The sequence below is a fragment of the Ranitomeya imitator genome, chromosome 2, assembly GCF_032444005.1.
Source record: "Ranitomeya imitator isolate aRanImi1 chromosome 2, aRanImi1.pri, whole genome shotgun sequence".
NCBI classification, from domain to species: domain Eukaryota; kingdom Metazoa; phylum Chordata; class Amphibia; order Anura; family Dendrobatidae; genus Ranitomeya; species Ranitomeya imitator.
In genome coordinates, this window is record NC_091283.1 from 36,541,491 (window position 1) to 36,685,669 (window position 144,179).

The window sequence follows — 144,179 nt, forward strand, 5'->3', positions numbered from 1 at the left end:
GAACCCAGGACCCCAGTGCTGCAAGTCTGCAGTGCTAACCACTGAGCTGCTTGTTGCGAATTAATCTTTGCACATGATGTCCTCAATTACATTTTGATTAGCATGATGAATGTGACACTTTCAGCTAGTTTAGGTTAGGTCACATGCAATCCACTTTCCATAAACGTCAATGGATGGCCCATCTCAATCCTCACTGTGGAAGTTTGTAGTGCTTGGTTATCCCTTTCAGACTTGGCTAAACAGTTGTTCCGCTGACAGCTATTCCTTTTTATTCCCCCCAGGCACATGCATGGTCATGGGGAATAACCCAGTGCCAGGCACCTATGGGCTGTCCCATCTTCCTGAGAACAAAGAATCAGCTATGTCGGAATCCAGCATATCCTATCCTCCCTACTCCAAAACATAAGTTGCCCATGAGTCTTGGCACTCCCCTGATACACATGACATGGTTAGCCACTTCTGACAAAATTAGCAGGTCCAAATGAATTTCTGGGAGCCATACACAGCCTCCGCTGTTATTGTTTTCATCCCCCAACCATCCAGTCTCATGTTTGTGGTTGCTGCCAACAGATATTTTCCAAGCCACAGACAAGTGTCACGTTGGGTGGGAGAAGGGATGGGCAAATACTCAGTGTGCACTGTGTTTCAATCTCTGGCCATAGCCTATATAGCCTCAATAGGGGTCTTCTTTGGTGGTACTCCAGACATTAGACAAGATGGCCATCTTCTTTGCAGATTACACAATGAAACTTTCAGCAAATCCCTGACTGTACTATGGAGAGTGCCCCATGCATGATATCTTCTCTGCAGAAGTACGCACATGAAGAAGGTGCCGCCCCCCCCCCCCCAATAGATTGACCCTGATGTGAAACTGGTACCTAAACACCATACTTTCATCATGCTATACATTCGTTACATACTAATACTCCCTTTTAAGATCAATTTTGCAATGTGAACCATGAGCCAGAAAAAGATGTTCACCCCTGGGTACTTTTCTGTTTAGTCTGGGGTTTTTTCAGTCTAATCTTAACTTATCCTTGTGATAAGATATCACTGCAATAGATAAAGCCCTTAATACTGGAAAAGCCTTTTACGATTTACTCATTGAGTAAGGGTACCGTCACACTATACGATTTACCTACGATCACGACCAGCGATACGACCTGGCCGTGAGCGTAGGTAAATCGTAGTGTGGTCGCTGGGGAGCTGTCACACAGACAGCTCTCCAGCGACCAACGATGCCGAGGTCCCCGGGTAAACATCGGGTTACTAAGCGCAGGACCGCGCTTAGTAACCCGATGTTTACCCTGGTTACCAGCGTAAAAAACAAACAAACCGTACATACTTACATTCCGGTGTCTGTCCCTTGCCGTCTGCTTCCCGCACTCAGTGACTGCCGGCCATAAAGTGAAAGCACAGCACAGCGGTGACATCACCGCTCTGCTTTCACTTCACGGCCGGCAGTCACTGAGTGCGGGAAGCAGATGGCAAGGGACCTGACGGACACCAGAATGTAAGTATGTGCTGTTTTTTTTTTTTTTTTTTACATTTACGCTGGTAACCAGGGTAAACATTGGGTTTCTAAGCACGGCCCTGCGCTTAGGAACCCGATGTTTACCCTGGTTACAAGTGAACGCATCGCTAGATCGGTGTCACACACACCGATCTAGCGATGACAGCGGGAGATCCAGCGACGAAAGAAAGTTCCATACGATCTGCTACGACGTACGATTCTCAGCAGGATCCCTGATCGCTGCTGCGTGTCAGACACAGCGATATCGTAACGATATCGCTGGAACGTCACGAATCGTACCGTCGTAGCGATCGAAATGGCACTGTGTGACGGTACCCTAACGGTATTCCTGCGCAAATAAAACGCTCATCAAGCATAAGAAATACATTTACTGAAAGCAGAGTTTACAATTTAGTTATAACTATTTACAATGCATAGTATCCTCCATACTAACCAGCAGTATTGCAATGTATGAATTTTTTAAATTGGTACATCAAAAATAAAATTTTTAATTACATTAAAAGATCAGTCAAGCAACCACTCAGCAGCAAGTCTGTGTGCATTTGCGCTTTATATTTGAACCTTCACATAACAGTTCTTAATCCACCTCAATAGTGGGCCCAGAGCGGCTACCCTGCCTGGCCTGTGCACCACAGCTGGAGCTAGGCATTCCCCCTGGCATACTTCCCTGGTACATCTTGGTGACGATGAAATGGCACACGTTCTCAAGCTCCTTTTGTTTATAGGTATAGTCTCTCAGCAAGTTGGTTTCCAGCCAGGGGATGGTCTCCTTACACTTGTCTGAGATTATCCTCTTCTCGTCATCACTGATCTTCCCCTTCATATTCTCATCTTCCACCATACTCTATGTTGAAGGCATATGACTTCAGGGGAGATTTTGGTAGTAATTTTCTCGGTGCATCATCAGCTTTGCATTTCTCGGCCTCTTGCACCATCTTTTTGATTTCCTCTTTGCTCAGTCGGCCTTTGTCATTGGTAATTGTTATCTTGTTCTGTTTGCCTGTGCTCTCGTCCACAACAGAAAAATGAGAATACAATTTGTGTTATATCGATTTAGGATACACTTTGTGGAGCTGGAGGGATCCCACTAAGGCCACCCTCGTACACCTGAATGAGGACACTGGGCTGGTTGTCAGTGTAGGTTCTGAACACTTGGATCTGCTTGGTTAGCGTCTATGTCAAAGGTCACCTCAATTTGGGGTACACCTCGTGGAACTGGAGGGATTCCGCAAAGGTCAAATTTACCCAACAGGTTATTATCCTTGGTCATGGCTCTCTCACCTTCGTACACCTGAATGAGGACACCAGGCTGGTTGTCAGTGTAGGTGCTGAACACTTGGGTCTGCTTGGTAGGAATGGTAGTATTGCGTTTGATGAGGACAGTCATAACCCCTCCAGCCGTCTCCAGACCCAAAGACAGAGGAGCCACATCTAGAAGGAGATCCTGCACAAAATCAGACTTGTCTCCCATGAGGATGGCGGCCTGAACAGCAGCCCCACAAGCCACAGCTTCACCTGGATTGATGCTCTTGTTCAGATCTCACCCGTTGAAGAAATCCTATAGCAGCTTCTGCACCTTGGGGATACCGGTGGCGCCCCCCCACTAGGACAATCTCATGGACCTGTGATTTGTCAAGCTTGGCATCTCGCAAGGCTTTCTCGACAGGCTCCAGAGTACCACGGAAGAGGTCAGAACACAGCTCCTCAAAGCGGGCTCTAGTGATTGAGGTGTAGAAGTCAATGCCCTCATAAAGGGAGTCAATTTCAATGCTTGCCTGGGTGCTGGAGGACAGAGTGCGCTTGGCCCTCTCGCATGTGTTTCTCAGTCTCCTCAGAGCCTTATTTTGGGTAATGTCCTTTTTATGTTTGTGTTTGAATTCTTCAACAAAGCGGTTAACTACTCATCAAATTCCTCTCCTCCCAGCTGAGTGTCACTCAATGTGTCTTTCACCTCAAAAATGCCCTCATCGATGACAACGTCAAAGGTGCCACCACCCAGGTCAAAGATGAGAATGTTGCGCTGCACGCTGGTTCCCTTATCCAGGCCGTAGGCAATGGCGGCTGCTGTTGGCTCACTGATGATCCTCAGCACATTGAGTCCTTCGATGACATCGGTATTGTCACGATTCCCCTGACCGCTGTCACCACTGGGTCAGGATTCACACCGTGACCGTCACCCCTACGTCACGGATCAGGGTGACTTTAGGCCAACAGACGGCTATCACATGTGCAGGGGGGCTTATCTTAGTTATCCCTCCACTGCTAACAATGTGATGAAAAACCACACACAAGGCTATTGACCTCTTAGTTTACAGCAGGGGCTTATTCTAGGTATCCCACTGCTTTTCTATATACCACGAACTGCAGGGATTTATGTATATCCCGCTTACAGTTCCACTTAACACTTGCAGCTCTCTGGCGCCCCCTTACTCTCAGGTCAGATTAGGTACTGCACCCTGGGTAATTAGTCGCCAGAAAGGCTGCCTGCTATGTACTGGCTATTGGGCACGCTGCAGCGACGCGATAACTACTCCCACACAGGCAGGAACAATAATTATCAAACCCGCAGTTGCTTCAGCAGAATCCAACCGTCAGCACACTTTCGCTGCCACCAGCTTCGATTAAACGGGTCCGAAGCTAACCCAACACAACAGTAACAGTAGCGTATTTTCCCTTCAAGAGACTTAGGGTACGGTTTAGAGCAGGAGAACGAACTAATATATAATAGTATATCCCATTAAAATAATTAGGCAATGCTTTATCAAAAATAGTTTATAAAGAGGTTATAAATGAGACAATTGCAAATATGTACATGGGTAATTATAACATAAAGGGAATAAATGAGAAAAGCAACACTTACATGTTTAAAGCATGACAAGCAACCAGGCTAGTGCAGTTTCCATACATCCCAGTCCATGGGATGTACCAGCTCTTCCAGGACAATAGGACAAAGCAGTCCAGAAGGAGAAATCAGCAAAAAGTGACTCCTCAGAGCCTGCCAGACACTTAAGACATTAAGGCTGTGACATCACAGAAAGGCTGGCTTATCCAGACCCTCCTCTCTCTACATTCTTCCTAAACTTTAAACTATTCTCTCTAATTTCTATAACTTCACTACAAAACATGACAGAGTCATAAAAAGCTCATCATTCATCTCAGATTAACGTGAGCATTCTAATGAGATCAAATATGTCCTATCTGGGATACATATTTACAGAGAAAACCCTACTTCTTTACCAGATGGAGTTAGAAACCCGAGTGTCATGAGATGTGTAGCTACACCGAGTGGGACTACGAATATATATTTTCGTATTTCTAGCTTAAATCGTTTGCCTAATATCTAACAAAAACTAAACAAAGAATCTTTCATGGATTTTTGGAGCCATTTTCCTGTTCTAGCTGGAGCGAGATTCTACCCTGGCCGTAAATTCCTCTCGGCCATAAAACTTCCCCCAGTGCAGGGGCACAGCAGCTCTTGGCTGAATGAAAGGGAAGGGGGGCTTGTTAGCCCACAGCCTTGAGCAAGAGAACTACTTATGATATTTCATACCATATCGTGACACCTCCCCCTTTTGGTGTGCGCTAGGGAGGCAGGACCTGATGGTTCTCCTCCATGCGCACCTCAGCAGGTTCACCCTGGTGGGCCAACCCATCACCATTGCCATGCTCTGGCTCCATGGTGCCTTCGCCTACCCGGTGCCCCAGGTAGGGAACCTCCCTCATGCCCATCTGACACTTTCCCGGCTTGATAGTCAGTCCTGCTTGGTGAATTCGCCTGAGCACCTCCTCAAGATGCTGCAGGTGTTCCTTCCAGGAGGGACTGAAGATGGCAATGTCATCCAAGTACGCCACGGCGTACGTCTCCAGTCCCTGAAGCAGGCGGTTGACCATCCGCTGGAAAGTGGCAGGGGCATTCTTCATGCCGAAGGGCATGACCGTGGACTCGTACAGTCCAAAGGGTGTGATAAAGGCGGACTTCTCCTGCGCCTCGGGGCTCAGGGGAATCTGCCAGTATCCTCTACTCAAATCCATTATTGTCAGGTATTTTGCGCCAGCTAACTTCTCAAGCAGCTCCTCGATGCACGGCATTGGGTGCGCGTCCGAGGCTGTGATGGCGTTGAGCCCCCTGTAGTCCACGCAGAACCGTGTGGTCCGGTCCTTCTTTGGCACGAGAACTACAGGCGATGCCCACGCGCTCTTTGACCGTCGAATCACCCCCAGCTGTAACATCTCATCGATCTCTTGGCGCATAGTCTGCTGCACCTGGTCAGAGATTCGATAGGGTGTTCGCCGTAGTGGGGCGTGATTCCCGGTGTCCACCTCGTGGACGGCTAACTCAGTCCTCCCAGGTCGGTTGGAGAATACGACCCGGAAGGGTTCCAGTGTGGTTTGCAACTGCACCCGCTGGGGTTCAGTTAACGAGGCGCTTACCTCCACATCCTCGATGGACCCATTGGCCTTGGCTTGGGCCAGCAAGTCCAGGAGGGTGTCTTCCTCACCGTCTTCGGGCAAGCTGCAGACCGGGAGGACGAAAGGTTCACGTTCGTGATGAGCCTTCATCATGTTGACGTGAAAGGCCTTTCGCCTACCCCGAGCGTGGTCAAGCGTGACCACGTACGTGACCGGGTTGAGCTGTTGGTGGACGACGTACGGGCCCTCCCAGGCTGCCTGAAGCTTATCCGTTGGTACGGGGACCAGCACCCACACCTTTTGACCCACGTGGTAGGTCCGCTCCCGGGCGTTCTGGTCGTACCAGTGCTTCTGATCAGCCTGAGCCTGCGTCATGTTGTCATGCACCAACTGCGTCAAGGTCTGCATCTTGTCACGGAAGCGCATGACATACTCCACTATGGACACTTCAGAAGGGTTCGGCTCCTCTTCCCAGGATTCTCTTACCAACCCAAGGGGTCCCCGAACTCGCCTGCCGTACAGGAGCTCGAAGGGGGAGAACCCCGTCGAGGCCTGCGGAACCTCTCGGTAAGCGAACAGCAGGTGTGGGAGGTACCGCTCCCAGTCGCGCCCTTGAGTCTCAACCAGCATGCGTAGCATCTGTTTGAGGGTACCATTGAAGCGTTCACACAAGCCATTGGTCTGTGGGTGGTACGCACTCGATACCAGGTGCTTCACCTGCATTTTCTTACAGAGAGCCTCCATTAGGCGAGACATAAATTGGGTCCCTTGATCAGTAAGCATTTCCCTGGGAAATCCTACACGTGAAAAGATGGCCAACAGGGCATCTGCCACCTTATCTGCCCTAGTTGAGGACAGAGCTACTGCCTCTGGGTACCGGGTAGCGTAGTCTACCACAGTAAGGATGTATTGCTTTCCAGAGCTGCTGGGGACGGCCAGCGGGCCCACAATGTCCACCGCGATCCTCTGGAAAGGCTCCTCTATCACTGGCAAAGGGATCAGGGGAGCCTTAAGAGCAGGCCCCGCCTTCCCCACTCTTTGACAGGTGACACAGGAGCGGCAGTAGTTTGACACATCTGTCCCCATCTTAGGCCAATAGAAGTGTTGAGACAGCCGGGCCTTAGTTTTGCTGATCCCCAAGTGTCCAGCTAGCGGGATCTCATGGGCAATCCGCAACAACTCACCCCGGAATTGCTGCGGGACGACCAGCTGTCTTTCCCTCAACCACTCCTTTTGTGATTCTCCGGGTACTGTCTCCCGGTATAACCTTCCTTGTTCCCAGAACACCCTCTCCTTATCAGTCACGGAGGTGGGCGTCTCGGCGAGTTGTCTCAAACTCTCTAGGCTCGCATCTGTGTGCAGAGCGGCCTGAAACTCCTGGCTAGGGGAAGCCAAAAGCGACGTCAGGGTCCCTTCCCCACGGGAACCCTCTTGGACCTGCTCTGGGTCCACCTCTGGTTCAGTCACAGTGATGACTGAGGAGGGTCCGGAAGGCAGACAGTTATCTGCGTTCCGGGCACTCTGACTGCGGGTGACAGCAGCTACATAGGCTGTATCCCCGGGGGTTTCTACAGGCCCATCAGCCGGCGCTGCTATGGGCTCTACCTCCCCATCCACCCCCAACACTCCAGGGGCTGTGCTACTTATGGGCCAGTTACCTTCCTCGGTGGCACTGGTCACTTTCATGGCGTCACCTTCCTCACGGTTCCCATGCATCTCCCCATTTCCTGTAGCACCGACACTTGCCCCTGTTAGGGGTTCCTCAGCCGTCTCACTCCGCAGAGCGACGTGGCTGGGCACACCTGTACCTATGGACACATTAACCTTCACAGAAAAATCATTATCAGGTTCAGCTGGCACAGGTACAACATTTTCACCATCAATCCTAGGGAAAAAATCATTAGTAGATGCATCAACACAAGATAAAGCATGGTCAGGTAACACATGCGATTTCCCATCATCATCATCATCAGGGTTAACTTTACCCTCATTAGTAGATTGGGGAGGGGTGTCAGGGACGTAGTATGCATACATCCTCCCCAAATCAGTCCCCAACAAAACATCAGTGGGCAAATTATCAGACAGCCCCACTTCCTTCACCCCGCTCCCAGCACCCCAATCAATAAAAACCCGGGCCATTGGTAAGGGACAGCTGATGCCCCCAATCCCAGTGACAGTTAGGGTTTTCCCCGGAATGATTTCTTCAGGGGCCGCCAGTTCGGGTCGGATGAGGGTTCGTTCAGCCCCGGTGTCCTTGAGGCCTGTAGCAACATGGCCTCCCACAGTGACGGGCTGTACGTTGTCACACACCCTCCCAACCACACCACCCACAAAAAGAACTGCTGCATTAGGCCCTGGGGCCTTGGCTGGGGGGTTCTTCGGCCTGTCTGGACAGAAGGTACTGATATGCCCAGGCCGCTTGCAGGTGTGACACGTGCGAGGTTCGGTGGTAGGTCTGGTGCTGTTGGCCACAGGGCCAGGACCTCGGGTGTGCTGGCTGGCAGGGGCACTGGCGTTGGTTGCAGGCTTACCCCCTCTCCAGCTGGTGGTGACTGGCTTCCGCGCTTCCGATCTACGGTTGGCCTCATAGGCATCGGCAATCTGCGCTGCTTTCGTCACGTCTTTGGGTTCTCTGTCCATCACGAACTGTCGCACCTCAGCTGGGCAAAGATGAAAAAACTGGTCTTTGATCATCAGGTCTCGCAGCTGTGCAAAGGTGGTCACTGACAGTCCTTGGGTCCACTGGTCAAAGTGGGTCCCCAGTCCATGCACCACATCACTGTAACTGTCGTGTGGGCCACGTTGGAGGGTCCGGAACTTTCTACGGTACACCTCGGGTGTAAGCTGGTACTTGGCTATCAGGGCCTGCTTGATGGCCTCATAGTCACCATCTTGTTCTTGAGGGAGGGCAGCAAACGCCTCCAGAGCTTTACCTTTCAGCCCTGGTGTCAGGTATCGGGCCCATTCATCTGTAGGCAGCTGGTACTGCCTGCAGGCTTTCTCAAAGGCCCGCAGAAAAGTGTCCAAATCTCCGTCCTTCTCCATAACAGGAAAGTGATCAGGCCGGGGCTTCGGTGTCTGAGCGCTGCTAGGCTCACGGTTGGTCTGAGACAACCCCTGCATTTGCAGTCGGGCTAACTGCAGCTGGTACTCCCGCTCAGCTTGCCGCTCGGCTCGCTGGGCCTCTCTCTCAGCTCGGGCCTCTCTCTCGGCTCGCTCCTGGTATTGCTGGATCAGCTGCAGACGTCTCTCATGGTCGTCAATGGGGAATTCTTTCAAGGCCGCCTGCAGGTGGGGGTCCAATTCGCCCGGATTGCTAACAGGGCCAGCATTCAGTGGTTGGACCTCTGCTGCAGCACCATGTTCGCTGGTGCTGGCTTCTGCGGCCTCTGAGCTCTGAGATTGGTCTCGAGCGGCTTCCCATTGCACCAGATCTGCGACCAGTTGGGCTTTGTTTTTGCTTGCAAAGTCAATGTGCTGTGTCTTGCATAAGGCAACAAGGGTGTCTCTGGTCTGCTGCTCATAAAAGGTTTCTCCCAGCCCAACCATGGTTGCCAAATAAAAGATAGGATAGAAAAACGAAGAGAAAGGGAGGGGATAATTACCAGTACACAATTGTCTCACAACTAAAAAGCACTGAGTTCGTTCTCCAAACTTATTTGCGCAGAGTCCTCGCAAGAACTTTCTGCAAGTTTTTAGTGAGAGGAATGATTACTCAAACCAAATCACTAATGCTCTAAGATATCCCACCGCCTTGCCACCAATTGTCACGATTCCCCTGACCGCTGTCACCACTGGGTCAGGATTCACACCGTGACCGTCACCCCTACGTCACGGATCAGGGTGACTTTAGGCCAACAGACGGCTATCACATGTGCAGGGGGGCTTATCTTAGTTATCCCTCCACTGCTAACAATGTGATGAAAAACCACACACAAGGCTATTGACCTCTTAGTTTACAGCAGGGGCTTATTCTAGGTATCCCACTGCTTTTCTATATACCACGAACTGCAGGGATTTATGTATATCCCGCTTACAGTTCCACTTAACACTTGCAGCTCTCTGGCGCCCCCTTACTCTCAGGTCAGATTAGGTACTGCACCCTGGGTAATTAGTCGCCAGAAAGGCTGCCTGCTATGTACTGGCTATTGGGCACGCTGCAGCGACGCGATAACTACTCCCACACAGGCAGGAACAATAATTATCAAACCCGCAGTTGCTTCAGCAGAATCCAACCGTCAGCACACTTTCGCTGCCACCAGCTTCGATTAAACGGGTCCGAAGCTAACCCAACACAACAGTAACAGTAGCGTATTTTCCCTTCAAGAGACTTAGGGTACGGTTTAGAGCAGGAGAACGAACTAATATATAATAGTATATCCCATTAAAATAATTAGGCAATGCTTTATCAAAAATAGTTTATAAAGAGGTTATAAATGAGACAATTGCAAATATGTACATGGGTAATTATAACATAAAGGGAATAAATGAGAAAAGCAACACTTACATGTTTAAAGCATGACAAGCAACCAGGCTAGTGCAGTTTCCATACATCCCAGTCCATGGGATGTACCAGCTCTTCCAGGACAATAGGACAAAGCAGTCCAGAAGGAGAAATCAGCAAAAAGTGACTCCTCAGAGCCTGCCAGACACTTAAGACATTAAGGCTGTGACATCACAGAAAGGCTGGCTTATCCAGACCCTCCTCTCTCTACATTCTTCCTAAACTTTAAACTATTCTCTCTAATTTCTATAACTTCACTACAAAACATGACAGAGTCATAAAAAGCTCATCATTCATCTCAGATTAACGTGAGCATTCTAATGAGATCAAATATGTCCTATCTGGGATACATATTTACAGAGAAAACCCTACTTCTTTACCAGATGGAGTTAGAAACCCGAGTGTCATGAGATGTGTAGCTACACCGAGTGGGACTACGAATATATATTTTCGTATTTCTAGCTTAAATCGTTTGCCTAATATCTAACAAAAACTAAACAAAGAATCTTTCATGGATTTTTGGAGCCATTTTCCTGTTCTAGCTGGAGCGAGATTCTACCCTGGCCGTAAATTCCTCTCGGCCATAAAACTTCCCCCAGTGCAGGGGCACAGCAGCTCTTGGCTGAATGAAAGGGAAGGGGGGCTTGTTAGCCCACAGCCTTGAGCAAGAGAACTACTTATGATATTTCATACCATATCGTGACAGGTATCTTTGGTGGCCTGGCGCTGGGAGTCGTTAAAGTAGGCTGGCACGGTGATGACAGCACTGGAGACGTGATGACCCAGATAAGCCTCTGCTGTCTCCATCTTCTGCAGCACCATAGAGGAGATCTCCGGGGCGAACGTCTTCTACTCTCCTTTATACTCCACTCTCAACTTGGACTTTCCCCCATCACTCACCACCTGGAAGGGCCAGTGCTTCATGTCACCCTGCACCACAGGGTCATCAAACCTTCTGCCAATCAGCCTCTTGGCATCAAACACGGTGTTCTGGGGGTTGAGCGCCACCTGGTTCTTGGCGGCGTCCCGATCAGTCTCTCGGTGTCAGTGAAGGCCACGTAGCTGGGGGTGGTGCGGTTTCCCTGGTCATTGGCGATGATCTCCACCTTGCCATGCTGGAAGACCCCCACACAAGAATAGGTGGTGCCCAGGTCAATGCCAATCGCCACTCCTTTAGATGCCATCTTCTGTCAGGATGTGTGCAGTCAGAGAACTCAGCACAGGTGGCTCAGCCTGGAAGAGCTGCAGAGCTTGTATCAGAATGCGACCATCTTCAGTAACTGATCCTCTGTACTGCTCGGGCTCTGTATATATGCGCAGAGTGCAGACACGTCACAAGGTTTCTCACCAATCAGAATGCGGTCTTCACACGCTCCCGACGTCGCTAGGCAACTCTCCGGAAGTTTCCCTAGTGTTCCCATCAGAGCCAGCCAATCACGGCGCTGCTTTCCTTGGACGACGGGAGACTATTCGCTAGCGTTCAAGCGGGTTAAAACACTCGTCCAGTCAGAGTCTGCAGCTATTGGTGACGTCACATATCTGGGGGGGAAATTGTCCCCGATAGCGTATCCAATCAGAGAGAGCTGTGCTTCTCAGCCAACTGGGCGGCTGTCGCGAGACATCGCGGGACGACAGTCACGACACTGGAAAATGCGCGCGGCGAGGAGATTGCCCCTGACGCAAGTGACTAGTCAGGACTAGTAACCGTCGCGTCCTCCGCTCCAGTGTGAGGTGAGGGCGCTGAGGTATGAGGCGTGAAGGGGACTTGTCTCCAGCGTCAAAAATGAGGAGAAATGTGTAGCGAGGAATAATAACATGGAGAAGGCGGCGGGGGTTTTTTTTTTATCCCTTTTTCCAGTTCAGTCGGTTAGTGTGGTTTAGGGAGGAGTAAAGGCTGACGAGAGAACGAGCTGTGGTGATGAGAGGGTTAATAAGGGTCTGAGCTCTGTGCCCCCTCTGGAGCACAATGATGGGACGTGTCTATGGCCGCCCCTTGTAGTTACAGTCCAACTTTCTAATAATTTGCCTTATAATTTCATGTAGATGGGTGGGGGGTGCGATGTGAGACCCTCACAATCAAACGATGCCCCATCCCCAAGAGGAGTGCACAGCTACAAAATCTCTGCCACCAAATCCGTACCCCGCTTTGTGTGTGCACCTCCCTGGCGGAGGGGATCGTGGGGAGTCTCGGGACCCTGTACCTTCACTGTGCACCTCCCCAGCAGAGGGGATTGTGGGGACCTTCACTGTGCACCTCCCCGGTGGAGGGGATCGTGGGGGTCTCGGGACCTCAGACCTTCACTGTGCACCTCCCCAGCAGAGGGGATCGTGGGGGGTCTCGGGACCCTGTACCTTCACTGTGCACTTCCCCAGCAGAGGGGATTGTGGGGACCTTCACTGTGCACCTCCCCGGTGGAGGGGATCGTGGGGGTCTCGGGACCTCGGACCTTCACTGTGTACCTCCCCAGCAGAGGGGATCGTGGGGGGTCTCGGGACCCTGTACCTTCACTGTGCACCTCCCCAGCAGAGGGGATTGTGGGGACCTTAACTGTGCACCTCCCCGGAGGAGGGGATCGTGGGGGTCTCGGGACCTCGGACCTTCACTGTGCACCTCCCCGGTGGAGGGGATCGTGGGGGTCTCGGGACCTCGGACCTTCACTGTGCACCTCCCCAGCAGAGGGGATCGTCAGGGTCTCGGGACCTCGGACCTTCACAGTGCACCTCCCCGGCGGAGGGGATCGTGGGGGTCTCGGGACCTCGGACCTTCACTGTGCACCTCCCCAGCAGAGGGGATTGTGGGGGTCTCGGGACCTCGGACCTTCACTGTGCACCTCCCCAGCAGAGGGGATCGTGGGGACCTTCACTGTGCACCTCCCCGGCGGAGGGGATCGTGGGGGTCTCTGGGCCTCGGACCTTCACTGTGCACCTTCACAGCAGAGGGGATCGTGAGGACCTTCGCTGTGCACCTCCCCGATAGAGGGGATTGTGGGGGTATCGGGACCCCGGACCTTCGCTGTTCACCTCCCTGGCGGAGGGGATTGTGGGGGTATCGGGACTCCGGACCTTCGCTGTGCACCTTCCCAGCAGAGGGGATCGTGGGGACCTTCGCTGTTCACCTCCCCGGCGGAGGGGATTGTGGGGGTATCGGGACTCCAGACCTTTGCTGTGCACCTCCCTGGCGGAGGGGATCGTGGAGGTCTCAGGACCCTGGACCTTCGCCTATCTGCTGAAAATTACAACTGCAATGAAATATGAAAGAAAAAAACATTTCAAAGGCTTAGTTACTCTATAAGAAAAATGTTGGCAGCCTCAGTCTAGTTAATTGATCAAATAACAAAAATGGTCAGAAGGGTCCTTAATGCCCCCCTACAGGACCTGACCTATCAAAAGATGGGTTCCAACCACTGAGTTGGAGCGTCTCACAACCCTTGTAAGCCCCCTTTGGTGCGAAAGCTCGAAGTAGACTAATACCATACTAAAATAGAGAATTCCAAAACTAATGTAGAGACCCCCCACCCATCCAAAAATATAAGTTTTGTAAAAATACGTCCATGTTTCACTGATGTTTTGTGACTTCTTGCAGCGTTGTGATTAACCGCTATCTTTAAAGGGGAAATACATCATCTTTGCTATCGGTAACTATGGGTAATGTTTGTATATATCTGCTTAGTCAGTCATGTCTATTACTGGAGTCTTTGACTTCTTGTGATTGTTTTACTATCGGCTATAACGTTTGTTTTGGTATCCCAAATACTGCCATTATGGCTATCGGTTTATTTTCAACATATCATTGGGATAGTAATGCCCTTACTTTATCTTTTTACTGCATTGTGTTCCAAATTATTATGCACAAAGAGTTTAGGAGTGATGAGGTTAGAATTTTTTTGTTTGTTATTTAAACTCCTTGATGGTGATGTGTGTCAGGGCTCTTTATATCACTGAAAGCAATTGCAGATACCTGTGCAAATTAGTTTGGCAGGTGTGTCCAAATAAAGGCAAGAAGGCTGTTCCACATTATTAAGCAGCCTACATTTTTGGCCAAAATGGGAAAGAAAAAGGATGTGTCGTCTGCTGAGAAGCAACAAATTGTAGAGTATTTAGGTCAAGGCATGACTACAATCAACATTGCCAAGACACTTCATCGTGATCATCGCACAATCAAGAAGTATGTAGCTAATTCCCAGCACACACGTGTGCGTGCTGATAAGGAAAATTTGAGGACTCTTTCCAACAGGCAATTGTGTAAGGTTAAATGAGCTGCTGCAAAAATGCCTTGTCATAGCAGTAGACAAGTTTTTGAAGCTACTGGTGCCTCCAACGTCCCCAGAACAACAAGATGCAGGGTCCTTCAGAGGTTTGCAGCTGTGCGTAAGCCATCCTGTCGACCACCTCTATCCACTGCACACAAGCAGAAACGGCTCCAGTGGGCCAAACGATACATGAAGACTGACTTCCAAACTGTTTTGTTCACCGATGAGTGCTGTGCAACGCTTGGTGGTCCAGATGAATGGAGTGGAGGATGGCTGGTTGATGGACACCCCATGAAAACACGGCTAAGGCGCCAACAAGGAGGAGGTGGAGTAATGTTTTGGGCCGAAATCATGGGGAGAGAGATTGTCGGCCCCTTCATGATCCCTGAAGGGGTAAAGATGAACTCCATAATCTATGTGGAGTTTCTAAAACAACACTTCCTGCCATGGTTCAAGAGGAAGAACCGTGCTTTCCGCAGCAAGATCATTTTCATGCATGATAACGCACCGTCTCATGCTGCAAAAACACATCTGCATCTCTGGCTGCTATGGGCATAAAAGAGAACAAACTTATGGTGTGGCCACCATCTTCCCCTGACCTCAACCCCATTGAGAACCTCTGGAGCATCATCAAAAGGAGTGTCTATGATGGCGGGAGGCAGTTCACATCTAAGCAACAGCTCTGGGAGGGTATTCTGTCCACATGCAAAACAATTGAAGCTGAAACCATCCAAAAACTGACAAATGCAATGGACGAGAGAGCTCAGAAGCTTCTTTCAAACAAGGGGTCCTATGTGTAAATGTAACATCACCTAAAATAAAGTTTTCACTTGAAAACTGTTTGATTTCATTATGTAATAAGCTGATAATGCTTAGGCTAGGGTAACATTGCGTTAGCGCAATCCGCTAGCGCTAAACGGATTGCACTAACGCAATGTTTTCTATGGGGCTGCGGTCGGGGTCGCGGTAACGTCCCCGCTCTCGCAGATCCCTGATCTGCGAGAGCGGGGAACGGACCGCGGGCGCGCCTCGGACGCTGCAAGCAGCGTCCGCGGCGCGCCAGGAATCCCCGGCGCGTCGCTAGCGCGTGCCGAACATGGCACGCGCTAGTGAAGCGCGTTCCCATTAGCGTGAATGGGCGCGTTAACGGCCGCGTTGCACGGCGTTAATTTCGCCGTGCAACGCTGTCCGTTTAACGCGGTCCCATAACGCAATGGGAACCCAGCCTTATAACTTCACAATTGACCATTTTTTTGTTCAAAATAAAAAAAAAAAAGGTTGAAAACTCTGCTGTGCATAATAATTTGGAACATGCACTTTGAGTGTTTATTTTTTTTTTTTTTAAAAAGATACTGTTTTCATAGACAGTTTGTTCCAAAACATTGCAATTATACTAGAATAGTAGATGACTGGAAAATAACAATGACTGCAATTAAGATAGTATTTCCTCATATTTTCTCTAAATTACCTATTTGCATAATAATATGGAACACAGTGTATATGCAGTGGCTTCTCTTTGCGGAGGTTGGCATTAATTTATGTTTAACCCCTTAACGACCGCCGATACACCTTTTAACGGCGGCAGTTAAGGGTACTTAAACCACAGCACTGTTAATTAACGACGCTGTGGAAAAAGTAAATAGTGCCCCCCAGAGTCGGATTTTCTCTGGGGTCTCGGTTGCCAGGGGTAGCCGAGACCCCAGAGAACATGATTTGGGGTTTTTTTACCGACCCCCGGGTTGCGATCGCTGGTAATTAACCGCTTACCCGCGGTCACAAAAAAAAACGCGATTTCCCATTTAATTTATCTGTCCTCCGATGTGATCGCACATCAGAGGGCAGATAAATGGGGTCCCCGATCGCCTCCCGATACTCAACTGTCTCCCCCGATGCTCCTCGTGGCTCCCGATGGACGCCGCCATCCTGTTCCGGACAAAAAAATAGTAGGCGCAGTGCACCCGCCGGCCGACACCCGGAAGATCTTTGGGGTCTCGGCTGCCGGGAGTAGCCGAGATCCAAAAGAACATGATCGAGGTTCGGTTTTACCTACCACTGTTTTGCGATCACCGGTAATTAACTGCACATCAAAGGACAGAGATATAGGGGGATTCGGGGACCCTGTTATACTTACCGGTGTCCCTGGGTCCTCCTGTGTCCGCTCCTGGCCGCCGGCTTCTTCATCCGGTGAGAAAATGGCATGCGCAGTGCGCCCGCCATGATCGGCCGGCAGCTAGAGGAGTTGGGGCTAAAGCTAGGGTTATGATTGGGGCTAAATTTATGGCTAGGGTTAGGCTTCTTTCACACTTGCGTCGGTACGGGGCCGTCGCAATGCGTCGGCCTGACGTACCGACACACGCTGTGAAAATAGTGCACAACATGGGCAGCGGATGCAGTTTTTCAACGCATCCGCTGCCCAGTCTATGTCCCGGGGAGGAGGGGGCGGAGTTACGGCCGCGCATGCGCGGTTGGAAATGGCGGACGCGACATACAAAAAAACGTTACATTGAACTTTTTTTGTGATGACGGTCTGCCAAAACACAAAGGATCCAGTGCACGACGGACGCGACGTGTGGCCATCTGTCGGCAATACAAGTCTATGGGCAAAAAAAGCATCCTGCGGGCACATTTGCAGGATCCGTTTTTTGTCCAAAACGACGGATTGCGACGGATGCCACGCGACGCAAGTGTGAAAGTAGCGTTAGGGTTGGGGTTAAAGTTAGGGTTGGGGCTAAAGTTAGGGTTAGAGTTGGGATTAGGGTTTGGATTAGGGTTGGTATTAGGGTTACATTTTGGTTTAGGGTTACGGTTGAGATTAGGGTTAGGTTTGAGGTTAGGGTTGAAATTAGGATTAGGGTTTGTTGGATTAAAGGTACTGTCACACTAGACGATATCGCTAGCGATCCGTGACGTTGCAGCGTCCTCGCTAGCGATATCGTCCAGTGTGACAGGCAGCAGCGATCAGGCCCCTGCTGGGAGATCGCTGGTCGGGGAAGAAAGTCCAGAACTTTATTTCGTCGCTGGACTCCCCGTAGACATCGCTGAATCGGCGTGTGTGACACCGATTCAGCGATGTCTTCACTGGTAACCAGGGTAAACATCGGGTAACTAAGCGCAGGGCCGCGCTTAGTAACCCGATGTTTACCCTGGTTACCAGCGTAAAAAAACAAACAGTACATACTTACATTCAGCTGTCTGTCCCTTGCCGTTTGGTTCCTGCACTGACTGCTGGCCGTAAAGTGAAAGCAGAGCACAGCCACAGCGGTGAGTCACCGCTGTGTGACTCACCGCTGTGCTGTGCTTTCACTTTCACATTTTACGGCCAGCAGTCAGTGCAGGAACCAGACGGCAAGGGACAGACAGCTGAATGTAAGTATGTAGTGTTTGTTTTTTTACGCTGGTAACCAGGGTAAACATCGGGTTACTAAGCGCGGCCCTGCGCTTAGTTACCCGATGTTTACCCTGGTTACCGGGGACCTCGGGATCGTTGGTCGCTGGAGAGCTGTCTGTGTGACAGCTCTCCAGCGACCAAACAGCGACGCTGCAGCGATCCGGATCGTTGTCGGTATCGCTGCAGCGTCGCTAAGTGTGACGGTACCTTTAGGGTTTTGGTTATGGTTAGGGTTGAGATTAGGGTTGTTTTGGGGTTAGGGTTGTGATTATCGTTAGGGTTGTGATTAGGATTATGGATCAGGTTGGGATTAGGGTTAGGGGTGTATTGGGGTTAGGGTTGGAGTTAGAATTGGGGGTTTCCACTGTTTAGGTACATCAGGGGGTCTCCAAACGCGACAGCCAATTTTGTGCTCAAAAAGTCAAATGGTGCTCCCTCCCTTCTGAGCTCTGTTGTGCGCCCAAACAGTGGATTACCCCCACATATGGGGTACCAGCATACTCAGGACAAATTGGACAACAACTTTTGGGGTCCAATTTCTCTTGTTACCCTTGTGAAAATAAAAACTTGTGGGGCTAAAAAAAATATTTTTTATTTTCACGACTCTGCATTAAAAACTTCTGTGAAGCACTTGGGCATTCAAAGTTCTCACCACACATCTAGATAAGTTCCTTGGGCGGTCTAGTTTCCAAAATGGGGTCACTTATGGGGGGTTTCTACTGTTTAGGTACATCAAGGGCTCTGCAAACGCAACATAACGCCATCAGACCAGTCTATCAAAGTCTGCATTCCAAAACGGCACTCCTTCCCTTCCGAGCTCTGCCATGCGCCCAAACAGTGGTCCCCCCACATATGGGGTATCAGCGTAGTTCCTTAAGGGGTCTAGTTTCCAAAATGGTGTCACTTGTGGGGGGTTTCCACTGTTTAGGCACATCAGGGGCTATCTAAACGTGACATGGCATCAGATCTCAATTCCAGCCAATTCTGGATTGAAAAAGTCAAACGGCGCTCCTTCTCTTCCAAGCTCTGCAGTGCACACAAACAGTGGTTTACCCCCACATATGGGTATTGGCGTATTCAGAAGAAATTGCACAACAAAATTTATGGTTAAACTTCTGTTTTTACACTTGTGAAAATAAAAAAAAATAGTTCTGAAGTAAAATGTTTGCAAAAAAAAGTTAAATGTTCTTTTTTTCCTTCCACGTTGTTTCAGTTCCTGTGAAGCACGTAAAGGGTTAATAAACTTCTTAAATGTGGTTTTGAGCACCTTGAGGGGTGCAGATTTTAGAATGGTGTCACATTTGGTTATTTTCTATCATATAGACCCCTCAAAATGACTTCAAATGTGATGTGGTCCCTAAAAAAAATGGTGTTGTAAAAATGAGAAATTGCTGGTCAACTTTTAACCCTTATAACTCCCTAACAAAAAAAAATTTTGTTTTCAAAATTGTGCTGATGTAAAGTAGACATGTGGGAAATGTTATTTATTAACTATTTTTTGCAACCTATCTCTCTGATTTAAGGGCATAAAAATACAAAGTTTAAAAATAGCAAAATTTTAAAAATTTTCACCATATTTCTGTTTTTTTTCATAAATAATCGCAAGTAATATCGAAGAAATGTTACCACTAACATGAAGTACAATATGTCACGAGAAAACAGTCTCTGAATCAGCAGGATCCGTTAAAGCGTTCCAGAGTTATATCCTCATAAAGTGACAGTGGTCAGAATTGTAAAAATTGGATCGGTCATTAAGTACCAAATTGGCTCTGTCACTAAGGGGTTAAATAGTTTAGTGGTTATTTGATACCACTACTGACATGTTTACCTATTTTTCTTAATAGAATTGTATTCGGGTGAAACTAAAGAAATAACATAAGTTGGCATACATGCAATGTGTAGGGGCACGTTCACACTGTGGCCATTTCACAGACAAAACCCAAGAAACAAAACAACATGATCATATACCTTGTATTAAGTAAATAGTAATAGTGCATGTTAATAACATAGGGTACTCAGTTAACACTGTATTGATAAAAGTGTAAACGCCATCCTACCGCGACAAGGTGTACCCAATTGCGACGGTCCTATCTCTAGTATTAAATCCTTACCTTGTGTCAGCCAACCTCAGTATAGATGGGGGCTAAGCAGGACCCAGGCCCCACTGTTCAGAACCTGCCCATGGGAAGCTATAAGGATGCAGAGGCGGACATATCATTGGTTCAACCTGTCCAGCCACACAGGCCCACTACCACCTCCAAAGCAGGTGGAATTTTGTATTATGATGAGCTACTGGACTGCAAAAGCCCATATACTGTTCTTGCACAGCAGCCTCTTCTGTCTGTGTCCGCCAATGTATAGATTAAATGCCTAGCTCAAAAAGGGGTAGCCATGCTCTTGTTCATACAAAGTACAAGACACTATAGCAAAACCAAGGAAAAGAGACAGAACCTAAGTTGCTATACATACAGTCTGTAGGAGCATGTTCACACTGGCCATTTCACAGACAAACCCTAGAGAAAAAAATTAAATAGTATTACGGTGTCCTAGGTGTTTCTAGGGTAAGATGTGATGCCAATCTTACGTTGCCTATAGGGTGCCAGGTAGGTTTATGTTTAAGGCTACTTTCACACATCAGGTTTTTTGTTTCAGGCACAATCCCGCTAATTTTATTTAAAAAAAAACGGATCCGTCGCAAATAGTGAAAAACTGATGCAACGGATCCATTTTTCTGCTGGATCCGTTTTTTTGTTATTCACACAGGAATACAGTGACTTCCTGTTCCGGGTTGGGAGAGAGAAGAGGGAGAGGTTCCAGAATGGAAAATGCATGATTTCTGTTAAAAACTGGATCCAGTCTCCAGATTCGGCCATTTATACCTGCGTTTCATAAGTTTTTGGCCGGATTAGTTGTGCGGTTTTCCGCCGTACAGAAAAAACGTTGCTCTGGATGTTTTCTCCGTCCGCCGTAAAACAAACTTTGGACGGATCCGGCAAAAAACGGATTAAATGTTGGGACATCAGGCACAATCCAGCACTAATACAACTCTATGAGAAAAAAAAACGGATCCGGCGGTAAAAAAAAAGAATGGTTTCGTTTTTTTACAAATTCGCCGGTTTGTGCCTGATGCAAAAAACCTGATGTGTGAAACTAGCCTACCCCTTTGCGCTGCAGCCCTTTTTCGTTTGTGTTTCTGATTTTCGCTCCCCTTCATCCCAGAGCCATAACTTTTTTATTTTTCCATCAATATGGCCATGTGAGGGCTTGTTTTTTGCAGGACGTGTTGTACTTTTGAACAACACCATTGGTTTTAACATATCTTGTATTCAAAAACGGGAAAAAAATTCCAAGTACGATGAAATAGCAAAATAGTGCAATTCTACAACTGGTTTTTGGCTTATTTTATTTTACCATGTTCACCAAATGCTAAAACTAACCTGCCATTATGATTCTCCAGGTCATTACGAGTTCATAGATACCAAACATGTCTAGGTTTTTTATATAAGTGGTGAAAAAAATCCAAAGTTTGTTAAACCAAAAAAAAAAATTGCGTTATTTTCCAAGACCCGTAGCGTCTCCATTTTTCGTGATCTGGGGTTGGGTGAGGGCTTATTTTTTGTGTGCCAAGCTCAGGTTAATTCTTTTTTTATATATTGTTAGATACCAAATATGTGTATGTTTGATTTTTTTTTTTTTAATTTTTTTTTTTTTTTGAATGTGGCTAAAGGGGGGTGATCTGAACGTTTTATATGTTTTAATTATTTTTAAAAACTTTTTTTTTTTTTTTTAATTTTGGCATGCTTCAATAGTCCATGGGAGACTAGAAGCTGTCATAACCTGACTGGTCCATCTCCAGAGATCTTTATTAGTGATGAGCAAATTTGTTCGGAAAACGATCGCCAAACATAAATTCAGCACAAATATGGCACATTCAGATCCGTGATCAGAAACACTAGCAAAATTTTATAAAATCGGGAAAAAATCTGTAACATTCGGTACAAAGTGCGGGAAAATATTTGTGTTGCCACAAAAGTATTTTCAGCACTTTATTATTATTATTATTTATTTATATAGCACCATTAATTCCATGGTGCTGTACATGAGACAGGATTATGGGGAAGGAGACAGTAGGTCGGGGGTTGCGGTAGTTCCGATGGTGTTGAGGTGGTCATTACAGGTTGTAAGCTTCTTTGAAGAAATGGGTTTTCAGGTTCCGTTTGAAGGATCCAAATGTGGTGGATAACCGGAGGTGTTGGGGCGCAGAATTCCAGATGATGGGGATATTCGGGAGAAGTCTTGGAGGTGATTGAGTGAGGAGTGAATAAGCGTGGAGGAGAGAAGGAGGTCTTGGGAGGACCGCAGATTACGTGAGCCAAGATATTGAGAGATTAGTATGGAAATATACGGAGGAGAAAGGCTATGGATGGCTTTGTAGGTCAGTGTTAGTAGTTTAAACTGGATACGCTGGGAAATTGGGAGCCAGAGCCTGTGAAGGGATTTGCAAAGAGGGAAGCAGGAGTGTAGAGAGGAGAGAGATTAGTCGGGTAGCAGAATTAAATATGGACTGGAGGGGTGCAAGAGTGTTAGAGGTTAGGCCACAAAGGAGGATGTTGCAGTAGTCGAGGTGAGAGATGACTAGGGCATGCACAAGCATTTTGGTAGAGTGAGGGTTGAGGAAAGTACGGATTCTGGAATTATTTTTGAGCTGGAGGCGACAGGTGGCAAGAGCTTGGATGTGCGGTTTAAAGGACAGGGCATAGTCAAGGGTTACTCCAAGGCAGCGGGTTACCGGATCGGGGGGGGGGGGGTGTGTGTGAATTCATTTATTGTGATAGATAGATCAGGTAAGGAAGGTGTGCGAGATGGAGGAAAAATAATTAGTTCGGTTTTGTCCACATTGAGTTTGAGAAAGCGAGAGGAGAAGGAGGAGGATATGGCTGATAGACACTCTGGGATTCTGGAGAGCAGAGAGGTGACATCTGGGCCAGAGAGGTAGATCTGAGTGTCATCGGCATATAGATGGTACTGGAAGTTATAGGACTTTGAGTTGTCCCAGGCCAAGGGTATAGATTGAGAAGAGGTCCTAGGACAGGGCCTTGGGAGACGCCAACAGAGAGGGGGCGAGATGAAGTGGTAGTATGGGAATGGGAAACGCTAAATGTGCGGTTGGTGAAGTATGAGGAGATCCAGGATAGGGAGAGGTCTTTGACTATAAGTTGTTCGTAAGTTTGGTCAGGGCAGTCTCAGTGGAATGGTGGGGAGGGAAGCCAGATTGTAGGCTGTTGAAGAGAGTTAGATGCAAGGTGAGAGGAAAGTTCAGCCTGGACGTGCTGCTCAAGTGGTTTGTAAGCAAATGGGAGCAAAGATATGGGGCGGTACCTGGACATAGCGCTCGGGTCAAGGGAAGGCTTTTTGAGGATAGGTGTGATTGTGGCATGTTTGAAAGCAGAGGGGAAGGTACCTGAAGTTAGTGATAGATTGAAGAGATGGGTTAGGGATGGGATTAGTGTGGTGGTGAAGTTGGGGAGGAGATGTGTTGGGGTCAAGCGCACAAGTGGTGAGGTGTGATTTGATGAGAAGATGAGCAAGCTGTCCTTCAGTGATTTTGTAGAGGGAAGATATGGGATTAGGGCATTGGCCTGGCATACAAAGGGGTTGTGGTGGTTGGACAACAAAGACTTGCCTTGTTTGTTCTATCTTATTTTTGAAGTGTGTGGCAAAGTCCTCAGCAGAGATTAAGGAAGTCCGAGGGGGCAGTGGTGGGCGGAGGAGGGAGTTAAAGGTGTTGAACAGCTGTTTGGGGTTGTGGGATAAAGAAGATACGAGCAAAGTGAAATAGTCCTTTTAAGCAGAGGTGAGAGCTCATTTGAATGCAAGTGTTGCTTGTTTGAGTGCAGTGAAATCATCTTGCGAATGCGTTTTCTTCTAACGCCGTTCTGCAATTCTGGATACTTGACAAAGCTTTTTAGTGATGTTATTGTGCCAGGTTTGTCTATTGATTCGTCGCACTCTGCTATGCATGACTGGGGCGATGGCTGATGCAGAGTGGCATTGTAGAAACTAGTGGCAGTGTCTATGTCGTGAAGTGAAGCTATGGAGGATAGTGGCTGAATAGAGTCAGTGTGCGAGGGTCCAGATGTGCGAGGTTTCTGCGGGGGTGCTTATGTTGCTGGACATGGGTGACAGGTGTGGAGGACAGTGATGAGAAAGTGAGTAGATGGTGGTCAGATAGAGGGATAGGGGAGGTGGTGAAGTTAGATAGGGAGCGGAAACGGGTAAAGACCAGGTCTGTGTGGGTGGCTGAGGAGGACCACTGAGTAAGTCCAAAAGATGAAGTAAGGGACAGGAGTTTGGAGGCTACTGACTGGTGAGTGTCAATGGGGATGTTGAAGTCACCCATGATGATGGTGGGAATGTCAGCAGACAGAAAGTGAAGGAGCCAGGAGGAGAACTGGTCAATAAAGGCAGTGGTTGGGCCCAGTGGTCGGTATATGATGGCCATTTGGAGGCTGGAGAGAGCGTAGATGCAGACAGATTGGACTTCAAAAGAGTGGAGGATAGAGGTGGAATTGGGTTAAAGGTACAGTTGGAAGAAAAGAGAAGGCCCGCTCCTCCACCATGTCTGTTGCCTGGACGGGGCGTGTGGGTGAAGTGGAACGATAATGGTGGTGTATCATGAGCGTTTGGCAAGTGTTTGATGAGGGGAGGGGATATGCAGAGCTCAGAAGCGCGGCGTTCTTGTAAACGGTAATTTTTTTATTTCCTATCTTTATGTGCCCTTTGCGGCTAGCCAATCAGGGCACAGGAAACACCCACAATTTCCTGACTCAATGGCTTTTGTTATTGGCTGCTGAAATCACATGTCCCTCTCTATATAAAGAGCGGACATCTTGTTTTAGCACCATTTTGACACTAACAGCGCAGAGAGGCTGCTCCTGACACTGGCACTGTTGGCAGCAAGATTTTAGCTGGGCTGTTGTATATCAGTCAGATAGTGTAGCTAACTAGTATCCAGTGTGGCTGTTAAATTTACTTTCCAGCATTTTTTGGGGGGGCCATTACTGAGGTCCACAGACAAAGCCAGCACGGCACATGTCCTACAAGTGTGTTGTGCACTGCTTCTATTGTGCTCCATGCAAGAGTATAGCATTCTAAATAATTTTTTCACTAGCTAAATGTGAAACAGCCTGCTGTATCCCACCTTGTCATTTAGTTCTGTGGTGGTATGAAACTGTCTGCAGACCAAAGGCGCATACATTTTTTTTTTTTTAATAATTTTTCAGTTGCAAAAAGTTACACAGCCTGCCATATCACAGTTTGTCATTTTGTTGGGTCGAAATTAAGCTGTAGAGGCCTGATCCAGAGGCCATCCAAAAATTCTCGTGTTCCTAACATCATACAGTAGGGGACCTGACTTTAAAATAGTATGTAGCATCTAGTGTGTTATAGAGGCCTGATCCAGAGGCCACCAAAATATTCTTGTGTTCCTTGCGTCATACAGAAGGGGACATTTGACTTTCAAATTGTTTGTAGCATATTTTCTTTGTCATACAGGCCTCATCCACACTCAAACAATTCTGTGACTAACACGATATAGTACGCCATATTTCACCTTGGAATTTACTGTTGCTGAAATTCAGCTGTTTGCAGACGTGGTTTAGAGTTTTAAAATGTAATGTTTTGTTGATAATTCTGTGCTTCTACCAAACTATCTGTGCAACATGACTGGTGAAAAAGCGAGGCTGTGGTGGAAGGGGAATTAGACTTGGTGTTCAAGGTGTACGTGGGGTAGGTGGTAATGTTTGTGAAAGCCTTAATGAACCAACGTCACGTCCTATGCAAAGACAACTGACAACTTCTGTTACTGGACGGTCTACTCCACTACCTTTCTTTGGCAGGTGCACAGCGGTACACCTTGTTGATGAGGCCCAGAAAGAGCATGTGCTCGAGTGGATGGCAAGTGCAGCTTCAAGTGGCCTCTCCTCCTCTTCCTCCACCTTGAAATCACACCCAGTACAGTCCACAGAGGTGGCACCCAAATCCCCTTGCTTCCCTCGCGTCCCAACTCCAACAGTACTGACTGTACAGAACCACAGATGGGTGAGTCAGAAGAGCTGTTCACACATTCTATGAAATGGTCACCAAAAGTTTACTCAAAAGCTTCACAGAGTCAAGAGGAGGAAATCTGCTCCTATGCCCACAATTTTTTTTAGCTTGGATCCGGGGCAGGATGAAGTAGGGTTCGAACAGCATCTTGACCCTTATCAAACGTTGATCCTCATGAGACTTGGATATCTGAGGCTCAGGCAGACTGTACTGTGTTGTCAGGGCAGGAAGAGAAGGGTGACTACAATGGTGAGGAATGTGATAACAGAGGATGATGATAATGAGGTGTTAGATCCCAGTTGGCATGAACATAGAGGCACACAGCTGGGTAGGTGATCTGAGGAAGAAGACGAGGAGGTTACCTTGCCCTGTACATGGCAGACATGTAGTGATGCAGCCACGACAAGCAATGCATCCTCGGCCACAGCTGTGGCTGTGACCAGCAAGGTCTGCAGTTCGCAGGGGTGGCAAAGATTGCCTAGCCTGGGCCTTTTTTGACACTGCAAAGGATGAGCCAGCTCACGTAATCTGCCAACTTTGCAAAAATAAAAAACTGAGTTGAAGTAAAAAGTGCAGTAACTTGACTACTACATGTATGAACCTTCACATGCGTAATCAACATGGGTTACTGTGAGAATCTCACTGCGCAAAAATGCGGACCTCAACAACCATCAGCCGCCCCAATAATCGCATCTGCTACTTCTTCCTCCTCCTCTGTTACTGTGCCAACCATTGAGATGCAGGTCTTTGACCGCAGAACCTCTGGTTTTTTACCCACTCCAGTCACGCTGACTGAGAGCCCGCCGTCAGCTGTAATGGAAGCAGACATGCCTGCTGTTTTTGACCGATCTCAGAGAACGAGCACACCACAACTTTCTCAATCCACCGTGACATCTCCACCTGCACCTCTCATAATCTAGCAGTTTGTCCGGTTCACCATACTCCGCCCTCTCTCAACACTTAAACCATCCCATGGTTCTGCAGTTGTGGTCACGCAAAAGATTGTTTCCTCCTACACATGACAAAGCCAAGAGGTTGAACTCCACCATCTCCAATTTATTGGCCACGGAAATGCTGCCTTTCCACCTGGTAGATACAGTTTCTGAAAGCTGATGGCCATCACAGTCCTCCAGTACCAATTGCCCAGTCTCCATTATTGTTCTAAGAAAGCTGTGCCTGCTCCAGTACCAATTGCCCAGTCTCCATTATTGTTCTAAGAAAGCTGTGCCTGCGCTACACCAGCATGTCGCAGACAACATCACCTGTTCCTTGGCTAAATCTCTGTCTGCCAGGGTGCATTTCACCACAGACACTTGGACAAATAAGCATGGCCAAGGGCGTTACATACCCCTGAATGGGCACTGGGAGACTCTGGTGGCTGTGGGAGCAGGCACTGTTCTACAAGTATTAGAATCCCCAAGGCTTGCAGGACAAACCTCTACATTTAACACTTCCTCCACTGCTTCTGCCTCCTCTATCTCTAGGGTCTTCACCTGCACCCTCTGCCGTAACGAGACATGCGTTCCAACAGTGCAGAGTGAATCCCCACTGAGAGGGACGAGGGAGACTCCATTTTGAATTAATGAATTCAGGCACCATAGATTATCCAGAGATATCTCCCTCCAATCCTGAATTGTGCCCCCCCCCCCCCCCCACCCTTGGGAAAAGTACACAATTCCCAAAAGAGCAGAGCTTTTCCCAAGTGGCCAGAGAATTAGAGGCCACATGTTAGTGAAGGCAGGGAGGAGCAGAGCTGAGACCCCCTGCTGTCCTTAGTGCAAGGAGGCCAGAATCAATTATACTTCAAGGGAAAACTCTAGACTCTTTGGCACCAACATCTAGAGATGAATTATGAGAGTACCGTGAATCTCAGGATCAAGTCCAATATACCACCAGAACCCTGGGAGCCCCCTACACACACACCTGAATCTCATATTTATCTAGCTGTCCCGTATACCGAGCTATCGAGACTGGCTCTCCAGAACCACTTAGCTGACCCAAATTTGGACCTCCCGCTAGGAAGTTATGACCCATCCTAGATATTGGGAATTATTTCAGCTACAAGGAAAAGGGAGAACTCAGTCCAACCCAGAGGGACAGTGGCAAATATGGGAGGGGGCGCGCAAAGGGTTAAAAGCTAGCTACACACTTTTAGCCTCAGTCTTTGTTCTGCCATGGAAGCCACATCAAGTCACGTGTGGAGACGGACCAGGAACTAAGAAGGTGCCTGTGGACACAAGAGTTTCTCCTCCATCCACAAGTGATAAAGACTGGTAACGTGACACATACATTTAACTTCAATCCCCAACCATAACTTATGTCTGTATGCCTGGCTGGAATATCTGTATATTTCTCTGTATATATTTGTAGTTTCTAGTGCGCGTTTCGGCAGTTAAAATATCCGTTAATTTTGGGCTGCTCTTTTATCTCGAAACCCAATTTCCCATGTCTGTGAGTCCGGCTAGTACCTGGGGTTGGTTTCTGACCCGATATAAGCTTGTTGACAGACCGGGCTTATATCTAACAAGGAACTGGTGGCAACATACCGTTCTGGTGTTACTGGGTGATCCTGGTAGTGATATATATAAACCAAGAATATGCAAAAACCCTAGTCCATGCCCTCATCATCTCCCGCCTCGACTACTGTAACCTCCTGCTCTGTGGCCTCCCCTCTCAACACTCTTGCACCCCTCCAATCTATTCTAAACTCAGCTGCCCGACTAATCCACCTGTCCCCCCGCCATTCCCCGGCCTCTCCCCTCTGTCAATCCCTTCACTGGCTCCCCATTACCCAGAGACTCCTGTACAAAAGCCTAACCATGACATACAAAGCCATCCACAACCTGTCTCCTCCATACATCTGTGACCTCGTCTCCCGGTACTTTCCTGCATGCAACCTCCGATCCTCACAAGATCTCCTTCTTTACTCCCCTCTTATCTCCTCTTTCCACAATCGCATACAAGATCACTTTCGCGCATCACCCCTACTCTGGAACGCTCTACCACAACATATCAGACTCTCACCTACCATCGAAACCTTCAAAAAGAACCTGAAGACCTACCTCTTCCGACAAGCCTACAACCTGCAGTAACCACCGATCGACCAAACCACTGCACGACCAGCTCTATCCTCATCTACTGTATCCTCACCCATCCCTTGTAGATTGTGAGCCCTCGCGGGCAAGGTCCTCTCTCCTCCTGAACCAGTTATGACTTGTATTGTTAAAGATTATTTTACCTGTTTTTATTTTGTATACACCTCACATGTAAAGCGCCATGGAATAAATGGCACTATAATAATAAATAATATATATATATTCCCAGCCTGGGACTGGTGATATATACACTGCCCTCACTGCAGAGTGCCCCGATAACCAGTGCATGACAGGGCAGCTTCTCCGACTACTTATTCTAGGTGCAGTTCCCTGACTGACCTGAGGGAAAGGGCGACAGAAAGCTGTGACTGCGTAAGCTCCGTCACAGATTGGCGACGGCTGGGTGATATCCGTATCCTCCGACTCTCTCGTGTGGTTTCCTTACACCCACTACCTCCGTACTTAGGGCTTACCACAGACCGGCAGTATTAAAATTGATATGCCTTGGAGATCGCAGTCATATAGCTGAAGAGTTGTGGACAGCTCTCCAGGCTGAGTTTGATCAATGGCTGTCTCAGCTGAACCTGCATCCAGGGAATGCCCTTTCCGATAATGGTGCAAACCTGGTGGCTGCCGTACGGTGAGGCAAGCTCACACACGTGCTTAGCATGGCTCACGTTCTCAACCTGGTGGTACAGCATTTTCTCCGCCACTATCCTGGCCTGGGTGAGCTGCTCCAGAAAGCATGGAAGCTGTGCTCATTTCCGCCGTTCACACCCCTCAGGTCATGGACTTGTATCGATACAGAGGTCTTTTTCCATGTCCGTTAACAGGTTGATATGTGACGTGCTGACACTGTGGAATTCTACTCTGCACATGTTGCAGCAACTGTGGCAGCAGTAACGAGCCCTGACGCAGTAGTGTCATGTTGTATAGCCTGGGCCAACGCAGTACGGACCTGGTGCATATTACGTTTACAGAGTGGGCACAGATTAAGGACCTCTACAACCTTCTGCACAGTTTTGAAATGGCTACTAAGATGGCTGGCGCTGACGACGCAGTCATCAGGATCACTATTTCGGTCATCTATATGCTGGAACAGACTTCGAATAGCCTGCGGGAGGAGATTGTGGTCCCAGAAGCAGAGGAGGATGCGGAAGGGATAACAGTGTCTGTAAGTTTGACTGTGGTCACATAGGCGGGGCCCAAGGGAGAGTGGATTACTGCGATCGAGTGGGGGCTGGTGATAACAGACAAACTGTTTATCAAAGTTGCAAGATCCCAGGAACAAATGGAGGAGGAAGAGATTATGGGCAAGCAACTGTCAGATAAAGAGGATAATCCTCCCCTCTGTTGTTCATGGTTGGTGGGAGGGGACGGAGGAAACGAGCCTCATTGTTACCCAGCCACCAACACAGAATGGGCTTGGACCTCTTGGTAGGGCCCAACATGAGTGCCTTCTTGCTGTACTATCTGCAACATGATCCCCGTATAGTTATTATTGTAAATACTCCTGACTACTGGGTTGCCACTCTGTTAGATCCACGATCTAAAGCCAAATTTTGCCAGATGCTTCCCACCCTGTAAAGAGACCCACGAATGCTGGAGTATCGAAACACGCTTTTACACAACCTTAAGAGAGCTTTTCCCCAAAACAGCAGTGAAGTACATAGTTCGCATCTCTCTAGGCTTGCAACCTCCGGCACGTCAATTCGTCAACGCCAAAATATTAGCAACCTCAGTGGTGTAAGTGGAAGAAGCAATTTCTGTGAGTCCTTTGAAACTTTTTTTGTACCAGCTCGTGCACCAGCACAACAGAGTTCCAAGTCTTACACGTGGTGAACAAATGGAGATAATGGTGCAGGGGTATCTAGAACTGAATATCAATACCATCAAAGGGAGAGTTTGGACTCTTTCACATTTTGGTCTTCCAAAATGGATGAGTGGCCTGAGCTCGCCTCACACACCTTGGAGGTTTTATCGTGCCCGGCAGCCAGCGTTCTCTCAGAATGTGTCTTCAGCGCTGCTGGTGGTGTCCTGACGGATAAGCGAAGCCGTCTGTCCTCTGAAAGTGTAGACTGCCTAAAGCTGGAGTCACACATAACGATATTGTTAACGATATCGTTGCAACGTGACGCTTTTGGTGACGTAGCAACGATCCCGCTAACGATCTCGTTATGTGTGACAGCGACCAACGATCAGGCCCCTGCTGGGAGATCATTGGTCGTTGGGGAATGATCAGGACCATATTTTGGTCGCTGATCACCCGCTGTCATCGCTGGATCGGCGTGTGTGACGCTGATCCAGCGATGTGTTCACTTGTAACCAGGGTAAATATCGGGTTACTAAGCGCAGGGCCGCGCTTAGTAACCCGATATTTACCCTGGTTACCATTGTAAAAGTAAAAAAAAACAAAAAAAACAGTACATACTCACATTCTGATGTCTGTCACGTCCCCCGGTGTCCACAGGGTTAAAACTGCTTTCGGCAGGAGCGCTGCTAATGCACGCGCTGCTGCCGGGAGCTTCCCTGCACTGACTGTCAGCGCTGGCCGTAAAGCAGAGCACACGCTGTTACTGCCGGCTCTGACAGTCAGTGCAGGGAAGCTCTCGGCAGCAGCGCATGCATTAGCCGAAAGCAGTTTTAACCCTGTGGACGCCGGCCGGCGACGTGACAGACATCAGAATGTGAGTATGTAGTGTTTTTTTTTTTTTTTACTTTTACAATGGTAACCAGGGTAAATATCGGGTTACTAAGTGCGGCCCTGCACTTAGTAACCCGATGTTTACCCTGGTTACCCGGGTGCTGCAGGGGGACTTCGGCATCATTGAAGACAGTTTCAACTATGCCGAAGTCGTTCCCCTGATCGTTGGTCGCTGGAGAGAGCTGTCTGTGTGACACCTCCCCAGCGACCACACAACGAATTACCAACGATCACGGCCCGGTCGTATCGCTGGTCGTGATCATTGGTAAGTCGTTTAGTGTGACTAAAGCTTTACTTTCATCAAGGTGAACAAGTCATGGATTTCCAAGGACTTTTGCACCCCAATCGCAGACTAGATGATATTGCATTTTTTAGTGTGATTCATTAATGTCACCTAATTGCACTCTGTGATATATTTAGTGTGGCTTCTGTCCCTGTGGCTGCTGCTGATGTTAACACAAATTTGTGGAAATGTGAACAGTCATGGTCTACATCTGCTGGGTTATCTCATATCATGAAAAATAGCACCAAAGATCCAATAATGAAATATAAAAGCTTTATTGAGATAAACATATAAAAACATGTATAAGTGCAAGTAATAGTATGATGAAAATGGTAAGCCAAAAGTTGGAACCACAACTTAAACAGGCAGAGTAAACAGGTTTTAAATAGCTCAAAAAGTGTAAGTGCATAGTTCAAATAAACAATCCTATAGATACTATTAAGTTATGTATAAAGGGCTGAGAGAGAGCTCAATAGTATTAGTAGGGAACCTGTCACCCCCAAAATCGAAGGTGAGCTAAGTCCACCAGCATCAGGGGCTTATCTACAGCATTCTGGAATGCTGTAGATAAGCCCCCCGATGTATCCTGAAATATAAGAAAAAGAGGTTAGAATATACTCACCCAGGAGCGGTCCCGGTACGATGGGCGTCGCGGTCCGGTCCGGGGCCTCCCATCTTCTTACGATGACGTTGTCTTGTATTCACGCTGCAGCTCTGGCGCAGGCGTACTTTGCCCTGTTGAGGGCAGAGCAAAGCACTGCGCAGGTGCCGGGCCTCTGACCTTTCCCGATGCCTGCGCAGTGCAGTACTTTGCTCTGCCCTCAACAGGGCAGACAAAGTACGCCTGCGCCAGAGCCTCAGCGTGAAGACAAGAAGAGGACGTCATCGTAAGAAGATGGGAGGCCCGGGACCGCCCCTGGGTGAGTATAATCTAACCTTTTTCTCATCTTTAAGGATACATCGGGGGGCTTATCTACAGCATTCCAGAATGCTATAGATAATCCCCTGATGCCGGTGGGCTTAGCTCGCCTTCAATTTTGGGGGTGACAGGTTCCCTTTAAAGTCCAACAAGGCTGTGTATAAGAATACGTGAAAAAAGCTGAGCCATGTTAAAGAAGTAAAGCAATATGCCTGGTGTTAACTGAGTGTTACAGTGCCGCTGCCCCAACGCGTGTTTCGGCGCAGTGCCTTCTGCTGGGTTAGCTGTAGTGGAAGGCGTGGCATCCCAATTATACTATTTCTATTCTCAGTTATTCCACTTTGGTGTCAGGCCCTCATTTGTTTAAATGTTAACACTCCTGGTTGGGTGCCCATCTGCTGGATTGGGCATAGTGGAAGACCTGTTGTTCCTTATACTATTTCTACTGTGGTGAAATTGATGCCAATTTTGTGGTGCCTGCCAGTAATTTTTGGAAATGTGAATACTCCTGGATGGGTGTCCATCCGCTGGATTGGGTGTAGTGGAACACCTGTCGTTCTCTATTATACTATATCTACTGTGGTAAAATTGATGTCACTTCTGTGGTGTGAGGCTATCATTTGTTTAAATGTGAACACTCCTGGTTGGGTGTCAATCTGCTGGATTGGGCATGGTGAAAGATCTATCGGTCCCTATTATGCTATTTTTTTACTGTGGTGAAATTGATGCCACTTTGGTATTGTCTGCCAATAATTTTTGGAAATTTTAACACTCCTGGTTGGGTCTCCTTTATGTGTGTTTCCTGTAGCAGTAGGCCACTGAGACTGTCAGGCCTTCACTTCCTTGAACTCAACGTCCCGTGTTACTGCCCTTAAATTTTTCTGACAATGGTAGTCTACAAAACTGATATTTGTGCCACCTGAGTGTGGCTCAGCATGAAAGCAGGTAGAGGTGTTGCATGTGGTATCAGGGTTCCCAGCAAAGGAGGCCTACACCGATCCATCACCCACCTCGACTTACTGTGAAGTTCAATTGAAAGCTGTAAATGTTGTGCCAGACCCCGATACCTCATTCCTGGCTGATTGCTGCAGTGCCATGCTACAATTTGTACTGTGTGAATTGAGTCCACTTTCCTGTTGTCTGTCCCTCATTTTATGTGTTTTGGCAGCATTTGGGGCCGTTGTAACGTGTTGTGCATGCATTAATTTTTGCCTCCCATTGACATGAATGGCGTTTGGTTATGTTCGGCGAATATTCAACAAATTAATTGGTGAATATTGCAAATTCGGCGATCGTAATCCAAACCGAACATTGAAATATTCGCTCATCTCTAATCTTGATGTTCCTTTGTCCACAATGTGCAACACAAGAAGTTTAAAACCCATGGCACTGTAGCTAATCTCCCTGGATGTGAACGACAAAGAAAAGTTGATGAAATATTGCAACACAGGATAAGTCCTGATGGTGGATAAACAGCCCCAATCAAATTCGAAAGAAATGCAAGCTGTCCTGCAGGCTCAGGATGCATCAGTGTCAGCGTGAACTATCGTCTACATTTGAATGAAATTAAACTCTATGGCAGGAGACACAGGAGGACCCCCACTGCTGAAACAAGAGTCACAAAAAAGCTACAGTTTACCAAAATGTACGTGAGTATGCCTAAATCCTTTTGGGAATGCGTCTTGAGGACAGATGAGACAAAGTTAGAGCTTTATGGTAAAGCACATCATTTTACAAAACAGAATGAAGCCTACAAAGAAAAGCATACCTACAGTCAAATATGGTGGAAGTTCAAAGGTGTTTTGGGATTCTTTTGCTGCCCCTGGCACTGGGTGCATTGACTGTGTGCAAGGCATCATGAAAGCTGAGGATTACCAAAAAGATTTTGGGTCGCAATGTAGTGCCCAGTGTCAGAAAGCTGCATTTGCTTAGGAGGTCATGGGTCTTCCAACAGGACAATAACTCCAAACATATTTCATGAAGTATCCAGAAATAGATTGAAACAAAGTGCTGTAAAACAAAGGAAATAACATGTATAACAAAACGTGTAATTGCAATAATTTTCTGGGAGAAATACTTAATTTTTTTAGAACAATTTCAAGGGTTCCAACATTTTTGGCCATGACTGTATTTGTGTGTGTATGTGTATATACAGGTGCTTCTCCCAAAATTAGAATATCATCAAAAAGTTAATTTATTTCAGTTCTTAACTTCAAAAAGTGAATCTCATATATAGAGTCAATACAGAGTGATCTATTTCACGTGTTTATTTCTGTTAATGCTGATGATTACGGCTTACAGCCAATGAAAACCAAAAAGTCATTATCTCAGTAAATTAAAACAACAAAAACACCTGCAAAGGCTTCCTAAGCAATTAAAAAGGTCTCTTGGTCTGTTTCAGTAGGCTTCACAATCATGGGGAAGACTGCTGACTTGACAAATGTCCAGAAGGCAGTCACTGACACACTCCACAAGGAGGTTAAGCCACAAAAGATTGCTAAAGAAGCTGGCTGTTCAGAGTGCTGTATCCAAGCATATTAATGGAAAGTTGAGTGGAAGGAAAAAGTGTAGAAAAAGGGGCACGAGTAAACGGGACAACCGCAGCTTTGAAATGATTAAGAAAAGGCTATTCAAAAATTTTGTTGAGATTTACAAGGAGTGGACTGCTGCTGAAGTCATTGCTTCAAGAGTCACCACATGCAGACGCACCCAGGACATGGGCTACAAGTGTCACATTCCTTGTGTCAAGCCACTCATGACCAATAGACAATGCCAAAAGCGTCTTACCTGGGCCAAGGAGAAAAAGAACTGGACTGTTGCTCAGTGGTCCAAGGTGTTTTCAGATTAAAGTAAATTTTGCATTTCATTTGGAAATCAAGGTCCCAGAGTCTGGAGGAAGAGTGGAGAGGCCACAATCCAAACTGCTGGAGGTCTAGTGTGAAGTTTCCACAATCAGTGATGGTTTGGGGAGCCATGTCATCTGCTGATGTAGGTCCACTGTGTTTTATCAAGACCAAAGTCAGTGCAGCCTCCATCAGGACATTTTAGAGCACTTCATGCTTCCCTCTGCCGACAAGCATTTTGGAGATGGAAATTTCATTCTCCAGCAGGACTTGGCACCTGTCCACACTGCTAAAAGTTCCAATACCTGGTTTACAAATAGCAGTATCACTGTGCTTGATTGGCCAGCAAACTTGCCTGACTTTAACCCCATAGAGAATCTATAGGGCATTGCCAAGAGGAAGATGACACTAGACCCAACAATGCAGACTAGGTGAAGGCTGCTATCAAAGCAACTTGTGCTTCCATAACCCCTCAGCAGTGCCACAGGCTGATCGCCTTCATGCCACACCTCATTGATGGAGAAATTGACTGAAAAGGAGCCCCAACCAAGTATTGAGTGCATTTAGTGAACATACGTTTTAGTAGGCCAACATTTCGGATTTTACAATCATTTTTCAACCTGGTGTTATAAAGTATTCTAATTTACTGAGCTAATGACTTTTGGGTTTTTCATTGGCTGTAAGCCATAATCATCATTAACAGAAATAAACACTTGAAATAGATCACTGTTTGTATTGACTCTATATAATGAGTTTCACTTTTTGTATTGAAGAACTGAAATAAATTAACTTTTTGATGATATTCTAATTTAGTGAAAAGCACGTGTGTGTGCACTGCCTATGACATGGAAGACTGGGGCTCAAATCCCGGCTCTGCCCTGTGGAAAAATAAATTAAAATAAATTATATACCAAGGCTCCTAACACTATAATACACTATAATACCTACCTGATTAGGCTGTTACAGCATAGTGGTTAAAATGCACAACCACCAACGTGGGAGACTGGGTTTCAAATCCTGGATCTGCCCTGTTCTAAATAATACACCAGTAGTGCTCCCTGGGCAAGACTATGAACACTATAGTGCCTACCTCAATAAACATGAGTTTGTCACGAACAAAGAGAGTCATGCCGGACCTCGCCCAGATTAACAAGGTCCGTGTCAGATATCGAGGATACTGGACAATCTGATGACAAATGAGCTACTAGAACAAACAGCAGACCAAATGAGAGAGGATATATGAAGCGTTTGAGGAAACTGGATGGCTACAAGACTTGCATGTCCACTGACTGAGAAACGAGTCACGCAACGTTTCAATATAAAGAGCTATTATCACAACTTGAGATGGATCAACTGCACTGCATATCTACCCCACATGAAGACCTGGAAGAACAATCCTGCAACTAGAGACCACTGCAGCTGATCTGAAACAGAAGATCTTGGATAAACTAAATACTATCAATACCAGAGATCGACTGCCAAGGCTCAGCAAATAAACACCACCAGATAGTATGCTAGAAGATGCCAATAGAGCACTTGCATCAATACCTACCAACATTATAACTTAAACTAATAAACTGATATATGCTACTGCCTCAGCAATCAGGGAAATGCTTGGCTTTATAACCAGCAAGAACAACAGAATTACGTTCCCCCATTGAAAAAGAAAACTGGAGACCAAGATCAAGGTGACACAAAGGGAAGTCAGCCAACTAACCGAAATACAGAAGGGTGTAAAGATCAAGAATAAGACCAGGTTAAGTACAAAGGCCTGACCCCAACTGAAGCCCTAGAGAGACTGCTATACAAAGGCTCACAACACTCGCAAGATTAGGGAGATACACTAGAGAAGCTAAGGCCAAGAAGATAAATGCTCTGTTCTCCAAAGATCCATCCAAGGTGTACTCCCAACTACAGAGCAACAGCACAAAGGCAGAAACTCCACAAATAGCAGTGATTGAACAGCAGAGAGAGAAACACAGCAACCACCAAGAGCAAGAACCAGTCACCATTACAGAAGCAGACATCCAGCAGCGTGTTAAGAACATGAAGAGCTGGACAGTACCTGTCCCAGACATGATCCACACCTACTGGTTAAAGAAATTAACAGCGGTACATGAACGCACGGTAAAGCGGATGAACCAACTGCTAGAAGCAGGCCACCACCCAGTTTGGCTAACACAGCGAAGAATAGTGCTGATCATGAAGGATCCTCACAAAGGAACGGTTCCATCCAACTACCGCCGAATAACCTGCCTTACAACAACATGGAAACTCCTGTCAGGCATCATAGCCACCAAGCTACAGAACCATGTGAACCAGTATATGATTCCAGCTCAGAAAGGCATTGGGACCGACACCAGAGGCTCTAAGCACCAGCTTCTAGTAGATAGAGCAGTCACTCAAGACTCCTAAGCTGCAGACAGACCAATCTCAGCACAGCATGGATTAACTATAGGAAAGCCTATGACTCAATGCCATACTCATGGATCTGTGAATGCTCGGCTCTCTACAATGTGAACAGAAAATTAAGAACCTTCCTCAGAAACTCAATGGGGCAATGGAGAACCACATTGGAAGTCAACTCAAGACAACTAGCACAAGTGACCATCAAATGTGGCATATAGCAAGGTGATGCACTGTCCCCATTGCTGTTTTGCATAGGCTTGAACCCCCTCAGTCAGATTATTACAGAGTCTGGCAATGGATACAAGTTCAAGAGTGGAAGCACCATCAGCCACCTCCTCTACATTTATGACATCAAGCTGTATGCGAAAAACAAATGAAACATCAATTCACTAATCCACTTGACAAGGATCTACAGCGAAGACATCGGTGAAGTGCGGCCGGCTGGTAATAGAGGCAAAGGCACTTAAGACTGATGAGTCGAATTATCAGCAGGGCACATAGCAGATGTACAAACATGCTACAAGTACCTCGGCATCCCACAGGGATACTGTAACCATCATGAGGAGGCAAGGAAAGCAGCAAAATCCAAATGCCATCAAAGGGTAAGACAGGTCCTGAAGAGCCAGCTCAATAGGAAGAATAAAATCCGTGCCATCAATACATATGCCCTGCCAGTTATGAGATACCCTGCTGGCATTGTGTGCTGGTCAAAAGAAGAGATGGAAGCTGCACATGTGAAGACACGAAAGCTCCTCACAATGCATGGAGGTCTCCCTTCCTAAGTCTAACAATCAAAGAGTGTATACCAACAGAATGGGTGGGCGAGGCTTGACAAGCATCCAAGCCACCATCACAGATGAAACAAGAAGTATCCTGGAATACATAAAAAAAAAAATGGAACCAAAAGATGATGCCTAAGGCAGCAACAACAAATCTGGAAGGAAGAAGAGGAACAGGAAGCGCCATAGCAAGACAAGCTGCTGCATGTGATGTACCATTGACAGATAATGGAGGTGACTGACATGGAGAAATCCTACCAATGGCTGGAGAAAGCTAGACTCCGAGACAGCAAAGAGGCCCTAATCATACCAGCACAAGAGCAAGCAGTAAGTACTAGATCCGTAGAAGCATGAATCTACCACACAAGACAAGAGCCAAGGTGCAGACTATGAAAAGAATCCTCCGAAACCCTCCAACACATAGTGGCAGGATGCAAAATGCAAGCAGGAACAGCAAATACTGAACGCCACAACCGAGTAGCGGGAATTGTATAAGGAACATCTGCACAACATATGGGCCATGTCCTGTTATGAAAGGTAATTCAGTACCACAATGGACATAGAGGTCAGCGCACATATAGTGACCTGGCAATAACCCAAAAAACAAGAACGAGCTCTGAGACGTGGGAACTCTGTTGACCGCAATCCCTAATCCTCTCCAACCACACTAAAGGCAGCCGTGTATTGCGCCTAACGCTCCCTATGCAACTCGGCACGGCCTGAGAAACTAGCTAGCCTGAAGATAGAAAATAAGCCTACCTTGCCTTGCCTCAGAGAAATACCCCAAAGGAAAAGGCAGCCCCCACATATAATGACTGTGCGTTAAGATGAAAAGACAAACATAGAGATGAAATAGATTTAGCAAAGTGAGGCCCAACTTTCTGAACAGAGCGAGGATAGGAAAGGTAACTTTGCGGTCAACACAAAACCCTACAAAAACCACGCAAAGGGGGCAAAAAGACCCTCCGTACCGAACTAACGGCACGGAGGTACACCCTCTGCATCCCAGAGCTTCCAGCAAGCAGTAAAAAACAAATTGACAAGCTGGACAGAAAAAAACAGCAAACAAATAGCAAAGAGGAACTAGCTATGCAGAGCAGCAGGCCACAGGAACGATCCAGGAGGAAACAGGTCCAATACTAGAACATTGACTGGAGGCCAGGATCAAAGCACTAGGTGGAGTTAAATAGAGCAGCACCTAACGACTTCACCACATCACCTGAGGAAGGAAACTCAGAAGCCGCAGTACCACTTTCCTCCACCAACGGAAGCTTACAGAGAGAACCAGCCGAAGTACCACTTGTGACCACAGGAGGGAGCTCTGCCACAGAATTCACAACAGTACCCCCCCCTTGAGGAGGGGTCACCGAACCCTCACCAGAGCTCCCAGGACGACCAGGATGAGCCATATGAAAGGCACGAACAAGATCGGGAGCATGGACATCAGAGGCAAAGACCCAGGAATTATCTTCCTGAGCATAACCCTTCCACTTAACCAGATACTGGAGTTTCCGCCTTGAAACACGAGAATCCAAAATCTTCTCCACAATATACTCCAACTCCCCCTCCACCAAAACCTGGGCAGGAGGATCAACAGATGGAACCATAGGTGCCACGTATCTCCGCAACAATGACCTATGGAATATGTTATGTATGGAAAAAGAATCTGGAAGGGTCAGACGAAAAGACACAGGATTAAGAACCTCTGAAATCCTATACGGACCAATAAAACGAGGTTTAAACTTAGGAGAGGAAACCTTCATAGGAATATGACGAGAAGATAACCAAACCAAGTCCCCAACCCGAAGTCGGGGACCCACACAGCGTCTGCAATTGGCGAAACGTTGAGCCTTCTCCTGGGACAAAGTGAAATTGTCCACTACATGAGTCCAAATCTGCTGCAACCTGTCCACCACAGTATCCACACCAGGACAGTCCGAAGACTCAACCTGCCCTGAAGAGAAACGAGGATGGAACCCAGAGTTGCAGAAAAATGGTGAAACCAAGGTAGCCGAGCTGGCCCGATTATTAAGGGCGAACTCAGCCAAAGGCAAAAAGGACACCCAGTCATCCTGATCAGCAGAAACAAAGCATCTCAGATATGTTTCCAAGGTCTGATTGGTTCGTTCGGTCTGGCCATTAGTCTGAGGATGGAAAGCCGAGGAAAAAGACAAGTCAATGCCCATCCTACCACAAAAGGCTCGCCAAAGCCTCGAAACAAACTGGGAACCTCTGTCAGAAACGATATTCTCTGGAATGCCATGTAAACGAACCACATGCTGGAACAACAATGGCACCAAATCAGAGGAGGAAGGCAATTTAGACAAGGGTACCAAATGGACCATCTTAGAGAAGCGATCACAGACCACCCAAATGACTGACATCTTTTGAGAGACGGGAAGATCTGAAATAAAATCCATAGAGATATGTGTCCAAGGCCTCTTCGGGACCGGCAAGGGCAAAAGCAACCCACTGGCACGAGAACAGCAGGGCTTAGCCCGAGCACAAATCCCACAGGACTGCACAAAAGTACGCACATCCCGCGACAGAGATGGCCACCAAAAGGATCTAGCCACTAACTCTCTGGTACCAAAGATTCCAGGATGACCAGCCAACACCGAACAATGAACCTCAGAGATGACTTTATTCGTCCACCTATCAGGGACAGTTTCTCCGCTGGGCAACGATCAGGTTTATTAGCCTGAAATTTTTGCAGCACCTGCCGCAAATCAGGGGAGATGGCAGACACAATTACTCCCTCTTTGAGGATACCCGCCGGCTCAGATACACCCGGAGAGTCGGGCACAAAACTCCTAGACAGAGCATCCGCCTTCACATTTTTAGAGCCCGGAAGGTATGAAATCACAGAGTCAAAACGGGCAAAAAACAACGACCAACGAGCTTGTCTAGGATTCAACCGCTTGGCGGATTCCAGATAAGTCAAGTTCTTATGATCAGTCAAGACCACCACGCGATGCTTAGCTCCTTCAAGCCAATGACGCCACTCCTCGAATGCCCACTTCATGGCCAGCAACTCTCGATTGCCCAAATCATAATTTCGCTCAGTAGGCGAAAACTTCCTGGAAAAGAAGGCGCATGGTTTCATCACCGAGCAATCAGAACTTCTCTGCGACAAAACAGCCCCTGCTCCAATCTCAGAAGCATCAACCTCGACCTGGAACGGAAGCGAAACATCTGGTTGACACAACACAGGGGCAGAAGAAAAACGACGCTTCAACTCTTGAAAAGCTTCCACAGCAGCAGAAGACCAATTGACCAAATCAGCACCTTTCTTGGTCAAATCGGTCAATGGTTTAGCAATACTAGAAAAATTGCAGATGAAGCGACGATAAAAATTAGCAAAGCCCAGGAACTTTTGCAGACTTTTCAGAGATGTCGGCTGAGTCCAATTATGGATGGCTTGGACCTTAACAGGGTCCATCTCGATAGTAGAAGGGGAAAAGATGAACCCCAAAAATGAAACCTTCTGAACACCAAAGAGACACTTTGATCCCTTCACAAACAAAGAATTAGCACGCAGGACCTGAAACACCGTTCTGACCTGCTTCACATGAGACTCCCAATCATCCGAGAAGATCAAAATGTCATCTAAGTACACAATCAGGAATTTATCCAGGTACACTCGGAAGATGTCATGCATAAAGGACTGAAACACTGATGGAGCATTGGCAAGTCCGAATAGCATTACTAGATACTCAAAATGGCCCTCGGGCGTATTAAATGCAGTTTTCCACTCATCGCCTCGCTTAATACGCACAAGATTATACGCACCACGAAGATCTATCTTGGTGAACCAACTAGCCCCCTTAGTCCGAGCAAACAAATCAGATAACAATGGCAAGGGGTACTGAAATTTAACCGTGATCTTATTTAGAAGGCGGTAATCTATACAAGGTCTCAGTGAACCATCCTTCTTGGCTACAAAAAAGAACCCTGCTCCTAATGGCGACGATGACGGGCGAATATGCCCCTTCTCCAAAGACTCCTTCACATAACTCCGCATAGCGGCGTGCTCAGGCACAGATAAATTAAACAGTCGACCTTTTGGGAATTTACTACCAGGAATCAAATCGATAGCACAATCACAATCCCTATGCGGAGGTAGGGTATCGGACTTGGGCTCATCAAATAAATCCCGGTAATCAGACAAGAACTCAGGAACCTCAGAAGGGGTGGATGACGAAATAGTCAGAAATGGGACATCACCATGTACCCCCTGACAACTCCAGCTGGACACAGACATGGATTTCCAATCTAATACTGGATTATGGACTTGTAGCCATGGCAACCCCAACACGACCACATCATTCAGATTATGCAACACCAGAAAGCGAATAACCTCCTGATGTGCAGGAGCCATGCACATGGTCAGCTGGGTCCAGTACTGAGGCTTATTCTTGGCCAAAGGCGTAGCATCAATTCCTCTCAATGGAATAGGACACTGCAAGGGCTCCAAGAAAAACCCACAACGCCTAGCATACTCCAAGTCCATCAAATTCAGAGCAGCGCCTGAGTCCTCAAATGCCATGACAGAATACGATGACAAAGAGCAGATCAAGGTAACAGACAGAAGAAATTTTGACTGTACCGTACCAATGGTGGCAGACCTAGCGAACCGCTTAGTGCGCTTAGGACAATCAGAGATAGCATGAGTGGAATCACCACAGTAGAAACACAGCCCATTCAGATGTCTGTGTTCTTGCCGTTCAACTCTTGTCAAAGTCCTATCGCACTGCATAGGCTCAGGTTTAAGCTCAGGTAATACCGCCAAATGGTGCACAGATTTACACTTGCGCAAGCGTCGACCGATCTGAATGGCCAAAGACATAGACTCATTCAGACCAGCAGGCATAGGAAATCCCACCATGACATCCTTAAGGGCTTCAGAGAGACCTTTTCTGAAAATAGCTGCAAGCGCACCTTCATTCCACTGAGTGAGTACGGACCACTTTCTAAATTTCTGACAATATACCTCTATTTCATCCTGACCCTGACACAGAGCCAGCAAATTCTTCTCTGCCTGATCCACAGAATTAGGCTCATCGTACAGCAATCCGAGCGCCAGGAAAAATGCATAGATATTACTTAATGCAGGATCTCCTGACGCAAGAGAAAATGCCCAGTCCTGAGGGTCGCCACGCAAAAAAGAAATAACGATCCTAACTTGTTGAACTGGGTCACCAGAGGAGCGAGGTTTCAAAGCCAGAAATAGTTTACAATTATTTTTGAAACTCAGAAATTTAGTTCTATCTCCAAAAAACAAATCAGGAATAGGAATTCTCGGTTCTAACATAGAATTCTGAACCACAAAGTCTTGAATAGTTTGTACTCTTGACGTGAGCTGATCCACACATGAAGACAGACCTTTAATGTCCATTGCTACACCTGTGTCCTGAACCACCCAAATGTCTAGGGGAAAAAAAAGGCAAAACACAGTGCAAAGAAAAAAAAATGGTCTCAGAACTTCTTTTTTCCCTCTATTGGGAATCATTAGTACTTTTGGCCTCCAGTACTGTTATGAAAGGTAATTCAGTACCACAATGGACATAGAGATCAGCGCACATATAGTGACCTGGCAATAACCCAAAAAACAAGAACGAGCTCTGAGACGTGGGAACTCTGTTGACCGCAATCCCTAATCCTCTCCAACCACACTAAAGGCAGCCGTGGATTGCGCCTAACGCTCCCTATGCAACTCGGCACGGCCTGAGAAACTAGCTAGCCTGAAGATAGAAAATAAGCCTACCTTGCCTTGCCTCAGAGAAATACCCCAAAGGAAAAGGCAGCCCCCACATATAATGACTGTGAGTTAAGATGAAAAGACAAACATAGAGATGAAATAGATTTAGCAAAGTGAGGCCCAACTTTCTGAACAGAGCGAGGATAGGAAAGGTAACTTTGCGGTCAACACAAAACCCTACAAAAACCACGCAAAGGGGGCAAAAAGACCCTCCGTACCGAACTAACGGCACGGAGGTACACCCTCTGCGTCCCAGAGCTTCCAGTAAGCAGTAAAAAACAAATTGACAAGCTGGACAGAAAAAAACAGCAAACAAATAGCAAAGAGGAACTAGCTATGCAGAACAGCAGGCCACAGGAACGATCCAGGAGGAAACAGGTCCAATACTAGAACATTGACTGAAGGCCAGGATCAAAGCACTAGGTGGAGTTAAATAGAGCAGCACCTAACGACTTCACCACATCACCTGAGGAAGGAAACTCAGAAGCCGCAGTACCACTTTCCTCCAACGGAAGCTCACAGAGAGAACCAGCCGAAGTACCACTTGTGACCACAGGAGGGAGCTCTGCCACAGAATTCACAACAATGTCCCCCTAAATCCAGTTGGGAGACCCCAGAAAAGGAGGGCTAAATTCCTGTGGGACTTCAAGATCCAGACGAATGAGCAGGTGTTGGCTAACCAACCAGACATTGTGATAGATTATACTAAAAGTAGTCCTGTCAAAACAAAAATGGCACTTCAACTTAACTAGAACCACTTAATGCCTAGTCATAATTCAATAACCGGCAAAAATGAAGAGAACCAAAATTCAATTGTAAAACATAATATTTATTAAATAACTTATTAAAACAAAGGACAGATCATTAATACGTAGAAATACCCTGGAGGGGAACCAAAACAGATCTACCTACAGATCAAAAGCTGCCTATACATGCGGCCGCTCCAAGTTACAGAATACACAGGATTATTCAAAATAATTGTCTCAAGTGACCAAACAATATACAGTTGTGGCCAAAAGTATTGACACCCCTGCAATTCTGTCAGATAATACTCAGTTTCTTCCTGAAAATGATTGCAAATTATTTGGTATTATTATCTTCATTTAATTTGTCTTAAATGAAAAAAAACAGAAAAAGAATTGTCCTAAAGCCAAATTGGATATAATTCCACACCAAACAAAAAGGGGGTGGACAAAAGTATTGGCACTGTTCAAAAAATCATGTGATGCTTCTCTAATTTGTCTAATTAACAGCACCTGTAACTTACCTGTGGCACCCAACAGGTGTTGGCAATAACTAAATCACACTTGCAGCCAGTTGACATGGATTAAAGTTGATTCAACCTCTGTCATGTGTCCTTGTGTGAACCACATTGAGCATGAAGAAAAGAAAGAAGACCAAAGAACTGTCTGAGGACGTGAGAAACCAAATTGTGAGGAAGCATGAGCAATCTCAAGGCTACAAGTCCATCTCCAAAGACCTGAATGTTCCTGTGTCTACCGTGCGCAGTGTCATCAAGAAGTTTAAAGCCCATGGCACTGTGGCTAACCTCCCAAGATGTGGACAGAAAAGAAAAATTGACAAGAGATTTCAACGCAAGATTGTGCGGATGTTGGATAAAGAACCTCGACTAACATCCAAACAAGTTCAAACTGTTCTGCAGTTTGAGGGTACAACAGTGTCAACCCGTACTATCCGTCGGCGTCTGAATGAAAAGGGACTGTATGGTAGGAGACCCAGGAAGACCCCACTTCTTACCCTGATACATAAAAAAGCCAGGCTGGAGTTTGCCAAAACTTACCTGAAAAAGCCTAAAACGTTTTGGAAGATTGTTCTCTGGTCAGATGAGACAAAAGTAGAGCTTTTTGGGCAAAGGCATCAACATAGAGTTTACAGGAGAAAAAAAGAGGCATTCAAAGAAAAGAACACGGTCCCTACAGTCAAACATGGCGGAGGTTCCCTGATGTTTTGGGGTTGCTTTGCTGCCTCTGGCACTGGACTGCTTGACCGTGCGCATGGCATTATGAAGTCTGAAGACTACCAACAAATTTTGCAGCATAATGTAGGGCCCAGTGTGAGAAAGCTGGGTCTTCCTCAGAGGTCATCGGTCTTGCAGCAGGGCAATGACTCAAAACACACTTCAAAAAGCACTAGAAAATGGTTTGAGAGAAAGCACTGGAGACTTCTAAGGTGGCCAGCAATGAGTCCAGACCTGAATCCCATAGAACACCTGTGGAGAGATCTAAAAATGGCAGTTTGGAGAAGGCACCCTTCAAATATCAGGGATCTGGAGCAGTTTGCCAAAGAAGAATGGTCTAAAATTCCGGCAGAGCATTGTAAGAAACTCATTGATTGTTACCGGAAGCAGTTATTTTGGCTAAAGGTTGTGCAACCAAGTATTAAGCTGAGGGTGCCAATACTTTTGTCTGGCCCATTTTTGGAGTTTTGTGTGAAATGATCAATGTTTTGCTTTTTGCTTCATTCTCTTTTGTGTTTTCTCATTTAAGACAAATTAAATGAAGATAATAATACCAAAGAATTTGTGATTGCAATCATTTTCAGGAAGAAACTGAGTATTATCTGACAGAATTGCAGGTGTGTCAATACTTTTTGCCACAACTGTACATACACGGCTCAATAAATAAAGGGAACACTGTAACAGAAGAATCTAACTCCAAGTAAATCAAACTTCTGTGAAATCAAACTGTCCACTTAGGAAGCAGCACTGATTGACAATCAATTTTGCATGCTGTTGTGCAAATGGAATAGACAGGTGGAAATTATTGGCAATTATCAGGACACACTAAATGAGTGGTTCTGCAGGTGGGGACCACAAACCACATCCATCTCAGTAACCATGCTTTCTGGCTTTTTTGGTCACTTTTAAATGTTGGTTGTGCTTTCACACTCGTAGCATGAGACGGACTCTACCACCCACACAAGTGGCTCAGATAGTGCAGCTCATCCAGGATGGCACATCAATGCGAACTATGGCAAGGTTTGCTGTGTCTGTCAGTGTAGTGTCCAGAGGCTGGAGGCACTACCAGGAGACATACCAGTACACCAGGAGACATGGAGGAGGCTGTAGGAGGGCAACAACCCAGCAGCAGGACCGCTACGTCCGCCTTTGTGCAAGGAGGAAGAGGATGAGCACTGCCAGAGCTTTGCAAAATGACCTCCAGCAGGCCACAAATGTGCACGTGTCTGCACAGATGGTTAGAAACCGACTCCATGAGGATGGTTTGAGGGCCCAACGTCCAGAGATGGGGGTTGTGCTCACAGCCCAACACCATGCAGGATGCTTGGCATTTGCCGCAGAACACCAGGATTGGCAGATTCGCCACTGGTGCCCTGTGCTCTTCACAGATGAAAGCAGGTTCACACTGAGCACATGTGACAGAGTCTGGAGACGCTGTGGAGAGCGATCTACCTGCAACATCCTTCAGCATGACCGGATTGGCAGTGAGTCAGTAATGGTGTCGGGTGGCATTTTTTTGGAGGGCCACACAGCCCTCCATGTGCTCTCCAGAGGTAGCCTGACTGCCATTAGGTACAGAGATGAGATCCTCAGACCCCTTGTGAGACCATATGCTGGTGCTGTTGGCCCTGGGTTCCTCATAATGCCTGACAATGCCAGACCTTATGTGGCTGGAGTGTGTCAACAGTTCCTGCAAGATGAAGGCATTGAAGCTATGGACTGGCCCGCCCATTCCGCAGACCTGAATCCGATTGAACACATCTGGGACATCATGTCTCGCTCCATCCACGAACGTCACATTCACCACAGACTGTCCAGGAGTTGGCGGATGCTTTTGGCTGATTTCACATTTGCGTTTGAGTCTGCAGCGTGTCGTCCGCAAACGCATGATAACGCAGCGTTTTTTATCTGCATCAGCTTACGCATGACGGCAAAAATAACGCGGTGTTTGTATGCGTTTTTACATACGTTTGCTCTTTTTATGCACATGCATTTGATATTTCCAAGAGGGCGCGTCTCAATGGGCGTGTTTAAAGCAGTTCCTGGACATGCGCAGTCCAAAGTATTCAAGCATATCGAATGCATGCGTACGCAAAGACATGCGTACGCATGCGTTCCCATAGACAGGAATCCCTTTTTTTAACGCACTAATCCGCATACGCATGCCTGCACATATTTGATGGAAATTTGCTGCCTGAAAAATTCCAACATGTTGCGTTAGCCGCACCCCACTACACACCGCGAAAAAACGGATGCGTAAGCAAACACATGCACCTGCGTCTACAGTGTTAAAGATAGCAAATCAAGATGCATGCAGATTTATGCATCACAAACGCTGCGGACACAACCGCAAATTTACCTTGAACTGTCCTCCCATCTCTCTTCTTGCTCCCTCTTTGACCGCCTACAATCTGGCTTCCAGTCACACCATTCCACTGAAACTGCCCTAACTAAAGTCACCAATGACCTCTTATCCGCTAAGAGCAAGCGACACTACTCTATCCTCCTCCTCCTCGACCTGTCGGCTGCCTTTGACACAGTGGACCATTCCCTATTATTACAAACCCTCTCATCCCTTGGCATCGCAGACTTGGCCCTATCCTGGATCTCATCATACCTAACAGACAGGACATTCAGCGTCTCCCACTCACACACCACCTCCTCACCTCGCCCCTTATCTGTCGGAGTCCCACAAGGTTCAGTTCTTGGGCCCTTGCTCTTCTCCATTTACACCTTTGGCCTGGGACAGCTCATAGAATCTCATGGCTTTCAGTATCACCTCTACGCTGACGACACACAGATCTACATCTCTGGACCAGATATCACCTCCCTTCTAACCAGAATCCCTCAATATCTGTCTGCTATTTCATCCTTCTTCTCCACTAGATTTCTAAAACTTAACATGGACAAAACAGAATTCATCATCTTTCCCCCATCTCACGCGACCCCCCCAGCGAACCTATCCATTACAGTAAATGGCTGCCCACTCTCCCCAGTCCCACAAGCTCGCTGCCTCGGGGTAATCCTTGACGCTGATCTCTCCTTCAAACCACATATCCAAGCCCTTTCCACTTCCTGCCGCTTTCAACTCAAAAATATTTCACGAATCCGTTCATTCCTCAACCATGAATCTGCAAAAACCCTAGTCCATGCCCTCATCATCTCTCGCCTTGACTACTGCAACCTCCTGCTCTGTGGCCTCCCCTCTAACACTCTCGCACCCCTCCAATCTATTCTAAACTCTGCTGCCTGACTAATCCACCTGTCCCCCCGCTATTCCCCGGCCTCTCCCCTCTGTCAATCCTTTCACTGGCTCCCCATTGCCCAGAGACTCCACTACAAAACCCTTACCATGACGTACAAAGCCATCCACAACCTGTGTCCTCCATACATCTGTGACCTCGTCTCCCGGTACTTACCTACCCGCAACCTCCGATCCTCACAAGATCTCCTCTACTCCCCTCTTATCTCCTCTTCTCACAATCGTATACAAGATTTCTCTCGCGTATCACCCCTACTCTGGAACCCTCTACCACAACACATCAGGCTCTCGCCTACCATCGAAACCTTCAAAAAGAACCTGAAGACCCACCTCTTCAGACAAGCCTACAACCTGCAGTAACCACCGATCGACCAAACCGCTGCATGACCAGCTCTACCCTCACCTACTGTATGCTCACCCATCCCTTGTAGATTGTGAGCCTTCGCGGGCAGGGTCCTCATTCCTCCTGTACCAGTTATGACTTGTATTGTTTAAGATTATTGTACTTGTTTTTATTATGTTTACCCCTCCTCACATGTAAAGCACCATGGAATAAATGGCGCTATAACAATAAATAATAATAATAATAATAATAATGTAAAACCAGCCTTAGTCCAGGTCTGGGAGGAGATCCCTCAGGAGACCATCTGCCTCCTCATCAAGAGCATGACCGGGCGTTATACAGTAGGGATGTCATACAGGCACGTGGAGGCCACACACAATACTGAGCATCTTTTCCTTGTCACAAGGCATTTCCATTGAAGTTGGATCAGCCTGTAATTTGATTTTCCACTTTGATTTTGAGTATCATTCCAAATCCAGACCTCCGTGGGATATTAGTTGTGATTTACATTGATAATTATATTTTATTGTTCTGAACACATTCCACTATGTAATGAATAAAAATTTGCAACTGGAATGTTGCATTCAGCGATATTTAGGGTGTGGTATTTTAGTGTTCCCCTTATTTTTTTGAGCAGTGTATATATGGCCAAATGCCACAACATATTTCTGTATTGCTTTTTCAGGCAGCAGGAGTCTCTGTAAGACATGTATATGTGAGGTTGAAGAATTCTGAACGTCTTTTTCTCTAGTCACCTTCCACGACGGCATACGGAGGTTGCCTCTTTGCCCTAATGGGGAACAGGAAATGGAGAGGTTAAAAGGACCTCCCACCTCCCTCTCACCAGTGTCTTTCCTGTTCCCCATGGGACAGGAGAGGTTTACTTCGTGTGCAGTGGTGGCTGGTAACTACTGCATCCACTAGGCTCTGGCCTATATGAAACCGGGCAGCATGGGGTCGTATCTTACCTCCCCCTTATGCTGCTCCCATCGCGCCGCGCTGCGGTGTCCTCGGGACCTGTTCCTAGCCTTCCCGCGCCCCCGTTAGGGCAAAGCAGGCTAGCGTTCCTGACCGGAGTCCTCCTGGAGCTCTCCGGTCTCCTCTCCACATGCCGCTGGCGACCCGGAAGTGATCGCACGCGTCACTTCCGGTCTTTTCTGCGCTCCCTGGAGGCACTTCCGCCGGCGGTGTCTCGTGCAGGACGGCGTCCTCCACCCTGGACCATGGAGGGGAGGAGGATTTTCGCAATCGCTGGGGGCAGGGACATGCCACAGAGCATAAAACCTGCCAGAAAACGTCGCAGGTAAGACTGTCCTGTCATGGAGAGCAGTACCTGCCCTGCGCCTGCAGAGCCCAGCGCTGCCCTTGCCACAGTAAGTGCTGCAGGGACAGGGGTCCTTAGCTAGTGACTTGGGGGTATTATTAGTCATGACTCTCTCTCCCCTCTCATTGCAGGGAGAAAAGTCTGTCCCCAAAACTACTACTAAAAAGAAGTCTGCCATCTGTAACATTAAGCTGCCACCATTATGGGAGAAAAAACTGCAGGACCTGTACTGACATGATTGTCAGGGCAGAGCAACCTTCTTTACTAGAAGAAATCCGCTCTTTGGTCAAGCAAGAGGTGCAATCTTCCCTAGCGGCCTTTACCTTCCCTCCGCCACTTTCTCCAGCTAAGAAAAGGAAAATCCAGGAGGAGGATTCTGAATCTGAATCAGATCTCTCCTATGTCTCATCCTCGGGTCGATGAGAGGAACCTAAGTCCCCCATAACTTCTGAAGCTAGGAAATATCTTTTCTCTTCAGAATGGGTTGAGGATTTAGTGGCTGCCATATGCAGTACTATGGGGCTGGAGGAAGTGCCAGAACCACAGTCCATACAGGACCAGATGTTTGGTGGTATAACCAAGGGTAAACGGGTGGGGTTCCCAATCCACTCGAATATATCTGATATGATTGATCAAGAGTGGGAACTACCTGAAAAACGTCTCAGTACCCCATCCGAGATGAAGCATAGATTCCCCTTAGAAGGGGATTTGGCCAAATGGGATGTCCCTAAGGTTGATTCACAGGTGGCAAGAGTGGCTAAGAGAACGGCTCTTCCGTTCGAAGACTCATCACAATTAAAAGATCCAATGGACAGGAAAATAGAAAGTCTTGAAAAAATCGTGGGGGACTCCACGGTAGCCCTCAAAGCCAATATTGCATCAACATGTGTGGCTAGAGCACTTTTCTGCTGGATAGTTGAACTGGAATTCCACATATCCCAGGGCACGTCTAGAGCTGAATTGTTGGACTCTCTACCCAGTCTCCTTAGAGCCACGGGTTTCCTAGCGGATTCTTCTATGGAAACTATCAGAATTGCTGCTAGGTCATTAGTACAGACTAATTCGGCTAGAAGGGCGCTTTGGTTAAAAATGTGGTCTGGTGATATCACCTCCAAGGCCAAATTGTACGCCATACCGTTTAAAGGTAACTATGTCTTCGGGCCTTCCTGGATGACATCTTGGAAAAGGCAACCGATAAAAAGAAAGCCCTCCCAGAACAAAAAACTCCCAAAAAGAAGTTTTTTCGTCCCTTTCAGGCCCAAACCTCTCAGGGAAAGGCAAGTCCGGGAGGTGGAGTTACCCGAAGGGAGGGGGGAGAAACATCCTTATCCCTCAGCAACAGCAGCAGCAGCCTCATCAGGACAAGCGGTGACTTCGACCCGATGTGGGGGGAGACTCTCAAATTTTGTACTCCAGTGGCAAAACATCACCAATTGCCCCTGGGTCCTCAACGTCATCAAAGAGGGTCTTCTAATAGAATTCATTTCCTCCCCCCACGGGGTCTAAAGATTACCTCCCTTCCCTCCTTGAAAGACCAGTCCATTCTAGAGTCGGGTCTCAGGGCCCTAAAAATGTCAAATGCGATATCTCAGGTTCCGGAATCAGAGAGGGATCGGGGGCATTACTCTCGTCTGTTTCTGGTTCCCAAACCATCGGGCGAGTCCCGTATTATTATAAATCTAAAGGGCCTCAACCGGCATGTCAAGTACCGAAGATTCAAGATGGAATCAGTGAAAAATGCCATTCCCTTGATAAGTCCGCACTCCTTCATGGCCACTATCGATCTGAAAGATGCATACTTTCACATCCCCATTCACCAGAGACATCGCCAGTATCTCAAATTTGCAGTACAGAAGGGACGTCTGATAGAGCACTATCAGTTCAACGTCCTTCCGTTTGGAATCTCCTCTGCTCCAAGAGTATTTTCCAAAATAATGGGGGAAGTAGTCTCCTTTATCCGGAGGCAAGGCGTCTGTATAGTGCTGTATCTAGACGACGTTTTTTGTTAGTGGCTCCTACCAAACAAACCCTGGAGTCTCATGTATCAAAGACTCTCGATATTCTGACATCTCTTGGATGGGTGCCGAATTTGGAAAAATCTCACCTACGACCCTCCAAATGCAGGAAATTCCTGGGAGTTCTTCTGGACTCTGCAATACAAATGTCCTTCCTCCCATTGGAACATCATCTAACCCTACTATCAAAGGTCAAGATGTTCAGAGGCACCAGATCCCCTACAATCAGAGAAGGCATGTCTCTTCTAGCATCGATGACAGCCTGCATCCAATCAGTACCATGGGCCCAAGCCCATTCCAGAATTCTTCAAGCACATATCCTGCAGAATTGGAACGGTCATCCCAGTTCTTTGAACAAGAGGTTGTACACACCAGGTCGTGTCAAGGCCTCCCTGGCGTGGTGGATAACCCCAAAAAATTTACAAAAGGGAGTCAGACACAAGTCCCACTGACTACGGTTACAACAGATGCCAGCAAAAGAGGCTGGGCGGCCATGATAAATCACACCCCTTTCCAAGGTCTCTGGGACCAGTTAACAAGCAGGAAGTCATCCAACTACAGAGAACTAAAAGCTGTAGAGGAAGCCCTGCTAGTAGGGGGTCATCTTATCAAGGGACATCACGTTCGAATGTGACCACGGTGGCTTACATCAGACATCAGGGAAGTTCAAAGAACAACAACCTGAAGAACATATCTGCCCGACTATGCTCCTGGGCAGAAAGACATCTGTTATCCCTGACGGCAGTTCACCTGAAAGGCTCGTCCTACACTCAGGCAGACTATCTAAGTCGCCAGGACATACATCCGGGGAAATGGAGTTTGAGCAACCGAAGTTTCGAGATGCTGGTGAACAAATGGGGTCTTCCAGAAATCGACCTTTTTGCATCCCTCCAAAACACGAAAGTCGAAGCCTTCTTCTCCCTAAGCCCCAGAGACAGCTCCAGAAGAGTGGATGCACTGGCCCAGGAATGGAATTAACTTTCAGCTGGCCTATGCGTTTCCACCAATTCCGATATTGGCAAAAGTCTTGCAGAAAGTTCGGGAAGAACAGACACCAACCATATTGGTAGCCCCGTTGTGGCCAAAGAGGAGTTGGTACAACCTGATAGTGGATTTACAGGTGGATGGCCCGTTCCAGTTTCCGATGGAAGAAAACCTTCTTTCTCAAGGACCAATCCATCTCCTAGATGCCCACAAATGGAATCTGGCGGCATGGCTATTGAAGCCCAGGTATTGATAGCCAAAGGACTATCAGAGGCAGTGGTTTCCACACTTCAAAAATCAAGGAAACCAGTAACCATTGCTATATACAATAAGATCTGGAAGAAATTCTCATTTTGTCTTCCTGAAGTACCAGATCCCTTCAATCCGAATTTATCACAAATTCTAGACTTTCTGCAAAAAGGCTTAGAAATAAGCCTCAGGCCTAGCGCCCTAAAAGTCCAAGTTTCTGTCTTCAGTTCAATATTTGATCAGGATCTGGCAAATCATCGCTGGATTAAGAGGTTCATGATATCAGCTTCTAGGATGAACCCTAAAAAACGAATAACAGTACCATTATGGGACCTGAATCTGGTATTACAAGGGATTACAGGTCCACCCTTTGAACCATTATCCTCCTGCTCTCAGAAAAATCTGATTTATTAAACAATTTTTCTAGTGGCCATTACCTCAGCAAGGAGGGTGGAAGAATTACAGGCCCTCTCAATGAGAGAACCATACTGGTTCATTCGAGATGACTCTATAATACTGCGCCTTGACCCTTACTTTCTTCCAAAGGTCGTATCAGACTTCCCCCGCTCTCAGGAAATTGTTCTACCTTCTTTTTGCCAAAATCCAACAAATCCAAAAGAAGAGAGATTTCATACGCTGGATGTCAGACGTATTGTATTATTTTACCTAGAGCAAACCAGCTCTTACAGAATTGATCAGAATCTATTTGTCCATCCATCAGGACAAAATAAAGGAAAGAAAGTAGCAAAAAGTACTATTGCCAACTGGATCAAGAAAGCGATAGCAGAAGCATATCTTGCTCAAGACAAAACCCCTCCAGTGGGAATCAAGGCTCATTCGACTAGATCAACCTCTGGGCAGAAAGAGCAGGTGCATCAGCAGAGCAAATCTGCAGGGCAGCTACATGGTCTTCGTTGCATACTTTCTCCAGACATTACAGATTAGACGTAATGCCCAACAAGGATTAGCCTTTGGCCGGAAAGTACTCCAGGCCGTTGTCCCTCCCTAGTGCCAAATTAGTTGGTATTCCTCCGTATGCCGTCGTGGAAGGTGACTAGAGAAAATAGAATTATTCTTACCGTTAATTCGGTTTCTAGGAACCTTCCACGACGGCGCTAGTTCACTCCCTATACTCCTGGATTTAAATCTGGGATTCAAGGTAAACCGGTGCTATGGTTTTCAGTTATAAGTCACTGGTGAGAGGGAGGTGGGAGGGCCTTTTAGCCTCTCCATTTCCTGTTCCCTATTAGGGCAAAGAGACAACCTGTGTATGCCGTCGTGGAAGGTTCCTAGAAACCGAATTAACGGTAAGAATAATTCTATTTTTTTCTCCAGGTATTACAGAAAAGGATGTGGACCATTTCCGCACGATATATAATTTGATGGGGATGATTTTTTGCATTTTTTTTATATATATATATATTTTTTATATTTATGATCATTTCCCTATTAGCCATCTATAGATCATCCAAAAAAAGTCATAATATGAATTTACCATGTTTTGCATAAAGTGATCCGGTCCACCAGAGTAAGGGCTGCTTATTTTTATGTATTAGGCATGTGATGAGACAACATCCCTTTCTTAACAGGGTTGTCTACTCTTATTTTTAAAAAATAAAAACAAAAACTGATTCATCTTGCTGTAACATAATAAAAAAAAAAGTGTTCATACTCCCCTACTGATACACCGCCACTTCTCTCCTTGAACTGCCTGGGTACCACACCAATCTCTGTGCTTCCTCTTCCATCAGGGAGGTGACTTTCAAACTAATTGACTGCAGCGGTCACATGTCCATACAACTGGAACAGGATAAATAGTGAGAGTGGGAGAAGGTACAGGGTGCTTGGCACCAAACCCAGACAGTGGTAGAAAAGGAACGTTAGGTGAGCAGTATGTACAGTGCCTTGCGAAAGTATTTGACTCTGTGGAACTTTTCTTTCCAAAGAACTTTATTGGAATTTTGTGTCTCGACCTGGAGAGGAGGGGCGGGGAATAAAAAGGGAGGGGGAGGGAGGAGGGAGAGGATATGAGAAAGGGAAATATGGGAGGGCAAAGACAATACAAGACAAGAACTTTGGAGAATAATAACAATTCAACGAAGAGTAATGCAAGGGACGCAGCCCTTGAAGGCAAATAGGCTGAATACGAATCAACATCGATGTATCTAAATAATACAAGGGGACGACCCTTGTGACAAAACTTGTAAATATCCAACAATTACAGCTGCAAAATCGAAGTTTAGTGTGGGAAGGGAAGGAGAGAGAAGATCTTGTGAACAGTTATGTAGACATAAACCAATTTGAGAATGTTGGTTGCTCAAGGAGGATAATGCTGCTCCCATATATGCCATTTTTGGTAGAATCTGCCAAATTCATTATTGAGTAAGGCAAATTTGAGCTCTAGCTCTCTATGTTGCATCATGAGCTTGATGACAAAGGCTGCGTTGGGCAGAGTGGCCTTTTTCCAATGACATGCAATGGATTTTTTTGCAACCAGACAGATATGCAAGACTATACGCAGTAAAGATCTGTCAACAAGGTTGGTGTCCAAGGAGAGAAGGGCTAGTTGTGAGGAGAGTGTGAAAAGGGAACCTGACAATTTAGAGATGATTGAAGAGATTTCCAGCCAAAAGAGGGCCGCAGTGGGGCAGCTCCAAAAAATGTGTAAAAGGTCACCTTTATGACCACAGTTTCTCCAACATAAGGGGGAGTTGGATGGGCTGATGTGGGACAATCTTGCTGGGGTGTAGTACCACCTGGAGCACACCTTGAAGTGCGACTCCAGAAGGGACATTGAAATTGTAGATTGGTAAGATGCCGAAAAGGCCTCCTCCCAATCGTCTATGGAGGCGGAGAGACCTAAGGATTTCTCCCAGGTTATGAAAGCTGCGCTTTTGACCAATGATTCATCTTTATTGAAAGTATTATAGATGAACTTGTGACTCCAGAAAATAGAGTGATTTGGATTGGATAGAATTTTTGAAGAAGACTCCGAGAATTTCAGTTTGAGGTTGAGAAACATGCTTAGGTTTTCCCTCATAATCATATATTCAAAGAAAAGAGATGAGGGGGCATTAAATTTACTTTTTAGTGAACTGAAGTCCATGGGTTTAGACCCAGTGTAAATATCGCCAATTGTTTGAATTTTTAAGTCAGCCCATATAGGGGGTAGGGGAAGATTCAAAATTGAGAAGACAAGTGACAAGGGTAATTTGGGATGAGTGGGGCTGCTTTGAGTATAATTCCCCTTTTTTAGGGTTGAAAACCAAGCAAGGGAAATCGCCTGAAAAATTGGGTGGTTATGTGTTTTGTTGGGGGAACTGGAAATAGCTTTGAGGATGATGGATTTAAGGGGTTTTCTTCCATTAATCTCCTCCTCCAAGTCGAGCCATGCAGGCTCGCTCTGGTCTGACCACCAGGGCGAGCTTTGTTTAAGTAGGAGAGTATTATAGTGGGCCGTAATATTTGGGAGATCCATTCCTCCGTGGATTTTTGTCTTGTAAAGGGATCTGGTACTTGTTCTGGGCTTTTTATCATTCCAAATGTATTTATTTAGCTTTGATTGGATCTTCAACAAGGAAGGTGTGGGGATGGGAATGGGGATACATCTCAGGATATACAAAATTTTTGGTAGGGTAAACATCTTAATTGTTAGATTTCTCCCCCACCAGGACAAACTTTTATCGTTAAAAGTGGTGCAATCCTTTTTAAGTATTTCATCTATCTTCCCCAGGTTTGAGGAGGCAGTCTTATCAAGGTTTTTGTTAATTATGATCCCTAAGTATGGGAATTCTTCATTGCACCACTTGAATGATATTACGTTTTTTAAGGAATTGGTATCCTTTTTGCTGAGGTGGATGGGTAGGATGTTAGATTTTGAACCGTTAATTTTGAATTTGGAAAGGGATGCAAATTTTTCAAGTTCTTTGATAGTTTCTGTAGTGGAGACAACTGGGTTGGTTAGGGTTAAAATGTCGTCTGCAAATAAGCTGAGCTTATGGTGACGTTTATTGGTAAGTATGCCTGAAATGGAAGAATTTTGTCTAATGCTTTCAGCCAGAGGTTCGAGAGCCAAATTAAAGAGCAAAGGGGATAGGGGGCAACCTTGTCTAGTGCCGTTGTTGATATGGAAGGGGTCAGAGATATGGTTATTGCAGGTGACTTTAGCTGTAGGGCCTTGATATAATGTCATGAGAGAGAAAATAAGTTTGTCATTAAAACCAAATTTTTTGAGGGTGTGTTTGAGGAAGTTCCAATCTATACGATCAAAGGCCTTTTCAGCGTCTAAGGAAACAAAAACTGTAGGGGTTTTGAATTTATTAGTGAGTTTAATTTGGTTCAAAATCCTTCTGGTGGCGTCAGCAGGTTGCCTATTTTTTATGAACCCCATTTGATCATTGACTATTAGTCTGGGGAGGATAACGCTAAGTCTATTGGCCAAAATTTTTGAGAACAATTTGGTGTCTGAGTTCAGAAGGGATATAGGCCTATAACTACTTGTGGCCATAGGGTTGGCCACTTGCTTTGGGATAAGGATGATTGAGGCCTCCAGCATTTCTGGAGGAAAGGAACCTGAATTGGATGCATAGTTGAATAATTTTACCAGGTGAGGTATTAAATTTGTTGCAAAGGCTTTGTAATAAGAATTACAAAAGCCATCCGGCCCTGGGGATTTTTGCGATTTAAGGTGGTTGATGGCCTCTTCAACTTCTGAAGAGGAGAAAGGGGCCGATAAAGATTCGATTTCTTCCTTTGTAAGGGAAGGAAGGTTGATTTTGGCGAGATAGGCTTTGATGTCCGAATCTTTTGGTGGGGGTGATGATGGGTCTAGATTTAGGTTATATAATTTAGAGTAGTATTTGGAAAATTCATTAACTATATCTTGGGGATCAGACAAGGTGGAATTGTCAGAGAGGGAAGAAATTCTGTTAATTTTGTTGTGAATTCTAAATTTTTTTATTCTATTTACCATATATTTGGTTGGCTTGTTCAGGGAGGAATATACCTTGAATTTGGAGGAATTGAGGGCTGCTTCGTAAGGTGAGAACAGGAGGGATCTTAGGTTTTGCCTAAGGGAGTTTGTCTGTTTGGAGTTTGGATGAGGGGGAAGGGAGGCTAATTAAAGATTTTTCCAAGTCACGAATGTCTTTTTGAAGATTTTGGATTTTTGCTCTTTTTTCCCTTTTTATTTTAGAGGATATGCTTATTAGGGTGCCTCTAATAACCGCTTTGTGGGCGCACCAATTGGTTGCGGGGTTAGTGATTTCTGGAGGGTTTTCATTGAAATAATGGGAGATATTATTACGAATCGTTGTCGCATGGATGGGATCATGAATGATAAATGAGCTGCATTTCCATGCTTTAGAGTTTTTTAGGGAGGGGCCAAGGCTAATTTCCGCAGTGACAGGGGAATGATCCGACAGTGTCCTGTCCCCTATGTCCACCTTTTTGAATTTTTCGAGAGAGAAAATGTCAGATAATATCAGGTCAATCCTGGATGCTGAATGATGGACCGAAGAGAAATGAGTGTATTCTCTTGATGTGGAGTTAAGACATCTAAAGGTGTCATAGAGCTCATTTTTATCCAGCCACCAATTCAGGACCTCTGAGGCTGGTCTCAAGCCAGAGGAAGAGTCAAGCGTATTGTCAGGGGTGGTATTAAAGTCACCTAGGAAGATGAGGTTACCCTTCTTAACCTTAATGATTTTTTTCAGGAGCTTGGACAGAAAGCTAATCTGGTTTTTATTTGGGGCGTATGTGTTAATTATGGTGCATTCTTGGCCATTAATATTACATATCAGGATGTGGTACCTACCTTTTGGATCAGCATATTCCTCAATGAACTCGAAAGGTACACTATTCCTGATCAGGGTAATCACCCCCGCTTTTTTGCTGGAGTTACAGGCCTCAAAAATATGAGGAAAGCTACGATGATTAAAGTAGGGGTGATTCCCCGCCAGGAATTTTGTCTCCTGTAAGCATGCAATGTCAGTCTGAAGGCTGATCAACTCTCTCCACAAAGCATGTCTTTTTTGTGGGCTATTCAGCCCTCTTACATTGTAGGAGATTATCTTAAATGACATATTTACAAGTAGAATAACAAGAGCTGGTGAAATCTAGAAGGAAACAAGCATAAATCGTAATAGGAATACAAAGACCTAAATAGAACTCTTCTCTATTATATCCACAAATCAGCCAAAACTTGGTGGGTACCTATAGAGAAGGAAAGTTAGAACAGAACTGGTAGGTCGACGGAGCTACCTAAAAGAAGAAAAACAAAGGGGGTTAGTACATGTGGACGGGATTAAGGGGTTTGTCCCAAGAAATGATGATGGGAAAAGGAGACCCCTTACAAAAAAGCTTAACCACATATGCATAACATAAACGATCAGCGACTCAATGATTTGACAAAGTCCATTCCTTCCTCGACCGAATAGATCGGGATGATTTTTTCCCGGAAGGAGACTAGAAGTTTGAGCGGAAAGCCCCATCTATATTTTATGCTTCTGTCGCGGAGAGGTGATGTGACAGGCCTGAACTCCCTGCGACCCTCCAGGGTGTCTTTGGAAAAATCGGGGAAAACCTTCAGATTTTTATAAGGGTCTGGGAAGGATTTTTTATCCCTCAGGTAAGAGAGAATGGCTTCTTTAGTTTTGAAGAAATGAACTTTGAGAATGGTGTCCCTTGGTAAATCAGCGGCGACTTTAGGAGGCTTTGGCAGTCGGTGGGCCCTGTCAATTGTTAGGTCTAGGTCTGATAGATCAGGTAAGGCTGATTTAAATGTCTTTTATGTGTTGAGATAGCCGGTCTTGGGGCACGTCTTCAGGGATACCCCTGATTTTTAAGTTATTCCTTCTACTCCTGTCTTCCAAGTCGGCCATCTTAGAGCGTAGGTTTTTTAATTCGATATTGACTCGATCAAGTTCGTCAAATGAGATTGATGACCTGTGTTCGAGCCTGTTGATTCTTTCTTCGTGTTTGGATAATTGTCTGTCTATGTTGTCTAATTTGTCACAGTATTTTTGGAAGTTATGATCCATTTCGGTCTTTAGTGTTTTTACGACGATATTCAATTTTTCGTCCATTTTAGATGATAGTTTATTGAGTAAGTCTTCGTAGTCTGGCGGGTTAGGACTTACGAAGGGGCCTGAATTGTCATATTTGGTTTTACTCTTCATGGGAGTCGGGTTAGGAGAGGTGTTACTAGAGTCAAACTCGTCTTCTACTTCTGAATGATTTACCGTGGATATATATTTCTCACTTGTTGCGCCTGGGTTCGATCTTTTTAGGCTGGACGATGAGTCCATCTTTATTGGGGAAGGTTTGCTGGTTGGGGACTTGCTAAAAGACTCGTATTCTAGAAGGTTAGGTTGGTCTCTCCTAGGGGACCTGGATCTGGGCCTAGGAGATGAGAAGGAATTACGCCTGGTTTTTTCCTGGTCTCTGCGACTTAGGGTTTTTTCCTGTTTCTGGCTGTATTGTGATCTTAGTGGCGCGGACATGGCGGTTTTTCCTTTGGGTTTAGCGCCGCTCATTTTAGCAGATAGAAGGTATAGAAGCCGTTAGTGTCCTGGCTAAATTTATTTTAGTGTAATAGGGTTAGATGCAAAGGCACTGAATTCCAACCTTTTCCCCTTAGTTATCCGTTAATGTAGAAAATATTGCGCCTTATTACAGGAGGTCGGCGGAGAAAATACTGTGAGCTTGGGATTTAGAGCTGTTGTTCTCTGTTATCAGTTCTAGGGATTAAACAACAAAATGGCCCCTGCGTATGGATTCCTGGATGATGTTGCCGGGACTACTTTCTATAGGCAGCTATTGTGGGATCCTGAGACTTTAGTTTATTATTTATTTAACACCTTATATTTTGTATGACCGAATATAGGGAGGAATGTTAAGGACCTCTGGTTGTAGGGAGGTTTAGTGCTTAGAGAAGAGGAGTGGAGGGGGATCGAACCGGTGCCCCACCAGGAATTTACTGTGGACTGTGCTCCAGGGGGTATCCGACAGGCCCGGGGTGATTAGGCAGAGTGTGGGCTCATAGGGGTATGCAGCGGAGACTGTAAAGTCGGCACAGCTAGTAGCCGAGCCTCTAGAGTGGAGGGGCGGCTCGGCGTGTCAGAGCCTAATGGAGGGGGATCAGGAGCCAGCGCTGTTACCTGCCCTGGGGCTGCAGCGGCTCCACACCCGCCAACGCAGATCCCCGTCACCGGCTCAGCTCTCGGCGGCTCAGCTCTCGGCGGCGCCCGCGGAGATTCGGGCTTGCGGTGTAGGGGCGGAGCTTCGGGTCTCCGTCTGAGACCGGAGCTCTGGTACTTGCCACTTTGTTGTGTGTCCGGGTCCTTCACTCCGGGAGCATCGGCCGGGAGATCCTCTGGCCGCAGCTGCGGGGGGAGTGTTCGCCGCCGCTGTGGCTCTGCGCTGTCTGTCGGCGCCTGTCAGGCGCTGGCGAAGGAGTTCCGGCGGCGCTGATCCCGGTGTGGAGGGGGCTTCCAGCCTCCTCTATCGCCGAAGCTGCGGAGCCGGTCTTCAGGAGGGTGGATGCTGTGTCTTCTGCCGGAGGAGCCGGCCGGCTGTGTGCACGTTGATTGCAGACGCCGCTGCAGCTCCGCTCTCCCTGCTTGCCAGTAGCGGTCGCTGAGAGCGGATCTCCGGCGGCTCTGCGAGCCTGGGAGAGGGGACTACTTTAGTTGCGGGCTTTGTCTAGCTTTGGGGTCCCAAATGGTCGGAGCCTTACTTTAAGTCCGGGGGTCGGTCATGGGGACCTCTGAAGGAGGAGATGAGCCCGTTCTGGGAGATTATCTCTGGATGCAGGAGGCAGGGAATCCTCCTGTCAGCGCGGATGAATCCACTGGGCGGCAGGCCTGAGGCCTAGGCGTGCTGGTGCAGCTTTGGGGCTTAGGAGCCCTAAAAGTGAAAAAATTGCCCCAGAACTTGGCTGGAGGGGGTCTCTGGTGAATCAGCAGGTGTTAAAAGGGGTCTGTGTGGCATGGGGGTCCCCTTAATGCGGTGAAAGTAGCTTAGTTGAGACAAAACCCCAGGAGCTCCCTCTTCACAGGTGCTTCTCCATCAGCACCGAAGCCACGCCCCCCGACTCCGTGGAACTTTTCAACCTTTTCCCACATATGCTTCAAGCATAAAGATACCAAATGTACATTTTTGGTGAATAATGAACAACAAGTGGAACACAATTGTGAAGTTGAATGAAATTTATTGTTTTTTTTACATTTGGTATCTCTGTTTTGAAGCATGATATGTGGGAAAAGGTTGAAAAGTTCCAGGGAGCCGAATACTTTTGCAAAGGCACTGTATTTGTTATATTTGTATTTTTTACACTATGGTGGGCTATTAAGAACAAAAACTGTGGACAACCCTCTAGCCATATGTCTGTTGATTTGGCTATGATACAGTGATCGTTGCAATTTTTTTTTTTTTAATCGTGGAAAGAAAAAAAAAAAACATTTTGCTTTCCATGGATAATCGTTTTTCTCATGCGCATCAATGGAGGACACATGGGACGATGGGTGTATGCTGCTGCTACTAGGAGGCTGAAACTACGAAATACACTTAAATCTTATTTGGGTCCCTATACACCCACCTACTGGCACTAAGCTACTAAGTCTAGCTTAGTGTCACGTTGGAGGCAGACACAAGTCTCAGGTCCTGAATTGTCTCTACCTATGGTATTTTCTGGGATCCAAGAAGTATCGTTTTTCCTTGCGGAGAGTGACCTGTTAAGCATGTCGAGGTTAGGAGACTTAAAGCCGCAATGCTCCTCTGGGAAATATGCAAATTGTCTCTTCAGAGAGGAAGAGGACTAGAACTCTAGTGCCACCTATTGGAAGTAGCAATCCTAACAGTCAATGTCGACCCTTTAACCCCTTTATCCCATATGACGTACTATCCCGTCCAGGTGACCTGGGACTTAATTCCCAGTGACGGGATAGTACGTCATAGTGTTTAATGCGACATCGCGACTTAAGTCGCGGTGATCGCATTAAATTTCCGGCGCCATCTTACCTGGAGGAAGATGGCGCCGACATCCCCGGGCATGGCTTCGCCCCCCAGGCCTCTGGATCGCTGTGATTGGCTGTTCAATTCTGAACAGCCAATCACAGCGTTCCTCATTGTTTCAGCCAATCGGAGCGGCTGAAACAATGAGGTCGCAGGCTAGGATCGAGTACCGATGTACTCGATCCTAGGGCCGCTGCCTGGCAACGCCAGGCACCGGCAAAACCCCCCCGGATTGGCGCGATCGCCGATCGTATCGATCGCGCCAATCGCAGGGCACAGCGCCGCTGTGCCCTGCTGTACTGGCCTGGATCGGTGCTGCAATAGCACCGATCGTAGGCCAGAGCCTAGTGCAGGCCCAGCAGGGCCTGCAGAGGCTGATTGGCGCGATCGATGCGAACGACGATCGCGCCAATCACCGGGCACAGCGGCGGTGTTACCGCGCTGTGCCCAGCTGTTCCCTGCCCGGCTTTTCCCTGCCCGGCTTTTCCCTGCCCCGTGCCGGCTGTCCCCTGCACCCATACCCTCTGCCCCCTGCTGTAGCGGCCTGGATCGGTGCTGCCATGGCACCGATCACAGGCCAGTGACTAGTGCAGGCCCAGCAGGGCCTGCAGGAGCTGATTGGCGCGATCAACGATCGCGCCAATCACAGGGCACAGCGGCGGTCACGTTGTGACCGCTGTGTGACCTGGCAGTGACCTGCCTAAGATCGGAGGGATCCTAGGCAGTTGCCATGGTCACCAAGCCCTGCAGGGATTGGTGGGATCGATGTTATCATTCGATCCCACCAATGACAGCTCACAGCAGCGGTGTGACCGCTCTGTGACCTGTCTGTCACCTGCAGGTGACCTGTGTGACCGCTCTGCAGGGGTCCTCACTCTAGCTGAGGGACTCCTGCTGAGCGGTCACACAGCCAGATCTTGTCTTGCTGGGCCTTGTGGTGCTACAGAAGCCTGTAACACCACAATCCCCTGCGATACAAAAAAGCGGAAGAAAGAAAACCAAAGAAAGAAAACCAAAGAAAGAAGAGAGACTACAAAAGGTAAGTGCTAACAGCCCCTACCCAGTCTCATTTCACCCACCCATCCCCCCTTCCACCCACCCCTCCCCCCCTTCCCCCTCTTCCCCCTCTTCCCCCTCTTCCCCTCTTCCCCCCCTTCCCCCTCTTCTTTACCCCCTCCGTCCCTCTTTGCGCTGCCTCCGTGCGCACGTTTAGCAGCCGCCGAGCGTTGATTGGTGACGCAGTTCACCGATCAACACTCGTGCTCGCTTTTTTTTCAGCAGCCCCCTTTGCCCAATTCCGTACACCCATCCCGCAGCCACCAAACTTTGATAAGTGACGCAGTTCACTTATCAGAGCTTGTGCCTGCCGTTTTCCTTTTTTTTTTCTCTCCCACATCTCCGTGCGCTCACCCCGCGCGCATCTAACCCGTGCTTTCCTTTTTTTTTTCCCCACATCTCCGTGCGCTCACCCCGCCGCGTCTAACCCGTGCTTTCCTTTTTTCTTTTTTTTTCTCCCACATCTCCGTGCGCTCACCCCACCGCGTCTAACCCGTGCTTTCCTTTTTTTTTTTTTTTTTTTTCAACCACATCTCCGTGCGCTCACCCCACCGCGTCTAACCCGTGCTTTCCTTTTTTCTTTTTTTTTTCTCCCACATCTCCGTGCGCTCACCCCACCGCGTCTAACCCGTGCTTTCCTTTTTTCTTTTTTTTTTCTCCCACATCTCCGTGCGCTCACCCCACCGCGTCTAACCCGTGCTTTCCTTTTTTCTTTTTTTTTTCTCCCACATCTCCGTGCGCTCACCCCACCGCGTCTAACCCGTGCTTTCCTTTTTTTTTTCTCCCACATCTCCGTGCGCTCACCCCACCGCGTCTAACCCGTGCTTTCCTTTTTTTCCCCCACATCTCCGTGCGCTCACCCCGCCGCGTCTAACCCGTGCTTTCCTTTTTTTTTTTTTCTCACATCCCTGTGCACGCACCCAGCAGCCGCTGAACTTTGGTAAGTGACGCGGTTCATTTATCAGAGCTCTCGTGCCTGCGGGTTTTTTTTCACATCCCCGTTCACACACCCAGCAGCCGCCAAACTTTGGTAACTGACGCGGTTCACTTATCAGAGCTAGGGCTTGCTGTTTTATACTTTTCTTTCACAGGTATTTTTTTTCCTTTAGCTTTTTGTTTTCAGAGTAGTTTGCACCAAGCACTATCCCCCAACACTTACACAGTTACCAATAAAGTACACTCAAGCACCACACTTACAAATAAAATGTCCCGCTCGTCCCGTTCGTCCCAACGGCGCTATTCAGTGGAGGAGGCATATGCTTTCCTTGCCTCCGACACTGATAGCGAGGGAGAGGATCCCACTTTTCTTTATTTTTCTGATTCTTCCTCATCCTCTTCCCACTCCTCATCTTCCTCCTCCGGCCCTGCGGAACCGCCACGCAGACGCCGCAGGACAGAAGATGAGGCTAGGCCCACCATTGCTGAAGACGAACCAGCACACCCCACTGCGGATCCCATATGGACCAGGCCCCCCGAAAATTACGAGCCACTGATTCCTGATTTTGTGGCAGAATCAGGAATCAAGTTTGACACCACCGGCCTCACAGAACTAGACTTTTTCAAAGTCTTTTTCTCTGAGGCTTTCGTTAACCTCATGGTGGAGCAAACTAATCTGTATGCTCGGCAATTTTTGGCCCAAAACTCGGGTTCATCATATTCTAACTGGTCTCCTGTAGACGCAGTTGAAATGATGCAGTTTTGGGGCCTGGTCCTCCATATGGGGATTCTGAAAAAGCCTGAACTTCGGCAATATTGGAGTGTGGATATTTTATATAACACTCCAGTATTCAGAATGGTCATGACCCGGACGCGTTTTGAGGCCATCCATAAATTCCTGCATTATTCCGATAATGCACGGTGTCCCGCACGAGATGACCCCAACTTTGACCGTCTGTTCAAAGTTCGGCCGGTCATCGAACACTTCAACAAAAAGTTTGCAGAAGTGTACGTGCCTCAAAGGGACATCTGCGTGGATGAGTCCTTAATTCATTTTAAGGGGCGGCTCGGATTCCGTCAATACCTGCCCAGCAAGAGGGCCAGGTACGGAATCAAACTCTACAAGCTGTGTGAGAGTACCTCAGGGTACACCCACAGCTTTAGAGTCTACGAGGGGAAGGACAGCAGGATTGAACCGCCTGAGTGTCCCCCTGTCCTGGGAGTGAGTGGGAAAATAGTGTGGGATTTGGTGCACCCACTGCTGGATAAAGGTTATCACCTCTATACCGATAACTTTTATTCCAGCATCCCACTCTACAAATCTCTCTTTGCGCGAGGTACCGTAGCCTGCGGTACTGTCCGCAAAAATCAGAGAGGCCTCCCAAAGACGCTACTTGGGCAGATTCTCAGAAAAGGTGAGAGCAAAGCCCAATGTAGCGACCACCTGCTGGTTGTCAAGTACAAGGACAAAAGGGATGTCCTTCTGTTGACCACCATACACGGTGATGGCAGCGCCCTCAGCACTGTTCGGGGTACCTCTGCACAGGTCTTGAAACCGGACTGTGTACTTGGGTACAACAAAAACATGGGGGGCGTTGATCTCTCCGATCAACTCCTCCAACCGTACAGTGCTTTGAGAAAGGCCAGGGTGTGGTACAAAAAGCTGTCCGTGCACATCGTACAAATGGCAATGCTCAACGCTTTCCTGCTGTCACGATGTGCACGCAACACCGATACGTCGTACCTTCATTTCCAAGAGGTAGTGGTTAAGGCCCTGATGTTTGGCACGAGGGAAGGAGCGGGCCCCAGTACTTCTGGAACTGAAGGTGCACGTATCGTACCAGGCCAGCATTTTCCTGGGGTGGTCCCGCCAACTGAAAAAAAAGGTAAGCCGCAAAAAAGGTGCCGAGTGTGCTACAAAAGAGGAATTCGAAGGGACACCATCTATCAATGCGACACCTGCCCCGACAAACCTGGCCTGTGTATGAAGGATTGCTTTAAATTGTACCACACCTCCATGCACTACTAATTTACTTTCCAGGAAATAGAATAATTCCAAAGTTGGCACATCTACGTAGGTTCTCTGGGGGTCTACTTTCCAAAATGTTGTCACTTGTGGGTTTTTTTCCTGTTTAGGCACATCAGGGGCTCTGCAAACGGAACATGACGCCCGCAGACGATTCCATCAAAGTCTGCATTCAAAAACGTCAGTACTTCCCTTTCGAGCCCCAACGTGTGCCCAAACAGTTTTTTCCCACATGTGGGGTACCAGCGTACTCAGGGCAAATTGGACAACAACTTTTGTGGTCCAATTTCTCCTGTTACCCTTGGGAAATTAAAAAATTGGGGACTAAAAGATCATTTTTGTGGGCAAAAAATAGGATTTTTTATTTTCACGCCCGGGCGTTATAAACTTTAGTGAAACACTTGGGGGTTCAAAGTTGTCACCACACATCTAGACAAGTTCCTTAGGGGGTCTAGTTTCCAAATTGGGGTCACTTGTGGGGGGTTTCCACTGTTTAGGCACATCAGGGGCTCGTCAAACGGAACGTGACGGCCGCAGATGATTCCATCAAAGCCTGCATTCCAAAACGTCACTACTTCCCTTCCGAGCCCTGACGTGTGCCCAAACAGTAGTTTTCTCCCACATATGGGGTACCAGCCTACTCAGGACAAATTGGACAACAACTTTTGTGGTCCAATTTCTCCTGTTACCCATGGGAAATTAAAAAATTGGGGACTAAAAGATCATTTTTGTGGGCAAAAAATAGGATTTTTTATTTTCACGCCCGGGCGTTATAAACTTTAGTGAAACACTTGGGGGTTCAAAGTTGTCACCACACATCTAGTCAAGTTCCTTAGGGGGTCTAGTTTCCAAATTGGGGTCACTTGTGGGGGGTTTCCACTGTTTAGGCACATCAGGGGCTCGTCAAACGGAACGTGACGGCCGCAGACGATTCCATCAAAGCCTGCATTCCAAAACGTCACTACTTCCCTTCCGAGCCCTGACGTGTGCCCAAACAGTAGTTTTCTCCCACATATGGGGTACCAGCCTACTCAGGACAAATTGGACAACAACTTTTGTGGTCCAATTTCTCCTGTTACCCATGGGAAATTAAAAAATTGGGGACTAAAAGATCATTTTTGTGGGCAAAAAATAGGATTTTTTATTTTCATGCCCGGGCGGTATAAACTTCTGTGAAGCACTTGGGGGATAAAAGTGCTCACCACACATCTAGATAAGTTCCTTAGGGGGTCTAGTTTCCAAAATGGGGTCACTTGTTGGGGGTTTCCACTGTTTAGGCACATCAGGGGCTCACCAAACGCGACGTGGCGTCCGATCTCAATTCCAGCTAATTTTAGCTTGAAAAAGTCTTATGGCGCTCCTTCCCTTCTGAGCCCTGCCATGCGCCCAAACAGTGGTTCCCCCCCCACATATGGGGTATTGTCTTACTCTGGACAAATTGGACTATAACTTTTATGGTCCAATTTCTTCAGTTACCCTGGTGAAAATAAAAAATTGGGGACTAAACGATCATGTTTGTGGAAAAAATACGTTTTTTTATTTTTACGCACGGGCGGTATAAACTTCTGTGAAGCACTTGGGGGATAAAAGTGCTCACCACACATCTAGATAAGTTCCTTAGGGGGTCTAGTTTCCAAAATGGGGTCACTTGTGGGGGGTTTCCACTGTTTAGGCACATCAGGGGCTCACCAAACGCGACGTGGCGTCCGATCTCAATTCCAGCTAATTTTAGCTTGAAAAAGTCTTATGGCGCTCCTTCCCTTCTGAGCCCTGCCATGCGCCCAAACAGTGGTTCCCCCCCCACATATGGGGTATTGTCTTACTCAGGACAAATTGGACTACAACTTTTATGGTCCAATTTCTTCAGTTACCCTTGTGAAAATAAAAAATTGGGGACTAAACTATCATGTTTGTGGAAAAAATACGTTTTTTTATTTTTACGCACGGGCGGTATAAACTTCTGTGAAGCACTTGGGGGATAAAAGTGCTCACCACACATCTAGATAAGTTCCTTAGGGGGTCTAGTTTCCAAAATGGGGTCACTTGTTGGGGGTTTCCACTGTTTAGGCACATCAGGGGCTCACCAAATGCGACGTGGCGTCCGATCTCAATTCCAGCTAATTTTAGCTTGAAAAAGTCTTATGGCGCTCCTTCCCTTCTGAGCCCTGCCATGCGCCCAAACAGTGGTTCCCCCCACATATGGGGTATTGTCTTACTCAGGACAAATTGGACTACAACTTTTATGGTCCAATTTCTTCAGTTACCCTTGTGAAAATAAAAAATTGGGGACTAAACGATCATGTTTGTGGAAAAAATACGTTTTTTTATTTTTACGCACGGGCGGTATAAACTTCTGTGAAGCACTTGGGGGATAAAAGTGCTCACCACACATCTAGATAAGTTCCTTAGGGGGTCTAGTTTCCAAAATGGGGTCACTTGTGGGGGGTTTCCACTGTTTAGGCACATCAGGGGCTCACCAAACGCGACGTGGCGTCCGATCTCAATTCCAGCTAATTTTAGCTTGAAAAAGTCTTATGGCGCTCCTTCCCTTCTGAGCCCTGCCATGTGCCCAAACAGTGGTTCCCCCCCACATATGGGGTATTGTCTTACTCAGGACAAATTGGACTACAACTTTTATGGTCCAATTTCTTCAGTTACCCTTGCGAAAATAAAAAATTGGGGACTAAACTATCATGTTTGTGGAAAAAATACGTTTTTTTATTTTTACGCACGGGCGGTATAAACTTCTGTGAAGCACTTGGGGGATAAAAGTGCTCACCACACATCTAGATAAGTTCCTTAGGGGGTCTAGTTTCCAAAATGGGGTCACTTGTTGGGGGTTTCCACTGTTTAGGCACATCAGGGGCTCACCAAATGCGACGTGGCGTCCGATCTCAATTCCAGCTAATTTTAGCTTGAAAAAGTCTTATGGCGCTCCTTCCCTTCTGAGCCCTGCCATGCGCCCAAACAGTGGTTCCCCCCACATATGGGGTATTGTCTTACTCAGGACAAATTGGACTACAACTTTTATGGTCCAATTTCTTCAGTTACCCTTGTGAAAATAAAAAATTGGGGACTAAACGATCATGTTTGTGGAAAAAATACGTTTTTTTATTTTTACGCACGGGCGGTATAAACTTCTGTGAAGCACTTGGGGGATAAAAGTGCTCACCACACATCTAGATAAGTTCCTTAGGGGGTCTAGTTTCCAAAATGGGGTCACTTGTGGGGGGTTTCCACTGTTTAGGCACATCAGGGGCTCACCAAACGCGACGTGGCGTCCGATCTCAATTCCAGCTAATTTTAGCTTGAAAAAGTCTTATGGCGCTCCTTCCCTTCTGAGCCCTGCCATGCGCCCAAACAGTGGTTCCCCCCCACATATGGGGTATTGTCTTACTCAGGACAAATTGGACTACAACTTTTATGGTCCAATTTCTTCAGTTACCCTTGCGAAAATAAAAAATTGGGGACTAAACGATCATGTTTGTGGAAAAAATACGTTTTTTTATTTTTACGCACGGGCGGTATAAACTTCTGTGAAGCACTTGGGGGATAAAAGTGCTCACCACACATCTAGATAAGTTCCTTAGGGGGTCTAGTTTCCAAAATGGGGTCACTTGTGGGGGGTTTCCACTGTTTAGGCACATCAGGGGCTCACCAAACGCGACGTGGCGTCCGATCTCAATTCCAACTAATTTTAGCTTGAAAAAGTCAAATGGCGCTCCTTCCCTTCTGAGCTCTGCCATGCGCCCAAACAGTGGTTCCCTCCACATATGGGGTATCAGCGTACTCAGGACAAATTGGACAACAACTTTTGCAGTCTAATTTCTCCTCTTACCTTTGGGAAAATAAAAAAATTGTTGCTAAAAGATCGTTTTCATGACTAAAAAGTTACATTTTCATTTTTTCTTTCAACATTGCTTTAGCTCTCATGAAGCACCAGAAGGGTTAATAAACTTCTTGAATGTGGTTTTGATCAGCTTGAGGGGTGCAGTTTTTAGAATGGTGTCACTTTTGGGTATTTTTTGCTATATAGACCCCTAAATGTGACTTCAAATGTGAGGTGGTCCCTAAAAAAAATGGTTTTGTAAATTTTGTTGTAAAAATGAGAAATTGCTGGTCAACTTTTAACCCTTATAACTCCCTAACAAAAAAAAAAATTGTTTCCAAAATTGTGCTGATGTAAAGTAGACATGTGGGAAATGTTAATTATTAAGTTTTTTGCGTGACATATCTCTGTGATTTAAGGGCATAAAAATTCAAAGTTCGAAAATTGCGAAATTTTCTAAATTTTCGCCAAATTTCCATTTTTTTCACAAATAAACGCAGGTAATATCAAAGAAATTTTAGCACTATCATGAAGTACAATATGTCACGAGAAAACAATGTCAGAATCGCCAAGATCCGTTGAAGCGTTCCAGAGTTATAACCTCATAAAGGGACAGTGGTCAGAATTGTAAAAATTGGCCCGGTCATTAACGTGCAAACCACCCCCGGGGCTTAAGGGGTTAACGAGCCTTGTCACATGACTTAGGATAAAAGCCAAACCAGAATCTCAATTTGCAGACACTGTGTTTTGGGGTACTGACCTCGTCAGTGCAAAGTGGCTTTTTATCCTTATGCTATTTTCTGCAATTTACTCATCTTTTTCTCTTTTAGATAGGGCAACAGAGTAGAATGGCCACTCTGTAACCTCAACATAAGTCGGAGAGCACAATCTGCCAAGGGTCAGACCCAGGCTCGGACTGGCCCACCGGAGGATCCTCCGGTGGGCCCAGGCACTGAAACCTGCTGGCATACTGGCCAGTAGCTGCCTAGGGCCCCCACTGCTCCAGGGGCCCCCAGCCAGTGGCTATGGGGCTCCTGAGTCAAGGGAGCCCGCCCTGTGCCAGTAGCAGCAGCTGGAGACAGGATCCTGTCCCCGCTGCTAAAGCAAAATGAATATTCACGCTTCCCCATACCCCTATGGGCGTGTAGAGGCTTGAATACCATTTCTCTTTAATAGCGGGCAGCGTTAGCCGCAGGGTGCAGCTAACACTGCCTGCATGTAAAGCCGCACCACATACACACACAGCACCACACAAACACAAAGCACCACACAGCACCACACACATGCAGGCACACAGAGCAGCTCACCTCCCGGCGTCCTGCTTCCTGTCTGAGAGACAGCCCAGCTGGATGATATCTGTCTCAGAAAGCTTCCAGCGAGGAATAGGCTGCCAGAATGAGCTGCTGCTGCGGGGAGGTGTGCTGTGCTGTGTGCCTGCGTGTGTGTGTGTGCCTGTGTGAGAGTGTGTGTGCCTGCGTGTGTGATGAGGTGTGTGTGTGGTGGTGAAGGACAATGATATTGGTGGGGGGAGACAATGATGGAGGTGATGGGCAATGATGGTGGTGGGGGGAGACAATGATGGAGGTGATGGGCAATGATGGTGGGGGAGACAATGATGGAGGTGATGTGCAATGATGGAGGTGATAGGCAATGATGGTTGGGAGGCAATGATGGAGGTGATGGACAATGATGGTGGTGGGGAGGCAATGATGGGCAATGATGGAGGTGATAGGCAGTGATGGTGGGGAGGCAATGATGGAGATGATGGGCAATGATGGAGGTGATAGGCAATGATGGTGGGGAGGCAATGATGGAGGTGATAGGCAATGATGAAGGTGATGGGCAATGATGGAGGTGATGTGCAATGATGGAGGTGATGTGCAATGATGGAGGTGATGTGCAATGATGGAGGTGATGTGCAATGATGGAGGTGATGGGCAATGATGGAGGTGATGGGCAATGATGGAGGTGATAGGCAATGATGGTGGGGGAGGCAATGATGGAGGTGATAGGCAATGATGGTGGGGAGGCAATGATGGAGGTGATGGGCAATGATGGAGGTGATGGGCAATGATGGAGGTGATAGGCAATGATGGAGGTGATGGGCAATGATGGTGGGGGAGGAGGCAATGATGCAGGTGGTGGAATGGGCAGTGATGGAGGTGGTAAGGGAGAATGATAGGGGTGGAGGGGGAGAAGGCAATGATGGAGGTGATGGGCAATGGAGGTGATAGGCAATTATGGAGGTGATGGGCAATGATGGTGGGAGAGGAAATGATGGATGTGATGGGCAATGATAGTGTTGGGGAGGCAATGATGGGGATGATAGGCAATGATGGAGGTGATAGGCAGTGATGGTGGGGAGGCAATGATGGAGGTGATGGGCAATGATGGAGGTGATAGGCAATGATGGAGGTGATGTGCAATGATGGAGGTGATGTGCAATGATGGAGGTGATGTGCAATGATGGAGGTGATGTGCAATGATGGAGGTGATGTGCAATGATGGAGGTGATAGGCAGTGATGGTGGGGAGGCAATGATGGAGGTGATGGGCAATGATGGAGATGATAGGCAATGATGGAGGTGATGTGCAATGATGGAGGTGATGTGCAATGATGGAGGTGATGTGCAATGATGGAGGTGATGTGCAATGATGGAGGTGATGGGCAATGATGGAGGTGATGGGCAATGATGGAGGTGATGGGCAATGATGGAGGTGATGGGCAATGATGGAGGTGATGGGCAATGATGGGGAGGCAATGATGGAGGTGATGGGCAATGATGGAGGTGATAGGCAATGATGGTGGGGGAGGCAATGATGGAGGTGATAGACAATGATGGTGGGGAGGCAATGATGGAGGTGATGGGCAATGATGGTGGGGGAGGAGGCAATGATGCAGGTGGTGGAATGGGCAGTGATGGAGGTGGTAAGGGAGAATGATAGGGGTGGAGGGGGAGAAGGCAATGATGGAGGTGATGGGCAATGGAGGTGATGGGCAATGATGGTGGGAGAGGAAATGATGGAGGTGATGGGCAATTTTGGTGGTGGGAGGCAATGATGGAGGTGATGAAATGGGCAATGATGGTGGTGGGGGAGGCAATGATGGAGGTGATGAAATGGACAATGATGGTGGGGGAGGAGGCAATGATGCAGGTGGTGGAATGGGCAGTGATGGAGGTGGTGGGGGAGAATGATAGGGGTGGAGGGGGAGAAAGCAATGATAGAGGTGGTGATGAGGACAATGATGAGGGTGGAGAGGGGCTGCATTATACTTTGAGGGGGCTACATTATATTCTGTGGGGGTACTGCATTATTTTCGGTACTACATTATATTATGGGGGCTGGCTACATCATACTATATGAGGGGTGTTTACAGTATACGCTATGGGGGGCTGCATTATATTTTGTGGTGGGGCTGCATTATTCTCTCAGGGGACTACATTATATTATGGGGGGGGCTACATCATACTATATGAGGGGGCTACAGTATACTCTATGGGGGGGCTGCATTATATTCTGTGGTGGGGCTGCATTCTCTCGGGACTACATTATATTCTGTGGTGGGCTGCATTATACTATATGAAGGGGGCTGCATTATACCCTATGAGGGTGCTACATTATATTCTATGTTGGGGGCTGCGTTATACCTGAGGGGGTTGCATTACATTTTGTGGGGTGCTGCATTATATTCTATGAGAGGGGACTGCATTATATTTTATGAGGGGCTACATTATATTCTGTGAGGGGGCTACCCTAACCCTTGCTACATAATTAAGACATGAACTACCTTATATTATACCCTGATGTTAGCGCTTTTTACCGCACAATTGGTGGTCCTGTATCTATTTTTTATGTAGCTACATAGCGGGCCCCAAGAATGATTTTCTCTGGTGGGCCCAAGGTGCTCCAGTCCGACACTGGTCAGACCTAACAGTTTCTCGTTGGTATGGCAGGTCTTTTTCCTGATGCAGACTTTAATCTGGTTCTAGGGTGGGTGATCCTTGCCTAGTCCGCCTACCCCATCTCACAAAGCCTGGTGAATAATATGAAGTGAAGACTGATCCAGAGACAAATACTAAGCCCCTTCAGGACAGATGAATGTGGAGACATGGGGGAAGGTGGGAGGGCAGCGGGGTTATGGTCCACTAGCTAGAACCACGTGTAGTATCCCACAGAAAGCCCAATATCTTTTTACTGTGGGTTTAACACTACTCAGACAACACTGGGTAAGGGTAAAGCAGTGTGGCAATACTTTAACCACAAAATAAGCAAATAACACATAGAACAGTCCCAGCAAAATACCCAAGATGGTGCATATTACAGAGTCTCGCCATTCCGCTGTCTCGCTGGGATAAGAGCAGCTGTGATTTCAGAGCTTCCGGGGCCGACTACTTCACATGTGGCACTCGTAGAGAGGAGGTAACAACAAGCTTAGGAAAATGACAGTCCATACCGGTGCATGGCCAGTTGACCAGATGGTCACAACCTGGGTTTTCCGAACATCTCCATGGAGTCAGGAGACTGGCGGGTCCCAATCCTGGCTTTCTCCAAATGTATCCATGGATTTGTGATGGTCAATTTATTTATTATTATTATAGCCCATTTATTCCATGGCGCTTTACATGTGAAAAGGAAGGGGTAATAAAAATAACAAGTTCAGTAATCTTAAACAATACAAGTCACGACTGATACAGGAGGAAAGAGGACCCTGCATACGAGGGCTCACAATCTACAAAGGATGGGTGAGGGTATAGTAGGTGAGGGTAGAGCTGGTTGTGTAGCGGTTTGGTGGTTACTGCAGGTTGCAGGCTTGTCAGAAGTGGTAGGTCTTCAGGTTCCTTTTGAAGGTTTCCACGGTAGGCGAGAGTCATATGCAGATCTGTATTCTTCCAGTTGGGGCTGTGGTCCCCTAAGTTGGCATCCTGGAGAATGGCAGATCTGTGTCCCTCGTGATGGAGCCATGATGTCTTGGCTGCTGTCCTGTAGAGAGTCCCTGGATGTCTTGGCTGAATATCTGGCTCATCATACAGAGGCATATAACCTCTTTTATAGTTGACAAGTGTCCTTCAATCCAGCATTCACAGATAATGGGAAGAACGGTGACAAGATCAAGTCAAGTCGTATTTGATTATTTAATCTATTTACATAGTTTTTCCTCCTCTATTTCAAAAGTCAACAAATTAGCTGGCCTGCACAATGTGTAATCAGCATATCCACAAACATTGTTCAGTGACCATGCATGAAAGTAGAGTCAACATTTCAGACACTTGACCAACTGAAGAAAAAACACATACATTCTAAAGTTCGTATATAGAAAACTGTTCTTCTTGGCTTGCTAAAAATAGACGTCTGGTTAATTAAGATACAATGCTGTGTCCTCACAGCAAGTATAAACAATCTCCCTCCTTTGAGCCGCTACATCCCAATGCAGTCCCACATGCCCACATCCTGTTTGTAACTGGCACACGACATACTTTGGCGTTTACGCTTTCCCTTTTTATAGTCTGGTTTCGCTCTCTGCGTGTCCTACCATAGGGTCCTCCATGGCTCCCCCATTACTCTGCTCCGCTTTCAATCTCATTAGTGCGACCCACCGCTTTTCTTGTGCCCTTTCTGTGTCCGGTTTTCTAATTTTGGCCCTGGCCTCTGTTGCAGCCTAACCAACTCCAACAGACCATGCCCCTTAGTCTCCATCCAATTAAGCTTGCACGGGCTCTTTTCCTATGTTCCAGCTTGTGCCCACCTCTTCCTTTCGTCGCTGCCTTCTTCCATTCATTCTTCCCTCCGTTGATACCAGTCTACAGCATGCTCTCCAGTGGGACTGTGTCCATCCTGCGCTCTAGTATTTGAAGCCCTGTTCCCACATCTGTGCTTCTTAATACAATACTCAGGACCTGTTAGGCTGCTTGTTCTTTTTGAGACTGATTCTTGCGACACCAATTTCTTTCACCAGATGCTATTTTTTTTGTCTCCAGTTCTTCCTCTCTCTCTACTGTGTCTTTACCCAGAGAGGATGGCAAGCGCTCACAGCCCTCTTGGTCACCGATTTTGCCTGTGCGCCATGTAATCAGAAATTCCTTTCGGGGTAACCATTCACAACCAGTGCTGCTTGCACTTTCCTGTCGCCTCCGCCGGCTTTGGTGCCTCCTCCATGGGCTGTTACTCTGTTGATTAGAGTGTCCCAGAGACCAAGGGTCACTGTCATAGAGTATCTGCCTATGTCCTCTACTGCTTTTGTTACTTTGACTTCTACCCAGATTGAATAAGACTGTCTGGCTCCTCTGCAAGCAGGTTGTGTCAGCACTACAAGTGGCTTTGTGCGAGCTAATTCCTTCTCTTCTCTCTTTACATCTCTTAGACTGCACTCGCCCTTTTTCTCCCACCATGGGGCTTCCTGGGCTGTTCACCATCAGCCTTCTGTTCTGTAAAGCTGCTACTTGGTCTTCATTTCTGTTCTGCAAAGCTGCGACCGGGTCTTCATTCCACACCTACCCCAATTTTTACCAAATTCACACCCTTTTGCATGTTAACACTAGTCTGTGTAGAAAGGTGCTGCAAGTGGCAGTTGCTCGGGTGTTGGCCTGAGAGAATTGTCTTACTATCCTTTTACCATTTTGTACCAGTGTCCTTCTGTTTTTTTCTAACCCAATGGTTCTGCTTTGGTACATCCCAATTTTCTCCTGTGTCCTCCAAAGAGGTGCCGAGAAAAGAGTATTTATTTTTGGTACATAACATAAAATCTCTTTCTTGTAGCGTTCATTAGGAGACACAAAGCCAACCCCCTTTTTTTGCCTTGTTGGGCACGTGTTTGTGGTTATTCTCTGTTGGGGTTTCTTTTCTTTATGCTACTTCTCCTACTTCTTCTTCACTAACTGTGTAGCTTGGTGCCAGTAGGAGGTTGTAGCCTGCTGAACAGGGCTGTGGAGTCGGTAAGCCAAACCTCCAACTCCTCAGTTTCCCTGATTTCCGACTCCACAGCCCTGGTCAACTATTGAGCATGCACATAAAGTGCGGCACAGATTCATCTCAACTAAAAGCCTAGATCCTTAGATGAGAAATAGAACAGACAGTTATTCGACATTTCATAACTTTCCCAAATTCTTATGAAAAAATTTATAGCGCATCCTCCATTGTACTAATGTTCCCAATTTATTACATATTTTAGCAGTCAGTCGGTTCATTTTATTCCAATTTCGACTCCACCAAAATGGACACCGACTCCAACTCCACCTCCCTGCTGCTAAAGAGTAGCCAACTTTTTTTCTTCTTGTCAGCCTCCTGTTGGCAGCACCACACAGCCATGGTTTCCTGTGTTCCCCAATGAAGGCTACAAGAAAGACAATGTATTATTTTTTTTTTTAGTCATGACAACAAATGCTGCTTGTGTTTTACAGAAGCCAATATCACCAATGTCTGATTATTCAAGAACGAAGGTTACAGGCAGTTATGTCTCTGAACCAGCAGTGAACACGCTGATGAAAGTGAGTGAATTGAAGAAAGACGGGCAGCCTGATGAAAATAAAACCGATCATTGTGAAGTTCCACATTATCCTCCAGCACAGAAATGTGATTTCCCAACTATCAAGATATCAAACGTATGCTCCCTGTCTAATACTAGCTTCCATCATAACTCATCTGTGGCATCAGGGTTCAAAGACAGTCACTTGGACCCTGCAGGTCGAAATGACTTGAAATTGCTAAGTGAACCAGATGTGCAACACATACCTTTGGATTCTCATTCTGCATCTAAATCCTCAAATAAATCTGATTGCAATATTAGGGAAGTGGAGGCTTGGCTCTCTGAAAATGTGAGCTCAACCGTTGATGATCAGAAAGACAAAAATCTGAATAAATTTGTGGCAGAAGATGCCCTATCTAATGAACCTAAACTACCTGTCACTCCAACAGTTTCTTCTCCAGTGTCCAAATTTTCAATGATCGAGACAAGATCTATTGCATATGCCAAATCAACAAGAATAGAAACGCATACCCAAAATTCTGAAGAACAAAGAAAGTCTAATTCTTCAGTCGGTCAAAGCGTTGTACCATCTGACAACAAATCAAAGCCTGACACAGAGGAAAAAATAGAAAATAAATCACACAACAAAAAGTTTTGTTGTGTTCTCAGCTGGACAGCCAGTATTTATGGACAACAACTCCAATGCCCATGTGCATTAGCAAAAAAGACTACAACACCAAGACACGGTTACATTCCACAGTCTTCTGCTTCAGTAAAACAACTTGCTCTACATATAGGATCTTACAGTGATTATGTCTTAATTAAAGATCTGGATAGCAGCAAAAGTACTCTCCAAAAAGAAACTACATCGCCCCGACAGCTGAACACACAAGGTCAACTCAAACTACCTCTTATAAAAAGAAAAAAGTCAAATGGTAAATCTGAGGAGCATGTCCAAAATGAAGAGAAGACACAAATTTCCTTTTTAAGAAAAAAATCACAGGGAGTAGGAAGAAGAAAATCACAAGCGCTTCCGTTTTCTAAAGGAGAAAACAGTAATTCAAAAGGAAAAGAGGAATCTATGTTAAATTCGGTTTCCGCTTTACAAACATGTGAAAGTAGAGCAAACCTACTGAACAGGCAAGAAAAAGCAGTAGTGTCTCCTGGAACAAGAAAAGTATTGAATTTAACACGTGGTCAAAAGACCCTAACCGACCTTAATGATGAGTCTGAACAAAGCATGTATGCGAGAAATGGGGGAGGAAGTCCGTATGTACATTCAAAACCGATAGATTTCAGAGAAACCAATGTGCGTGAGAAATTTTGCCAAAATAAAGGACCAAAAACCAACACTGAACCGCATGGACAAAGTTTGCCCTTTGACCGAGATTATCCGTCAAACTGGGCAGACAAGGAGTCGGAAAATGTAACACGTTTAGCATTAGGCAAGCATGATCTAAGTCCAGATTCTTCAGAAGACAATGCAGGAATAAATGAGAGTGACTGTAGTAATGAGGGTATTGACAGATCTCTTGATAGTACGGATGGAAGAGGCTATGTGTCTCACAGTGCAATGCTTTTAGACAACACGACGAATGACAAGACAACAGAAAAAATACAAAATAATTTATACGTCAATGAATTTTGTTGCATGTTAGGGTGGTCAGCTCAAGTTTGTGGAGAAAAATCAAAATGCTCATGTAACTTGGTGTCACTTAATACAAATTTTGAAATGAATGAATTAACATCTCATATCAGTCATCAATCCTGCAGAGACAAGTTCCCCTTAAATAAAGATGACTTCCCCGACACGATAAAGAAACAGGCCAGAAGCAAAACACAATTTATTCCTAGTGAAACTATAAGAACACCTTCCTCAACAAGAAAAAAGTCACACAGTCTTGGACTAGATAAGCAGGATATTTCTTTTGTAAAATCTTCAGAACTATCTCCACCCCGGCGGTGTAGACCAAAGAGATGCTTATTTTGTGACAATTGTAATCTAGAAAGTGACCATAAGGTGCTAAATAAACACAATATAAATACTCCTAAAGAAAACGAAGATCAAGTAGTAAAATCTTCACAAAACCTACAGACGGAGAGAGATTCCCAACTAGAAATCTCAAAACATTATGGCTGTGCAGTTAAATACAATAATGATGAAATCACATCTGCCGTGCAAGAACGTAAATGTAACAAGTATGAGAAATGTGGGCAGAAGCTTGGAATCGAAAACAAGTTGGGTCATGATGGTAAACGGCATCAAAGCCAAAAGAGAAAATTACATTTTATTGAATCAGAAGGACACTTTGCAAAAAGGAGGAAATACGCACCGTCCAAGCACTGTCCAGGACTTCAAGAAAAGATAAACATCAAACAGTGCTTCGTAAAACTTTACAGGTTGCCTCTTCCTTTAGATGGAAAGTTCTTTTTGAATAATCCAGGAGAAATGAACAAAAACTGCAAAGTCAAAGATGAAGCTGACACTGAGTTAAGAGAAATAACTCCCAAGGAGCTGCAGTAACTTCAGTTCAAACATCTTAGCTTGTAACGGCAGAGAAGAATAAAACTAAGCAATCGACACTTGGAACAGCATAATTTTTTAGAAAAACTGTTGAATTAGTAGAGGTAACTTGATAGATGTTTAAATCTCTCTTCGATCTAAAGCTGAAGAAGCTAATATGTAAAGGAAGTGTTTAAAGGTTTTTTCAGATTCACAATTTTTAGTCTATAAATATGTTGTGTGTGAAGATAAGAAAATCAGCCTTGCTTACTCCCCACTCCACCCTGCTGCACCAGCGTTGGCTCTTTTCCATTTTCCCAGTTTTTGTTGACACGCTGTTGTCATGAGGCTACTGCTGCCACCATGTTTAACAAAGTGCGCAAGACTCTAACGTTCTTATTTTTACCTAAATGGGTTATCTAAGTTTTTTTTATTTTTTTAATTCCCGAATGTGATTGTACATTTTTTTTTTAGACATAAGAATAGTAAAGTCAAGGCAAGAAGGATTAGAGGTTGTTCAACAACATATATTTTTTTTAATATACAATTGACAACCTGATAGTACAAAATATACCATCATTCTGTACCTTTCTCTGATGACAACTCCTTACTGGTCACAGTGATGAGCGAAAGTGCTCGATTTAGCCTAGGGTGCTTGGGTGTACACAGAGTATGACGGGTGTTCAAGTGATATGCTCGAGTCCGCGCTCCGCATTTTTTGCGGCTGTTAGACCAAAATTATGCGGGGCTTGCATGCCTTACATGGGCAATCCGCACGTTTTTTGGCTGTGTAACAGCCGCAAAACATACGGGACGGTGACTTGAGACTATCGCTCAATCACCCGCGATACATGGAGCATACCCGAGCAACTGATGCAAACTCGAGTAGCGAGCACTTTCACTCATCACTACTTGTCACATTATGATTTAGTTAATGATTCTAGGTGACATGACGATCCAGACAGAGCAATACGTTAAATATTTACATGTACCGATTTGCATAGTTTATGACCATCTTAAAAATCCAGTAAAAATACGAGAGAATTAAAGTTCTGCACTAGTGATGAGCGAGTATACTCGTTGCTCAGGTTTTTCTGAGCACGCTCGAGTGATCTCCGAGTATTTGTTATTGCTCGGAGATATAGTTTTCATCACCTCAGTTGCATGATTTACGAATGCTGGACAGGCTAAATGCTAAATTCCCTAACAAACAGGCATTCCTCACATGTATTCAGCGTATATGGCAGCTGTAAATCATGCAGCTGAGGCGATGAAAACTATATCTCCGAGCAATAACAAATACTCGGAGATCACCCGAGCGTGCTTGGGTAAAACCCGAGCAACGAGTACACTCGCTCATCACTATTCTCCTGGATTCACAATTATGACGTAAAGTGAACCTGTCAGCAGGATTTTGCTAATTAAACTACAGACAGTGTCAGGTCGGCGCTATTATACTGATTACAATGATACCTGGTTATGAAATCCGTCTCGTGGTTGTTTAATCTTTACTTGTAGTTTTCAGTTAATTAGATTCTCGTGCTTTGTGGCGGGGCTTTATCTGGTGCTCTGCATACATATTCATCTATATGGCTTATGACAGGTCACTGATCCATTGTGTGGTTTAATTTTTTCGTTTATATATATATTTTTTTTTTTTAGCATTCATCAAAATGACACTGGCGGTGGCACCTGCGCTGTAGCATGATACAATGCCTATGGCCGGGATCACACATGCGAGAAACACATCCGTGTCTCGCATGTGAAATCCAAGCTCTGGCGCCGGCACTTCGGAGCGGAGCGTGCGGCCGCATAGCAATACATGGAGCCGCACGCTCCGCTCCGAAGTGCCGGCGCCAGAGCTTGGATTTCACATGCGAGACACGGACGTGTTTCTCGTATGTGTGATCCCGGCCTAATATGCATATATGCTTTTTATGCTTTAGCCCGATAGTATTGTAGGGGAAAAAATAATCTTCATCGAAATGGCTGCGCCGCTTCCGCAGTAGCATCTATCACGTTCTGATAGATGCTACTGCGCAGGCGCCGCCGACGCCATCTTGATGGGGCCATTTCTTCTTTCCCACCAGCAAAATGGCGCCAGCGGCGCTTGCAAAAGAGCATCTTATCAGAACGTGATAGATACTACTGCACAGGCACCATTTTTCATTTTAATGAAAAAATGTTTTTCTTCCACCACAGAATACTATAGGACTAAAGCATATATGTATATCAGGCATTGTATCATGCTACAGAGCAGGAGTCATTTTGATGAATGTTAATTTTTTTTTTTTGTAAACCACACAATATGCTATACAGTATGTAAAATAGAGACAGGTGACTGAAGTATCAGTGATCTGTTATAAGCCATACAGATGCATATGTAAGCCGAGCACCACATGCAGACCCCCCACGGGCCACTCTGGAGCACGAGAATCTCATTAACTGAAAACTACAAATAAAGATTACACAACAACCACAAGACGGATATCATCATCAGGTATCATTGTAATCAGTATAACGGCGCCGACCGGACACTGTCTGTAGGTTACTGTGCACAATCCTGCTGACAGGATCCCTTTAAAGTCTCAAAAATATCCTTAATATGGGCACAGTTTTGAGGCTTGTGTGGCGGGCCGGTACATCTGGAATCTGCCATTTTACTGAACTAGCCGGCATTTTAGCTTCCGTGTTGCGATCCAGACCGGCGCAGTTTAACTGATCCTTGGTCACATTCTGTTTCCGCAGTCTTGATTACTTCCAGAAGATCCTGGTTTTTGCTGCTGTAATACAAAAATCTTATTATGCTCTTGTGAAACAGACATCGCTGGTATGAAAAGGTGCTGGATATTTTATGCCAAAAGCATCGTTGAATCACAGCTTAGTTACCTTGTTTTTTTTTTTAGTATTTGTGTTAATTTTTAAGCTTTCTTTCCATTTTAACCTTTGCAGTGTTTGTCATATTTCACTGTACTTTTATAAGGACTATTGTTCTCCTGACCATTTGGCAGGATTAAACTCCTACCTTTTGACTATCGGGCTGTCTGCAGTTACTACCACTGTGGTGTAGAGGTTGTGCGCAGGGCAGAAGAGCTGGTAACCTCACGTGAGCCGCAGAGTAATAAGTTTTCACAAGTAAAAAAAATTTAGAAAATCGGACCGATTTCAAAGGAGCCGCAATTGGTTTCACCCTCGAAACAGAATTATCGGGTTTAGAATATATGTGCCCTGACGTTTCATCCTCCATGTGCAGCATCAATGGCCTGTGCCCCCGGCTGCTGCTCCTTTTTCACTGTGTGTTAATGGGTTCTCCACTGTCATAGGAGGGTAATTACCGCTGTGACATCATTAAAAGAGATATCCAGGACGTAAAAAAAAATGCCTAGCACTAACCGGCACGGAGTTGCTAACAGAGGCAACTACCTGTTATTCACAGCTCCTGCTGGACATTCAGTTGCTCCCTGTCAACAGTTTCTTTTCCTGTTGACAAGTTGGGGTTACTGGAGTCATGCTGATTGACAGCCAGCTTCCCCCCCAGTTAGGCAGTGGGGAGCTGTCAATCAGCATGACACCAGTAGTTCCACCCTGTCAACAGGAAAAGAAACCGCTGAACTGTTGACCTGACATCAGCGGAAGTCTGTGACCAGTCTGTGCCAGCGGAGAATGGCATTGGGCAGAATCGGCATATCGGTAGCAACTACCTGCCTGTTAATGCTTTAAGACATTTTTTTTGTTGTTTTTTTTTTTTTTTTAAGTCCCGGGTATCGCCTTTAAGAAAACATCGCCACCAGACGAGTTATGACCATGAAAGACACATCAGGAAGCCGAACACCACACTAGATCAGATCGTCAGTCTCCCAAAAAGAAGCTCCTAACATCAATGGATGAAATTTCCACTTTTGGGCATGTTCCGGTAATATCACACATGTTCTGATGTGAATTCTGCACCAATATTCCTATTTATTTCGCTACTTATTACTTCAGAATAAACAAAGACCAAGAGTTTTCTGTGATTGGATATAATAAAACATATTTCACACCGATTCTGCCTGGAAGCCGCACCTCATGGCCACATGTGGATTAGCCCCTTCGAATCCTTGGCAGCGCAGTCTGCAAATCTACTGCAGAAATGTGACAGTCGGATTTCTGCCGCAGATTCCACAAGAACAGAAAAAACTAATTGTGAAAACATTGCCTGTTACATCCAGAACATGGACGGTTAATTGTGTTAATCGTTTACTTTCCTGTGATTCATATTGTAAATATTAAATAATTGTTCACAAAATGATGGTGTGGAATTTTTTGGGATGTTTAATTTGTGATTTTTGAAGGATTTTTTTCTTCCTGGGAGGGTCTGCACCAGACAGGAGTAACACTTGCAGAGGTATTAGCACTGCAGACAGATGTGGCAGGATTCCCCATCAGCTTGGAGTCACATATACATTTGAAACCAGAAGTTTACATACACTATATAAAAAGACACAGCTGCGTGTTTTTCTCAAAATTTGACATGAAATCAGAATAAACCTTTCCTGTTTTAGATCAATTAGGATTACTATAATTGTTATTTGCTAAATGCCAGAATAATGATAGAGCGAGAATTTTTTAAAGGGATCCCGTCAGCAGGATTGTGCACAGTAAACTACACACAGTGTCATGTCGGTGCCGTTATATTGATTACAATGAGACCTTGGTTGATAAAATCCATCTTGTGGTTGTTATGTAATCTTTATTTTCAGTTTTGTGTTACAGATTCTCGTGCTTCCGGGCAGGGTTGGTGTATGAGGTGCTCTAATTAGATATTCATAATGCAAACTGCTGACAGGTCACTGATCCCTCTCTGACCTGCCCCCTATTTTGCATAATGAATATCTGTACATACATAAAAACCTGCAGGCAGGTGTCAGCCGTGGCACCTGCTCTGCAGCAAAGTCGCATGTTTTATGTGCCAATAATACGTTTTTATTCAAGTTATTCAGGTAGAGGAAAGAAAAAAAAAACTCCATTTGAAAATGGCGCCCGCCGCGCCTGCACAGTAGCTGCTATCGGTGCAGCTGTGATCCGAGAGCTGCTACTGCGCATGCATCGGCTGCGCCATCTTGGAGGAAAATTTTTTTTTCTTCTCCAGTAACATGCCGGCGCATCCGCAGTAGCAGCTCTCGGATCAAAAGCTACAACAATAGGAGCTACTGCGCAGGCGCGATAGGCGCCATTTTCAGTTTATTTTCCCATTCCTCTAGCTGAATAACTTGAATAAAATGTTTTATTGGCACATAAAATATGCGATTTTTGCTGCAGAGCAGGTGCCACAGCTAGCACCTGCCTGCAGAAGGTTTGGCTGTCCATATGATGATGTCATGTGTTTGGAAGCTTCTGTTTTTTTGGCAACATCTGAGTTAATTAGAGATACACCTGTAGATGTATTTTAATGCACACCTGAAACACACTGCTTCTTTGTGTAGCATCATGAGAAAGTCTGAATTGTGGACTTGTGCTCATTCTTGGGCACAATTTCAAGATACCTGAAGGTGCCTCGTTCATCTGTACAAGAATTATATGCAAGTACAAACCAGATGGGAATGTCCATCATACAGCTCAGGAAGGAGATGGGTTCTGTGTCCTAGCGATGATCGTGCTTTGATCTGACATGTGCATATCAACCCAAGGACCAAAGCAAAAGACCTTGTGAAGATGATGGCGGAAGCTGGTAAGATTGTGTCAATATCCACAGTGAAACGAGTACTGTATCAAGATGGGCTGGAAGGTCACTCTGTCAGGAAGAAGCCATTACTGCAAAAGAAGCCTAAAAAGACAGAATAATGTTTGCAAATGTGCTGTTTCATGTATGTTCTTCAGTTTCTATGTATGTTATATTTTACTCTGCTGCCCCCCAATGGCCTTTTTTCCATATGGCAGCTTGTTATTCATTTATTCTTGTGGGCATGTCTTTACTTCCGGTTTAGGGGTCAAGTCTTTTCTTCCTCTGGCAGCCATTTCATTTTCAGTTTACTTTCTGTTGTGAGAGGACACGCTTTAACTGGGCTTAGGAAGGCATCAGTCTTTCAACCTCACTTGCTGCTCACACTTGCAGTCATACTTGGTGCTACATCTTGCTGTACCTTGTCTACACCTGCATTTCTGGAGAAAGTACTGTATTACCAGTTATCGGCTGTATGTTCAGATTTCCAAATAAACAAGTCTGGATTGCACAATCCCTGGAGTGCATCATCTCTTCGGATGCTGAGCAGCATCGGTCCTGTCTGCCCTATAGCGAGGAAAATACTGAAGGTACGATTCTCTCACAATGCTTATTAATCAACCACACCTCTATTCGCCTCGTGGGGACAGAACAGTCGAAAGACTGCCTTGAAACCTGGCCAGAATCATCCTTATATCCCTATCCATGTGCCTACGCTCTGCCTGCTCACATACTGCAGCCCTGCTCTGCTAAGAAATCTCCTGCAGCGTCACCTCAGACCACATTGTGCATAAATACTCTCTGTATATTATACCACATCGCTGCAGATTGTCGGACTGCAGAACCCCACAATTCCTCAAAAACACCTTGGGAATCTTATCAGGGGGTCACAACAGCCGCACTGCGATTTCAAGCCCCAATTCAAAAGTTCAGTTTCTTAAAGAGACAGCGCATCTTAAATCAAAATGGCCGAAAAGGACCTTACGCAGTTCCCCAATGCTGAAACAGAGCAAATACAACCTGATACTGTCCATTATGAAGACCGGGATGCAGAGCTGGCTTCCACAGCAGAACAAGATGCACGACCAGTACGCTCCATCAAGCCAACATTAAAGGTCCTCAAGAATTACCATTCCACAAGGGATGAGTTCAATGACAACCTGGACGACCTATGGGAATGAGTCGCCTCCCTTATGTCAAGCGTCCAACGCCACAAAGATGATGCAGCGAGTTTACAGGACACAGACAGCTAGACATGGCCCACGGCAGATACAAGAGACTGTCCGCAAAGTATGCTGCCTTCCTAAAAGACTCTAAAATTGACGAAGCCCTATCAGAGTTAAGCAAGGTGGATTCAAACAGACAAAGGGACGCCGCCGTGCAAGATGCCAAAGATAAAGCGGAGCTTCGTATCGCCCATCTGCAAGAAACTAGATTGCATAGGACAGCCTCATCTAAACACTCTGTTTGGTCATACAAATCATCCTGCTCAAGAACTTTAGCTCTCAGCGACAGAATCCTAGAGGCCCGTTTAAACGCAGAGCGGTCCAAACTAACGTTCATACACCGAAAAGAAAGCAGAGGCAAAGGCAATGATTCTTCAAACAGAAGCAGAGGCTCAAGCAAAGAATCTTCAAACAGAAATGGAGGAAGAAATCGCATTAGCCGAAGTAAAAATACTCGAGCAAGCATTGAAGCATAACCTCAACCCAATTTGCCTGCCACCACAGGAAGAATATGACCCATGACCCGGCTGTTCGTACCAGAGACTACGTGCAGAAACATACCTGCAGCGCACACCTTCTCCAGCGACGTTCAACCCAACATTGCGGAAACGTCCAAGTCAGCCCAACCTATGGTGTCAGTATCGCCCACAGCCCCTACAGAGACCCAAGACCAACGCCGTGATGCAGCCCCTCAGGAGCAGTCATCACCGCAAGACGACCGCAAGGCACACTCCAGCCTGCCTCGACAGTTCAAGAAGCAGTCATCGGTATCTCCAGAGGTTAAACCACAGTTCAAACCTGCAGAGACCTTATTCTACCCGGGAACAATTCACCCTTCCACGCCACACAGCTTACACGCCCGAGGGGCACCACAAGCTACTACGGTAACAAGGAGTGAAGGATCAGACATGTCCGAGTTTGCCAGGTTCATGGTGAGCAGAGAGCTAATCAGCACTAGCCTCTCAAAGTTCGACGACCGTGCAGAGAACTACAGAGCCTGGAAAGCAACCTTCAAGGCCGCCATTGCTGATCACAACCTATCCGCGGAGCAGGAGCTCGACCTCATGGTAAAATGGTTGGGTCCTGAATCCACAAACCGTATCAAGAGTCTTGGGACTGTCTATGTGGGGCAAGCTGCAGCAGGTCTCGCTGCGGCCTGGCAGAGACTCAAAAGAACCTACGGCAGCGCTGAAGCCATAGAAAAGTCCCTATTCAAGAGACTGCAGAATGTTCCAAGGATCAACCTTAAGGAAGCACACAAGCTTCTTGACTTAAGTGACCTGCTTATGGAGCTGGAACTTGCTAAAAGAGACCCTCGTCTGTCTGGACTGTGCCACCTGGACACTGCCCATGGGGTGAACCCAATCATCTCAAAGCTGCAACATAGTCTGCAAGAGAAGTGGGCAGTGTACGTCTCCAGGTATAAAAGGTCACATGATGTCACCTTTCCTCCGTTCATTCAGTTCTGCAAGTTCATTGACGAACAAGCCCAAATGAGGAACGACCCTAGCCTCGACTTCCTGGAATCTTACACTGCAGCTCCAGCAACACCTTCATCAAGGTATGAAAGCGTCGCACATAGACGCAAGGACTCGAGGAACAGTGTAAGCATCAGAAAGACTAACCTGCCATCACCTGCAGTACCTGCCGATAAGCAGTACAATATTCCATCGAGGGATAAGTCTTTCCATCATGAGTGTCCCATTCACAAGAGACCACACACTGAACAAATGTAGAGGCTTCAGATAAAAAAAAAACCATGCAGAAGCGCAAGAAAATCCTCAGCGAACTTGGGGTATGTTTCAAGTGCTGCGCTTCATCAGAACACATGGCCAAGGACTGTAAATCTGCCATTAAGTGTGAACAGTGTCACAGCGACAGACACCCATCAGCCTTGCACCCAGCCTCAGCCACCAGCGATCCAGCAGTCGCAGTTACCTCTAGTCCCGCTACAAGCCATGGCGGGGAGCCACAGGATCACGCCAAGTCCACCACAGCTGTTTCCTGCTCATGCTCAGAGGTATGTGGGGAGAATCAAAGTGCTAAATGCTGTGCCAGGATATGCCTAATCAGAGTTTATGCAGAAGGGCAACCAGAGAAGGCAGTAAAAATGTATGCCATCATTGATGATCAGAGCAATCGATCCCTAACTGGACCTAAGTTCTTTGAAGCCTTTAGAATCAAGGGACCAGCAATGCCCTACATTCTGAATACTTGCTCGGGGTGCATAGAGACTAGCGGCAGAAGAGCACAAGGTTTCATTGCTTCTGTCAATGGAGACGTAGAAATACCCCTAACTACGCTAATCGAATGCGATCAAATACCAGACTAAAGGGATGAGATCCCTACCCCAGAAGCTGCTTTCCACCAACCACACTTAAGGCACCTAGCCAGCGTTATCCCACCTTTGGACACAGATGCTGAAATCCTACTTTTGCTCAGCAGAGATAATTTAAGGATACATAAAGTCCACCAACAGTGTAATGGTCCTGACTATGCCCCCTACGCCTAGAGACTTGACTTGGTGTGTGTAGTCATAGGAAATGTATGCTTGGACCGAACAAGAGTCTATTCCTTTAAAACCTACGTATGCCGGGACGGCCGCACTACTTTCTGCAAACCATGTCCTCATCTCTACGAGGTGAAGGAGAAGCTTCCAGATCCTGTACAGCTGTCTGATCTTATCCCTTCTCCCTATGCAGACGACTTGGGAAGATCGGTGTTTCTTACCACTAAGGATGACAACAAAGTAGCCCAGTCTATGGAAGACAAGGAATTTGTCAGGATAATGGACAATGAGTTCCTTAAGGACGAGACTAATCACTGGGTTTTTCCCCTACCCTTCCGAGCTACCAGGGTAAGGCTCCCGAACAATCGTGAACAAGCCTTGTCCAGATTCAACTCTCCAGCGCACACTAAGCAATAAACCGGAGATGAATGAACACATAGATACCTTTATTGGCAAAATATTCCATAACAACCATGCGGAGCCAGCGCCTCCCTTAAATGAAAACGAGGAGTGCTGGTACCTACCCTCATTTGGAGTATATCACCCGAAGAAACCTAAGCAAATTAAAGTTGTCTTTGATTCAAGCGCCAAACATCAAGGCGTATCTCTCAATGATGTCCTCCTCACAGGTCCTAATCTAACAAGCTAGTATGAGTCCACAGTCCAGAAATATTGCAATCGCACAGCCGTTATACGTTAGACCCTTTCTGCTTCAGGGGTATTGAATGCCACACCGTATAAGCCTTTAGTCACAATAGAAAAAAAGTAATCGCTATACAAGCTCCACCTGGGTGCTGCTTCATGAAAAAAACAATTTGTATAAGAGTATCCGGAACAAGAAAAGTAACAGCGCACTCACCGGTGTTGAGCAAAAAGCGATTTATTCACATGCAATCATGCGGTGCAGGGAGGGTGGTGAACACATGCGGATGTGTTCACCACCCTCCCTGCACCGCATGATTGCATGTGAATAAATCGCTTTTTGCTCAACACCGGTGAGTGCGCTGTTACTTTTCTTGTTCCGGATACTCTTACCTAGTATGAGTATTGATGAGGTTCAGGAAAGAGCCCATTGCCATCACTGCCGACATTGAACAGATGTTCCACTGTTTCATAGTCAGAGAGGACCACAGGAATTTCCTTAGGTTCCTGTGGTACGGGGACGGTGACCCCAGCGGAGAGATGGTGGAGTATCAGATGCAGGTGCACGTGTTTGGGAACAGCCCTTCACCCGCAGTGGCAACTTATGGCCTGCGGAGAACCGCACTGGAGGGGGAGTCCGGGTGTGGAGCGGACGCCGGAGACTTTGTGGAGAGAGACTTCTACGTAGATGATGGACTAGGGTCTCTACCCACAGAGGGGGCGGCGGTCGACCTACTTAAAAGGACCCAACATATGCTGTACCGAGCTAAGCTTAGACTGCACAAAATTGCTTCAAACAGCCTGGCTGTCATGAGAGCCTTTGAGTCAAGTGACCATGCACCTGGATTCAAGGACATAGACCTAGGACCAGACCGTCCGCCTGTGCAGAGAAGCTTAGGCCTGAGGTGGAACCTGTCAGCCGACACCTTCGGTTTTCAGATCAACAGTGCAGACAAGCCATTCACTAGGCGTGGTGTCCTGTCAGTGGTAAATAGCCTATGTGACCCACTGGAATTCGTGGCACCAATTACCATACGGGGTAGATCCCTTCTGGGACGGCTGTCCGAAGCCGTCAAGGACTGGGATGCCCCACTACCTCCTGATATGGAATCGAAATGGGAAGCCTGGAAGCAGTCTTTGTATGCTTTGGATGAAGTCCATATACCGAGATGCTGCGCCAGAATCTCACTTGCTGCTAGCACTGGGATGGAGCTCCATGTGTTCTCGGATGCATCCGCGGAGGCCATTGCACCTGTTGCCTACCTGAAGGTGACGGGATCCGACAATCAAGATCACGTTGGTTTCAGCAAGGCTGGGTTGGCTCCCGGGCCTGACCACACCATTCCCAGGCTGGAACTCTGTGGGGCTGTGCTTGCAGTAGAACTTGCAGACATTATTCAGCATGAGCTGGACACTCACATAGATGACGTACAATACTACAGTGACAGTAAAGTTGTCTTAGGTTACATCTACAACCAAACAAGGCGCTTCTACGTGTACGTCAGTAACCGCATTGAGAGAATGGGAAGGTCTTCCGGACCTGAACGGTGGCACTGTGTCCCATCTGAACTTGATCCAGCTGACCATGCCACTGGACCTATGTCTGTGGATTCTTTTGCTGGCTCTTGGCTTTCAGGTCAAAAGTTTCTGCTGGAACAGAAGGGAAGTGAATGTGACCAGGAAGTCTTCAGCATCCAGGATCCGGATGACGACCCAGAAGTCCGCTCCGAGGTCAGTGCTCTGGCCACAAACGCTAAACCAACCTCAACCTTCGTTTGCCAGCGCTTTGAACGCTTCTCCAATTGGATGAAACTCGTCAAGTCTATCGCAAGGTTAGTCCACATTGCGAGGTCTTATCACAATTCACATGGAGACAAAGACTGTCATGGTTGGCACGTCTGCCAAAAACCACTCTGCTGAGGACATTTCTCACTGCGAGTCCCTTATTTTACTTTATGTCCAGCAGAGTGTATTCAGTACTGAATGGGAATGCTTATACCACATTCAGCAGATCCCTCTGAAAAGCCCCATTGCCCATTAGAATCCACTAATTGACAGGTTTGGTTTGCTGAGAGTCGGTGGTCGATTAAATCGAGCCAAGCTAGAGTTTTCAGAGCAACATCCTTGCATCATTCCCAGTAGACATCACATCACGGATCTACTGATTCGGCACTTTCATGAAAAAACTGAACACCAAGGCAGGCAGATCACAGGGCAAGATACGGTATGTGGGACTTTGGATCATAAACATGAAAAGACGTGTAGCAGGATCAATACATCGCTGTGTGCAATGTCGCAAAGCTAGAGGAAAACAGGTGCATCAACAAATGGCCGACCTAGCCTTCGACAGACTGACTGAGCGCTGAACCGCCTTTCACCTACGTCGGCCTAGACGTCTTTGGGCCATGGATGGCATCTGCACGCAGGACTCGTGGAGGTCATGCCAACAGCAAACTTTGGGCTGTACTATTCACTTGCATGAGTGTCCGTGCCGTTCACATGGAAGTGATAAAATCTATGGACACATCCAGCCTCATTAACGCTCTTCGGTGGTTTCTAGCGATCAGAGGACCAGTGAAACAGTTAAGGTCCGACCGTGGAAGCAACTTCATCGGTGCATGTCGAGAGCTGGATATTGACATCAAGCCAATTCAGGATCAACTGGCAGAAAGAGGTTGCACCTGGATCTTCAATCATCCGCATAGTTCTCACATGGGAGGTTCCTGTGAAAGGATGATCGGGATCTCACGCAAGATCTTGAACTCTATGCTTATGGACATGAACTCTTCAAGACTTACGCATGAGACCTTGGTTACTCTTCTGGCTGATGTTTCTGCCATAATCAACTCAAGACCCCTTATCCCAGTGTCAATGGATCCTGAAATGCCAACTATTCTTATTCCGGCTACTCTTACCCAAAAGATCGAGAACCCGCTAACAGTCAGTGGAGAGTTTACTCACGCAAACTCCTACCAGAAGCAGTGGAAACGCGTACAGTACCTTGCTAATTACTTCTGGAACCGGTGGAGAAAGGAGTATCTTGTGGTTCTGCAAGGAAGAAGAAAATGGCGACAGAGTAAACCGAACTTGGAAGAAGGAGATATCGTGTTAATGAAGGAACAACAAGCTCAACGTATCGACTGGCCTATGGGAACCATTACAAAGACTTTCCCTAGTGAAGACTAAGGTCCGTAACGTGGAGCTGAAAGTCCTTAGGAAAGGTGAGCCTAAGACATTTCAGAGGCCAATCCACGAGCTCGTATTCGTACTACCAATCGAGGACATTCCAGTAGGATAAACCATGAACAGAACTCTGCTATAGTACTTTGTCCATTGGATTACAGTTGGGTCGGAGATAGTTTGGCCTAGTGCGGCTTCTCTGATCCAAAGATGGGTTTTCCTTTGGATTATCTCAGGAGCTGACTTAAATTAATGTCTTATCTTGTTTAAAGTTGTTATTGCATTGCATGCATGTTTGGTTTCATTTTCTAGGTTGTTGGACATTATTTTAAGGACATTAGTATAGTGAAATCCCTAATGGAATTTCAGACGGGGAGTGTGCTGTTTCATGTATGTCCTTCAGTTTCTATGTATGTTATATTTTACTCTGCTGCCACCCAATGGCCTTTTTCCATATGGCAGCTTGTTATTCATTTATTCTTGTTGGCATGTCTTTACTTCCGGTTCAGGGGTCAAGTCTTTTCTTCCTCTGGCAGCCATTTCATTTTCAGTTTACTTTCTGTTGTGAGAGGACACGCTTTTAACCGGGCTTAGGAAGGCATCAGTCTTTCTACCTCTCTTGCTGCTCACACTTGCAGTCATACTTGGTGCTACATCTTGCTGTACCTTGTCTACACCTGCATTTCTGGAGAAAGTACTGTATTACCAGTTATCGGCTGTATGTTCAGATTTCCAAATAAACAAGTCTGGATTGCACAATCCCTGGAGTGCATCATCTCTTCGGATGCTGAGCAGCATCGGTCCTGTCTGCCCTATAGCGAGGAAAATACTGAAGGTACGATTCTCTCTCACAATGCTTCTTAATCAACCTCAACTCCATTCGCCTCATGTGAGGACAGAACAACAAATGCACACAGGAACAAACACCTTAATTTTTGGAGAAATGCCCTGTGGTCTGATGTCACTAAAATTTAACTTTTTTGGCATAATGACCATAATTACGTTTAGAGGAAAAAGGGAGAAGCTTGGAAGCCTTTGTGTCATGGGGTTTCCGCATCAAAGAGGAACCAGAAGACCGGGGCGTCTGAGTGCTCCTATTACTGCCCTGAGAAGAAGCACTTCTTCATTTTAATGGTGTTTATTCTTTTTGGCAGAACAGGTTATTCAGCAATGTTGGAAAACCCTGAGCTCAGTTAGCCCTTCCCGTTCCCTTTATAATCTAGCTCTTGATTCAAATCCATGTCAGAGATAGCATTTGCTGCGTGGCTTAGGAGGAGTTAGGGTAAGTTCATACAGGGGGATTTTGCTGCATTTTTTTTCTGCAGCAAAACCTGATCATCTTGGCAGGAAATAAGCTACGCCAAAAACGCAGGTTTAGATGCATTTTTGGTGCGTTCTCATGCGTTTTTTTCTCTCTGTGAATGCCAATAAAGTTGAGTGCACAGAGAAAAAAAAACTTCCTGTAGATAGAATGAATAGATAGATTGATAGAATAGATACATTACCTGCGGTATCTTCTTCCCCGGCCTTTTCCCACGGTGTAGAGGTTACCTCCGTCAGGCAGTGAGGAAGCGCAAGCTCCGTGACGTCACCGCTAGTTACTGAGCCTGCGCCCGCTCCGTCTCATTCATTCCCCAGTCTCTTACAGCCAGGAGCGGTCGCATTAGCAGCGCTCCCAGTTGTAAGCTTTATCCCCTCCCAGATACTGCGTGGGACACTCGTGATATTGGACAATGATGGATCAGGGAGTATACTTTAGCTTTTTTATTTTTATTACAGAAGATCGAGGTCTTCACTTTGGAATGGCAGAACAATAAAAATATGGTGAAAACTGTGTGGTGTTTTATTTCATTAAAAGACTTTTCTGCATTTGTGTTTATTTAACCCTTTAATATAGGATTAGTAATGGATTGGTGTGTTATTGACTCCTCTCCATTACTAAGTCGGCTTAATGTCACCTTACAATAGCAAGGTGACATTAACCCCTTATTACCCCACTTACCACCACTACAGGGCAAGTGGGAAAAGCCGGGCAAGGCGCCAGAATTGGCGCATCTAATAGATGTGCCTTTTCTGGGCAGCTGTGGGCTGATATTTTTAGGCTGGGGGGGGGGCTATATCAATGGCCCCTTACCAGCCTGAGAATACCAGCCTCCAGCCTTGCTAAAGCTTGTCAAAAATGGGACCCCACGCCGTTTTTTTATTTTTAATTTAAAAAAAAGCGTGAGGGCCCCTCTATTCTTGATAACTAACCTTGCAGAAGCCAGTTTTGTCTGGCTGGTTATCAAAATTAGGGGGGTACCCACGATGGTTTTTTTTTTTTTTACATTTTAGCGCAGGAGTGGAAGTTGAAAACTCCCATCCGCCGCTCCCTCTCTCACTGTTATTAGCGGCTGTAGGTGTCAGATGATGGGATCAGTAGTCCCATCATCTGACACCAGTGATCGGAGATTTACACCTCCACTCATAGCTGAGCGCTCCCCGATGTCTTCTGACAGCAGGAATCCGTGACTGACAGGCGGGGATGGTATCACTGCCGATCAGAAGCTGTATTTGACACTCTGTCATGCATATGACAGCGTGGCAAACACTGATGTCGGCCCCCCCATTCAAGCCTGCCATCTAGATGTAGCAGAGCCGAATGTGACGTCACATCCGACTCTCCTTGACTTTCCTGCAGCAAATACGATGCAAGAAAAGTCAACCTAGCGTATTTGCAGTGTTTTTTCACCATCCATTCAAGTCAATAGGTGAAAAACGCTGAAAGAAGTGACATGTCCTATGTCAAAAAAATGCTGCAATGTATCGAGAATTACCGCACACTTGGAACTGGTATGATACAAAAATATTTAACAAGTTTATTGTGTTCACAAATCAGATTGCACAAAGAAAAAAAAAAGTGCAGATAGAAACCCAACGTTTCAACCCTCCCGGGTCTTATTCATGGGGTTACTTGATGCACGTTTAGATACATGTATGGGTGGCAGGCATAGGGCAGGAAGATAAGTCCCTTGATATGAAAGCTGTCACTTGACCGGGAACAGGTTGGGGATATGCAGATTTGTAATGCAAAGCAATTGTAACATACAGAGGCCGTAACATTCGTGGTGAGCCTGTATATTTCTGGATGACCCGTGTGGGCAGCGCTCCCATGTCCTGCAAAACATTACAAACCTACATATCCCCAACCTGTTCCCGGTCAAGTGACAGCTTACATATCAAGGGACTTATCTTCCTGTCCTATGCCTGCCACCCATACATGTATCTAAACGTGCATCAAGTAACCCCATGTGGCAATCTGATTTGTGAACACAATAAACTTGTTAAATATTTTTCCATCATACCAGTTCCAAGTGTGCGGTAATTCTCGATACATGACTGTTTTGGACCACATGGTCTGTTTTACCAGCACCTACTTGTCTTTGACCTGAGTGCACACCATTATCCCCCTTAAAAAAATGCTGCAAAGCACAAAATACTGATCAAACAAAAAACTCAATGTGTGTGCATGAGATTTCTGGAATCTCATAGGCTTTGCTGGTTCTGTAAAAAGCAGCTGAAAATTAGTATAAAAAAACGCAGCAGAAACGCCCAGTGTGAACTTACCCTTTTCTGTGACTGTTGCGTGGTTTGTAAGTGTGGCAATTTCCTTCCCTCCTCTTCTTTGGTTTATTCTCCTTCCTCCACTCTCAGGTACATTCCTGTTATATGTGAGTGAATATTTTGTATGCCTGGTGTTTTCTGTTAACCCTAGTTTGTGTTGCCTTGTTTGTAGGGTTGGTGTACTACGGTGGTGCCTCTCTTTCCTAGGTGGATGAAGAGAACAGATGTAGGGCTAACTCAGGAGATAAGGCAAGGGTGGCGGCACTGGCATCTTCACCTTCAGAAGTATCCCAGGGAATAGGTTGAGCTAGTGCACCCCCTAGTATGATGGACAGGGAAGGAGCACCTGGTCCTGGGTCACCTGTTGTGAATTCTGCTTTTGGGCTCCCTCCGGTGGTTGTAGGTGGTAATGCAGTTGTCCCTGGGCTGCAGTCCTGGTCAGGTGTGTTTAGGTTTGCAGGATTCATTAGTCCTTGCCAGTTGTCAATGGTTATTGGGAGGTGTTGGACCTCTGTCTGGTTTCTCCTGCTTAGCTGCCAATTCAGCAAAGATAAGTGTCTGGTTTTTTTTCTTTGGCACACATGCTGTGTGCTGGATTTTTGATTGTATTTCTGCTCTGTGTGTAGGATTCTCTGGAGTTGCAGATATACGTTCCACGTCTTTAGTTAGACGGAGGAATTTTTTGTATAATCTGCTGTGGATATTTTTGGAAGGGTTTTATACTGACCACACAGTATTCTGTCCTATCCTTTCCTATTTTAGCTAGATTGGCCTCTTTTGCTAAATCCTGTTTTCTGCCTGTGTGTGTCTTTCCTCTCCTACTCACAGTCACTATTCGTGGTGGGCTGCCTATCCTTTGGGGTTCTGCTCTGAGGCAAGATAGTATTCCTATTTCCATCTATAGGGGTATTTAGTCCTCCAGCTGTGACGAAGTGTCTAGGGTTTGTTAGGCACACCCCACGGCTACTTCTAGTTGCGGTGTTAGATCAGGATTTTCGGTCAGTACAGTTACCACCTACTCCAGTGAAAGTTATTCATGCGGCTCCAAGGTCACCGGATCATAACAGTACAACTGGCCCATAATGAGTTAAATGCATCTCAGAGGAAGGGAAGAAAGGTGTTGAGCCATTTTTTTTCTGTAGTCTGCTTTGCCTTCTCTTCCCTCTTTATCTCTGGGTGGCTGAAGAGTCTTGTGCTAGTATGGATGTTCAGGAAGTAGCTTCTCGTGTAGACCAGCTTGCTGCTAGGGTACAGGGTATTTCTGATTATATTGTTTAGACTCCTGTTTTAAAACCGAAGATTCCTACTACTGATTTGTTTTTTGGTGACATGTCCAAATTTTTGAGTTTTAAAAACAACTGTGAACTGTTTTTTGCTCTGAGACCTCGATCCTCTGGTGATTCCATTCAGCAGGTTAAAATTGTCAACTCCCTGCTGCGTGGCGATCCGCAGGATTGTGCGTTTTCCCTGGAATCTGGGAATCCGGCTTTGCTTAATGTAGACTCCTTTTTTCAGGCTTTAGGATTATTATATGATGAACCTAATTCTGTGGATCAAGCTGAGAAGACCTTGTTGGCCCTGTCTCAGGGTCAAGAGGCGGCAGAATTGTATTGTCAGAAATTCAGAAAATGGTCTGTGTTGACTAAATGGAATAATGATGCTTTGGCGGCAATTTTCAGAAAGGGTCTTTTTGAATCCGTTAAAGATACATAGTAACATAGTAACATAGTAACATAGTTAGTAAGGCCGAAAAAAGACATTTGTCCATCCAGTTCAGCCTATATTCCATCATAATAAATACCCAGATCTACGTCCTTCTACAGAACCTAATAATTGTATGATACAATATTGTTCTGCTCCAGGAAGACATCCAGGCCTCTCTTGAACCCCTCGACTGAGTTCGCCATCACCACCTCCTCAGGCAAGCAATTCCAGATTCTCACTGCCCTAACAGTAAAGAATCCTCTTCTATGTTGGTGGAAAAACCTTCTCTCCTCCAGACGCAAAGAATGCCCCCTTGTGCCCGTCACCTTCCTTGGTATAAACAGATCCTCAGCGAGATATTTGTATTGTCCCCTTATATACTTATACATGGTTATTAGATCGCCCCTCAGTCGTCTTTTTTCTAGACTAAATAATCCTAATTTCGCTAATCTATCTGGGTATTGTAGTTCTCCCATCCCCTTTATTAATTTTGTTGCCCTCCTTTGTACTCTCTCTAGTTCCATTATATCCTTCCTGAGCACCGGTGCCCAAAACTGGACACAGTACTCCATGTGCGGTCTAACTAGGGATTTGTACAGAGGCAGTATAATGCTCTCATCATGTGTATCCAGACCTCTTTTAATGCACCCCATGATCCTGTTTGCCTTGGCAGCTGCTGCCTGGCACTGGCTGCTCCAGGTAAGTTTATCATTAACTAGGATCCCCAAGTCCTTCTCCCTGTCAGATTTACCCAGTGGTTTCCCGTTCAGTGTGTAATGGTGATATTGATTCCCTCTTCCCATGTGTATAACCTTACATTTATCATTGTTAAACCTCATCTGCCACCTTTCAGCCCAAGTTTCCAACTTATCCAGATCCATCTGTAGCAGAATACTATCTTCTCTTGTATTAACTGCTTTACATAGTTTTGTATCATCTGCAAATATCGATATTTTACTGTGTAAACCTTCTACCAGATCATTAATGAATATGTTGAAGAGAACAGGTCCCAATACTGACCCCTGCGGTACCCCACTGGTCACAGCGACCCAGTTAGAGACTATACCATTTATAACCACCCTCTGCTTTCTATCACTAAGCCAGTTACTAACCCATTTACATACATTTTCCCCCAGACCAAGCATTCTCATTTTGTGTACCAACCTCTTGTGCGGCACGGTATCAAACGCTTTGGAAAAATCGAGATATACCACGTCCAATGACTCACCGTGGTCCAGTCTATAGCTTACCTCTTCATAAAAACTGATTAGATTGGTTTGACAGGAGCGATTTCTCATAAACCCATGCTGATATGGAGTTAAACAGTTATTCTCATTGAGGTAATCCAGAATAACATCCCTCAGAAACCCTTCAAATATTTTACCAACAATAGAGGTTAGACTTACTGGCCTATAATTTCCAGGTTCACTTTTAGAGCCCTTTTTGAATATTGGCACCACATTTGCTATGCGCCAGTCCTGCGGAACAGACCCTGTTGCTATAGAGTCACTAAAAATAAGAAATAATGGTTTATCTATTACATTACTTAGTTCTCTTAGTACTCGTGGGTGTATGCCATCCGGACCCGGAGATTTATCTATTTTAATCTTATTAATTGTTATGGTGGGGTTTCCCACGCCTTCCGGTCTGAGTGATTCTATGTCTCTGGCCATTCAGATTGACCGGCGCTTGCGGGAGCGCAGAACTGTGCGCGCTGTGGCGTTGTCCTCAGAGCAGATTCCTGAGCCAATGCAGTGTGATAGGATTCTGTGTAGAACGGAACGACAAGGATTCAGATGTCAGAATAGGTTGTGTTATTATTGTGGCGACGCTTCTCATGTCATTTCAGTCTGCCCTAAGCGGACAAAGAGGATCGCTAGTTCATTTAACATCAGCACTGTACAACCTAAATTTCTGTTATCTGTGTCCTTGATCTGCTCATTGTCATCATTTTCTGTCATGGCGTTTGTGGATTCAGGTGCCGCCTTGAACTTAATGGACTTTGAGTTTGCCAGGCGTTGTGGTTTTCCCTTGCAGCCTTTGCAGAACCCTATTCCTTTAAGGGGCATTGATGCTACACCCTTGGCTAAAAATAAGTCCCAGTTTTGGACACAGGTGACCATGCGCATGGCGCCAGTCCATCAGGAAGATTGTCGATTTCTGGTGTTGCATAATTTGCATGATGCTATCGTGCTGGGTTTTCCGTGGTTGCAGGTACATAATCCTGTGTTGGATTGGAAGTCCATGTCTGTGACTAGTTGGGGTTGTCAGGGGGTTCATATTGATGTTCCTTTGATGTCAATCTCCTCTTCTTCCTCTTCTGAAATTCCAGAGTTTTTGTCTGATTTTCAGGATGTATTCGATGAGCCCAAGTCCAGCTTCCTTTCATCGCACAGGGACTGCGATTGTGCTATTGACTTGATTCCAGGCTGTAAGTTTCCTAAGAATCGACTTTTCAACCTGTCTGTGCCTGAACATACCGCCATGCGGAGCTATATTAAGGAGTCTTTGGAGAAAGGGCATATTCGGCCATCTTCTTCACCGTTGGGAGCGGGATTCTTTTTTGTTGCTAAAAAAGATGGCTCCTTGAGACCCTGTATTGATTATCGCCTCTTGAATAAGATCACGGTCAAGTTTCAATACCCTTTACCTTTGCTTACCTGTTATGACCTGGTGGTCAGGACAATAATGGACCTGGTGGTTAAGAGCACACGGAATGACCTGATAGTTACTGATAATAAAGGACGAGCTCTGGGACGTGGAAACTCTGCTGACCGCAATCCCTAATCCTATCAAACACACTAGAAATAGCCGTGGATTGCGCCTAACGCTCCCTATGCAACTCGGCACAGCCTAAGGAACTAGCTAGCCCTGAAGATAGAAAAATAAAGCCTACCTTGCCTCAGAGAAATTCCCCAAAGGAAAAGGCAGCCCCCCACATATAATGACTGTGAGTAAAGATGAAAATACAAACACAGATGAAATAGATTTAGCAAAGTGAGGCCCGACTTACTGAACAGACTGAGGATAGGAAAGGTAGCTTTGCCGTCAGCACAAAAACCTACAAAAAGACCACGCCGAGGGCGCAAAAAAACGTGCGGAGGCGCTCCCTCTGCGTCCCAGAGCTTCCAGCAAGCAAAACAACAATAAAAATAGCAAGCTGGACAGAAAAATAGCAAACCAAAGAAAATACAAGCAGGAACTTAGCTTCTGCTGGGAAGACAGGTCACAAGAACGATCCTGGAGAGAACAAGACCAATACTGGAACATTGACAGGTGGCATGGAGCAAAGATCTAAGTGGAGTTAAATAGAGCAGCCAGCTAACGAATTAACCTCGTCACCTGTGGAAGGAAACTCAGAAACACCCACCAGAGGAAGTCCATGGACAGAACCAGCCGAAGTACCATTCATGACCAGAGGAGGGAGCCCGACAACAGAATTCACAACAGTACCCCCCCCCCTTGAGGAGGGGTCACCGAACCCTCACCAGAGCCCCCAGGCCGACCAGGATGAGCCAAATGAAAGGCACGAACCAGATCGGCAGCATGAACATCAGAGGCAAAAACCCAGGAATTATCTTCCTGACCATAACCCTTCCATTTGACCAGGTACTGGAGTTTCCGTCTCGAAATACGAGAATCCAAAATCTTCTCCACCACATACTCCAACTCCCCCTCAACCAACACCGGGGCAGGAGGATCAACGGATGGAACCACAGGCGCCACGTATCTCCGCAATAACGACCTATGGAACACATTATGGATGGCAAAAGAAGCAGGAAGGGCCAAACGAAATGACACAGGATTGATAACCTCAGAAATCTTATACGGACCAATGAAACGAGGCTTAAACTTAGGAGAGGAAACCTTCATAGGAACATAACGAGACGACAACCAAACCAAATCCCCAACACGAAGTCGGGGACCCACACAGCGCCGGCGGTTAGCGAAACGTTGAGCCTTGTCCTGGGACAATGTCAAATTGTCCACCACATGAGTCCAAATCTGCTGCAACCTATGCACCACAGTATCTACACCAGGACAGTCCGAAGACTCAACCTGCCCTGAAGAGAAACGAGGATGGAAACCAGAATTGCAGAAAAACGGCGAAACCAAAGTAGCCGAGCTGGCCCGATTATTAAGGGCGAACTCAGCCAACGGCAAAAAGGACACCCAATCATCCTGATCAGCAGAAACAAAGCATCTCAGATATGTTTCCAAAGTTTGATTAGTTCGTTCGGTTTGGCCATTTGTCTGAGGATGGAAAGCCGAGGAAATAGACAAATCAATGCCCATCCTAGCACAAAAGGATCGCCAAAACCTCGAAACAAACTGGGAACCTCTGTCAGAAACGATGTTCTCCGGGATACCATGTAAACGAACCACATGCTGGAAAAATAATGGCACCAAATCAGAGGAGGAAGGCAATTTAGACAAAGGTACCAAATGGACCATCTTAGAAAAGCGATCACAAACCACCCAAATGACCGACATCTTTTGAGAGACGGGGAGATCCGAAATAAAATCCATAGAAATATGCGTCCAGGGCCTCTTCGGGACCGGCAAGGGCAAAAGCAACCCACTGGCACGAGAACAGCAGGGCTTAACCCGAGCACAAGTCCCACAGGACTGCACAAAAGAATGCACATCCCGTGACAAAGACGGCCACCAAAAGGATCTAGCCACCAAATCTCTGGTACCAAAGATTCCAGGATGCCCAGCCAACACTGAACAATGAATCTCAGAGATAACTCTACTAGTCCATCTATCAGGGACAAACAGTTTCTCCGCTGGGCAATGGTCAGGTCTCTCAGCCTGAAATTTTTGCAGCACCCGCCGCAAATCAGGGGAGTTGGCAGACCAAATTACCCCCTCTTTGAGAATACCCGCCGGCTCAGGAACACCCGGAGAGTCAGGCACAAAACTCCTTGACAGGGCATCAGCCTTCACATTCTTAGAGCCCGGAAGGTACGAAACCACAAAATCAAAACGGGAGAAAAATAACGACCATTGAGCCTGTCTCGGATTCAACCGTTTGGCAGACTCAAGATAAGTCAAATTCTTGTGATCTGTCAAGACCACCACGCGATGCTTGGCTCCTTCAAGCCAATGACGCCACTCCTCGAATGCCCACTTCATGGCCAACAACTCTCGATTACCAACATCATAATTACGCTCAGCAGGTGAAAACTTTCTAGAAAAGAAAGCACATAGCTTCATCACCGAGCCATCAGAACTTCTTTGCGACAAAACAGCCCCTGCTCCAATCTCAGAAGCATCAACCTCAACCTGAAACAGGAGCGAAACATCTGGCTGGCACAACACAGGGGCAGAAGAAAAATGACGCTTCAACTCCTGAAAAGCCTCTACAGCTGCAGAAGACCAATTGACCACATCAGCACCCTTCTTGGTCAAATCAGTCAACGGTTTAGCAACACTAGAAAAATTAGCGATGAAGCGCCGATAAAAATTAGCAAAGCCCAGGAACTTTTGCAGGCTCTTCACAGATGTCGGCTGAGTCCAATCGTAAATGGCCTGGACTTTAACAGGGTCCATCTCGATAGTAGAAGGGGAAAAAATGAACCCCAAAAATGAAACCTTCTGAACTCCAAAGAGACACTTTGACCCCTTCACAAACAAGGAATTCGCACGAAGGACCTGGAACACCATTCTGACCTGCTTCACATGAGACTCCCAATCATCCGAAAAGACCAAAATATCATCCAAATACACAATCAGGAATTTATCCAGGTACTCTCGGAAGATGTCATGCATAAAGGACTGAAATACTGATGGAGCATTGGAAAGCCCGAATGGCATAACCAGGTACTCAAAATGGCCCTCGGGCATATTAAATGCTGTTTTCCATTCATCGCCCCGTTTAATACGCACAAGATTATACGCCCCTCGAAGATCTATCTTGGTGAACCAACTAGCCCCCTTAATACGAGCAAACAAATCAGACAGCAACAGCAAAGGATACTGAAATTTGACTGTAATTTTATTAAGAAGGCGGTAATCAATACAAGGTCTCAAAGAACCATCCTTCTTAACCACAAAAAAGAACCCTGCTCCTAACGGTGATGACGACAGGCGAATATGGCCTTTCTCCAAGGATTCCTTTATATAACTCCGCATAGCGGCGTGTTCTGGCACAGATAAATTGAACAATCGGCCCTTAGGAAACTTACTACCAGGAATCAAATTAATTGCACAATCGCAATCCCTATGAGGAGGTAGGGCACTGGTTTTGGGCTCATCAAATACATCCCGATAATCCGACAAAAACTCTGGAACTTCAGAAGGAGTGGAAGACGAAATAGACAAAAATTGAACATCACCATGTACCCCCTGGCAACCCCAGCTGGACACAGACATAGATTTCCAGTCCAATACTGGATTATGAACCTGTAGCCATGGCAACCCCAAAACGACCACATCATGCAAATTATGCAACACCAGAAAGCGAATATCCTCCTGATGTGCAGGAGCCATGCACATGGTCAATTGGGTCCAGTACTGAGGCTTATTCTTGGCCAAAGGCGTAGCATCAATTCCTCTCAATGGAATAGGATACTGCAAGGGCTCCAAGAAAAAACCACAGCGCCTAGCATACTCCAAGTCCATCAAATTCAGGGCAGCGCCTGAATCCACAAATGCCATAACAGAATAGGATGACAAAGAGCAAATCAGAGTAACGGACAATAGAAATTTAGACTGTACCGTACCAATGGTGGCAGACCTAGCGAACCGCTTAGTGCACTTAGGACAATCGGAGATAACATGAGTGGAATCACCACAGTAAAAACACAGCCCATTCCGACGTCTGTGTTCTTGCCGTTCAGCTCTGGTCAAAGTCCTATCACATTGCATAGGCTCAGGCCCATGCTCAGATAGTACCGCCAAATGGTGCACAGCTTTACGCTCACGCAAGCGTCGATCGATCTGAATGGCCAAAGACATAGACTCATTCAGACCAGCAGGCATGGGAAATCCCACCATGACATCCTTAAGGGCTTCAGAGAGACCCTTTCTGAAGATTGCTGCCAGGGCACATTCATTCCACTGAGTGAGCACAGACCACTTTCTAAACTTCTGACAATATATCTCCGCTTCATCCTGACCCTGACACAGAGCCAGCAAGATTTTCTCTGCCTGATCCACTGAATTAGGTTCGTCATAAAGCAATCCAAGCGCCAGGAAAAACGCATCAACATCACGCAATGCCGGATCTCCTGGCGCAAGGGAAAATGCCCAGTCTTGAGGGTCACCACGTAACCAAGAAATAATGATCTTTACTTGTTGAACAGGGTCACCTGAGGAGCGAGGTTTCAAGGCAAGAAACAATTTACAATTATTTTTGAAATTCAAGAATTTAGATCTATCACCAAAAAACAAATCAGGAATTGGAATCCTAGGCTCTGACATCGGATTCTGAACTACAAAATCTTGAATGTTTTGTACCCTTGTAGTGAGATTATCCATCCAAGAGGACAGACCTTGAATGTCCATGTTTACACCTGTGTCCTGAACCACCCAGAGGTAAAGGGGAAAAGAAAGACAAAACACACTGCAAAGAAAAAAAAATGGTCTCAGAACTTCTCTTATCCCTCTATTGAGATGCATTAGTACTTTGGGCCACCTGTACTGTTATGACCTGGTGGTCAGGACAATAATGGACCTGGTGGTTAAGAGCACACGGAATGACCTCATAGTTACTGATAATAAAGGATGAGCTCTGGGACGTGGAAACTCTGCTGACTGCAATCCCTAATCCTATCAAACACACTAGAAATAGCCGTGGATTGTGCCTAACACTCCCTATGCAACTCGGCACAGCCTAAGGAACTAGCTAGCCCTGAAAATAGAAAAATAAAGCCTACCTTGCCTCAGAGAAATTCCCCAAAGGAAAAGGCAACCCCCCACATATAATGACTGTGAGTAAAGATGAAAATACAAACACAGAGATGAAATAGATTTAGCAAAGTGAGGCCCGACTTACTGAACAGACTGAGGATAGGAAAGGTAGCTTTGCGGTCAGCACAAAAAACTACAAAAAGACCACGCCGAGGGCGCAAAAAGACCCTCCGCACCGACTTACGGTGCGGAGGCGCTCCCTCTGCGTCCCAGAGCTTCCAGCAAGCAAAACAACAATAAAAATAGCAAGCTGGACAGAAAAATAGCAAACCAAAGAAAATACAAGCAGGAACTTAGCTTCTGCTGGGAAGACAGGTCACAAGAACGATCCAGGAGAGAACAAGACCAATACTGGAACATTGACAGGTGGCATGGAGCAAAGATCTAAGTGGAGTTAAATAGAGCAGCCAGCTAACGAATTAACCTCGTCACGTGTAAGGAAAGAAACACAGAAAAACCCACCAGAGGAAGTCCATGGACAGAACCAGCCGAAGTACCATTCATGACCACAGGAGGGAGCCTGACAACAGAATTCACAACACTTACCAATTTATTTGCTAGGATTAAGGGAGCTAGTTGGTTTACGAAGATTGACCTTCGGGGGGCTTATAATCTTGTTCGTATTAAGCAGGGTGATGAATGGAAAACTGCGTTTAACACGCCCGAAGGCCATTTTGAATACCTTGTCATGCCATTCGGGCTCACTAATGCTCCATCTGTTTTTCAGTCCTTCATGCATGATATCTTCCGGACTTATATTGATAAGTTCTTGATTGTATATTTGGACGATATTTTGATTTTTTCCGATGATTGGGAGTCTCATGTGGAACAGGTCAGGATGGTATTTCAGATCCTTCGTGACAATGCCCTGTTTGTGAAAGGGTCTATGTGTCTCTTTGGGGTGCAGAAGGTTTCTTTTTTGGGCTTCATTTTTTCTCCCTCGTCTATAGAGATGGATCCGGTTAAGGTTCAGGCCATTCATGATTGAATTCAGCCCACATCCGTGAAGAGCCTTCAGAAATTTTTGGGTTTTGCAAATTTTTATCGCCGTTTCATTGCTAACTTTTCCAGTGTGGTTAAACCCTTGACCGATTTGACGAAGAAAGGCGCTGATGTGGCGAATTGGTCCTCTGCGGCTGTCTCTGCCTTTCAGGAGCTTAAACGTTGATTTACTTCTGCTCCGGTGTTGCGCCAACCGGATGTTTCTCTTCCGTTTCAGGTTGAGGTTGACGCTTCTGAGATTGGGGCAGGGGCCGTTTTGTCTCAGAGGGATCCTGTTGGTTCCTTAATGAAACCGTGTGGCTTCTTTTCCCGTAAGTTTTCGCCTGCTGAACGCAATTATGATGTCGGCAATCGGGAGTTGTTGGCTATGAAGTGGGCATTTGAGGAGTGGCGACATTGGCTTGAGGGAGCTAAGCATCGTATTGTGGTCTTGACCGATCATAAGAATTTGATTTACCTCGAGTCTGCCAAACGGCTGAATCCTAGACAGGCTCGATGGTCCTTGTTTTTTTCCCGTTTTGATTTCGTGGTCTCGTACCTTCCGGGTTCTAAGAACATTAAGGCTGATGCCCTCTCTAGGAGTTTTTTGCCTGATTCTCCTGAGGTCTTGGAACCAGTCGGTATTCTGAAAGAAGGGGTGGTTCTTTCTGCCATTTCCCCTGATTAACGACGGGTTCTTCAGGAGTTTCAGGCTGACAGACCTGACCGCTGTCCAGTGGGGAAACTGTTTGTTCCTGACAGATGGACTAGTAGAGTGATTTCTGAGGTTCACTGTTCCGTGTTGGCTGGTCATCCTGGCATTTTTGGTACCAGAGACTTGGTTGGTAGGTCCTTTTGGTGGCCTTCTTTGTCGCGTGATGTGCGTTCTTTTGTGCAGTCCTGTGGGACTTGTGCGCGGGCCAAGCCTTGTTGTTCCCGTGCTAGTGAGTTGCTTTTGCCATTGCCGGTCCCTGAGAGGCCCTGGACGCATATTTCTATGGATTTTATTTCTGATCTTCCGGTTTCCCAGAGGATGTCGGTTATCTGGGTTGTGACCGGTGTTATAATCCGGTGACCTTGGAGCAGCATGAAAACTTTCACTGGAGTAGGTGGTCACTATACTGACCGCAAATCCTGATCTTAACACCGCAACTAGAAGTAGCCGTGGAGTGTACCTAACCAATCCTAGACACCTCGTCACAGCCGGAGGACTAAATACCCCTAAAGATGGAAATAGGAATACTATCTTGCCTCAGAGCAGAACCCCAAAGGATAGACAGCCCCCCACAAATATTGGCGGTGAGTCGGAGAGGAAAAAACATACACAGGCAGAAAAACAGGATTTAGCACAGGAGGCCACTCTAGCTAAAATAGGACAGGATAGGACAGAGTTCTGTGCGGTCAGTATTAAAACCCTTCAAAAATATCCACAGCAGAATATACAAAAACTTCCTCCATCTAACTAAAGACGTAGGAGCGTATATCTGCAACTCCAGCTAATCCTACATTCAGAGCAGGAATACAATCAAAAACAAGCACACAGCCTAGATGTAGATCTAGATCTAGATGTAGCAGAGCCGAATGTGACGTCACATCCGACTCTCCTTGACTTTCCTGCAGCAAATACGATGCAAGAAAAGTCAACCTAGCATATTTGCAGTGTTTTTTCACCATCCATTCAAGTCAATAGGTGAAAAACGCTGAAAGAAGTGACATGTCCTATGTCAAAAAAATGCTGCAATGTATCGAGAATTACCGCACACTTGGAACTGGTATGATACAAAAATATTTAACAAGTTTATTGTGTTCACAAATCAGATTGCACAAAGAAAAAAAAAAGTGCAGATAGAAACCCAACGTTTCAACCCTCCCGGGTCTTATTCATGGGGTTACTTGATGCACGTTTAGATACATGTTACTACTAACTATGTTACAATGTTACTATGTATGGGTGGCAGGCATAGGGCAGGAAGATAAGTCCCTTGATATGAAAGCTGTCACTTGACCGGGAACAGGTTGGGGATATGCAGATTTGTAATGCAAAGCAATTGTAACATACAGAGGCCGTAACATTCGTGGTGAACCTGTATATTTCTGGATGACCCGTGTGGGCAGCGCTCCCATGTCCTGCAAAACATTACAAACCTACATATCCCCAACCTGTTCCCGGTCAAGTGACAGCTTACATATCAAGGGACTTATCTTCCTGTCCTATGCCTGCCACCCATACATGTATCTAAACGTGCATCAAGTAACCCCATGTGGCAATCTGATTTGTGAACACAATAAACTTGTTAAATATTTTTGCATCATACCAGTTCCAAGTGTGCGGTAATTCTCGATACATGACTGTTTTGGACCACATGGTCTGTTTTACCAGCACCTACTTGTCTTTGACCTGAGTGCACACCATTATCCCCCTTAAAAAAAATGCTGCAAAGCACAAAATACTGATCAAACAAAAACTCAATGTGTGTGCATGAGATTTCTGGAATCTCATAGGCTTTGCTGATTCTGTAAAAAGCAGCTGAAAATTAGTATAAAAAAACGCAGCAGAAACGCCCAGTGTGAACTTACCCTTTTCTGTGACTGTTGCGTGGTTTGTAAGTGTGGCAATTTCCTTCCCTCCTCTTCTTTGGTTTATTCTCCTTCCTCCACTCTCAGGTACATTCCTGTTATATGTGAGTGAATATTTTGTATGCCTGGTGTTTTCTGTTAACCCTAGTTTGTGTTGCCTTGTTTGTAGGGTTGGTGTACTACGGTGGCGCCTCTCTTCCCTAGGTGGATGAAGAGAACAGATGTAGGGCTAACTCAGGAGATAAGGCAAGGGTGGCGGCACTGGCATCTTCACCTTCAGAAGTATCCCAGGGAATAGGTTGAGCTAGTGCACCCCCTAGTATGATGGACAGGGAAGGAGCACCTGGTCCTGGGTCACCTGTTGTGAATTCTGCTTTTGGGCTCCCTCCGGTGGTTGTAGGTGGTAATGCAGTTGTCCCTGGGCTGCAGTCCTGGTCAGGTGTGTTTAGGTTTGCAGGATTCATTAGTCCTTGCCAGTTGTCAATGGTTATTGGGAGGTGTTGGACCTCTGTCTGGTTTCTCCTGCTTAGCTGCCAATTCAGCAAAGATAAGTGTCTGGTTTTTTTTCTTTGGCACACATGCTGTGTGCTGGATTTTTGATTGTATTTCTGCTCTGTGTGTAGGATTCTCTGGAGTTGCAGATATACGTTCCACGTCTTTAGTTAGACGGAGGAATTTTTTTGTATAATCTGCTGTGGATATTTTTGGAAGGGTTTTATACTGACCGCACAGTATTCTGTCCTATCCTTTCCTATTTTAGCTAGATTGGCCTCTTTTGCTAAATCCTGTTTTCTGCCTGTGTGTGTCTTTCCTCTCCTACTCACAGTCACTATTCGTGGTGGGCTGCCTATCCTTTGGGGTTCTGCTCTGAGGCAAGATAGTATTCCTATTTCCATCTATAGGGGTATTTAGTCCTCCAGCTGTGACGAGGTGTCTAGGGTTTGTTAGGCACACCCCACGGCTACTTCTAGTTGCGGTGTTAGATCAGGATTTTCGGTCAGTACAGTTACCACCTACTCCAGTGAAAGTTATTCATGCGGCTCCAAGGTCACCGGATCATAACAGTACAACTGGCCCATAATGAGTTAAATGCATCTCAGAGGAAAGGAAGAAAGGTGTTGAGCCATTTTTTTTCTGTAGTCTGCTTTGCCTTCTCTTCCCTCTTTATCTCTGGTTGGCTGAAGAGTCTTGTGCTAGTATGGATGTTCAGGAAGTAGCTTCTCGTGTAGACCAGCTTGCTGCTAGGGTACAGGGTATTTCTGATTATATTGTTTAGACTCCTGTTTTAAAACCGAAGATTCCTACTACTGATTTGTTTTTTGGTGACATGTCCAAATTTTTGAGTTTTAAAAACAACTGTGAACTGTTTTTTGCTCTGAGACCTCGATCCTCTGGTGATTCCATTCAGCAGGTTAAAATCGTCATCTCTCTGCTGTGTGGCGATCCGCAGGATTGGGCGTTTTCCCTGGAATCTGGCTTTGTCTCTGGCCATTCAGATTGACCGGCGCTTGCGGGAGCGCAGAACTGTGCGCGCTGTGGCGTTGTCCTCAGAGCAGATTCCTGAGCCAATGCAGTGTGATAGGATTCTGTGTAGAACGGAACGACAAGGATTCAGATGTCAGAATAGGTTGTGTTATTATTGTGGCGACGCTTCTCATGTAATTTCAGTCTGCCCTAAGCGGACAAAGAGGATCGCTAGTTCATTTAACATCAGCACTGTACAACCTAAATTTCTGTTATCTGTGTCCTTGATCTGCTCATTGTCATCATTTTCTGTCATGGCGTTTGTGGATTCAGGTGCCGCCTTGAACTTAATGGACTTTGAGTTTGCCAGGCGTTGTGGTTTTCCCTTGCAGCCTTTGCAGAACCCTATTCCTTTAAGGGGCATTGATGCTACACCCTTGGCTAAAAATAAGTCCCAGTTTTGGACACAGGTGACCATGCGCATGGCGCCAGTCCATCAGGAAGATTGTCGATTTCTGGTGTTGCATAATTTGCATGATGCTATCGTGCTGGGTTTTCCGTGGTTGCAGGTACATAATCCTGTGTTGGATTGGAAGTCCATGTCTGTGACTAGTTGGGGTTGTCAGGGGGTTCATATTGATGTTCCTTTGATGTCAATCTCCTCTTCTTCCTCTTCTGAAATTCCAGAGTTTTTGTCTGATTTTCAGGATGTATTCGATGAGCCCAAGTCCAGCTTCCTTCCACCGCACAGGGACTGCGATTGTGCTATTGACTTGATTCCAGGCTGTAAGTTTCCTAAGAATCGACTTTTCAACCTGTCTGTGCCTGAACATACCGCCATGCGGAGCTATATTAAGGAGTCTTTGGAGAAAGGGCATATTCGGCCATCTTCTTCACCGTTGGGAGCGGGATTCTTTTTTGTTGCTAAAAAAGATGGCTCCTTGAGACCCTGTATTGATTATCGCCTCTTGAATAAGATCACGGTCAAGTTTCAATACCCTTTACCTTTGCTTACCTGTTATGACCTGGTGGTCAGGACAATAATGGACCTGGTGGTTAAGAGCACACGGAATGACCTCATAGTTACTGATAATAAAGGACGAGCTCTGGGACGTGGAAACTCTGCTGACCGCAATCCCTAATCCTATCAAACACACTAGAAATAGCCGTGGATTGCGCCTAACGCTCCCTATGCAACTCGGCACAGCCTAAGGAACTAGCTAGCCCTGAAGATAGAAAAATAAAGCCTACCTTGCCTCAGAGAAATTCCCCAAAGGAAAAGGCAGCCCCCCACATATAATGACTGTGAGTAAAGATGAAAATACAAACACAGAGATGAAATAGATTTAGCAAAGTGAGGCCCGACTTACTGAACAGACTGAGGATAGGAAAGGTAGCTTTGCGGTCAGCACAAAAACCTACAAAAAGACCACGCCGAGGGCGCAAAAAAACGTGCGGAGGCGCTCCCTCTGCGTCCCAGAGCTTCCAGCAAGCAAAACAACAATAAAAATAGCAAGCTGGACAGAAAAATAGCAAACCAAAGAAAATACAAGCAGGAACTTAGCTTCTGCTGGGAAGACAGGTCACAAGAACGATCCTGGAGATAACAAGACCAATACTGGAACATTGACAGGTGGCATGGAGCAAAGATCTAAGTGGAGTTAAATAGAGCAGCCAGCTAACGAATTAACCTCGTCACCTGTGGAAGGAAACTCAGAAACACCCACCAGAGGAAGTCCATGGACAGAACCAGCCGAAGTACCATTCATGACCAGAGGAGGGAGCCCGACAACAGAATTCACAACAGTACCCCCCCCCCCTTGAGGAGGGGTCACCGAACCCTCACCAGAGCCCCCAGGCCGACCAGGATGAGCCAAATGAAAGGCACGAACCAGATCGGCAGCATGAACATCAGAGGCAAAAACCCAGGAATTATCTTCCTGACCATAACCCTTCCACTTGACCAGGTACTGGAGTTTCCGTCTCGAAATACGAGAATCCAAAATCTTCTCCACCACATACTCCAACTCCCCCTCAACCAACACCGGGGCAGGAGGATCAACGGATGGAACCACAGGCGCCACGTATCTCCGCAATAACGACCTATGGAACACATTATGGATGGCAAAAGAAGCAGGAAGGGCCAAACGAAATGACACAGGATTGATAACCTCAGAAATCTTATACGGACCAATGAAACGAGGCTTAAACTTAGGAGAGGACACCTTCATAGGAACATAACGAGACGACAACCAAACCAAATCCCCAACACGAAGTCGGGGACCCACACAGCTCCGGCGGTTAGCGAAACGTTGAGCCTTCTCCTGGGACAATGTCAAATTGTCTACCACATGAGTCCAAATCTGCTGCAACCTATGCACCACAGTATCTACACCAGGACAGTCCGAAGACTCAACATGCCCTGAAGAGAAACGAGGATGGAAACCAGAATTGCAGAAAAACGGCGAAACCAAAGTAGCCGAGCTGGCCCGATTATTAAGGGCGAACTCAGCCAACGGCAAAATGGACACCCAATCATCCTGATCAGCAGAAACAAAGCATCTCAGATATGTTTCCAAAGTTTGATTAGTTCGTTCGGTTTGGCCATTTGTCTGAGGATGGAAAGCCGAGGAAAAAGACAAATCAATGCCCATCCTAGCACAAAAGGATCGCCAAAACCTCGCAACAAACTGGGAACCTCTGTCAGAAACGATGTTCTCCGGGATACCATGTAAACGAACCACATGCTGGAAAAATAATGGCACCAAATCAGAGGAGGAAGGCAATTTAGACAAAGGTACCAAATGGACCATCTTAGAAAAGCGATCACAAACCACCCAAATGACCGACATCTTTTGAGAGACGGGGAGATCCGAAATAAAATCCATAGAAATATGCGTCCAGGGCCTCTTCGGGACCGGCAAGGGCAAAAGCAACCCACTGGCATGAGAACAGCAGGGCTTAGCCCGAGCACAAGTCCCACAGGACTGCACAAAAGAATGCACATCCCGTGACAAAGACGGCCACCAAAAGGATCTAGCCACCAAATCTCTGGTACCAAAGATTCCAGGATGCCCAGCCAACACTGAACAATGAATCTCAGAGATAACTCTACTAGTCCATCTATCAGGGACAAACAGTTTCTCCGCTGGGCAACGGTCAGGTCTCTCAGCCTGAAATTTTTGCAGCACCCGCCGCAAATCAGGGGAGTTGGCAGACAAAATTACCCCCTCTTTGAGAATACCCACCGGCTCAGGAACACCCGGAGAGTCAGGCACAAAACTCCTTGACAGGGCATCAGCCTTCACATTCTTAGAGCCCGGAAGGTACGAAACCACAAAATCAAAACGGGAGAAAAATAACGACCATTGAGCCTGTCTCGGATTCAACCGTTTGGCAGACTCAAGATAAGTCAAATTCTTGTGATCTGTCAAGACCACCACGCGATGCTTGGCTCCTTCAAGCCAATGACGCCACTCCTCGAATGCCCACTTCATGGCCAACAACTCTCGATTACCAACATCATAATTACGCTCAGCAGGTAAAAACTTTCTAGAAAAGAAAGCACATAGCTTCATCACCGAGCCATCAGAACTTCTTTGCGACAAAACAGCCCCTGCTCCAATCTCAGAAGCATCAACCTCAACCTGAAACGTGAGCGAAACATCTGGCTGGCACAACACAGGGGCAGAAGAAAAACGACGCTTCAACTCCTGAAAAGCCTCTACAGCTACAGAAGACCAATTGACCACATCAGCACCCTTCTTGGTCAAATCAGTCAACGGTTTAGCAACACTAGAAAAATTAGCGATGAAGTGCCGATAAAAATTAGCAAAGCCCAGGAACTTTTGCAGGCTCTTCACAGATGTCGGCTGAGTCCAATCGTAAATGGCCTGGACTTTAACATGGTCCATCTCGATAGTAGAAGGGGAAAAAATGAACCCCAAAAATGAAACCTTCTGAACTCCAAAGAGACACTTTGACCCCTTCACAAACAAGGAATTCGCACGAAGGACCTGGAACACCATTCTGACCTGCTTCACATGAGACTCCCAATCATCCGAAAAGACCAAAATATCATCCAAATACACAATCAGGAATTTATCCAGGTACTCTTGGAAGATGTCATGCATAAAGGACTGAAATACTGATGGAGCATTGGAAAGCCCGAATGGCATAACCAGGTACTCAAAATGGCCCTCGGGCATATTAAATGCTGTTTTCCATTCATCGCCCCGTTTAATACGCACAAGATTATACGCCCCTCGAAGATCTATCTTGGTGAACCAACTAGCCCCCTTAATACGAGCAAACAAATCAGACAGCAACAGCAAAGGATACTGAAATTTGACTGTAATTTTATTAAGAAGGCGGTAATCAATACAAGGTCTCAAAGAACCATCCTTCTTGATCACAAAAAAGAACCCTGCTCCTAACGGTGATGACGACAGGCGAATATGGCCTTTCTCCAAGGATTCCTTTATATAACTCCGCATAGCGGCGTGTTCTGGCACAGATAAATTGAACAATCGGCCCTTAGGAAACTTACTACCAGGAATCAAATTAATTGCACAATCGCAATCCCTATGAGGAGGTAGGGCACTGGTTTTGGGCTCATCAAATACATCCCGATAATCCGACAAAAACTCTGGAACTTCAGAAGGAGTGGAAGACGAAATAGACAAAAATGGAACATCACCATGTACCCCCTGGCAACCCCAGCTGGACACAGACATAGATTTCCAGTCCAATACTGGATTATGAACCTGTAGCCATGGCAACCCCAAAACGACCACATCATGCAAATTATGCAACACCAGAAAGCGAATGTCCTCCTGATGTGCAGGAGCCATGCACATGGTCAATTGGGTCCAGTACTGAGGCTTATTCTTGGCCAAAGGCGTAGCATCAATTCCTCTCAATGGAATAGGATACTGCAAGGGCTCCAAGAAAAAACCACAGTGCCTAGCATACTCCAAGTCCATCAAATTCAGGGCAGCGCCTGAATCCACAAATGCCATAACAGAATAGGATGACAAAGAGCAAATCAGAGTAACGGACAATAGAAATTTAGACTGTACCGTACCAATGGTGGCAGACCTAGCGAACCGCTTAGTGCACTTAGGACAATCGGAGATAACATGAGTGGAATCACCACAGTAAAAACACAGCCCATTCCGACGTCTGTGTTCTTGCCGTTCAGCTCTGGTCAAAGTCCTATCACATTGCATAGGCTCAGGCCCATGCTCAGATAGTACCGCCAAATGGTGCACAGCTTTACGCTCACGCAAGCGTCGATCGATCTGAATGGCCAAAGACAGACTCATTCAGACCAGCAGGCATGGGAAATCCCACCATGACATCCTTAAGGGCTTCAGAGAGACCCTTTCTGAAGATTGCTGCCAGGGCACATTCTTTCCACTGAGTGAGCACAGACCACTTTCTAAACTTCTGACAATATATCTCCGCTTCATCCTGACCCTGACACAGAGCCAGCAAGATTTTCTCTGCCTGATCCACTGAATTAGGTTCGTCATAAAGCAATCCAAGCGCCAGGAAAAACGCATCAACATCACGCAATGCCGGATCTCCTGGCGCAAGGGAAAATGCCCAGTCTTGAGGGTCACCACGTAACCAAGAAATAATGATCTTTACTTGTTGAACAGGGTCACCTGAGGAGCGAGGTTTCAAGGCAAGAAACAATTTACAATTATTTTTGAAATTCAAGAACTTAGATCTATCACCAAAAAACAAATCAGGAATTGGAATCCTAGGCTCTGACATCGGATTCTGAACTACAAAATCTTGAATGTTTTGTACCCTTGTAGTGAGATTATCCATCCAAGAGGACAGACCTTGAATGTCCATGTTTACACCTGTGTCCTGAACCACCCAGAGGTAAAGGGGAAAAGAGAGACAAAACACACTGCAAAGAAAAAAAAATGGTCTCAGAACTTCTCTTATCCCTCTATTGAGATGCATTAGTACTTTGGGCCACCTGTACTGTTATAGTAAGATAGTAACATAGTAACATAGTTAGTAAGGCCGAAAAAAGACATTTGTCCATCCAGTTCAGCCTATATTCCATCATAATAAATCCCCAGATCTACGTCCTTCTACAGAACCTAATAATTGTATGATACAATATTGTTCTGCTCCAGGAAGACATCCAGGCCTCTCTTGAACCCCTCGACTGAGTTCGCCATCACCACCTCCTCAGGCAAGCAATTCCAGATTCTCACTGCCCTAACAGTAAAGAATCCTCTTCTATGTTGGTGGAAAAACCTTCTCTCCTCCAGACGCAAAGAATGCCCCCTTGTGCCCGTCACCTTCCTTGGTATAAACAGATCCTCAGCGAGATATTTGTATTGTCCCCTTATATACTTATACATGGTTATTAGATCGCCCCTCAGTCGTCTTTTTTCTAGACTAAATAATCCTAATTTCGCTAATCTATCTGGGTATTGTAGTTCTCCCATCCCCTTTATTAATTTTGTTGCCCTCCTTTGTACTCTCTCTAGTTCCATTATATCCTTCCTGAGCACCGGTGCCCAAAACTGGACACAGTACTCCATGTGCGGTCTAACTAGGGATTTGTACAGAGGCAGTATAATGCTCTCATCATGTGTATCCAGACCTCTTTTAATGCACCCCATGATCCTGTTTGCCTTGGCAGCTGCTGCCTGGCACTGGCTGCTCCAGGTAAGTTTATCATTAACTAGGATCCCCAAGTCCTTCTCCCTGTCAGATTTACCCAGTGGTTTCCCGTTCAGTGTGTAATGGTGATATTGATTCCCTCTTCCCATGTGTATAACCTTACATTTATCATTGTTAAACCTCATCTGCCACCTTTCAGCCCAAGTTTCCAACTTATCCAGATCCATCTGTAGCAGAATACTATCTTCTCTTGTATTAACTGCTTTACATAGTTTTGTATCATCTGCAAATATCGATATTTTACTGTGTAAACCTTCTACCAGATCATTAATGAATATGTTGAAGAGAACAGGTCCCAATACTGACCCCTGCGGTACCCCACTGGTCACAGCGACCCAGTTAGAGACTATACCATTTATAACCACCCTCTGCTTTCTATCACTAAGCCAGTTACTAACCCATTTACACACATTTTCCCCCAGACCAAGCATTCTCATTTTGTGTACCAACCTCTTGTGCGGCACGGTATCAAACGCTTTGGAAAAATCGAGATATACCACGTCCAATGACTCACCGTGGTCCAGTCTATAGCTTACCTCTTCATAAAAACTGATTAGATTGGTTTGACAGGAGCGATTTCTCATAAACCCATGCTGATATGGAGTTACACAGTTATTCTCATTGAGATAATCCAGAATAACATCCCTCAGAAACCCTTCAAATATTTTACCAACAATAGAGGTTAGACTTACTGGCCTATAATTTCCAGGTTCACTTTTAGAGCCCTTTTTGAATATTGGCACCACATTTGCTATGCGCCAGTCCTGCGGAACAGACCCTGTTGCTATAGAGTCACTAAAAATAAGAAATAATGGTTTATCTATTACATTACTTAGTTCTCTTAGTACTCGTGGGTGTATGCCATCCGGACCCGGAGATTTATCTATTTTAATCTTATTTAGCCGGTTTCGCACCTCTTCTTGGGTTAGATTGGTGACCCTTAATATAGGGTTTTCATTGTTTCTTGGGATTTCACCTAGCATTTCATTTTCCACCGTGAATACCGTGGAGAAGAAGGTGTTTAATATGTTAGCTTTTTCCTCGTCATCTACAACCATTCTTTCCTCACTATTTTTATTGTTATGACCTGGTGGTCAGGACAATAATGGACCTGGTGGTTAAGAGCACACGGAATGACCTCATAGTTACTGATAATAAAGGATGAGCTCTGGGATGTGGAAACTCTGCTGACCGCAATCCCTAATCCTATCAAACACACTAGAAATAGCCGTGGATTGCGCCTAACGCTCCCTATGCAACTCGGCACAGCCTAAGGAACTAGCTAGCCCTGAAGATAGAAAAATAAAGCCTACCTTGCCTCAGAGAAATTCCCCAAAGGAAAAGGCAACCCCCCACATATAATGACTGTGAGTAAAGATGAAAATACAAACACAGAGATGAAATAGATTTAGCAAAGTGAGGCCCGACTTACTGAACAGACTGAGGATAGGAAAGGTAGCTTTGCGGTCAGCACAAAAAACTACAAAAAGACCACGCCGAGGGCGCAAAAAGACCCTCCGCACCGACTCACGGTGCGGAGGCGCTCCCTCTGCGTCCCAGAGCTTCCAGGAAGCAAAACAACAATAAAAATAGCAAGCTGGACAGAAAAATAGCAAACCAAAGAAAATACAAGCAGGAACTTAGCTTCTGCTGGGAAGACAGGTCACAAGAACGATCCAGGAGAGAACAAGACCAATACTGGAACATTGACAGGTGGCATGGAGCAAAGATCTAAGTGGAGTTAAATAGAGCAGCCAGCTAACGAATTAACCTCGTCACGTGTAAGGAAAGAAACACAGAAAAACCCACCAGAGGAAGTCCATGGACAGAACCAGCCGAAGTACCATTCATGACCACAGGAGGGAGCCTGACAACAGAATTCACAACACTTACCAATTTATTTGCTAGGATTAAGGGAGCTAGTTGGTTTACGAAGATTGACCTTCGGGGGGCTTATAATCTTGTTCGTATTAAGCAGGGTGATGAATGGAAAACTGCGTTTAACACGCCCGAAGGCCATTTTGAATACCTTGTCATGCCATTCGGGCTCACTAATGCTCCATCTGTTTTTCAGTCCTTCATGCATGATATCTTCCGGACTTATATTGATAAGTTCTTGATTGTATATTTGGACGATATTTTGATTTTTTCCGATGATTGGGAGTCTCATGTGGAACAGGTCAGGATGGTATTTCAGATCCTTCGTGACAATGCCCTGTTTGTGAAAGGGTCTATGTGTCTCTTTGGGGTGCAGAAGGTTTCTTTTTTGGGCTTCATTTTTTCTCCCTCGTCTATAGAGATGGATCCGGTTAAGGTTCAGGCCATTCATGATTGAATTCAGCCCACATCCGTGAAGAGCCTTCAGAAATTTTTGGGTTTTGCAAATTTTTATCGCTGTTTCATTGCTAACTTTTCCAGTGTGGTTAAACCCTTGACCGATTTGACGAAGAAAGGCGCTGATGTGGCGAATTGGTCCTCTGCGGCTGTCTCTGCATTTCAGGAGCTTAAACGTCGATTTACTTCTGCTCCGGTGTAGCGCCAACCGGATGTTTCTCTTCCGTTTCAGGTTGAGGTTGACGCTTCTGAGATTGGGGCAGGGGCCGTTTTGTCTCAGAGGGATCCTGTTGGTTCCTTAATGAAACCGTGTGCCTTCTTTTCCCGTAAGTTTTCGCCTGCTGAACGCAACTATGATGTCGGCAATCGGGAGTTGTTGGCTATGAAGTGGGCATTTGAGGAGTGGCGACATTGGCTTGAGGGAGCTAAGCATCGTATTGTGGTCTTGACCGATCATAAGAATTTGATTTACCTCGAGTCTGCCAAACGGCTGAATCCTAGACAGGCTCGATGGTCCTTGTTTTTTTCCCGTTTTGATTTCGTGGTCTCGTACCTTCCGGGTTCTAAGAACATTAAGGCTGATGCCCTCTCTAGGAGTTTTTTGCCTGATTCTCCTGAGGTCTTGGAACCAGTCGGTATTCTGAAAGAAGGGGTGGTTCTTTCTGCCATTTCCCCTGATTTACGACGGGTTCTTCAGGAATTTCAGGCTGACAGACCTGACCGCTGTCCAGTGGGGAAACTGTTTGTTCCTGACAGATGGACTAGTAGAGTGATTTCTGAGGTTCACTGTTCCGTGTTGGCTGGTCATCCTGGCATTTTTGGTACCAGAAACTTGGTTGGTAGGTCCTTTTGGTGGCCTTCTTTGTCGCGTGATGTGCATTCTTTTGTGCAGTCCTGTGGGACTTGTGCGCGGGCCAAGCCTTGTTGTTCCCGTGCTAGTGAGTTGCTTTTGCCATTGCCGGTCCCTGAGAGGCCCTGGACGCATATTTCTATGGATTTTATTTCTGATCTTCCGGTTTCCCAGAGGATGTCGGTTATCTGGGTTGTGACCGGTGTTATAATCCGGTGACCTTGGAGCAGCATGAAAACTTTCACTGGAGTAGGTGGTCACTATACTGACCGCAAATCCTGATCTTAACACCGCAATTAGAAGTAGCCGTGGAGTGTACCTAACCAATCCTAGACACCTCGTCACAGCCGGAGGACTAAATACCCCTAAAGATGGAAATAGGAATACTATCTTGCCTCAGAGCAGAACCCCAAAGGATAGACAGCCCCCCACAAATATTGGCGGTGAGTCGGAGAGGAAAAAACATACACAGGCAGAAAAACAGGATTTAGCACAGGAGGCCACTCTAGCTAAAATAGGACAGGATAGGACAGAGTTCTGTGCGGTCAGTATTAAAACCCTTCAAAAATATCCACAGCAGAATATACAAAAACTTCCTCCATCTAACTAAAGACGTAGGAGCGTATATCTGCAACTCCAGCTAATCCTACATTCAGAGCAGGAATACAATCAAAAACAAGCACACAGCCTGTGTGCCACAGAAAAAGAAACAGACACTTATCTTTGCTGAAATGGCAGTCAAGTAGGAGAAGCCAGACAGAGATCCATCATATCCCAAAAAACATTGACAACTGGCAAGGACTAATGAGTCCTGCAAGCCTAAATACCCCAGTCAGAACTGCAATTAGCAGATGCACCTGTCCAAGACTGCAGCCCAGGAACAACTGCATTATCATCTACTACCACCAGAGGGAGCTCAAAAGCAGAATTCACAACAGACCGATTCTCTAAGATGGTTCATTTGGTGCCTTTGCCTAAATTGCCTTCCTCTTCGGATTTGGTTTTGTTGTTTTTTCAGCATGTGGTTCGTTTGCATGGTATTCCGGAGAATATTGTGTCCGACAGAGGTTCCCAATTTGTTTCTAGGTTTTGGCGGGCCTTTTGTGCTAGGCTGGGCATTGATTTGTCTTTTTCTTCTGCGTTTCATCCTCAGACAAATGGTCAGACCGAGCGTACTAATCAGACTTTGGAGACTTATTTGAGATGCTTTGTGTCTGCTGATCAGGATGATTGGGTGGCTTTCTTGCCATTGGCCGAGTTTGACCTTAATAATCGGGCTAGTTCGGCTACTTTGGTTTCGCCTTTCTTTTGTAATTTTGGTTTTCATCCTCGTTTTTCTTCTGGGCAGGTTGAGCCTTCTGACTGTCCTGGTGTGGATTCTGTGGTTGACAGGTTGCAGCAGATTTGGGCTCATGTGGTGGACAATTTGGTGTTGTCTCAGGAGGAGGCTCAACGTTTTGCTAACCGTCGTCGGTGTGTTGGTTCCCAGCTTCGGGTTGGGGATCTGGTCTGGTTGTCTTCCCGTCATGTTCCTATGAAGGTTTCTTCTCCTAAATTTAAGCCTTGGTTTATTGGTCCTTACAGGATTTCTGAGATTATTAATCCGGTGTCTTTTCGACTGGCACTTCCGGCCTCTTTTGCGATCCATAATGTCTTCCATAGATCTTTATTGCGGAAATATGTGGAGCCTGTTGTTCCCTCTGTTGATCCTCCGGCCCCTGTGTTGGTTGATGGGGAGTTGGAATATGTTGTTGAGAAGATTTTGGATTCCCGTTTTTCGAGGCGGAGGCTTCCGTACCTTGTCAAATAGAAGGGTTATGGCCAGGAGGATAATTCTTGGGTTTTTGCCTCTGATGTCCATGCCGCTGATTTGGTTCGTGCCTTTCATCTGGCTCGTCCTTTTCGGCCTGGGGGCTCTGGTGAGGGTTCGGTGACCCCTCCTCAAGGGGGGGAGGGGGGGTACTGTTGTGAATTCTGCTTTTGGGCTCCCTCCGGTGGTTGTAGGTGGTAATGCAGTTGTTCCTGGGCTGCAGCCCTGATCAGGTGTATCTGCTGATTGCAATTCTGACTGGGGTATTTAGGTTTGCAGGATTCATTAGTCCTTGCCAGTTGTCAATAGCTATTGGGAGGTGTTGGACCTCTGTCTGGTTTCTCCTGCTTAGCTGCCAATTCAGCAAAGATAAGTGTCTGGTTTTTTTTCTATGGCACACATGCTGTGTGCTGGATTTTTGATTGTATTTCTGCTCTGTGTGTAGTATTCTCTGGAGTTGCAGATATACGTTCCACGTCTTTAGTTAGATGGAGGAATTTTTTGTATAATCTGCTGTGGATATTTTTGGAAGGGTTTTATACTGACCGCACAGTATTCTGTCCTATCCTTTCCTATTTTAGCTAGAGTGGCCTCTTTTGCTAAATCCTGTTTTCTGCCTGTGTGTGTCTTTCCTCTCCTACTCACAGTCAATATTCGTGGGGGGCTGCCTATCCTTTGGGGTTCTGCTCTGAGGCAAGATAGTATTCCTATTTCCATCTATAGGGGTATTTAGTCCTCCGGCTGTGGCGAGGTGTCTAGGGTTTGTTAGGCACACCCCACGGCTACTTCTAGTTGCGGTGTTAGATCAGGATTTGCGGTCAGTACAGTTACCACCTACTCCAGTGAAAGTTATTCATGCGGCTCCAAGGTCACCGGATCATAACAGTCACCCAACAGCTGTGTGGTGACACTATGAGCACCATCCGAACTGAAACACAGGGGTGGCAGCATCATGTTGTGAGGCTGTTTTGCAGCAGGAGGGACTGGTGCACTTCACAAAATAGATTGCAATATAAGAAAAAAAGATTATTTGGCAATACTGAAGCAACATCTCAAGACATCAGCCAGGAAGTTAAAGCTTGGGCAGAAATGGGTCTTCTAAATGCACAATGGCATGAAACATACTGACAAAATGGTAACAAAGTGGCTTAAAGGGAACCTGTCACCAGGTTTGGCCGATATAAGTTACCGCCATCACTTTTCAGGCCTGATAAACAGCATTTTATAATGCTGTATACCTGCCTGCAACCCGACCTGTAAGAGAAGAAAAATAACTTCTATTATACTCATCTGCGGGGCCGTCCAGTCCTATGTGTGTCGCACTTGGTCTGTCTTGCGATGCCTGCTTGGATCGTGTGGATGACTCATCACTGTATCAGCCACACAGACTTTTCGGCACCTTGCTCCTGTGCTGGCGTACTTCTTTGCCTTGTGGAGGGTAGAGCATAGTACTGCAGTGCACAGGCATCGGGGCTGTTTGACCTTTCCTGACAACCTGCGCAATGTAGTACTTTGCCCTCCACAGGGCACAGAAGTACGCCTGCGCAGGGCCGAGGAGTCTGTATGGATGACGCAGGGATGCGTCATCCACACGAACCAAGCAGGAGGACGGCATCGCAAGAAGATGGGAGCTGCCAGACCAAGAAGAGCGACACCCATCGGACCGGACCCCGCAGGGGAGTATAATAAAAGTTATTTTTCTTCTCTTACAGATCGGGTTGGGGGCAGATATACAGCAATATAGAATACAGTATATCTGCCCTGAAAGGTGGTGGCCGTATCTCTCATCTGCCAAAACTGCTGACAGGTTCCCTTTAAGGATAACACAGCCAATGTTATGGAGCGGCCGTCACAAAGCCCTGATCTCAATCCTATTGAAATATTATGGGCAAAGCTGAAAAGACCGCTGCGAGCAAGACGACCTACAAACCCGGATCAGTTACACCAGTTTTGTCAGGAGAAATGGGCCCAAATTCCGACCAACTATTGTGAGAAGTTTGTGGAAGGAAATCCCACACCTCTGACCCAAGTCATTCCGTTTAAGGGCAATAGTACCAAATACCAACGACATGGATGGAAACTCCTGAATTTGCAGTAATAAAACATTCTCTCTCTCATTATTCCGGCATTTGGCAAATATTAATAATTATGGTAATCCTAATTGATCTAAAACGGGAAAGGTTTATTCTGATTTCGTGTCAGATATTGAGAAAAACCAGCAGATGTGTCTTTATATGCAGTGGACGGAAACTTCTAGTTTCATGTGTATATACCCAGGATTCCCCAGCAGCATGGAGACACATTTAGTAGCGAATATTTCCATATGGCTCTGGTCACACAAGCGCATTTTCTCTCCTCCGGGAGAATCGGGTCAATCACGCAAATCCTACTGAGATCAGAGTGTGCGCCGATTCTTTCAGAAAAGGAGAAAACTCAATCTTCTCCATTCTGTCAGTCCCTGAAAATTGGACTGAACTCAGATGTCATCCGAGCGCAGTCTGGAGCTTTCCACGGACTCGTTGCCTTACATGGCCAAGTGCGATGCAAATATCAGATGAGACTTCGGCGTGCTGCCTATTTTTTTTTGTTCTTGGACCGTCACGGTCCAAGGAATGAATTGGATATGTGCATGGCCCCATAAAATAACATTGGTCCGAGTACAATCCGGTGTTTTATCAGATCGCACTTGGACCAAAATACGACCACGCCAGACAGATATCCAATAACAATACGTCTGTACGAAAACCTCCAGAGTTTATGATCTGAGGCTTCAATCAGCGCCGGATTCCACTGCGGTTTTGATTTGAAGTCTCCCGCATTCAGAAGAACCATTTTTTGGTCTTCACAAACATGGCCGCCACTCAGCGCTCTTTTTGCCATTGAGAGGAATTTATCACGTGATATCATCTCTATAATTCCGCCTGGCAGCGAATGAGACGCAGTCATTGGTTGCCAAGTTCTCGTGAGATTTCGTGCCCGGCATTGAATAAAAGCGTGAGGCGCTCAGTAGACCGCGGTGTCTAGAAAGCGAATTATTAGAAGTCTCCGGCCAGAGAATCCCGTCCTGAGCGACTGAAGCCCCGGCACCATGGTAAGCGCTGCCCGGAGCCCCGTGTCCGGCTGACGCCCCACAGCACGTCGTCAGCCGGACTACAAGTTCCAGCATTCGCCGAACATTCATCCTAATGTCAGAACGGCCAAGTGAATGCTGGGATCTGTAGTTCTGCAGCTTCTTAAAGTCACAGGCCACATATATATATAATAAAAGGGATTTCCTAGTGTGTAAATAACACGGCGGCCTCGTTCACTTTCCCCTCACCTCTGCCGGCTGTCTGTGAATGGAGGTGATAGACCCTCGGGGATATCACAGAATTGTCCCCTTTACTGACAGTTCGTTACTGTGTGTCAGTGCAGGTAATAATTATGTCCGCTGGGACAGTGACCAGGTTGGTTCACACCAGATGTGATTGTGGCCAAGGAGTCTCCGCTGTGTGTGAACAGGCAGGGTCCGCACTCACTGACAGCGAGCAGGGTCCGCACACGGGCAGGGTCCGCACTCACTGACAGCGGGCAGGGTCCGCACTCACTGACAGCGAGCAGGGTCCGCATTCACTGACAGCGAGCAGGGTCCGCACACGGGCAGGGTCCGCACTCACTGACAGCGAGCAGGGTCCGCATTCACTGACAGCGAGCAGGGTCCGCACACGGGCAGGGTCCGCACTCACTGACAGCGAGCAGGGTCCGCATTCACTGACAGCGGGCAGGGTCCGCATTCACTGACAGCGAGCAGGGTCCGCACTCACTGACAGCGGGCAGGGTCCGCACTCACTGACAGCGGGCAGGGTCCGCACTCACTGACAGCGGGCAGGGTCCGCACTCACTGACAGCGAGCAGGGTCCGCACTCACTGACAGCGGGCAGGGTCCGCACTCACTGACAGCGGGCAGGGTCCGCACTCACTGACAGCGGGCAGGGTCCGCACTCACTGACAGCGGGCAGGGTCCGCATTCACTGACAGCGGGCAGGGTCCGCATTCACTGACAGCGGGCAGGGTCCGCATTCACTGACAGCGGGCAGGGTCCGCATTCACTGACAGCGGGCAGGGTCCGCATTCACTGACAGCGATCAGGGTCCGCATTCACTGACAGCGATCAGGGTCCGCATTCACTGACAGCGATCAGGGTCCGCATTCACTGACAGCGATCAGGGTCCGCATTCACTGACAGCGGGCAGGGTCCGCATTCACTGGCAGCGGGCAGGGTCCGCATTCACTGGCAGCGGGCAGGGTCCGCATTCACTGGCAGCGGGCAGGGTCCGCATTCACTGGCAGCGGGCAGGGTCCGCATTCACTGGCAGCGGGCAGGGTCCGCATTCACTGGCAGCGGGCAGGGTCCGCATTCACTGGCAGCGGGCAGGGTCCGCATTCACTGACAGCGGGCAGGGTCCGCATTCACTGGCAGCGGGCAGGGTCCGCATTCACTGGCAGCGGGCAGGGTCCGCATTCACTGGCAGCGGGCAGGGTCCGCATTCACTGGCAGCGGGCAGGGTCCGCATTCACTGGCAGCGGGCAGGGTCCGCATTCACTGGCAGCGGGCAGGGTCCGCATTCACTGGCAGCGGGCAGGGTCCGCATTCACTGGCAGCGGGCAGGGTCCGCATTCACTGGCAGCGGGCAGGGTCCGCATTCACTGACAGCGGGCAGGGTCCGCATTCACTGGCAGCGGGCAGGGTCCGCATTCACTGACAGCGAGCAGGGTCCGCATTCACTGACAGCGAGCAGGGTCCGCATTCACTGACAGCGGGCAGGGTCCGCATTCACTGACAGCGAGCAGGGTCCGCATTCACTGACAGCGAGCAGGGTCCGCATTCACTGACAGCGAGCAGGGTCCGCATTCACTGACAGCGGGCAGGGTCCGCATTCACTGACAGCGAGCAGGGTCCGCACACAGCTGGCCGGTGTTGTCTGTCGCTTTCCTTCTCCTGACGTCTTTGTCTTCTTCTCTGCAGCTTTTCTATTCGTTTTTCAAGTCTCTGGTGGGGAAGGACGTTGTGGTGGAGCTGAAAAATGACCTGAGGTAAGAGCCGGGGTCAGGACGGATGTGTAGGTGCCGCAATGTCTGGATCGGTCTCCTGACCCCAGCTCCACGGCTTTGTGTATGACTGTGAGGCTTTAAGGGGCAGTCCACAGAATCGATACAGTGTGCGCAGTGCGCGGTTAGTCATGTGACCCCCGTCAGACTCTCCTCACAGGCTGTCTGATCTCATTCAACTCCTCTCGATCCACATCTAGTCTGCACGCGACCGTGAGTCTTGAGTCACCCGGGGTCCCATGACGGCCCCCGCCCTCTGTCTCTATCCTGCAGTTACATAATGTCTGCAGCCCGGACCACCCCCTATAAAGGGAATCTGTCAGCAGGTCTGAGAGCAGCATAATGTAGGAGAAGAGACCCTTCTCCTGCTTTTTATAGAAATATAAAAAAAAAATAATAAAATGAACAATATTAAAGCAACAAATGGAAATATTTATGGAAAACAAAAGTAAACAAACACACCTATTTGGCATCTCTGCTTCTAGAATGACCCAACCTATAAAACTGTCCCACTTTTTAATCCCAGCACTAAGCTCCGTAAGAAAAAAAAAATTAAACACGGCAAAAAATCTATGATCATACCGCCGAACAAAAAGCAGAATAAAATGCGATGAAGACTAATATAAATAAAAATGGTATTGATGAAAACGTCATCTTGTCCCGCAAAAAAACAAGTTGCCACGCAGCTCCGTCAGTGGAAAAGTAAAAAAAAAAAAGGTTACAGCTCTCAGAAAAACAAAAAAATGCAAATTTTTTTTCTAAAACATAATAATTTTTTTTTTTTATATAAATGTGATATCGCTGTAATCGCATGGACCCAAAGAATGAAGCTGCCTTATCAATTTACCTCATACAGAAGAGCATAAAATAATACTACAAAAAACAATTTCAGAACTGCTGGTTTTTGTTCATTCTGCCTCCCAAAAATCGGAATAGAAAGCAATGAAAAAATGTCACATGCCCGAAAATGGTACCAATAAAAAAAATCAACTTGTCCTGCAAAAAACAAACCCTCACATGACTCTGTCAGCCAAAATATGGAAAAACTATAGCTCTCAAAATATGGGGAGGTGCAATAAAAAGTGTCTTTTAGTGTGTGACAGCTGCCAAACATTAAAAACCCGAAATAAATCTGGTATCGCTGTAATCGAACCGACCGGAAGAATAAAGTCACCTAATCACTTATACTACACGAGGAACGGCATACAAAATAAAACCTTAATTGAATTTCTAGTCTGTTTATTTAAATGTGATGATAAATCCAACTATATTTTTTTGCATTCTGCCTCCCAAAGATCGCAGTAAGGCTTGGCGCACATTTATCCTGCGCTCTGCGTTGAGCGCTTACACCAGGGATTCCGTGTAAATCTCTGAAATATGTGATTCAGACAGAATGGAGGCACTGTTGATGCCTTGTGACCTGTGATCCGACTTTGTCCATCTTTTTAGGATTGCATAAAAGTGCCATCGGCCACAGTTTTTTATGCACTTCTGAAAAGGACACCGCTGAACAGAAGCCAGATGGATTTCAGAGTAACTCTGCTGCCTCATTATAGTGAATGGATCCCTCAGGGGTTTCAGCTGTCACGTCACTTGTAGATTTATATGGAAACCCCGATGTAAGTGCTCAGCGTAGAGCGCAGGATAAAGGTGATAAATGTTATATAAAATGTTCCCAATAAAAATTTCAACTCAATCCACAAGTAAAGAAAGTCCCCACTGAAGTCTATTATCTGTTAACGGAAATTATAGGGGGCTTCTGAATGGCTCCTCGCCCACCCGAAAAACCCAATAACAATAGTACGGAATCTCAGAGACATATAAACACCAAAACAGAAAACAGAGATCCCTAAAAAATAACTTTTAATAATACCGTTAAAAATCCTCGCCCACCCCCCAAAAAAAAAAATTCAGCAACTTCTGACACTGGTCAGAATTGTCCGCTCCCCTCTGACACGCGTGCAGAACGCCCCCACTATCTTATTACAACAGTGGTAATTGTCTTTTTCCTCTTGCAGCATCTGTGGGACGCTGCACTCCGTAGATCAGGTGAGAGACATGTTGTGATCTCACGTCGTCAGCGCCCGTTAAATGACCGCTGGTTCTGACTACGTGCAAGACAAGTGTTTGCAACCACGTTTCTATGTCTACAGAGCGGTCAGCAGTCGTTCTGTTATTGGCAGCGGATCTTCCAGTTTGCACCATACAATGTGCTGCCGAAAACTTTTTTTTTTCCTCTTTCTGAAATGGCGCCACTCTTGGCCATAGGTTGTGTCTGGTATTGCATCTCATCAAATTACTTTTATTTTATATTTCTTTGCAGTATCTGAATATCAAGCTGACTGACATCAGCGTGACAGACCCTGAGAAATATCCTCACATGGTGAGTCCTCCATCTTGTACTGCATGGGGCCTGGGAGTTGTAGTTTCACGATGGTGGCAGAGGTGTCGCATTAACCCTGTACTTCCTGGCTTGTTTTCGGGCAGCTCTCTGTGAAGAATTGTTTCATCCGCGGCTCTGTGGTCCGCTACGTCCAGCTCCCTGCCGATGAGGTGGACACCCAGCTACTACAAGATGCAGCGAGGAAGGAGGCCGTGCAACAGAAACAGTGATGTGAGACCCGAGACCAACATCCCGGCCGGCAACATCCCGGGGGTTTTACATTCAGGAATAGCCCTTGGACTGTTGAGATGGGGGCAAAAAAACGTACACAGCCATCCTGCTGACTACTGTGGGAGGCTTTTTTTTTCTTATCAGATGAACCCTATGAATTAACTGGGTACAGTCCGTTTCTTGTACACTGTGGGGTTTTATTTTATTTTTTTTAAATGCTATAACATGTGTGCACTGTTGTTACCTCCTACGAAAGGTTTTGGGGGCAAAGTGATTTTTGGTTCTATTTTTATGTTTTATAAATAAAATTATCTTGGAGTCCCACATGCCCCAAGTACCCAGTGACAGGAGTGGGCTCGTACCTTCACAAACTGACAACGTCATCAGTCTCTTCCAATATGTCAATTCTTGGGAGTGTATTGTAATGAGAGAGACGCCCGGAGTTTTTTGTTTTTCCCCCTGCATATTACTGGCAGCAGAGTTATCGGAGACTTCGTCTGTCAGCTTGTTCTGACGGGAGAGTTTTGACACATTTCTTGCTGTTGTCTTTCTTGCTTTTTTTATGACCACAAACCATATCATTCTCGGATTGGAAAAAGACGGAAAAATGAGTTCGAAACCCACTGACTGATTCTCTGTTAACTCCTTCTGTAGCCTGCAATGTGCAACAAACCTAAGGGCCTGTAAAAGTCAAGTGATACTAAATTTTCAACTGAATCCTAATGCAAATGTTTTTATTTTTCTTTGTATACCAAAAATAAAGGCCTTTAAATAATAAAAAAAAAACAAAAAAAAAACTCGTGTATAAGCTGAGGTTTTTCAGCACTTTTTTTGTGCTGAAAATGCCCCCTCGGTTTATACCCGAGTCACTGTCCCAGAAGACGGAGGGGGAGTGGCGGAGCAACAGGAGGCAGAAGCCGGCAGCTGCAGCTAAAGCCTGTGCCCACTGCTAAAGAGAAATGAATATTCACTGCACTGACAGTGAACATTCATTTCTCTTAAAGCGCACAGTGTCAGCAGCAGTCGCTGGCTTCCAGCAGCTGCTGGGCGCCTGCTCATTAACCCCTTCACCCCCAAGGGTGGTTTGCACGTTATCGACCGGGCCAATTTTTACAATTCTGACCACTGTCCCTTTATGAGGTTATAACTCTGGAACGCTTCAACGGATCCCGGTGATTCTGACACTGTTTTCTCGTGACATATTGTACTTCATGATAGTGGTAAAATTTCTTTGATATTACTTGCGATTATTTGTGAAAAAAAACGGAAATATGGCGAAAATTTTGCAATTTTCCAACTTTGAATTTTTATGCAATTAAATCACAGAGATATGTCACACAAAATACTTAATAAGTAACATTTCCCACATGTCTACTTTACAGCAGCACAATTTTGGAACCAAAATTTTTTTTTGTTAGGGAGTTATAAGGGTTAAAAGTTGACCAGCACTTTCTCATTTTTACAATACCATTTTTTTTTAGGGACCACATCACATTTGAAGTCATTTTGAGGAATCTATATGATAGAAAATACCCAAGTGTGACACCATTCTAAAAACTGCACCCCTCAAGGTTCTCAAAACCACATTCAAGAAGTTTATTAACCCTTCAGGTGTTTCACAGGAATTTTTGGAATGTTTAAATAAAAATTAACATTTTACTTTTTTTCACAAAAAAATTACTTCAGCGCCAATTTGTTTTATTTTGCCAAGAGTTACAGGAGAAAATGGACCCCAAACCTTGTTGTACAATTTGTCCTGAGTACGCTGATACCACATAAGTGGAGGTAAACCACTGTTTGGGCGCATGACAGAGCTTGGAAGGGAAGGAGTGCCGTTTGACCTTTCAATGCAAAATTGACAGGAATTGAGATTGGACGCCATGTTGCGTTTGGAGAGCCACTGATGTGCCTAAACATTGAAACCCCCCACAAGTGACACCATTTTGGAAAGTAGACCCCCTAAGGAACTTATCTAGAGGTATGGTGAGCACTTTGACCCACCAAGTGCTTCACAGAAGTTTATAATGCAGAACCGTAAAAATAAAAAATCATTTTTTTTTCACAAAAATTATCTTTCCGCCCCCAATTTTTTATTTTCCCAATGGTAAGAGAAGAAATTGGAACCAAAAAGTTGTTGTACAATTTGTCCTGAGTACGCTGATACCCCATATGTGGGGGTAAACCACTGTTTGGGCGCATGGGAGAGCTCGGAAGGGAAGGAGCGCCGTTTGACTTTTCAATGCAAAATTCACAGGAATTGAGATGAGACGCCATGTTGCGTTTGGAGAGCCACTGATGTGCCTAAACATTGAAACCCCCCACAAGTGACACCATTTTGGAAAGTAGACCCCCTAAGGAACTTATCTAGATGTGTTGTGAGCACTTTGACCCACCAAGAGCTTCACAGAAGTTTATAATGCAGAGCCGTAAAAATAAAACAAATTTTTTTTCCCACAAATATTATTTTTTAGCCCCCAGTTTTGTATTTTCCCGAGGGGAACAGGAGAAATTGGACCCCAAAATTTGTTGTGCAATTTGTCCTGAGTGCGCTGATACCCCATATGTGGGGGGGAACCACCGTTTGGGCGCATGGGAAGGCTCGGAAGGGAAGGAGCGCCATTTGAAATACAGACTTAGATGGAATGGTCTGCAGGCGTCACATTGCGTTTGCAGAGCCCCTAATGTACCTAAACAATAGAAACCCCCCACAAGTGACCCCATATTGGAAACTAGACCCCCCAAGGAACTTATCTAGATGTGTTGTGAGAACTTTGAGCCCCCAAGTGTTTCACTACAGTTTCTAACGCAGAGCCGTGAAAATAAAAAGAAAAATTCCCCCCAAAATTATTTTTTAGCCCCCAGTTTTGTATTTTCTCGAGGGTAACAGGAGAAATTGGACCCCAAAATTTGTTGTCCAATTTGTCCTGAGTGCGCTGATGCCCCATATGTGGAGGGGAACCACCGTTTGGGCGCATGGGAGGGCTCGGAAGGGAAGGAGCGCCATTTGGAATGCAGACTTAGATGGAATGGTCTGCAGGCGTCACATTGCGTTTGCAGAGCCCCTGATGTACCTAAACAGTAGAAACCCCCAACAAGTGACCCCATATTGGAAACTAGACCCCCAAAGGAACTTATCTAGATGTGTTGTGAGAACTTTGAGCCCACACGTATTTCACTACAGTTTATAACGCAGAGCCGTGAAAATTTAAAAAAAATATTTTTTCCCACAAAACTTATCTTTTAGCCCCCAGTTTTGTATTTTCCCAAGGGTAACAGGAGAACTTGGACCCTAAAAGTTGTTGTCCTATTTGTCCTGAGTACGCTGATACCCCATATATTGGGGTAAACTCCTGTTTGGGCACACGGGAGACCTCGGAAGGGAAGGAGCACTGTTTTACTTTTTCAACGCAGAATTGGCTGGAATTGAGATCGGACGCCATGTTGCGTTTGGAGAGCCCCTGATGTGTCTAAACAGTGGAAACCCCCCAATTATAACTGAAACCCTAATCCAAACACACCCCTAACTCTAATTCCAACGGTAACCCTAACCACACCTCTAACCCTGACACACCCCTAACCCTAATCCCAACCCTATTCCCAACCGCAAATGTAATCCTAACCCTAACTTTAGCCCCAACCCTAACTGTAGCCTTAACCCTAACTGTAGCCTTAACCCTAACTGTAGCCTTAACCCTAGCCCTAACCATAACCCTAGCCCTAACCCTAGCCCTAGCCCTAACCCTAATGGGAAAATGGAAATAAATACATTTTTTAAATTTTTTTTACTTTTCCCTAACTAAGGGGGTAATGAAGGGGGGTTTGATTTACTTTTATAGCAGATTTTTTAGCGGATTTTTATGATTGGCAGCCGTCACTCACTGAAAGACGCTTTCTATTGCAAAAAATATTTTTTGCGTTACCACATTTTGAGAGCTATAATTTTTCCATATTTGAGTCCACAGAGTCATGTGAGGTCTTGTTTTTTGCGGGACGAGTTGAAGTTTTTATTGGTAACACTTTCGGGCACGTGACATTTTTTGATCGCCTTTTATTCCGATTTTTGTGAGGCAGAATTACCAAAAACCAGCTATTCATGAATTTCTTTTGGGGGAGGCGTTTATACCGTTCCGCGTTTGGTAAAATTGATAAAGCCGTTTTATTCTTCGGGTCAGTACGATTACAGCGACACCTCATTTATATCATTTTTTTATGTTTTGGCGCTTTTATACGATAAAAACTATTTTATAGAAAAAATAATTATTTTTGCATCGCTTTATTCTGAGGACTATAACTTTTTTATTTTTTTGCTGATGTTGCTGTATGGTGGCTCATTTTTTGCGGGACAAGATGACGCTTTCAGCGGTACCCTGGTTATTCATATCTGTCTTTTTGATCGCGTGTTATTCCACTTTTTGTTCAGCGGTATGATAATAAAGCGTTGTTTTTTGCCTCGTTTTTTTTTTTTTTTTTTTCTTACGGTGTTTACTGAAGGGGTTAACTAGTGGGCCAGTTTTATAGGTCGGGTCGTTACGGACGCGGCGATACTAAATATGTGTACTTTTATTGTTTTTTTTTTTAATTTAGATAAAGAAATGTATTTATGGGAATAATATTTTTTTTTTTTTTTCATTATTTAGGATTTTTTTTTTTTTTTTTACACACTTGTAAAAAATTTTGCTGCGGGGGTCTCAGGGAAGCCCGCAGGGAGCCCCCTCCCTGCGCGTTGCTTCCCTGCACCGCCGGCACATCGCGATCATGTTTGATCGCGGTGTGCCGGGGGTTAATGTGTCGGGGGCGGTCCGTGACCGCTCCTGGCACATAGTGCCGGATGTCAGCTGCGATAAGCAGCTGACACCCGGCCGCGATCGGCCGCGCTCCCCCCGTGAGCGCGGCCGATCGGCTATGACGTACTATTCCGTCCTTGGGAAGTAAAGCCCACCCCACATGGACGGAATAGTACGTCTAATGGCAGAAAGGGGTTAAGGTAATGAATATTCACCTCTCTCCACTCCCATATGCGTGGAGAGAGGTGAATATTCATTACCTTAATGAGTAGGCGCCCGAGAACGCTTGGCTGCAGGAGCTGCTTGCATTGGAATGAGATGCTGCGAGGGTGTGCAGGAAAGTTAAGTAGGATGTTTTTTTTGTTTTTTTTTAAATGCTTTACTCATGGGAGCCATGCAGGCGAGGATGGGGATTAGGGGACAATGCATACCCGACTTATACTCAAGTCAACAAGGTTTCCCAGTTTTTCAAGACAAAATTAGGAGCCTCAGCTTAATCGCTAGTATATACAGTAATTTTTTATTTTTTTTTTTAATATATTTAAAATTCTGCATATGTTTAGTGCTTCTTAGAAGTGAATAGTCAGGCGATTCTTCCTTTCCTACTCGCGTCGTCCCCCTGTCCGGCTTGGTTCCCCAGGGTAGATCATCACTGGGCGGCTCACAGTCACCTAGAATGACTGTATCAGAAAGTTCTTTGTGGTATTTGCAGCGTCATTGAATTTTATTTTCCTACTTTTTATTTTTTATTGCATTTCCTTATAATGGAGAATAAACGTTCTGCGGCGCTGGAGACCTCACAGGACCATGGTGGTCTGTATCCTCAGGGGGATGCAGGTCTGGTTGTCTGCAGAGACAGGGAGAAGAGTTACATGAAAGGCAGAGATGAAAGTCTCATCTACAGCGACCGGAGCAGACAAGAACAAGTCTGTGATGTTTGATCTGTGTATAAAATAAATATGGAGGCTGGAATGTAATGGTGTTTGGGGGTCCTACATCAGGTTAGTGGGGGTCTGACACCCTGCACCGCCGCTGAGCTTCAGAGACCTGCTGTCAGGATCAGCAGGGGTCCCAGCAGTCAGGGAGCAGGCGGTCATATGCAATCTGCATACTTCTGGCCATGTTCAGACTAGACGTGTCCAGCCTCACTCTGTGCAAGTGTATTGAGAGAGACGACGCAAGTCTAGTTGGCACATGACCACACGTCTGCCAATCACCTACTTGCAGTCCCCAGAGAATCCTGACATCTTGCACCCTGCGTGTTGTGAGGATGCACAAGTCTGCAGTCAGTGACTGCAGACTTGGACCCCGAGCCTGGACAACCCCTTTAATATTAGTCATTACAGCTATTTGCTGGTAGAGTTGGTGCAAATTGATTTGCACATGCTATTCCATCAGCCATGATGGTGGATGGGAGATGGAGTATTGCATCCTTACCTGACGGTGTCTGCGACGCTTCTTTTGGTTAGCCGGCCTGGTGCGACCTCGTGTCATGCTGCAACTAAGGCCGGCATCACACACAGCGTAAAACAATACGGTCCGTATATTACGGCCGTAATACGCTGAAAAGTCCCGAAAAAAGTGGTCCGTAGCTCCTCCGTAGGCAGGGTGTGTCAGCGTTTTTTGCGCATGGCATCCTCCGTATGTAATCCGTATGGCATCCGTACTGCGTGGTTTTCTCGCAGGCTTGCAAAACCAACATACCGCTATAGAAGCGATCCATGTATCCCAAAAAGAAAAGAAAATATATATATACTGTCTATTTATATATATATATATATATATATGTCAGTAGACACATATATTAGAGAGAAAAGCCGGTAATTCAGTGCGGTGTACAGTAAAATCACACTGACAGCTTACAGTAGAATAGGTAGAATAAATGTGTACACATAGAATAGGTATATATATATATATATGTCAGTAGACACATATATGTATATATATTAATATTTATTCCAGCGCTATACAGCTTGAAAGCCGGTAATTCAATTACCGGCTTTTTCTTTCTCCTTCATAAAACCCGACATGATTTGAGACATGGTTTACATACAGTAAACCATGTCTTCTCTCCATTTTTTTTTCAGATTCCACACTACTAATGTCAGTAGTGTGTATCTGCAAAATTTGGCCGTTCTAGCTCTTAAAATAAAGGGTTTAATGGCGGAAAAAATTGGCGTGGGCTCCCGCGCAATTTTCTCCGCCAGAGTAGTAAAGCCAGTGACTGAGGGCAGATATTAATAGCCTGGAGAGGGTCCACGGTTATTGGCCCCCCCCTGGCTAAAAATATCTGCCCCCAGCCACCCCAGAAAAGGCACATCTGGAAGATGCGCCTATTCTGGCACTTGGCCACTCTCTTCCCATTCCCGTGTAGCGGTGGGATATGGGGTAATGAAGGGTTAATGCCACCTTGCTATTGTAAGGTGACATTAAGCCTAATTAATAATGGAGAGGCGTCAATTATGACACCTATCCATTATTAATCCAATTGTAGTGAAGCTCCCTGGCTTTCTAGGTAATTTCCCACGATCTATGAACAGCCAGCAGAGGGCGCCTCACCGCAAATGAAGCTAAATATAGATCATTGATCTATTTTTAGCCTCATTCCCTGGGGTTTTGCAGCGAGGAGCAGCCTGCATTAGCACAGCTCCTTGCTGCAAAATGTTTTAACCCCTTCAGAAGGATTTACATCGTTGGACGTTACAGATCTGCGGAGGGTAAGTATATTGTTGGTTTATTATGTTTTTTTACTCACAGAACGAGGGTCTTCAGTGACTGGATTGGGCGTTGAATAAAATACTCCAACAACCATTGTTTTTATTTCATTAAAATAATTTTAAATAATGTGTTTGTGTTTTATTTAACCCTTCACTACAATTGGATTAATAATGGATAGGTGTCATAATTGACGCCTCTCCATTATTAATTAGGCTTAATGTCACCTTACAATAGCAAGGTGGCATTAACCCTTCATTACCCCATATCCCACCGCTACACGGGAATGGGAAGAGAGTGGCCAAGTGCCAGAATAGGCGCATCTTCCAGATGTGCCTTTTCTGGGGTGGCTGGGGGCAGATATTTTTAGCCAGGGGGGGGCCAATAACCGTGGACCCTCTCCAGGCTATTAATATCTGCCCTCAGTCACTGGCTTTACTACTCTGGCGGAGAAAATTGCGCGGGAGCCCACGCCAATTTTTTCCGCCATTTAACCCTTTATTTTAAGAGCTAGAACGGCCAAATTTTGCAGATACACACTACTGACATTAGTAGTGTGGAATCTGAAAAAAAAATGGAGAGAAGACATGGTTTACTGTATGTAAACCATGTCTCAAATCATGTCGGGTTTTAGGAAGGAGAAAGAAAAAGCCGGTAATTGAATTACCGGCTTTCAAGCTGTATAGCGCTGGAATAAATATTAATATATATACATATATGTGTCTCACTGACATATATATATATATATATATACCTATTCTGTGTGTACACATTTATTCTACCTATTCTACTGTAAGCTGTCAGTGTGATTTTACTGTACACCGCACTGAATTACCGGCTTTTCTCTCTAATATATGTGTCTACTGACATATATATATATATATATATATATATATATATATAAATAGACAGTATATATATATTTTCTTTTCTTTTTGGGATACATGGATCACTTCTATAGCGGTATGTTGGTTTTGCTAGCCTGCGAGAAAACCACGCAGTACGGATGCCATACGGATTACATACGGAGGATGCCATGCGCAAAAAACGCTGACACACCCTGCCTACGGAGGAGCGCTGCGTATTTCTCGCAAGTCACACTGCTTGTCTGTGTGTAATCCGTATTTTTCACGCTTCCATAGACTATCATTGGCGTATTTCTTGCGCAGTACGGTGACAAACGCAGCATGCTGCGATTTTGTACGGCCGTAGAAAGCCGTATAATACTGATCAGTAAAATACGGCAAATAGGAGCAGGGGCATAGAGAATAATTGTGCCGTATTTTTTGCGAGTTTTACGGACGTAGATTCTGCGCTCTTACGTCCGTAAAACTCGCATGTGTGACGGCGGCCTAAGACGTCGCACCAGGCCGGCTCATCAGAAGGGGAGCCATGGATGCCACCAGGTGAGGAGTGAGGCGCCTCCCGTCCCGGACACATCGCTGTTCTGGCTGATGGACAGACACAATTCACATGAGTCTCATCCATTCCTTCCACTGAGGAAGGCAAAGATGTCACCGGTCATTAGAAGCACACCCCTGCCTCCATGTTTGTTTTCTCCATGACCCACCTCGTTGTATGACGTTGTCGATGCCCCGGGTCAGCATCCTGATATTAGTCTTCACGTCCTCCTTGAGCTGGTGACGATATAATATGTGATTGTATGTGACAGAGAGCGGCAGCACAACATGGCGGCGGCGGGGGAGGACTCACCATCTGGATCATGGTTTCCGTGTTCTCTAAGAGGTTGGAGCCGACGCTGGACTGGCTCGTTATCATCAGTCCGAGCTGACGATCTGGTGAGGAGATTGACATTTATTGATTGCTGGCTGGAGTAAGAGCTGCGCTGTCTTTTGCAGTCAGTTCACACTTCGTACAGCGCATGCAGGAAAAATAAAAAAATAAAAAAATCTGCTAAATTAATTTTTAAATCCCCTGCCTGACCAATCGGTGTCTGTTTTGTCACCCTGTGCTGTATAGGATAAGATCCATAAAACCGGCAATGGAAAATAACCACAGCGGCCTGATCCTTACTGATGATGCAGATCCTGCCCGGCTAAGGGAGTGTTCACACTGAGTGTTTTGGCTTCGGTTTTAAAGCAGAAACTTCAAAAACCTCGAGTTTTGGTTGGAGAATTAGTGACCTGAAAAGTGAGCTGTGATCTCATCTACTGTGAATGGTGGATCCTGTTATCTACTGTATATAGAGATGTTATCAGTCATTGTACAGGAGGAGGAGGTGAGCTGTGACATCACCTATTGTGAATGGTGGCTCCTGTGTTATCTGCTGTATATAGAGGTGTTATCAGTCATTGTACAGGAGGAGGAGGTGAGCTGTGATATCATCTATTGTGAATGGTGGATCCTGTGTTATCTGCTGTATATACAGGTGTAATCAGTCATTGTACAGGAGGAGGTGAGCTGTGACATCACCTATTGTGAATGGTGGATCCTGTGTTATCTACTGTATATAGAGGTGTTAGTCATTGTACAGGAGGAGGAGGTGAGCTGTGACATCACCTATTGTGATTGGTGGATCCTGTGTTATCAGTCAGTGTAATTCTGCCTCTGCTGATTATGAGACTGCTGAAAACCCTTCCTGCAAGGAGAGGAAGTATGAGACTAAAACACCTTGATGATAAATGTGAATAATACAAGATTATTTTATTTTTTTGAATGCAGATTGTAAGGTAAAAAAATCTTTTCCAAAAGTTTTATATACAGAGCGGGGTCTGTAGTGAGGCCCAGCTCTGCTCCCCTCCTACCTTTTTGTAATCACAGTAGGTCTCCACAGGTAGATA

General features: G+C 46.1%; 3 protein-coding genes and 1 pseudogene across 3 annotated transcripts in view; 2 read left to right on the top strand and 2 right to left on the bottom strand.

The window, feature by feature from the left end:
- Positions 1–1,951: 1,951 nt before the first annotated feature.
- On the bottom strand, positions 1,952–11,722 carry LOC138661642 (heat shock 70 kDa protein-like; annotated as a pseudogene).
- A 341-nt stretch (positions 11,723–12,063) lies between these two features.
- Positions 12,064–87,250, top strand: LOC138661643 (uncharacterized). The gene is made up of 3 exons (XM_069746476.1): positions 12,064–12,179; positions 80,398–83,090; positions 85,714–87,250. Exon 2 carries the CDS (start codon positions 80,413–80,415, stop codon positions 82,984–82,986), a length of 2,574 nt encoding a protein of 857 aa, XP_069602577.1. The 5' UTR covers positions 12,064–12,179; positions 80,398–80,412; the 3' UTR covers positions 82,987–83,090; positions 85,714–87,250.
- Positions 87,251–129,117: 41,867 nt separating this feature from the next.
- LSM2 (LSM2 homolog, U6 small nuclear RNA and mRNA degradation associated) lies at positions 129,118–134,602 on the top strand. Its single transcript, XM_069746477.1, has 5 exons — positions 129,118–129,268; positions 131,183–131,250; positions 133,284–133,314; positions 133,589–133,648; positions 133,753–134,602. Exons 1-5 carry the CDS (start codon positions 129,266–129,268, stop codon positions 133,876–133,878), a joined length of 288 nt encoding a protein of 95 aa, XP_069602578.1. The 5' UTR covers positions 129,118–129,265; the 3' UTR covers positions 133,879–134,602.
- Positions 134,603–139,226: 4,624 nt separating this feature from the next.
- The window catches only part of LOC138667144 (fucolectin-like), a 9,551-nt gene continuing 4,598 nt past the window's right edge, over positions 139,227–144,179 (bottom strand). Inside the window, exons 5-7 of the mRNA XM_069755448.1 lie at positions 143,092–143,174; positions 142,949–143,015; positions 139,227–139,510 (exon numbers count right to left, since the gene is read on the bottom strand). Of these exons, the coding sequence (XP_069611549.1) occupies positions 139,461–139,510; positions 142,949–143,015; positions 143,092–143,174 (200 nt within the window). The 3' untranslated portion in view covers positions 139,227–139,460. The remainder of the gene's footprint in view (positions 139,511–142,948; positions 143,016–143,091; positions 143,175–144,179) is intronic.

Coding starts and splice junctions, on each gene's coding strand:
- LOC138661643 (XM_069746476.1), top strand. CDS start 80,413: ATGTCTGATTATTCAAGAACGAAGGTTACAGGCAGTTATGTCTCTGAA.
- LSM2 (XM_069746477.1), top strand. Junction 131,251..133,283: donor GAGCTGAAAAATGACCTGAG/GTAAGAGCCGGG, acceptor TTCCTCTTGCAG/CATCTGTGGGACGCTGCACT. Junction 133,649..133,752: donor CTGAGAAATATCCTCACATG/GTGAGTCCTCCA, acceptor GTTTTCGGGCAG/CTCTCTGTGAAGAATTGTTT.